Here is a 144179-nt window from a genome sequence, read left to right as displayed (position 1 = left end):
CTTTAAGTGTTTAAATATCCTGGAAACCAGAATTCACTGAACAAACTTCCGCGTACTTGCTTTTCCACTTTCCTAAGTGTTCATCTCAACCATGCTGGTTGGTAATGGTCGGAGGGAGGATTGGCAGCTTCCTCTTGCGCGCCCTTGCCCTGGGTGCGTCGCCGTCCGCGCACGCCTCTCTCCGCGCAGCCATGTGCGGGTTTCATCTCGTTGCATTTAATCATTTGCTTGTGCGTCCGTCTGTCTTCCTTGACTAGGAACTTGTGGAGTGAAGAGAGGGTGCCTGTTCGTCTTTACACCTCAGACCCTTCTTTCACTGCATAGCACATTTTGAAGATTTTATGTTTATGAAATAAACTAACGAGTGACTGTCTTATCTTTGGCGATTTTCCAAATTATTTCACTAAGCATCTATGTTTCAACTAGTCTACATCATGCTTTGCTTTGCTTTTGCTCCTACTGAATTCTCTCATTCTAAATTGACTTGGAGGGATTTTGAAGCCTTGGGTTGATAAAATATCCACAGAGATTCTGGATGTTGATGCTGTAATCGTGTGAGGAAAGGCACACTAAGAGAAGCAGACACAGCCCCCCAAAGAGAGAGCAAGAGGAAATGCGTGATGTCACCCCTCTGGGAATCCCACTGTCTTCTCAGGGAGGAGGTCTGTCTTTGAAAATTGGTGTGACTCTTGGGTGCTCAGCTGTCACTTTTTTCTCACATTTATTCTGAATGAGCACAATCCATCCATCAGCGCTTAAAGAGTTTTCCAACAGTACATTGACCTTGAATGCGGCACATTGATTTTCAGTAACGCACCACAAATAGGGTCGTTACTGAGTCACCCAACAGTGAATGTGATTGGAAACACATTTCTGAAATTTCAATAGGGTGCCACCTGCCCTGGGTGATGGATCAGCCTCCTGTAAACCATCAATCCTTGCCAGGGTCTTGAAAAGGGTGTCACCAGTATGGAATTTATCATTACGTATGTACACCACCCGGCAAAGCATAAGACCCTAAGTGGGCTTTTCCTCTCGGGCAAATGGCCTGTTTTGTTTGCAGAGGCATTATTTGCTGAAATGCTTTCCTGAAAAGGAACCACTGGTGATGGTGACAAAGATGTAAGCGCTATGGGGAATTACGTCTGCAGCAAAGATTGAGCGATAGATAAAAAGCCTATGTCTTAAGCTGTTAGAGGTTAACGCCCAATCAATTAAGGTGATTGTTTCTTAGATTGTATTGGACAAATGTACACACACAAAGGGGACATTAGCACAACCAGAAAAGAAGAACAAAGAGAAATTAACTGACACTACCCTCCAAATCAAACTGGAAAATGATTTTATGTTCTTTTGAAATGCTAAATTATCTTAATGAAGAGTTTTCTTCCAAAACGAAACTCCTATATACTTTTTTTTTCTTTTTTTTTTTTTTTACTTTAGTGCAAGAAACCTTAAAATAAAATAAAAGGTATTATCAAGAACTGGATAATTGTAGGCACCATGCTGATTTTGCAAAAATATAGATTTTGGAATCTACGTTTATTTTTTTTTTGAAAAATGATACTGTGTTTTATTACTCTCAGTAATGCTAGTTGTCATTTATTATCTGCTCTGTGTAGTCACCACCCCAGGTACATTACAGGCATTACACTAACTTCCAAATAACCTCACCATGTGGATTTGATCTTCTCCCCATTTTACAGATGAGGAAACAAGAGCCTGAGGCCTTGAGGAAGTCGTTCAGGCTTATGCAGTTCTCAATAGCAGAACTGAGATTGGAAATCTGGTCTTTTCTTTCTGACTTCAACCTCCACATCCTCTCCACTATGGCCTGCTGTCATTCATAGCATGAGAAGTTAAGTCTTGGGCATATTCCAATACTGCCCACCTTCAGAGCAGCAAGTTAGAGCAGACTGCATCCCGACCCTTCGTCCAAAAGGGCCAACAGATGTTGCTGGGCATAGTTTGCAAAGGTGCTCCTTTGGGAGTTGCTAAGCTTATGATTATCCTTCCCTAATTATAAGCTGCTTGAGAGAGGGCAAGTGTTTGGAGGGGTCTGAGTGTTATAACTGATGCTTGTTAAATGCACACCTCAACCCACCAGTCATGTCTTCTTGCTTCAGATGCTCTGGATGTACATGACTTCCCTCTAGACCCAGGGGCTGCGAGCCAGCCAGGCAGGCCTACAGTGATGATATGTGAGGGCTACCGCAGGCCAGAACTCACCTCAAGCTACTCACAGAAAGGTTTGGAAAATGCTCACCTTGCTTCTTGTGATAATTAAACCCTGCATTGGTGGGGGATTCAGTGTCTGCAGCCCGAGTTAGCTTGGGAAGATTCTACTTGTTCCTGAGTGTCTTCTCTGCCTGGCTCAGTTTCTGAAGCAGGCACAGAAGTCTGGTTCCAAAATATAACACCATTCATTCATTCATTCATCTTAATCCCCACCTCCCTTCCACAATCGAGTTTGGGTTTCCAGAGCTCCCCGCACGCCTCTGAACTATGAGGTTTTATACAGGCGATGTCTTCGTCTTTTTATTTTGAGCTTCTAGTATCAAGCTTTGTGTATCTAGATGACCCTTGATGCGTGTTCGTTGGAAGGAAGAGAAAGTAACAGAGATACCCAACCATGGTCTAGAGCATTTGCCTGCTCCTGTTCTTCTACCTCAGAGAGGCTGCAGGACCATGTGTCATAATCAAGGCAAAGGTTATGGCTTTTCCGTGATGGTGACGTGAGGACAAGGAGGACTTTCCTGGATTTACAGGCTCATAGGGAGAACAGGGCAGATAGCAAGAGGGTCCATCCCTGTGTCTTGCATACAGTAGAAATTTAACAGGTGTCCATTGAAAAACACAACCATTTGTTAAATAAATGGATGAATAAACACCTATCGAATGAAGAAATATCTGCAGAGTGAATGGATGCTGTAAATAGCAAAATATTTGCTGAATGAACAGACGATGGCTATTTGGTGAATGACATGACTTGGCTGGGTTAAGTTTCTCACAGTGCTAAGAATTCAAACTGAAACCGTACAGCAGACAACTCTGAATCTAAACTCGTCAACATACTGTGTTCAAAGTGCCCGGAGAGCTAAACTTCCCAACTACACAGTTGATTGAATTGCCTGCATAGAAATCTGTCCTCAAAATTCCTAAAACTTCGCAACAATTCTAGTTTCTGCGTCTAAAGATAAACCTCCCACTCATTTCTGTTATTCATGTTCTCATTTTTGAATGACGAGAAAAATGGTATCCTGGGTAGTGGGCATACTGTGTGTGTGTTCAAGGAATGAATGGGGCTTCATAAACTATTCTGGGAGTTATCAGTATTCACCAAGGAAACCGAGCACATGACAAATGTGATTAGAAACGACTGTCAAATAATGACAAATAAGTTCTAATAAAAACAGACACAATCTTAACAATTACTTGAAATGCAGATATTTATCAAACAGAGTGAGATTAAAAATGACCACGTTGCATTAAAGAAATCGACCTGATGGAATTTTACATATTCAGCTTTCTGCTCACGCCTTCTTCCTCAGCAGGCTCCTTGCAGTGAAATGGGGTGGGAGTGAAGTTAAACAAAGAGTGTTCTAATGTGCCCTGAAGTATTCGCATTTTTGACCAATGTTATCTCCGGCGTTCAACACTGCAGAAAAATGAGACCACAGTGTAGAGGAGAGTGGGACAGATGACAGCCTCTCAGACTCCTATTGTGAGAAACAATGGAGAGATATACAAACAGCTGAATACGCTCTGCGTGGGTGAGAGGTGCTACCGGGGCCCCTTGGAAGCTCGTCGAAGGGGGCGTGTATTATTAACGAAAAAGTCCAGATAGATTGATCAATGCAAACATGACTAACCAGACATTGATGATTAGCAACACTTACTCTTTCTCCCCCTACCGATTCATTAATTATCTATCCTCATCTTAGGGACTTTAGAGAAATTCTATGACCCTAGCTACACGGCACCAGAATATTCAATAAAAAATTCACCAGTTGTTTAGCTTCCTATAGAAGTGGTGATCATATTTTAAAATATTGTCACTAATAATAATAATAATCAAGATATATATATTCCTTTATTATAATTGCCACCATGAGTTCTAACTTAACATGAAAAAAATATTTGAAAAGCTCTAAAATAATTAAATGGAATCGCTAGCACCTACCATTTAGTGAATTATGTCTACATGCCAGGTCCTGAGCTGAATACTTTCTGGAGCTGAAGCTTATATAAATTAGGGACTTTCTTTAAGAAAACTGCTGTAACGTGATAAATACAAATCAGGTATGAAACCAAGTATTTAGAATGAAAAGATTACAAATCACAAATTTTAACACATTTTCAAATACTACGAACATTCATTACTCCCAGGGTCTTGGAAGGGGCCTGTGCAAGAGAAAGGCCTCAAGGCTTAAGCCTCATGAGCTTCAACAGGTACTTGTGACACTATTTGAGATCACGTTATGCAATCCATTTCACAGGCCTACAAAAGAGATGTGACAATTGTTGTCATGCTAGAGGTTGAGAGGCTGTGGCTCAAAGAGGTTAAATTTCTGAGCCAAGGACACAGTCAGGATTTGAACTCGGCTCTGAGACCAAAGGTGATGCTCCTGATGGTGGTACGATACTGCCTCAGCGTGAGTCTGCGTCTCCGTGACCCCTCTAGTTGAAAGTCAAACAGTACATACCATGTGATTCTAGGAGTTTCAGGACTGAGTACATGGTGGTCAATATCCTAACAGTTCTCTTGTTCAATTAAAAGATTGGGAGTGAGGAAGAAAGGAAAGGAGGGAAGGAATAAAGAAGGGGGGGGAAGGAAGGGAAAATAATCAGGCCAACTCCCATTCTTTGATTATTAGCCTGTGTCAGGTAACAATGTCATGGACCACGGACAGATATCTTTTTCAACTTCTTGGGAGAATCACTGACAGGATGTCTCAATGGTTGAGAGCTGCATCCTGCCTATGTTGACAATACATCATGTTTTTTTCTGGAAGAATCCATGGACTATCCCTGAATACCTTCACCACCCAGGGCCCTCAGTTTGCATGCTGTGGCCAGAACCCACTCCTGTCTCTCTTAGATATTAACATCTGGTCACTCATACCCATCTTCCTTCAGAATAAGAAACAAGATGTCAGACTTTGGACCACTATCTTAGGAAATTATTTTTTCCCCATCTCTCTTCCAGCCCTCATTTAGTTCATCTAACATCAACATCATGTTTATCATCTAAAGTCGAAAATACCTTAATTTACAGAGTTTTTCTTAGAATGAAAGATTCCAGATTTGTGAAGTCCCCTGCCCCAACTCCTCAATTAGGATATGTGGTGTCTTTATAGAAAAAGAGAAAAATCATCTTATCCTTAACTGCTTTGAAGAAAAACAAAAAGAAAGAAAAGAAAGAAAGAAACAGGTGGGAAACGAGGACACTGTGAACAGAATGTGGGTGGGTGAGTTTTTCAGTGAAGCAAGGTTTTCTGCCCTAGCACGTTCCGTGGCCCATGGTACTGACTCATGATGAAAGGGAAGGGAGCCCTTATCAGGGGGAAGGCTTCTTGTCTTGCAAAAGTATAGGTCTTGGTTTGGCCGAAGGCAAAAAGTCTAGTCCAAAGAGGGGTGTAGAACCCTCTTTCTCTACCTTAAGCCAAGTCTGACTCTCTTCTTACTTCAAGTCCTTATGTGCTCATATTGGACAGGATGGGTTAGACAGGCTTAGATTATGAAATCAACAATGACATCTTAGAGGTCTTCTGATGCTACATTCCTGAACTTCTGTATATGATTTGGTACCTATTTGACCCTTGTTGACTTAGCTGACCATAAAGATGTGGTCTCAAATCCACCAGACCTACAGAGCCCATCTAGAACTTTTGTAGCTCAGCCTCTTACCAACTAGAAGGATGGTACCCATCCTAAGTCTCCCTATACCAGATGGGGCTATGTTAATTCATTCATTTATTCAAAAATCACTTATAAATATTGATTACGCATCTATTCTGTGCCGGGAGATCCAATGGATTTTTCTATATCAAAATCTGAACTTGATCATAGGCCCAATGAAAAAAATAAAAAATAAAAGATCTGAGAATCTTACCAGCATGCACTGTCTGGTGGCCAACTTTAACACAAGATCTTTGGGAAGTTGCTATAGCATCTTTGACTTCCAAGTCAGAAAGTTCCTCTTGTAGCCCATGCTGTCTTCAACTTTCACCACCCAAAACTCATGAAGCATCAGAAGCAACTTCCCACAGGGGAGACAGGAATGAGAGTCAGAGGCCAGAAAGTTACCAGGACTCATCTTCCTCGAGACATTGTCTCTTTCCTGCATCATCATGTTTTCTCTCTCTACCGGACCATGCCCACCAGCATACAAACATATATTACCTTCCAACCTTATAAATTCTTCAACACTGCACATCTCTCTGTTGATGAACCCGTGGCTGTGCTCTCCTTGTGGTCTCCTTTTCAGTCTGCCTTGAACCCGTTACAACTAAGTGTTCATGCCCACCATTTCAGTCTAGCTGTCATGGCAACCCATGGACACCACGTTGCCCAATCCATGGAACATCTCCATTCCGTATCTCACTCAACCTACACCAACATTTTATTCTTGATTATTTCCTCCTTCTTCACTTGCCCTCGGGAATACTCTCTTAGACCCTCTCATGACTTTACTAGTCACTCAGCCTCAGTATCCTTTGCTGGATTTTTCTAGTGTTGATCACCTCTAAGCATTGGAGTTACCCAGGGCTGCTCGGTCATCAGACCTCATTTCTTCTCCACCTACCATTCCTCTCTAGATGATGGCATCCAATCCCATGGCTGGGGGCTCTCGAGCCCAAACATCTAGCCCAAGTCTCAAATCCTCAGACTCAAATTCACTACTTTTTCAGCAACCTGAGATGTCTAATAAACATCACAAACATAATACCTCTAAAAATCAAAGCTCAGGGGACTTCCCTGGTGGCTCAGTGGTTAAGAATCTGCCTGCCAATGCAGGGGACATGGGTTCGAGCCCTGGTCCAGAAAGATCCCACATGCTGTCGAGCAACGAAGCCTGTGTGCCACAACTACTGAGCCTGCGTGCCACAACTACTGAGCCCACGTGCCTAGAGCCCATGCTGCGCAACAATAGAAGCCACCTCAATGAGAAGCCCGCACACCGCACAAAGAGTAGCCCCCGCTCACCACAACTAGAGAAAGCCCACACACAACAACGAAGACCCAACACAGCCAAAAATTAATTAATTAATTTTTTTAAAATCAAAGCTCAGGTCTCCCATCCAAACCTGCTCCTTCCTTATTCTCCTCCATTTCAGTAAATGATCATTTTATTTTCCAGTTGTTCAGGCCAGGAAGCTTGGAGTCTTCTTTAATTCCTTTCTTTTCCCACATCCATATTCAATCCATCAACAAATTATGTTAGTTCTTCTTGCCCATCCCCAATGGAATATAGACTTCTTTGGGGCAGGGATTCTACTTTGTTCAACTTTCCCTCTAGTGCTTTGAATCATGCATACCACAGAGGTGTTCAGTCACAGTGGTTGAATGGAAGTTGAAAGAAGATCTGTACCCCTAGACTTCAACACCGCAACATCTGTGCTGGACCTGTTCATGTCGTTTCTTCTAGTACGATAGTGTTTGCTTTGATCCTGCTTAAGACAATTGATAATTATTTTTTGTCCTTGTATTACTTAATGATGCCTTTTCTATGTGACATAAGACTCATGAGAATAGAATTGTGTGCCTTTTTGCTCACAGTTTTACCCACAGATCCTTATAGAGAGCCTGACACATATTCAATATAGTCATTCATTCATTCAAAATGAATTTATCAAGCATTTATTTTGTTTCTGGCTCTTTGAAAAGCACATAACTCAGAGATTCATAAGAATTATTTTCCTAAGAAGATATTGTATTCTATTGACAGAGAAAATGATTGAAGCAAAAAGTTGCATATGCATCTATGAAAGTATGTAAAACATTATAATTATAGCCAAAATGCTATAGAAGGGAGACACACACACATCCCATAGCACCAGTGAAATCAGAACATTTCACACAGGAAATGACATAACATAGGATATAGGACTTGATCGCAGGAGTTTTTCAAGAGGATGGTGAGAAGGAGAGAAGAGGCAAAGACCTTTCAGGGAAATAAGAAAATAATATGCAGGGGTCAGCGGTCATGTTGGTTATGACACTTCGGTGTTGCAGGAAGCAGAGTGAGTGATAGGCATTGGCAGGAGGTTGGAGTTTAGTTTTCAAAGTGACCAATGTAGAAACCCATGAAAATTCCCGCGTCTTCTCTATGGTCCCTCTCCAAAGCAAGTCATTCATTAGCCAAGTCCTTTCACCTGGGCTACCACTGTCCCAAGCTTCAGCTAGAGTGCTGGGAACTAGGAATCCTCATATCCAGATACGCTGGCGTCAAACACATTGCTTGAACACATTGTACTCTTCAAGACCTTTGAGTCTTTTCCAGTTAAAATTAGAATAAACTTCTAACTTTCCCCATGTCTAGCAAGGTATGGTCTGGCCTGGCTAACTCTTTTATCTCATCTTATACCACTTTCCCCTATTCCCGATACTCAGATTCCTGGATTTTCTCAGTTCCTGAAACCTGTCAGCCTCTTTCCCAGTTTGAAGACTTTGCCCATGCTGTCCCCCATACTGGGAAAAATGCTTTAGCTGGCTCCTCTGCGGACTGCAAAGCTCGTCTTAAGTGATGGATCCAGAGAGGCCTTTCCTCCCACCCAACCTATGTTGGGTGCCACCATCTTCTTGTCTTTCTGTGATCCTCATTTGTTTCCTTCTCAGCTTTTACCAGAGGTTATGGTTACCTTGTTTGTCTGTTTTCTTATTTTCACCATCTCTGCACTAGCATTTAATCTTCGTGACATCAAGTATAGCTTCAGGGGTAAAGCAAACTCTCTGCTGTTCAACATGATTGCCTTGGCATGAATTGTCTTTACTACTTGTTTATTGGAGGAATGATTGTCTAACTGAATATATGAATGGATAAATCCACCACTAGTTTTGCCCCGCGTGTGTAGAATGAAGCGCCACAGAATTAGGGATGGACAGCGATGGCCTTTTCTTTTTTCATGGACGAACAGGATGTGCCTGTTCCATGGCAGGGGGCAGGCGTCAAGGGGCAGAGAAGACTCAGGCAATAAAGATTTTGAGTGAATAAAAGATGTATCATTACCCATCATCTTTGATCCATGCGTCTGTGTGGCCCGAGTCCACAGTCCTCTTGCTGGTCATCCAAGTGGCGGCAAAATCCTACCTGGAAGTGCCACTGCATAGATTATCTCAGGTGTGGAACTGCTCATTCAGGGGATGTGGGGAGGATGACCAAGGCCAAGGTCAGCAGACAAGCTGCCCGGCCGGCTGGCTGCTTTGTGTGAGCTTCCTGTTTACCCTGAAGCTCTGTGTCCAGCCATTGTCCTTCCCATGTCCCTGCAGAAGACATGGAAAAGGGGGAAAGTCAAAAACACATCGTCCAAGCTGAGGTGGCTGCAAGCAGCATGGAGATTTAGAAAAAGCACAGGCCTGGGGAATCAGAGAGAAACGGCATATGTCTCAGCCCTGCCGCTCACCAAGGCGGGGCCTTGGCATTATCCTTTCATCTCTGAGCCTCCGTTTACTCATCCATCAGGTGAGAGCAGTAGAAATCACTACGACACACGACCTTTATTTGCTTAAATGAAAAATACATGTAAAGTGTTTACCGCAATGCTTGGTACCTAGTAAGCATTACCCCCAGAATGAATAGCTTCTAGTAGTAGTAGTACTAGCAGGTTAGGGGTGGTAGTTGTAATAATAGTAGGACGAGGAGGAGAAGTTCTAATAGGATGGTGGTGGTCATTGTAATATTAGGAGTAGTAAGAAGAAGAGGAGTTGTAATAGCATGGCATGGATGGTAGTTACTGTAGCAGGAGAAGAATCAGTTGGAGTTTTAATAGAGCAGCAATGGTGGTAGTTAGTAGTAGTACTAGGTGGTGGTAGTTAGTAGTAGTACTAGGTACAGGAGGAGTTATAGCTATGATGGTGGGGCTGGTCGTGGTCATATTAGTAGTGGTAGAAATAGAAATAGTAATAGTTTCAGAAATTGTAATAGTATTAGAAACCAGTATTAACAATCATTATAATAGCAATAGTAATAGTAATGGTATAGTACAGTTTTGATCAATGTTCTTTCCATCCTCTTGGGCCCATGTTCTCAAGATCCCCAGGATTGACCAGTTAGGAGTGTATGCTGCCTAGTTTGGAAGAACCCCTGCCATTTTACGAAGTTCCAAAATTCAGATGAACATGCCCTATAAAACAATGAAATGGCTTTCAGAAGGTTCTAGCAGATGACCCTGGAGTCCACCACAAGGGGAGCAGTGGGCCTTCTAAAGGATGCGCAGGGGAGCGCACATGAGTAACTATGATGCCCTGATTCATTCGTTACCCTCGGTAATGCAGTAGGTGAAAAGCTTAATGAAAGGGAAGGGCTGGAGGGACTGGCATTGAGCTGTGCCTGCCCAGTACCAGACCTTCCTACCTGCCCCGTTTACCCCTATGCAGAAGGAAGAGGTTATTCTCATATGATCAGTGAAGAAAAAAGGCTCAGGGATGTGTAGAAACTTGGCCAAGGTCACGCAGCAGGTCCCAGGAGATCTGGGATTGCAATCCAGGTGTGTCCATCTCACCAGTGACCACGAGACCCTCCAGCCCTCACACCTGCCTCTTCTGAAGGCCATGCTGGGTTTTGTTTTGTTTTGTTTTGCGTTACGCGGGCCTCTCACTGCTGTGGCCTCTCCCGTTGCGGAGCACAGGCTCCGGACGCGCAGGCTCAGCGGCCATGGCTCTCGGGCCCAGCCGCTCCGCGGCACGTGGGATCTTCCCGGACCGGGGCACGATCCCGTGTCCCCTGCATCGGCAGGCGGATTCTCAACCACTGCGCCACCAGGGAAGCCCCTTGCTGGGTTTTCGAGCACAAAAATCTCTGTATTCCCTTGTTCTCTTACTAACTCATGGGCAGTCATTTGTCCTGTGCTAGACTGTAAACTTCTCAAGAGAAACCAGAGGATTTTCTTTGCATCACACATGGTGCCCATTAAAAAGAAAAATAATATAAATAAAAAATAAAACATTGTGTTGCTCAACTATCATGCACTAACAGTTGCCCTTAAGACGAAGTTATTTGTACAAATAACCAGAGGGAAATGGAGCTGGTGTTCGGACACGTTTTTTGCTAGAAAGAAAACAGAGGGAAGACAGAGGTGAGGTGAGATCCAGTTCCATCTCTTCTTATCAGAGAAACGAGACCAGCAGATTGCATTGCCTCCCTGAGCCTCAGTTTCCACCTCTCTAAAACAACCACATTTTTCTCTTCACGTTTAGATAGTTGGAAATAACTTCGGTCTAATACACAGCTTGGTGCCTGGCAGTTGATAAGTAGCAGCTCTGGGTAGAGAAGGTGCCGGATCCCTGGCTCAGCCGTTTACTAGCTGTGTGAGCTCGGGCAGGCTCTCGGCCACGTTGCCTCAGTTTCCTCAGCTATAAATTGCGATGATAATAACAGGACTTCAGCGGGGGAGGACTCACTGCATGAACACACATTTCATGTTTTGGGGGGGTGTCTGAGATACAGTTACTGCTCAATAACTTTTAGGAATGAGTGGCAGTGATTGTCCATATTACCTAAGATGTTTTGAGAATAAATATGAGATAGGACAATATAATATACAGAGGGTCGAAGCAGACGCTGTTCTTCTGGAAGGCCAGGAGTTTCCAAGATTCCGGGCGTAAGCAGCATAAGCATGGCGTCTGGCGGGGGGCGGGGCACGGGGCGTGGCTTTCATAGCGAATGGGGGACAAAATTATTGGCGGTGCTGCACGTCCACCTCAGGGAGCGGGGAGGAGAGGGGTGAAGCAGGAGCTGAAGGCCGCTCTTCTGATGCATCTGGCGTGACCAACCCCTCATTGGGACACTGGCAGATCCTCACATTTATATTCCACTTAGTCTCCACGTATTTTCCTCTGTACACTGTGTACTGATTTGTCACTTTTTTAGGGTAAGATTATGTCTCTGAGTAAGCTGATTAGTGTTAGACTGATTGTTTTAAAATAACTCGAGCGGCATCTGAATTTATTTACATACATGATATTGCCTTCTATAAACACAGCTGTACGCAGAAAGAAAATTCAACGGTATTTTAGGAAGTTAAGCCAACAGTTTAGCTGTAATAAAGGCAGCCTTCTCGTTCTGGTTTCTCTTTATTTGTTTCTTTCTGGGTTAAGTTTTTCCATGAGGGATGGGCCTGAGCAGTTCTGCCCAGAAGGGTCTCAGGTACCGAGGGAGTTTTAGCTCTGGCAGCTGCGGGGCACACATAAGTCACCAACAGGCAGCGCGTGTCTTTGAGGGCTTGACTCTGCAGAGGAAAGTGAGCTGATGTGTAGGCCCGGCACAGAGGACTTCTGTGCCAACATGGAAACCATCAGGAGTGTCAGGGCTGTTTCCAGCTTCTACCTGTGTAGGAAAAAGCTTTCTGGATCTTGTCAATTTCACGTGAATTTACTGAACACCATTCTGTGTGGCCAGGCTCTGTGTTAGCTCCCGAGATGTCGTAATAAACAAGTAAGATACAGATCCTGCCCTCAGGAACCTTAAAGTCTACTGACAGAGTCAGGCAATCAGTAAGAAGGTATGAAAATGACTATAATTGCAAGTACAGTAGATACAGCTGAGCGCAGGAACACATAAGGGGATAAATACACTTAGCCTGGATGTGGGTGTGGGAAGGAGAGCTAGTGGAAAGGGAAAACTCCTTTGAAGATGTGGCATTTAATCTGAGAGCTAAATAGATAGATACGAGTTGGCTAGTTGAAGAGGCAAGGAAAGAGTGTCACCTGGAATTTGTCCAAAGGAGCAGAGGTGGGCCTGGGTGGCTGTCTAGGGGAGAGTGATGCGAGGCTATGGATGAGGTCAGAAGCTGGAGCCAGCAGGCTTGTGTGGGCGGTGCTATGGATTTTCACTTTATCCTCCAAACCCTGGGACTCCATTGATGAGTTTCAGCCACGGTGTGACATGGTCAGATTTGTGTTTTTAAAAGATCACTTGGGCTGCCAGGGGAGAATGGATTTGTTGGAGACCCAACAATGCACATGGCATAATTGGCTCCTGCAGAGATACAGGTGAGAGGGGAGGGTCATTAAGGCTAAGGAAGATGGAAATGAGTAGCCAGACTTAGATAGAAGTTGCGAGTGTAATCAATGGGGTTCATGTTTGATTGGATGTGAGAAGAGAGAAATGTCAGGTCCAATTAATTTTTTTTTTTTTTTTTTTTTTGCCTGAGCAACAGAGCAACAGTATAGTTAGTAGTGCCATTAAGGATACAGAACAGATAGGAGAGAACCAGCTTGGGGTGGAGCTAGGACATTAGGAGCTCTCTTTGACCATATAAAATTTAAGATGACTGTAGACTTCTAGTAGGAAATAGTGAGAAGACAGAAGAGGGATTGGACTGTCTCAGGAAGGACTTGGGCAAAATTTCATTTGGAGATGAAGTATGCCAAACCAGAGTAGTGGATGAGATTACCAAGGGAAGAGGTAGAGAGGGAAAAGAGGGGTCTATGAAGATAGAGCTGCTTGAAAACATCTTTGTGCATTTCAGGGCACTGCAGACAGCTAGAAGTTCTGTCTGGGGAACAGGTCTCTGAAAGAAGTTTTGTGTATCACAGGGTGTGACCCAGAAACTAAGCTCTGCACACAAAACAGGGCACCGATTCCAACAAGAGGATTTACACCATTTGTCCCCCTGACGCGTCACTATGCAGGAAAATGTCAGCGTTAAAACCACAAAGGATTTATGTCAGCACTCCAATGCTGCCCATTTTTTAAATCCAGTACAGAAGAGATTTATTAGACACTGGTGCTTGATCACTTTTTCTTGGAATTTTGACTGTAACACTTTATTCTTTCGATTATTTAAGCTCTTGTTATTGCCACAAAATCTTCTGTGTAGAGTAGAAACTTTCTTTAGTGCCCAAGGAAAGGGAAAGAAAAGCAAGAAGGAAAAAGCTGATGGGAGGGTCATTTTCCTCTAAAAAGGCCTCCATGTGGAAGTTATCTTAGTGGAATTGCTCACACATTTCAAGAGGCAGTTTGGTGGAAGCTGAAATGGGCCCAAATTCCAGCTCTGTCACTCAAGAGCTGTGTTACCTAGAGTAGGTCACTTAACCTCTCTGTGTCTCCCTGGTCTCATCTGTAAAATAGAGAAAATGATAGTATCTACCTCATAGGTTGATGTAAAGATTAGGCGAGTTAGTATATAGATTTGATTAGAAATATTTCTGACCCATATAAGTACCTCCTAAGTATTAGCTAGTATCATTTTATATAGGAGATAGGAGCCTACAACCGAGAGAAAAAACCTCGATTGTTTTCTATAATCCATCACTGATTAATTCTGTGGCTCAGGCAACCCATACCTTAGACCATTATCATCCTAGGGGAAAAAAAAAAGATTATTTTATCCAAAGCCCTATAAAGATCTGGGTTTCTTTTGTTGTTTTTTTGTTCTGTTTTGTTTTTTTTGGTTATGGTAAAATAAAATTGAAGTTCTGAAATATTGGAAAAGAAACTTATGTGCAAAAATGTTTATCACATCATTTATGATGGAGAAATATGGTAAACAACTTAAATTTCCAATAACTAGGAAATGATGAAATAAAATTTGGCCCATAAACTTGATGAAATATTAAATACAGTTATTTTATGTACATGGAGTTACTATATGTACACATGTATGTTATGTATTCAAAAATATGCTATTTTTGCTAGAAAATTCAAAATTGGGCATGGGAAGGAGACATTAATTGCGCATTTTCTGCAATGATTAAAGTTATTCAGTAGTGGAATTTATTTTTCATCTTTATATATTTCTGTGTCAAAAATAGCTACTTTTTCTAACTTTTTTATTTTATATTGGAGTATAGTTGATTAACAATGTTATGATACATTTGCTTTTATCGCATGTTCTCAGGTTTTTTAGTGGAACAGCACAACAGATATACATACTTCAAATAAAAGATTATTCGTGTCTGAATACAGAAAAAAAAACAATGTTGTCATAGTTTCAGGTGTACAGCAAAGTGATTCAGTTATACATATACATGTATCTGTTCTTTTTCAAATTCTTTTCCCATTTAGGTTGTTACATAATATTGAGCGGAGTTCCCTGTGCTGTACAGTAGGTCCTTGTTGCTTATGCATTTAAAATACAGCAGCGTGTACATGTCAATCCTGAACTCCCTAACTATCCCTTCCCCCCACCATTCCACCACCCTGCCCCGTAACCATAAGTTTGTTCTCTAAGTCTGTGAGTCTGTTTCCATTTTGTAAATAAGCTCATTTGTATTATTTCTTTTTAGATTCCACATATAACATATAAGCGATATCATACATACAATATTTCTCCTTCTCTACCTGACTTACCTCACTCAGTATGACAATCTCTAGGTCCATCCGTGTTACTGCAAATGGCATTATTTCATTCTTTTTAATGGCTGAGCAATATTCCATTGTATCTATGTACTACATCTTCTTTATCCATTCCATCTGTCATTGGACATTTAGGTTGCTTCCTTGTCTTGGTTATTGTAAACAGTGCTGCTGTGAACATTGGGGTGCATGTATCCTTTCGGACCATGTTTTTCTCCAGATATATGCCCAGTAGTGGGTTTGCTGGGCCGTATGGTAGTTATGTTTTTAGTTTTTTAAGGAACCTCCATACTGTTCTCCATAGTCGCTCTACTAATTTACATTCCCACCAACAGTGTAGGAGGGTTCCCTTCTCTCCACACCCTCTCCAGCATCCATTGTTTGTGGATTTTTTGATGATAGCCATTTTGACTGGTGCAAGCTGATATCTCATAGTTTTGATTTGCATTTCTCTAACAATTAGCGATGTTGTACATCTTTTCATGTGCCTCTCGGCCATCTGTATGTCTTCTTTGGAGAAATGTCTTTTTAGGTCTTCTGCCCATTTTTTAAAGATAGCTACTATTTTTATAATCAGATATATTGAAATAAAATTTACATATAATAAAATTTACCGATTTGGGGAGTATAATTGATGAGCTTTGATAAATGTATCCAGTGTGTAAAACCATTTCTCCAGTCAAGATATAGGACATTTTCATCCCTGAAAGCTCCCTTGGGCCCTTTTGCAGTCACTTCCCTCCTCCCATCCCAGACCCTAAAAACCACAGGTTTACTTTTCATGAGTTTAATTTTTCTGTATCTAGAATTTTATATAAATGGAATCCTACTGTATATAGTCTTTGAGCCTCACCACCTTCACTTATCATGCTTTGGAGATCCAATCATGCTATTGAACGTATCAGTAATTTGTTCCTTTTTACTGCTGAGTGATAGTCCATTGTATGGACAGTCTATCTATTCACTGGTAGACAATCATTTGAGTTGTTTCTAATTAGGTGTTAAGTAAAGCTGGAGCACTGTAGTACCGTCTTTGCATAAACACAAGTTCTCATTTAACTTTGGTGAATACCTAGGAGTGGGATTCTCAGGTTGTAGGGTGTGTATTTCACTATATTAAAAACTGCCAGGGGCTTCCCTGGTGGCGCAGTGGTTGAGAATCCGCCTGCCGATGCAGGAGACACGGGTTTGTGCCCTGGTCCGGGAAGATCCCACATGCCGCGGAGCAACTAAGCCCGTGAGTCATGGCCGCTAGGCCTGCGCGTCCGGAGCCTGTGCTCCGCAACGCGAGAGGCCACAACAGTGAGAGGCCCGCATACCGCAAAAACAAAACAAAACAAAACAAAAAACTGCCAAATGGTTTTCCAAAGTAGCTGTACCATTTCACATCCCCACCAGCAATGTATGAGCGTTCCAGTTGCTCCACATTCTAACCAGTAATTGGTAGTATCTGACTTTTAAATTTCAGCCATTCCAGTAGATGTATAGTTATATCTCTTGTGGTTTTAATTTACATTTCCCTAGGAACAAAGGATGTGGAGCATATTTGCCATTTGTGTCTCTCTTCTTTGGATAAGTTTACCTTAAAATGTTTGCCTTTTTTTTGTTTTTTATAGAGTTGGTTGTCTTCTTATTGTTATGCTGCAAGACTTATTTTGATATTATGGTTATAATTCTTGTATCAGATATTCATTTTACAAATGTTTTCTCCCAGTCTTATAGTTCTTTTAAACAGCAAAAGTTTTAATTTTGATAAAGTTCAACTTATCACTATTTTTCTTTTATACTTCATGATTTTGGTATTCTTACCTATAAATTCAGTTTTTTAAATAGATATAAGGCCATACTGCTTATCTATTTCTTCTTGAAGGAACTTTGGTTGTTTATGTCTTTCAAGGGATTTGCCAATTTTGTCTATTATCAAATGTGTTGAAATGAAGTTGTTCATGATATTCCCTTATTGTCCTTTTAAGGTCAGCAAGATCTATTGTGATCTCTTTTTTTGATACTTCATATTTTATATTTGTGTCTTCTCTCCCTCCTTCCCTCTCCCTCTTGCCCCCTCTTTCTCTGGCTTCTCTCTTCTGTGCATGTGCGTGTGCGCGTGCGTGTGTGTGTGTGTGTGTGTGTGTTCAGTCTGTCTAAAGGTTTACTAATTGTATAGATCTTTCAAAGAACCTGCTTTTTGTTTTGTTGATTTTGCTTGTTGTTCTGTTTTCATTGATGATTGCTCTTTATTTTCTCCTTGCTTCAGCTTCCTTTGTTTTAATTTGCTTTTCTTCTAATTTATCAAGGTAGAAAAACTAAGACCACTGACTTGAGACCTTCTTTTTTCTAATATAAGTATTTAATAGTATAATTTTCCCTCTAAGTGCTGCTTAAGCTGCATCTCACAGATTTTGATATCCTGTATTTTCATTTCCATTCATTTCAAAATTTTATCTAATATATCTTATGATTTCTTCTTTGGTCAATGAATTATTTAATAGTTTTTAGTTTAATTTTCAAATGCCTGGGAATTTTCCATATAGTCTTCTTTTATTGATTACTAATTTAATTCCATTATAGTCAAAGAACATATTTTACATGATTTCAATGGTGTTAAATTCACTGAATCCTGTTTTATGGCCCAGAATATAATTTATCTTGGTGAATATTCAGTGTGCACTGAAAAAGAATGTGTATTATACTGTTAATGGGTAGAGTAGTCTATAAATATCAAGTAGGTCAAATTGGTTGATAGTGGTGTTTGAGTCTTCTACATTCTTACTGATTTTCTGTCAACTTGTTCTATCATTTACTGAGAGAGGAGCCTTGAAGTCTCCAAATATAATTGTGGGCTTGTCAATTCCTCATTTCAGGCCTATCATATTTTGCTTCATGTAATATGAAGCTCTCTATTAGGATTGCTATGTCCTCTTGATGAATTGACCCCTTGACTATAAGAAATATCCTTCTTTATCCTTGGTAATATTCCTTTTTCTCAAGTCTACTTTTTCTGATATTAATATAGTCTCTCCAGCATTCTTTTGACTAGTGTATGCTTGGTGTATCTTTTCTCATATTTTTACTTTAAACTGTCTCTGTTTTTATGTTTAGAGTGGGTTTAGAGCACATAATTGAGTGTGATGGTTAATTTTGTGTGTCATCTTTGCTAGGCTATGGTACCAATTGTTTGGTCAAACACCAGTCTAGTTGTTGTAGTGAAGGTAATTTTTAGATGAGGTTAACATTTAAATCAGTAGACTTCAATTAAAGCAGATTAACCTACCAAATGTGAGTGAGCCTCATCCAGTCAGTTGAAGGCCTTAAGAGACTGAAGTCCTCCAAGGAAGAAGTAATTCTGCCTCCAGGTTGCCTTCAGACTCAAGATTGCAAAATGATTTCTTCCTGGTGTCTCCAGCTGTTGGCCTGACCTGAACATTTTGGACTTGCCAGCTTCACAATTGCATGAACCAATTCCTTAAAGTAAATCTCTCATCCTGTTGTTTCTGCTTCTCTAAAGAACCCTGACTAATACATTGGGTTTTGCTTTTTTTATACAATGTGATGATATCTGACTTTAACTGAAGTGTTTAGACCATTTACATTTAATGTAATTATGGATGTAGTTGAGTTTTCTATCATCTTGCTATTTGTTTTGTATTTAATCCTTCTGTCCATTCTTTTTTTTTTCTTTTCCTGCCTTCTTTTGAAACAAGTGAGTAATTTAATTTTTTATTTTATCTCCATTATGGCTTATTGTTCTACCTCTTTGTCTCTCTTTAAATGGAAATCTGGGGGTTATTCCTTATTCCAGTGTGAGATATCTATATCTATATCTATATAGAGGGATATAGATATATAAAACTTATTACAGCCTACCTTCAAATATTATACCACTTCAGGTATCCTAGAAGACCCTTACAAAGTATACATCTACTTCCCTTTTCCTAACTTTTATGATATTTGTGTCATATATTTTACTTTTATAGATCTACTAAATCCCACAATAAATTGTTATTTTGCTTAAGTAGTAAATTCTTTTGAAAGCGTTTTTTAAATGAGGAGAAAAACTTATATTTACTTATATATTTACTATTTCCAGCACTCTTCATTAATCTGTTTAAATTAAAATTATCTCCTACCATTTTATTTTACATAATTTTCAACGAGGAGTCTTCTGTAATTTTACTCTTTGTTCTTCTGTACATAATTTGTAATATTTCTCTGGATGCTTTTAAGATTTTCTTTTTATCTCTGTGTTTCAGCAACTTGATTTTGATGTACTTTGGTGGGGTTTCCTTTGGGTTTATTCTCCTGTGGTTTGTTGAGCTTCTTGGATCTGTGGGCTTATAATTTTCATTGAATTTGTAAATTTTTCAAACATTGTTTTATCAAATATTTTTCTGTCTCCTCCACCTCCTTCTTGGAATCCAGTTACTTGTATGTTAGAATGCTTTACATTTTACTAGAGGTTGCTAATCCTTTGCTCATTTTTCTGTATCTTTCCTCACTTGCCTTCATTTTGTTTACTTTCTATTGTTATATCTGCAAGGTTGTTAATTTTTGATTTGGCAGTGTCTAATCTTTTAATCTCATTTAATGTATTTTTCACTTCAGATATTATATTTTTCATGTCTACATGTTCCCTTTGGGTTTTTAAAATATATATTTCATTTCTCTATCCATCATGCTCATATTTTCCTTTACCTGCTTGAACATATGGGATATGTTTATAATTGTCTTATGATTATAATAACTGTTAATTCTGGTTCTGATTCAACTGATTGATTTCTCTCCTGGTATTTGGTCATATTTTCCTGATTTTTTGTATGTCTGAAAATGTTTGATTTAATGTAGGATATTTTTAATATATTGTTGATTGCTGGATTTTCTTGTATTTGTGACTCCCAGTTAAGTTATTTAGAATTAGTTGGATCCTTTTGAGGCTAACTTTTAAGCTTTGTTATGCTGATTAGAATTTAATTTAGCCCAACTACTAAGGTAATAGCCTTCTGAGGATTTTAGCTAATACCCTGTGTTTTTTCAAGATCTTTTCTCAAAGGCTGGTGGGAGGACAAACTATTCTTGTTGTGTGAGCTCTAGGAACTTTTCTGTCTACTACTCTCATAGGTCATTTCCTCTCACTCATGAACAAATTAATACTCAGCCAAAGAATCAAGGAACATCTCCATGTAGATTTCCCAGGCTCTTTCTCTTGCATCTCTCTTGCCATCTTACTTTGTCCCACAAATTTTTGTTGCCTTGGCTTTTCTGAGCTCTGACTTGTGTCTCCTCAACTCAGACTGAGTTGGGTATGTTTAGGTTTTCAATCTCTGTGCTCTGTTCTGGTTAACTGACTCTGGGCAGTACGTTGTTAAAATCATAATTTATTTGTTTGACTTTTTCAGGAATCATAGTCTTCTGGTGTCTGTTGTCAAATGTCTAAAAACTGTTGAATATATAACTGTAATTATATAGATATAATTTATTTCTTCTTGTTTAAAGTGAGAAGATAAATTGGTCTTTGTTATTTAACATTGGTCAGAAATAGCAATCTGGAGTTATTTTTTATTCCAGTGTTTTTCTGACAACTAATAATTTAATTATAAATTGTGAACCTTTTATAATATAGGGATATATGTTTTAATAGTGAAAATCAGGATAAATGTTCATGTGTGCATTATTGCTATCATGCCAGCTATACAAAATCATAGTATAAAAAGATATTGTGGGTCCTAATTGTGGGTATCTTTAGATGCTAGGACTATACAGCATGTTTTTTGTCTTCTTATTTTTTTTATTTTTTCCTAATATTTTATAATGGAAATTTAGAAATTACTTTTATTTTAGAAAAATGAACTTTATTTTAAAATTATTAAAAAATACTTTTACGCTGAGAAAGCAAATCTAGAATAGAAAGTTCTCATCTACAAAAATGTATGTAAATGAATTAACATGCATATACAGATTACCTCTTTAGGTGCCCAATCCTGGGCTTGACAGTCTCCCCTCATACTGTACTTACTTCCAAAATATAATTGGGGCTTATAGTAAGCACATATACAATAAAATAATAAAATCAAGATGGAGATACAAGTTCAAAATACAGGAAATAAAGTGAGTGGCGGGTGTATAGGTTGAGTGGAGAACGGTGGGAGGGGCATGGAAATGAAGCAATGTAATTTTAATAGAAAGCCTAGACTCAGGGTAACTTTGGAAATGAAACGCAAAATTTATCTGTGAGCTTACTGGCAGCCAGAACAAAGAGGGAAAGATGGGGATTTGGAGCTTGCAGAGTTAAATCAAAAGTTAGCTCTTCTGGAGATTCCTTTTTCAGTTTTGTATTTTCCAGTTCGGACTTCTAAAAGATTTTCACATAAACTATTCCAGCATAAAGCTGGGATAGTTTGAGACTAAAACGAGACTGCGTATGATTGATCTTAAAGTCACAAGCCTGCAGGATTGCAGTGAGAGGTCGACCTTCGGTTCTTAATGGATGGGTGAGGACGGCTAAGCGCAGGGGAAGGAAGAGGCATTCTAGAGGAAATGCACAACAGAGGAAGGCCAGGAGGGAGGTGAGGGCATTGCAAATGGCCTGGGAAGGTGCTGAGCGTGACTGCTGGGTGCAGCAGGGATGTGGAAATAAACTCACTGCCTCTCAAATGAGGGATTGTTCCATTCAAGTCACACCAGTAGTCCTGAGTGTCATGGTGGAGGAAGCATTGACCATATAGACCCACAAGCTCTCAGTTCAAATCCTATCTCGGCTAAACTAAAGGAATTAAAGGAAAGAAATGCAGTACCTACCACCTTGAGGCTTCAACAGAGCTAAATGAAGTTTCATATTTTAATACATGCTATGCACCAGGCTCTGTCATCGTATTAAGGTGTTTTGTTCTATTGTAAAAGAATGAAATGCTGCCATTTGCAGCAACATGGATGGACCTAGAGATTATCATACTAAGTGAAGTAAGGCAGACAGAGGAAGACAGCTATAATATGATATCTCATATATGTGGAATCTAAAAAATGATACCAATGAACTTATTTACAAAACAGAACCAGACCCACAGACGTAGAAAACAAACTCAGGTTACCAAAGAGGAAAGGTCAGGGAGGGATAAATTAGGAGTTTGGGATTAACATAAACACACTACTATATATAAAATAGATAACCAACAAGGACCTACTGTATAGCATAGGGAACTATACTTGATATTTGGTAATAACCTATAAGGGAAAAGAATCTGAAAAAGAATAGATATGTATAACTGAATCACTTTGCTATACACCTGAAACTAACACAAAATTGTAAAGCAACTATACTTCAATAAAAGAAAATAATAATAAAAATAATAAAACACCTCACACACAGGAGGGAATGCTTTTGAGTCCAAACGTAGTCTTCACGATTTTTTTTAATATACTGATGTCACAAGGCATTTTTGGCCAGCGGAGCTAGGATTTAGAATTTCTCATGGAAAGTTTCTGACTCTGAACCCACAATTTAGCATAGAAATTTTGTTTTGTCGATTACTCCAAAGAGGAGTTTGGTTTTGTTGAAAGGGCTAGGAAGACAGCAGAACAGATGCAGTTTCTAGTCTGGCTTTAATTTGAACCTGAGTTTGAGAGCCTACGGTTAGAATATTGAGGGCCTGAAACATTCATCTTGCTGGTGTGTGTGTTTGTGTGTGTGTGTGTATTGTTGTTGTTTTTGTGTTGAGTCCTCTGGAAAGAGAAGCAGGCTGCTCTGGGACTGAATAAGAGAAACCATGAGTTTCTTTGAACAGCCATGACCAGCGTTGGCCCTTGTACCAGCCAGTGTCCAGTCAGGAAAACACAAACCACACGGTTTCAGCTAAAAATTCAATAAAACACCTTGGTTACACGGACACTGGAAGTCTTAAAAGGCAAAAGTGGAAACAGTGAGGTCACATAGCAATAATACCTGTAGGAGGCAGCTACCACGCCTAGGGCCGGGGAACAGAGGGTAGGTATTAGGATCTCAGAATCCAGGAGCTCAGAAGAGAAGAGACCCGGTGGACCAAGAGACCCAGACCTCCGAGGCACGGTTGATTCCCAAGTTCTGGCTCAGGCGAGGGACCCTGGGAGCTGGGACTCCCACCGTTGGTTGGCTCCAACAGTGGCTGCAGGGAGGAAGGACACTTGCCAAGGTGAAGCGAGGCTGAAAGGCCAGCAAGCCGAGAAGGTAGCAAACCCCTTCTCCTTTCATCACCCTGCAGTCTGCCTCCAGCACCCCCTATCGGCAGATCCTAAGGTGGCACCAGCTGCAGGCCAGAGGGGTGCAGAGCGCCAGCCCGGGCCCCAGAGCGGCCTGGAGAAGAGGCCGGTGTGAATGAGACCCAGGGCATAACCAGGTTCCTTTCTGGGATCTCACGCGGGCCAGCCCGGGATGGGAGTGCTCTCTGTGTGAAGATGAGAAGCAACCAGCCTCCTCTTGAGGAACGACTGTGTAGGCTGTGCGCCGAGATGAAAACATGCACCAAGCAGTAACCAGGAGATGAGTATTGCTAGTTACGGTTTACTAGTAATACTAGGAAAGTGGAGGATCTGAAGCCCAGAGAGGTTATGCAACTTTCGAAGGGTTGCGAAGCTAGTAGGTGGGAGAGAGAAAAAAAAAAACGGAGAACTTGGTGCCTCCAACCTAATTCCCTTTTCACTCACACGAACCCGACTTAAACACCCATCAGGCAATTACATCTTTCCCGCTAATGGGCAAGTTCCATGAGGTCAGGAGCACATAGGACTTGCTGGAAGGTGCATGCAGGTAACCGGCACCGGGTACACGGTACCCAGATGTTCTCTAGATAACTGTTGAATCAACGAATGAATATGTTTAACTCCCTTTAGTCTTCTTTTAGTGTAATAGGAAAATGTCCACATATATATTTTGAGACCCAAACACAGATAAATCATGGGTAATCCATGTGTATGTCTAAAATGTATTTTAGCACTGCACCAAGGAAAGCAAATGCTTTTGAAGCCGGGGGCGGAGGGACAGGACACGGGACGCTAACATGCTCGTCTTTCCTTCTTCTGAGGGACAACAGGTAATTTTGAAATGAGGCAAATGTGAATACACATGTGATCTTTGAATTAACCATCCCGTTGAACTCTGGTCTCCCCCAGCCCATCCCCCACCCAAGCTCAGCCTATCATTAGCCGCTCTCTGGAATCGACAGTAGAGTAATTTGAACTCTGGCTCCCAAGGGCCTATTCTTTTACTTCCTGCTCTAGGAATACGGGGCATATTGATTAGATATCAGACCGTAATGGGCTTCCAATCTCTCTGCCTTAAGATATATGACGGAGATGACAGGAAACAGATACCCTGTTACTACTTGTAAATACTCTGGTTGAACAAAATGGTTGCTAACCACTTCGGTGCCGTGTACTTTTACCACTAGGAAGAAGCTACTTTAATACTCTTTCCAATATAATTTCTTGGAAAAGGGAGGCCTGGAATTTCCAGGACTGTCATCAACTCTGGAAACTGTGCAGGAAGGAAGACTTCCCTTCAGAGTGAACCCTTGAGAGTTGATCGGATTGCTCAGATGCAAACCCAATAGCCTCTTCAGCCCGTTTGCCCCCATGTGACAGCTGTGAGGGAGGAGGGGTTGGAGGCTGAGCAGAGGCCAGAGCAGGGCTCCTCCCCTTATAAGTAAGACCTAAAGTCAGCACTTCTAGGGGCCTCAATTTCCTCATCTGTAAAATGCAGAAACAATCCCATTCCCAGCACCCCTGCAAAGATCAAGTACAACAGTGCATTTCAGAGGAGCTAAGACAGTGCCTGGTGCCTGCTTCATTCTCCTTCCTTCCCCCACCCCTGCCTTCCCCTGGAAATAGAAGATTTCCTGTTTCTGGAATTACAACAGTCCTTTGGGTTGGTGAAGAGGCAGCCAGCCACACACAGCATATCCCCTAGTGTGGCACAGTCCAGACCCCCAAAGAGCACACCGTGGTGGCATTTGTAGGCAAATGGACCAAAAGTCCCAAGCTGAGCTGAGCTTTGTCAGCACGGGAGCAAATCCTGGTTCCACATGGCCGACGGCAGCCTGGCCCAGGCACTGATAACTGCCTGTTCGAAGTTGACCTAGGTTTGTTTGGTGGGTTTTGCCCACTTTCTGCACCAGGCCTATGATGTTTGTGTTAGCAGGACCCTGACTCACAGCTTGATAACTGCAGAGGTAGATACGAGTTGACTGGTGACATCTTCCTCCTCCTGGTGGCCCAGGAGACGCCAAGGAGAAGCTTCCACGCTGCCCTCCCTGATATGGGTGTGATTTTGCACAGGAGGGGGTGTCTTCTACTGGATCATCCATTTCCTTCCCTTTTCTTATCACAGCAAAGATGACTCAAAAACAAATAGAATGCTGGTTCCAGGAGGATTCCAAAGGATGACTGTAAACTTTTAAGGGGGAATGAAATGCAAGTTTATACATTTTTTAATTATGCCGGGCCTGAAGCTCATACTCATTTATTACTAGTGATATCAGCCAATTATCTGCCACTTCTTTAATCTTTGCCCCGCAAACAGACGTGACCTCTGGTCAAGGAAGATAAATCGAGGATTAAAAATGGCTACCTGCTGGGAACTGATTGAAAAAGAGGGAACAAAACGCCAGGAGCTCAAGTTAATCCTGGATCTTTCCCAACCTTTTCTAGGCTTTTGCTCCTGTGGGCGAAGACAAACTCAAGTGGACCCAACCTCCTCTTTGCTAACATTTCCCTGTTTCTCCTTCCTCCCCTGCCCCCATTAGAGTAAGGAGATCAATAAAACCAGCTTTGAGAGAGGAAGGAACCGACCTCCAGGCTGGTATCAAATGCCGTATCTCTGCAGCATGTGGAAGAGGGCCAGTGAGCAGTGAGTGACCTGCCTGCACGTTCCAAAAACACCGAATTCATATTATTGGCTTCATCAGCATTGTCCCTCCTGGAGGTTGCTCTTAATTAGCCCAGGAGACGATTAAAGAAAAGCACTGTGACTGTTAGCTTCAATACAGAGGGATCTGGCCAAGAAGGAAGCAGAGACACAAAATGATAGGTGCCATTGATCCAATGCTCTGTTTGGACCAGGCCCCGTGCTCAGTTCCTGAGGTGCAATATCTCCTTTCCTCCTTGTAACAACTCTTTGAAGACAGTCTTGGTTATTCCCGTTCTACAGATGAGCATAACTGAGGCTTGAAGTTAGGAAGCTTGTCCTCATTTGGACCGCTGATCATTCACACAGATGTCTGTCTGCCCGACTCTTCCCCAGCACCCCAAATCCCACAGTGAAGGCTGACTCTGAGTCCCCATCATGCTATTGCTCTCCAGCAGCAGAATAAAGGAGGAGGTACAGAGAGGACATTTAATCCAGCTACTGATTTTTCAGATGAGGAAGCATAGTTCAGAGATAGAAAGTGACTTGCCCAAGGTCACACAGCAGAGCTATGACTCCTGATTCTGGACTGTCAACCCCAGGCTTTTGGCAAAGATAAAACACACTTGTCTGCTGTGCCTGCGTCATTCCCTTAGACATTAGCAGGAAATACACAACTCCTCAATGACATGGAACTCTAAGGGACAGAAAAATGGAACTCTAAGGGACAGAAGTTTGACATAATGCAAGTGGATTTCATGGGTTATTTTATTTATTCAAGAAACGTTTATTCAGTACCAATTATATATAAAGCATGGTTCAGGTGCTGAAGTTTTGGCAATGAAAAATAGGTATATACTAAAAGTTTGTGTGTGTGTGTGTGTGTGTGTGTGTTTGTGTTTCTTTTCTTACTTTCAAGTAGTTACACTAGAGATAAATTTGAGCTTATAAGTAAAATGAGGTAAACAAGATTTTTAAAAGATTAATAAAAACTGCAACTACCTATAGACATGCATTACAAATTAAGGCTTCAAAACATACATTTGCTTCAGAATTTATCTTGGTCACCCAATATGCTTTGTACAGTATTGAAGGAATCAAGTTTTTTTGAATCTGCTAGTTGTAAAAGTAAATAAAAACAAACTAAAGTAAAAGCACTTCTAAATTGGATGTTCTTACCTATGAGTAAAATGCTGAGTATTTTAGAAAGAAGGAATAATGACATGATCATTTGCTGAGCATTTACCGGGGATTCCACAGACATTACCTCACTTAATCCTCTGGAAACTCTTGGAAGGTGCTATTATCTCCATTTTACAGATGGAAAAATGAGAAGAGTAACAGAGTCTCCCTAAGAGCAGACAGCAAAGAAATAGCCAAATTAATTGCAGAGGTGATATTTAAGGTAAGATACCTCCCCGCTTACCCACAAGAAGATTGTTAGTGTTATATAATAAAGATAACATCACAGTGATAAAGTAATAATCATATATTAAGCATTTGCAGTGTAGCAAGTATTATGGTAAGCACATTTCAGACATTATCCTATTTGATCCTCACAACAAACCCAGGAGGGAAGTACTATTATTACCTCCATTTTACAGAGAAGAAAACAAAAAGCACAGAGAGGGTAGGTAACCTGTCCAGGGTTACACAGCTAGTACAAAATAGAGCCAGGAATCAAACCCAGTAAGTGCAACTCCAGCCATACACTCTTTCTGTTAAAAAAAAAAAAAAAAATCTTTATTGGAGTATAATTGCTTTACAATGTTGTGCTAGTTCCTCTTGTATAACAAAGTGAAACAGTTATATGTACACATATATCACCATATCCCCACCCTCTTGCATCTCCCTCCCACCCTCCCTATCCCACCTCTCTAGGTGATCACAAAGCACCAAGCTGATCTCCCTGTGCTATGCGGCTGCTTCCCACTAGCTGTGTATTTTACATTGAGTAGAATATGTATGTCCATGCCACTCTCTCATTTCGTCCCAGCTTACCTTTCCTCCTCCCTGTGTCCTCAAGTCCATTCTCTACATCTGTGTCTTTATTCCTTTCCTGCCCCTAGGTTCTTTAGAACTTTTTTTTTTTTTTTGATTCCATATACATGTGTTAGCATACGGTATTTGTTTTTTCTCTTTCTGACTTACTTCATTCTGCATGACAGACTATAGGTCCATCCACCTCACTACAGGTAACTCAATTTCGTTTCTTTTTATGGCTGAGTAAAATTCCATTGTATATATGTGCCACATCTTCTTTATCCATTCATCTGTCAATGGACAGTTAGGTTGCTTCCATGTCCTGGCTATTGTAAATAGTGCTGCAATGAACATTGTGGTATATGACTCTTTTTGAATTATGGTTTTCTCAGGGTATATGCCCAGTAGTGGGATTGCTGGGTCATATGGTAGTTCTGTTTTAAGGTTTTTAAGGAATCTCCATACTGTTCATCATAGTGTCTGTACCAATTTACATTCCCACCAACAGTGCAGGAGGGTTCCCTTTTCTCCACACCCTCTCCAGCATTTACTATTTGTAGATTTTTTGATGAAGGCCATTCTGACGGGTGTGAGGTGATACCTCATTGTAGTTTTGATTTGCATTTCTCTAATGATTAGTGATGTTGAGCATCCTTTCATGTGTTTGTTGGCAATCAGTATATCTTCTTTGGAGAAATGTCTGTTTAGGTCTTCTGCCCATTTTTGGATTGGTTTTTTTTTTTTTTTTTTTTTTTTTTTGATATTGAGCTGCTTGTATATTTTGGAGATGAATCCTTTGTCAGTTGCTTCGTCTGCAAATATTTTCTCCCATTCTGAGGGTTGTCTTTTCATCTTGTTTATGGTTTCCTTTGTTGTGCAAAAGCTTTTCAGTTTCATTAGGTCCCATTTGTTTATTTTATTTTTATTTCCATTTCTCTAGGAGGTGGGTCAAAAAGGATCTTGCTGTGATTTATGTCATAGAGTGTTCTGCCTATGTTTTCCTTTAAGAGTTTTATAGTATCTGGCCTTACATTTAGGTCTTTAATCCATTTTGAGTTTATTTTTGTGTATGGTATTAGGGAGTGTTCTAATTTCTCTCTTTTACATGTAGCTGTCGAGTTTTCCCAGCACCACTTATTGAAGAGGCTGTCTTTTCTCCATTGTATATTCTTGCCTCCTTTATCAAAGGTAAGGTGACCAGATGTGCATGGGTTTATCTCTGGTCTTTCTATCCTGTTCCATTGATTTATATTTCTGTTTTTGTGCCAGTACCATACTGTCTTGATTACAGTAGCTTTGTAGTATAGTCTGAAGTCAGAAAGCCTGATTCCTCCAGCTCTGTTTTTCCTTCTCAAGATTGCTTTGGCTATTTGGGGTCTTTTGTGTTTCCATACAAATTGTGAGATATTTTGTTCTAGTTCTGTAACAAATGCCATTGGTAATTTGATAGGGATTGCATTGAATCTGTCGATTGCTTTGGGTAGTATAGCCATTTTCACAATGTTGATTCTTCCAATCCAAGAACATGGTATATCTCTCCATCTGTTTGTATCATTTTTAATTTCTTTCATCAGTGTCTTATAGTTTTCTGCATACAGGCCTTTTGTCTCCTTAGGTAGGTTTATTCCTAGGTATTTTATTCTTTTTGTTGCAGTGGTAAATGGGACTGTTTCCACTAATGACAAAAAATCGGAAACAACCCTACACTCTTAATCATTATGCTAAATTATTTTTCCAGTAAGAAAAAATACAGTTTAGCATGGATAAGTGCATTGTCCTGAAATACAGTTTTATATGCCAGGTCAAAAGATTCCAGGAGGATGGAAGGGGGAAAAAAAAGCCAAACATCTGAGAACAATGAAATCAAGAATTCTAGAAATATCATCATATCACAGTTATCACTTACTTCAATGAATGAAAATATGGCTTAACTGGGAAGCAATTGTCCCAGACTCTATTTTCACTTAGGAATTGGATGAATTTTTACCCTTTGTCGCATATTGTATTACATATTTCCTTCCCTAACACAGAGTATACAGAGAGGTCCATGCCAAAAGCTCTAATTTGTATACACTTCTGGTTAAGGGACTTTTGATTCCCCTAATGCATTTCTTACCCAGCAAGGCCATTCCTAGAGGTGAAGAACCCTTGTTCATTGTTTCCTGCAATAAACATGCCTGGATTTTTGGTGTAGTTAGACGTGGGATTAGCAAAGTTTCTTCCACCCAATCTTTGAAGGGTTTCTCCACACTGGGAAATGCTGACTTGCTTCTCCCATCATTCTGCCCTCATGGTTTCCCAGGGGCTTCCAGAATGCTCTCTGAATGCCCTACTCCACTTTACTCTTTATGCTGCAGGCACAGGAATATTTGGCTGTCGGGGCTTTTCCTTTGCTGTGCTATTTGTCTGACTCATAAATAATTCTCCAGGTCACTCTTAGCCAATATGAGCATCTTGTCCTCATAAATACCAACAAGCATTTCACAGAAATATCATTACTACCCATGGATGAGGGTCATCTAAGAAGCAGAAGTTCAGAAAAGGAAAAAGGGCTAACATTTTTTAAGCTCCTATCTGATGCCAAGTACTTTACATACATTATCTCATTTAATTGTCATAAAAACCCTGAGAAATGGATGTTACTGCTACATTTTATAGATAAGGAAACTGAGGCATGTGATATGCCAAAGTCTGCAAAATGAGTTTAATATTAATAATTAAAGCTAGCACTCATTATTTTCTTGCTATATACCAGAAACTGCCTTTACTACTCTACAAATGTTAGTTCATTTAGTTCCACAATAACCCTTAGAGGTAAGCATAATTGTTATCTCAGTTTTATAGCTGAGAAAACTGAAGTGCAGAGATGTTAAGCGAATTTTCCAAAGTCAAACAGCTATGAAGCAGTTTGAAACCAGAAAGAATGATTTTTAGTGGGCAGTCTTGAGATAAAATGAACAGCTACCAATTTTCCCAACAAATCAAAGAGTAAGGTTCTAAGACCACCATTTTAGATATATAAATGGAAGGACCTAGCTCTGGGCAATTGCCAGTCTTGGGATTTAGGGTCAGACAGTAGTAACTGGAGGACTGGTTCGGCTGCTTCCAGCTATATCGTCTCGGGCAAGACAGCTCTGGGCCTAATCACACCTGCCTTCCAGGCAGAGCTGCAAATAGCACAAGAGAGAACTTAGGAAGTGGAAAATCACAACTGTAACTGAGGTCCAAGTATTGGTAGAACCACAGAAAACCTCACAATGACCCTGCTTCTACAGAGGAATCAGAAAAGACAAATATCATATGATATCGTTTATATGTGGAATCTAAAAAAGATGATACAAATGAACTTATTTACAAAACAGAAATAGAGTCACAGATGTAGAAAAAAACTTATGGTTACCAGGGGGTAAGGGGGATAAATTGGGAAATTGGGGTTGACATATACATGCTACTATATAAAAGAGATAACTAATAAGGACCTACTGTGTAGCACAGGGAACTCTACTCAGTACTCTGTAATGACCTATATGGAAAAAAAATCTAAAAAAGAGTGGATATGTGTATATGTATAACTGATTCACTTCACTGTACAGCAGAAACTAACACAACATTGTAAAGCAACTATACGCCAATAAAATTTTTTTTAATATTATTAAAGAATATTTTAAAAAGAGGAATCATCCCCCTAGTGTAGGACCACAGCTTAATAGAAAGGGTTTCCATTTTAAATTTCTTACCAAAACAGCTACTTTTGATTTGGAAGAACAAACAAATAAACAAACAAACAAAAAGCCTTACAGATAGTCCAGGAAATCATTTATGTATGTTTCTTTCATTGGACTTGATTTTTAAGAAAGAAGATAGCACAGAAATGTGTAAAATAAAAAGAGAAAATTTCCACCTGTTTTGCGGGAGAGATTTTTAAGGGGTCTATACTATCGATATTGTTCTGCACTTGCTTGTCTCAGGAACATACCATGGACATTCTCTCATGTCAGGATGTGTGGGTCTACTTTTTTGTTGGTAGCCACAGCAATCCTATTATGTGGAGGTTTCATCACTTGTTGTTTTATTCCACTATTGATAGATATATAGTGTGTTTCCCGCTAGCTTTAGTTATTACAGCTGCCGAAAGCACTTATAGTATATTTACGTATATATTTTTGTACAGTTGCTTTTTATAAATTGCTTTCAATGAAACAAAATGCCAACTTTTCATTTGACTTATAGGAAAAACAGTTGAGCGATTTTGTTAGGTGTATGATTTTCACACATGGGGAAAGGGGTAGAGAGTTTCACCAGATTCTAAAGCTCTCCTCCAGGGGAGGGACCCCCGCACCACCCCTCTGCTTTTCCCCTCTACCCCCGATTGATTCGTTCCCCTGTCCCCCCTACAAGTGCCCCCCCCTCAGAATTCTTCCTTTGATATAGCAGGACCACCAAGGCAGTAGCCAAATCATTAGCTTTGTCCCTAGAACCAGCTCTTTTGACTTGGTTTACCATCTTATTCAGAGTAAAAACTGATTTATGACCAAAAAATTTTTTTTACCTGTGAGTCATGGACTCCTTTTGCTGTGGGGTTCACAGCAAAAAGTCTATGGCAGTGATTTGGGTCAGACAACCACATCTTCTTAGTGAGTAAAATTTACAGGACAAAAATATCCCCTCTGTCACCTCCTGAAAAGCCAAAGGAATGTTCAGAAAATAATCTTTATCTCCTCGCTAAAACCCAACATGGAAACCAGTTGCTTCTATATCCCAAAGATTTTTTTTCTATTTCCCTTCTTTTTTTTAAGAAGAATGACCAGAACATTTATTTCAGTGCCCTAGCCTGGATCATTAGACTCCAAATCTCTTCTTAGGGTGAACTGGATGTGAGAGTGAATGTCTTAAATCAATTCTGCTATTTCTGGTTTCAAGCCTCAACTTGTCAGATTGCTTGTGATTCTTGCTGGTGTTTTGGCATCTGTATAAACCCGGCCCTGTGCTATTGAATCCTCCTGGCATTAACATGAAGACTGTATGGAAACTAACATAATACTGTATGTCAAATAGACTTCAACTAAAATAAAAATAATTGCTTACTACTTAGAAAAATACTGATATGTGTGTGTGTGTGTGTGTGTGTGTGTGTGTGTGTGTGTGTGTGTATGTATGTATTTGGATTCGTATTCTTATTTATCTTTTTGGTTCCTTCCCCACCTCAGCAGCCAGCCTCACGCTAGCTGGGAACTGACAGTTCTTTTTGGAAAACTAAGCAAACCTTTCAAAACAGTTTTCGAGTCTTGTAACAGCACGTTTGTGCTGCTACAGCTAAGGACCTGTCAGGCCTCCAGCGCACACCTTGATTTCAGCTCAGCAAAACGGAGCAAAATATCCATTTTGTGCATGAAATCGCCTGTGTTCTGCGTGGGAATCTATACTTCTCAGCACCCTCTGCACTTAGCAGGCTGTGCTTGGCTTTTCCTTGAGATGGGAAATTGGGTCCTGAGAAAGAGGCGCCTTCTTGCTTGATGCTGGAAAAGCCATCCCCGGGGAAACAGAATGCAAAGTGAGAACCATGAATTCTCACTTAGACTGTTTTTCATCGAAAAAAAATTTTTTTTTCCTTGAGAGAGCCCACAGTTGGTAGGGGTATGATCAGATGTTCACGCTCATCCAATACTCTTGAAAGTCAAAATTGCTCAGAACCCTGACCGTATGAACTTTTTTCATGCAAACAAATAAACCAGCATCAAGAATGACGATCAAAGCAGCCCTTTCTGTGCAATTGGGAATAGTACCAAGAGGCTCCAGACCCTTTCATTTCACTTATTGGGATCAATTCAATCCTAAGGAAATAAGCCTTTATCCACATTTCCAAGCACATACAAGTATTGTCATCAAAGCGTTGTTGAAAAGGGTGGAAAGAACTGGAAGAAAAAAGTATCTAATCATGGGAAAATAGGTAAATGTGGCACATCAACCGAATGGAACAGTTTGCAATCATTAACATGAGCTTACAAAAGGAGTATACAAAAATGTCATGGGAGATTTTTTTTTAAATAGGTTTTATTGACGTATAACAGACACAGACAAAAGCATAAATCATAAGCATACAGTTCAATGAACACACACATATACCTGGTACCTGGATGCAAAAAAACATCACCTCAAAGCCCTCCTCGTGTCCCGTTCTCATCATTACTTCCTCCCAGGGTTACGATCAGTTTTGCCTAGTTTTGAACTTGATACGTGGAATCCTACCATGTGTATTCTTTTGTCCCTGGCTTCTTCCTCTGAATATTTTGTTTGCAAGATTCATCTCTGTTGTCGTGCAGAATTGTAGTTTCCTTATCTCCATTCCATTGTGTTACTATACTACCATTATTTACCCACTTTACTGTGGATGAGCGTTTGGGTGGTTTCTAGTGTTATCCATATGTGTAGTGTGGCCATAATTCTTGTATGGGCTCCTATTGGTGATCACATGCACATGTATCTGTTGGGTATGTACCTAGAAGTAGGTTTGCAGGATCATTGGCTCTACATATATGCAGCCTTAGCAGAGACCACCAAACAGTTTTCCAGAGGATTGCACTAGCTTTGGTTTTTCCCAGCAGCCTCTGAGAGCCCCAGCTGCTCCAAATAGTCACCAGCTTAGGGTTGCGTGTCGGGATCTCTTTGTTAATTTTGAAAATGTGCAGCTGAATTACAAATACAATATAATCCTAGATTTTTAAAAAATAAATACACCGAACAAAGCCTGGAAGGATACAATTTAACCTGCTAAGACTCAGTAACTTTGTGTGGATGATGGGATTTTGTTTTAAAATGCTTCTGTCATTTTTCCCTGACATTTTCTTATTCTCTGTAGTGAAGAAGTACTTATTACAGGAAGAGATATTACAGATTCAGTGCCAGACCACCACAGTCAAGTTGACTCACACGAATGTTTGAGTTTCCCAGTGCATAGAAAACGTACGTTTAACTGTACAGAACAAGGAATATAGCCAATATTTTATAATAACTTTATATGGAGGAAAATCTATTAAAATAGCGAATCACTGTTGTACACCTGAAACTAATATAATATTGTAAGTCAACTGTACTTTCACTTTAAAAAGTTATGTTTACACTATACTGTAATCTATTAAGTGTGGAATAGCATTATGTCTAAAAAACCTATGTACATACATACCTTAATTTAAAAATGCTTTATTGCTAAAATATGCTAACCATGATTTGAGCCTTCAGTGAATCATAATCTTTTTGCACTAATACAATCATAGATCGCTGATCACAGATCATCATAGCAAACATAATAATAATGAAGATTTTTTGAATATTGCGAGAATTACCAAAACGTGACACAGAGGCACAAAGTGAGCAAATGCTGTTGAAAAAATGATGCCAATAGACTTGCTGGATGCAAGGTTGCCACAAACATTCAATCTGTAAAACATGCAATATCTGCGAAGCACAGTAAAACAAGGTACGCCTCTTGTGTTATAATTCCTATTCTTTTCATCAGGCAGTAGGTGAGTGTAGGGCATTTAGGAGAGGGACCGTTATGCCATATGATGGTCACTTTCAAATGTCACTGGCCCTGAGAGAGATTGCTGTTTTCAGTGGACATCTCCATGGGCCAGTCAAGCATTTATCTATCTAACCATTCATCCATCCACATACTCATCCCCTCATTAATTTGTTCATTTATTCATTAAATATTCATTAAACACCAACTTTGTGCCAGCCATTTTATGGGGTAAAAAGGAGTCATGAAAAGGTTTTTTAGGAGAGCTCATACCACATCATTTTGTAATTAGACATCAGTAATACAAGAATATAGAGGAGGATATGCTGATAAAAATATAGTACAAATAATAAATACTTTTTATTGAAATATAGTTGATTTACAATGTTGTGTTAGTTTCAGGTATACAAAAAAGTGACTCAGTTATATATGTATAGATTCTTTTCCATTATATGTTATTACAAGATTTTGAGTATAGTTCCCTGTGCTATACAGTTGGTCGCTGTTGGTTGTCTATTAATGTATTTTTCAAGGGCTCATGACATACTAGGCACTGAGCTAAGAGTTACATGCAGACAATCATTTAAATCACAATCAACTTATAAGCCTATTTTTCTTTTAACCTCCATCTCACAAATGTGGAAGCTGGAGCTTAGAGAGATTATCAAACTGGCCCAAGTTCACAAAGCTAGACTGGAATTCACATCCGATCTGTAGAACTTCAGGTCCTGGTTTTCCACTTCCCAACCACATCTTCTCTTCCTGGGCCTTGATACTTTCTACCAGGTAGAGGCCAATGGGGCATTGGGACAAAGGAGCCAAATGGAAGTGATATTGACCTGGAATTTCAAGACAGGCTTTTGGATTTGATCTTAAAGGATGAAAAGGAATTTTTTTAGGCAGAAGAAGGAAAAAGAAGATTTTAGGAAGCTTGTACATGGAAAGCAAGGATGGTTTCAACTCTGAAGGGAGGGAGGGCTGGAAGTGAGAGATAAGGTGGGAAAAGAGCTTGTGGTGGACTTTAAGCCTCCCAAGGGGAGGGTCCCTGAGTCCCCTCCATGTCATCAACCAAGATGCCTGGATGCCTGGCACTGGCCCAGGTTGGGTGATCTCCTCCCTTCTTACTGCTCCTACAGACCCTGTTCATGTTCTCATAAGCATGTTGGTATCTTCTGTAGCTGCAATATCTAATATGGTGGTCACTAGCCAGACATGGCTATTTAAATTTAATGAAAATGAAACCAAAGTGCAGTTTTTCAGTTGCACCAGCCACATTTCAAGTACTCAGGAGCCTGGCATGGCTAATATATATATGATCTAGAACATCTAGAATAGAATATTCTATTCAAGAGGGCTGCTCTGTCATCTGTCTCCTGTGCATGGAGAAACATCGGGGGACAGGAACCGTGCTTGAAGGATGCCCCAATGTCTTGTATGGAAGATGACATAAAAAAGATGCCCAGTGGTTGTTAGGTCCATAACTTCAGGACTGGAAGGGAGCTTATATCCCACAGCCTCTTTCAACAAGGAGGAAGTCTAAGGCCGACAGCATGACTGGTAATATGGCTTTGAACAAGGGACTCTATACTCAGTGTCTTTCCAATTTCAACATGCCCGTGAATCACCTGGGACTCTCCATGAGGGTGCAGATCCTGATTCAGTGGTTCTGGGGTGGAGCATAGATTCTGCATGTCTGAGAGGCTTCCAGGTAATAGTGATAATGTTGTTCTGTTGACCACACTTAAAAGTAGCAAGGCTCTATGACCAGGAGAAAAGACCAAATCAAAATGCTGCAGGATCAATCTGGGGAGTTGAGCTGTTGGTGTGGAGATCTTTCTACAAAATTGGTCCACGGATTCAATTTTGTGAACATAAGGAGAAACTTAAGACGCTTGTTTATCTCTGTGTTTCTCGACACTGAGCCATCCCCTTTATACTGCCTTTCAGAAGATGAGAAAGTCAGAGAGTACGTTCAGAGATCAGATGCTAAGAAAACCACCCTCTCCTTCTCCCCACCGATACTTTCATCATGACCACAATGAAAAGTTAACAGCTACAATCACAAAAGCTTAAATTCAAGGAATAATCAATTATGACTCCATTTAGCAAGAGAAATTGTAAAACGAATAGATCCACACACTTTTGAAACATGAGTCAGAGAGGAAGCAGAAAGGCCAATGTGTTTTGGAAAAGCTTTGGAAAGAGAGGTACATACACAACACGCTCTTCCCAAGAAGAAAAATCTCTTTGAAAGTCTCTGCCTCCTGCAGGGCTCTCCTTCAGAACCACATCTGACCTGGGTCTAATTTCCCTGCTCGATAGCATCCTCATTAAACAGCCACACATCACAAGTAACATGTTTATCATTTTAACATTCCTCCCAAGATTGAGTTTGCATTATGGATTGTGAAAACATAGATCCTGTTGCTTGGGAGGGGGCAAATGGAGATCAATCAGTGTTCTAGAAAATGAATTTTTAATAACACTTGAAAGACAAGTTACAGATACTCAGAGGTTTTAACTACGACTATTTTCATGCCTGAAACAAATATGTTTAATTAGGCAGCTAACAGCTCTCCTCAATGCTACAAAGCTGAGAGAAGCACACACAAATTCTTTAGGAAAGGAGCAGGCGTTCAGTCCAGAGCGCTGGTCCCGTGGCCAGACAGCAACAGTTTCCTCACCACGTCTCTACTCAACATCAGGAATCATAGAATGTACGATATTTGTCAAAATGGATGTGGGATTAAATCTGGCTGTTGCCTCTTCCTAGCCCTTTAGTTTTGGCCAAGCCGCTTAATATTTTCTGAGCCTTGGCCATCTGGGCGATTAGTAATACCTTTCCTGAGTTATAGGAAATATTAAATTGAAATAATGTGTATAAAGCACCAGATACACGGGAACGATTGTTTTAATTGAGGTAGTAATGTTCATAATCGTCTTTGGCCTTCATCCCAGGATGAAGAATTTGCTAGCAGTGGGACAGGGTGTGAGAATTTTCAAGGACAGAAGATCTATTCCTCCACTAACCTGCTAGATGACCTCGTTTCTGTCTCCAGAGGCCTCTGTGAAAATGCATATCAAAATGAGGATGTTCAGTAGTAGTGAGGGTGCAAAGAACAGAGAAGGTGGTGGGTATGCAAGGCAGGTTGAACATTATAGTCAAAATGCTGCTTATATTCATTAATGGAATTAACACCAACTGCACCCCAGCACCCATCAGGCAACACGGTAAACACTTTGGATACGTTACCTCATTCAATCCTCATAGCAGCCCTGGGAGATCGGTACTAATATTATTTCTATTTAGTACAAGGTTTCCAAATTCAACACTGTGGATATTTGGGGGCAGATAATTCTTTGTTGGGAGAGCTGTCTTGTGCATTGTAGGATGTTTAGCAGTATCCCTGGCCGTGACCTACTAGGTACCAGTAGCACACTCTCCCCACCCCAGCTGTGGCAACCAGTAATGGCCCCAGGCGTGGTCAGATGTCCCGGGTCAGGGGGACAGTCACCCTCGGTTGAGAATCGCTGGGTGAATAATCAATGAATAAAGTAAAGTAGTGAAGTTCAGAGACTTCCCCAGATCACCTGGCAAGCAAGTGTTGGAGCCAGGATCAGAAATCAGGCGGCGGGTTTCCCAAACCTCACCCTTGTATATTGATACCAAAGCTATACTCTCTCCTAGGCCCAGAATATAAGGTAAAGAAAGCTCTGTGTTTGGGGGGATTTGAGTGGGTAGGAGGAGCCTTTGTAGCAAAACCTCTGCTGTGACAAATGAGCATAATAAGCCATCTGACAACCTGGCCGCCTCTGATGGTTCCAGGTAAATACTTTCCCTGGAGAAGCTCTCCCTGAGTGCAACACCGCAAGCTGTGCAAAAAGAAGCCGAAAACTGTTTCTTGGGAACACCTCCCTTGGCCAGTTCATGGCATTTAGGAAAAAAGATTTGGCCCCAAACCATTATCTTCTCCTTATTAATAAGATTTGGCAGTAGAGGTGTTTTGGCTTTAAAAAAAATGAAGTCTACTTTCAGAGATGGAGACTTGCCTTCACCGAGGAATCCAAATGACTATCCTAGGTTCAAAAGGGAAATTAAATGAGAACATTTTGATTATGCTCAAATATGTGTCTGGTATTCCAAGGGGACAAATTTCACTTAAATAAGTGATCTCTGGAGTGATTTGTTAAAACAATTCCTCTTATTCCTAGAGTCCTATCTCCGTAGTTTAGCTGGGTCTATCACAGGCATCTGAGAGATCCGGCTATCACACTTGCCGTGCACTGCTTGAATAATACAGCTTGCTCACATGTGCCTTACAGCCACAAAGCGCATTCGTGTTCATCTCATCTTTGCAATAGCTCCTTGGAGGTATTATTACTATGCCCATTTTTACGTATGTGGAAACTGACGCTCAAGGAGGTTGGCATCCAGCAGTCACCAGCTGGCAGAGACTGGGCTCCAATTCAGGTCCTTTAATCCCAAAAGGGTGGATAGGGGATGGGTGCCTGGTTGGGAGCAGGCTTTGGGAAAGATGTGAGTCTGGCTTTGGAGGCCAGCTCCATCTGTTCTCCTTTGGCCTGTGACTGGCCTCATAGCTGGGCCTCCAGAAGACCCAGGAGTGATGCCCCAGCTAGCAATGCTCAAGGGTTGATTAGGCAGCCCCAAGGCCTGGATATTCCCAGGGCCGTGTGCATGTCTGGGCCTGACTGCAGCGCCACAGAGCCCAAGGCAGTACAAACACACGAGTGTGCATGTGGGCACGTACAAAGGGCATGAAAACAAGAATACCAGGACGCAAGCTTCACACAGGTCAACACATAGTCAAAGTGGGGGCAAAAGGACTGGCCCCAGGCGGGTCCCCAGTGGGCTCTACTTGTGTCTTTAATTATTGTTCCAACCTACCTTCAGTGCCCCCCTCCTCAGCCCCCACCCCTCCTTGGTCCGAAAATGTTCACTCAGTGTGCTCAGTTTAGGGTAACTTCTTCCTGCACTACCTCTAGCTTAAAGCTTCTCTCCATCCTTTAGTGCCTTAAACTCTTCTGGCCCACAGTGTATGAGGTCCTGCTCCAAGACACCAATGGAGTAGAAGAGCCATGAGGTCAGAGTCTGAGCGTATTTCATACTCCCGTGTCCTCAGCCCCCAGCTGGGCCCTTGGCACATGGACCGGGAGAGGAGGGAAAAAGCAGAGGCTGAGCCAAGCCACCAAGGCTGGCATGCAAGGCCTGCCACTCACTGACCATGTGACCATGAACGAGTCAGTTACTCTGTGGTAGAATAAGGGACCCTGAAGAGGGCCACCTCCTAATCCCCAGAACCTGTGACTATGTGACCTTAATTGGCGAGAGGAGACTCGGGTTGCAGACTGAGTTAAGGCTGCTAACCAGCTGACTTTCAAATAGAGTTTATCCTGGATTATCCAGGTGGGCCCAGTGTAATCACAAGGGTCCCTAAAATTGGAAGCTACAGGCAGAACGGGAGTCAGTGCTGAAGCGATGCCATAGGAAAAACACCAGACCCTCTGTTACAGGTTTCGAAGATGGAAGGAGACACAAGTCAAGAAATGCAGGCAGCTTCCGGAAGCCAGAGAAATCAAGCGCATGGATTCATGGATAGAGCCTCCTGAATGGAGTGTGTCCTGCCGACACCTTGATTTTAGCCCCGGGGAGACCCACGTTGGACTTCGACCTCCAGAACCGTAAGATAATACACTCGTGTTGCTTTAAACCACTAAGTCCATAGTAATTTACTGTAGTGGCATTAGATGCGAACACAAATCTCAGGATCCACTTCACCGTCTTGAAAAAGGGGTCCGGAATGGCACAGGCCCCGCAGTAATGAGTAAGTGTGACAGTGCGGTATATGTAACGCTCATGGAGGACGACCCGACTAACACAGTGACTTTTAGCGCTTATCAGATGTGCAAAAATGGTCACTGAGCAAATGAATAGATGAATGAATGAATAAACAAACTTGCTGGAGGCAAGAAGCAAGAAAAGGGATCTAGGATGTGTTCAAGGAAGGATCAAAGTATTTGCAAATTTAAGGTTGACTGTGTACGCAATTAGTTACTTGCCCTCTGCCATTGTCTGCAGAAGCTTAAAGAATATGGTAACCAGGCCCTTCCTTGATTTGACCCTGAATTTCCCTATTAACTTGTGTCTGCCGTGGTTAGCTGTCACCCTCTACGCTGCCGTGCTGATTCTCTCCAGAAACTGATAGACGCAAACCCCTTGGATCTCTCGGCAAAGAAACTCATAATAATCATAATAATAACACAAGAATTAAAATAAACCGTGACAATGTGAGAGCAGTGGATAGTGGTATTTCTTAATATTCGGTTGACTACAACGTGAAGTGATAGAATAACCTCCATACTATCCCTCAAAGTCCTGTGCTTTCCACCCTTCATTTTTGCCTGTGGGAAACAGTCCACCCTGAAGAAACCTTGTTTCCACCAACATTTTTTTAATTTTTCCTTTCTTGCAGTTCCCCTGTCCCAGGCCATCAGACATCTAACCTATAACAGAACAGCCTGCTCTGTCTTCACACACGAGCATTTTCTAAATACTCGCATTCCTCAGATGCCAGCTCCTTCCTTATTTTCTCAATTCCGTATTTGTTTATCCTCAAAAGCTCCTTTGTAGCTGCCCACATGGATCTGGGAAAATGTGGAGGCCAGCCCTCTTCCCTTGGGCAGCCCAGGGCCCACCAGGAGCCCCATTTTCCATTTCTCCACCTTGGGGGCACTCTCCTGAGAACAGAACTGACTGCAAGGTCCCCGTGGGCCCCGCAGCTGACCCAGCCCTTCAAACGCGCAAACGGTCCTCTGAGGATATGGAACCTGCTGAGTGCAGGTTCCCTCGGGGGGATTTTTGAACCCATGGTTCCCTGTTTTGCAAGTAGGAGCCCCTCATTTCAGCCTGGTCCCCCTCAGAGAGACCTCAGAGCCCGGGGTATTTAAAAGCCCGGGATCATATCATGGCGAGGGTGCCCTGACTGTGAACTTCGCCCTTGAAGGGTGCAGCCCTCGCCCACAGATTATAAGGTAACAAGAAAGCCAGTGACCTCCCCTGTACCCCGACCTTGCCCTCTGCATGGGCTGGGAACCCCTGCAGAAGGCCAGCCGAGAGAGAGTTGGAAAAGAGCCAGCTGTGGGCCTGGTGTGCCTGACACGGCCAGTCCCAGAGGAGGATTAGGAGGAAATGGCGTTTCTTTGGTCAACACGAAGTGAGTCTTCTATCCAGCACGGGCTAGAGCAGGACTTCCGGTCCTGGAGTTGGAGTCTAGAATCATTTCTTCTTTAGGGGAAGAAAGAGTCATTTCCTTGCTTCACACTCTTACTGCCTCCCCACTGCCTTTAGAGAAGGCTCCAAGTCCCCTTCAGAGCCTTCTGGAATCCTGCTTCTACCTGCTTCTCTGCTCCACCCACCTCCTGGCACACAGTCAACTTTCAGCTATCCTGAACTGGCCGTGAATCCCCTCGGCTCTCCATGCCTCCCAGACTTCAGTGCCTCTGCAAAAGCTCTCTTCCCCGCCTGGGTAATTCTGAATTACCCTTCAAAGCTGAGCACAGCAGTCACTTCTCCAGCCCCACTAGAGACCTGTCTTTACTGGGTGATAGGTAGGCATAGAAGGCCCCAGCATTTTGCACCTGTGAACTCATTTACTCTTCACTATCACACCATGAAGTAAGTCAGTGAGACTATAAACCCGTTTTACACATTGGGAAACCAAGCCCAGAGAGCTTAAGCAACTTTTCCAAGGTGGCAAAGTTGACAAGAGGCAGATCTGGGACAAGCAGCCCAGCTCTGGTGTTAGCCTGGGCTCTGTACTCAGCCAGAAGCAGGTTTTCACCGGCTGTGTGACCTTGGACTGCTTACTTAACCATTTCTGAACTTCAGTTGCCTCATCCAGAAAACAGGCTTACAAAGAGAACCTATGAAAAGGTATAGCTAAAAATAGAATGTGTCTTGAAACGCCTACTGTGCAGTAAGCACTCAGTTAAGACCTGGTAACTATAATATTATTACTCCTGATAATCTTTAGTATGGCCTCCCTCATAGCCCTGATGACACCAGACCTAATCATGACCTGAATCCCCACACAGGGCAAGAACCTAAGGTGGTGCCTAATTCAGAGCTTAGCAGGCATTAGTAACAGAGGAATGAATGATTGCATCTAGTCTAATGCACTTATCTCACCAGGCCCATCTTGAGCATTCAATTAATATTAGTAATATTTATTATCATCATAAATTAATAGTAATTATTATCATCATAATAATTATCATTATCAGTGTTTTCTTGGATCCTGTAACATAGCTGCATCTCCAGTGGGGGGACTTCTACTTTGTCATTTGTGTTGAGTGAAGGACAATCACAGTCTCTTAGCTGATTCAGAAGACATACTGCCAGGTTGGCAGACATACCCACCACAGAGCAATAGCAGGAGTCTTGATTATATCACACGATGAGCTGAGATTCCTTTTGTTGTTCAAAACAGTGGTGGAGGGCTTCCCTGGTGGCACAGTGGTTGAGAGTCCGCCTGCCGATGCAGGGGTCACGGGTTCGTGCCCCGGTCCGGGAAGATCCCACGTGCCGCAGAGCGGCTGGGCCCATGAGCCATGGCCGCTGCGCCTGCGCGTCCGGAGCCTATGCTCTGCAACGGGAGAGGCCACAGCAGTGAGAGGCCCGCGTACCGGGTGGGGGGGGGGGGACAAAAAAAAAACCCAGTGGTGGAGACTGTGGAAAAGTCAAACGAGGTAAAAGCCAAAACAGCCCAATCATTTACCCACAATGGGAATCACTGACCACAGGGCCAGGGTCAATATTAGGGCAAGTTACATATCAATGAGGGGTCATTAGTCTCTGTTCTTCCCAGTTCTGGGAGAGGAGATTGGCCCTGAGCCAGCCCATGGGAGCGGGGAGCCGGCAGTGTGGACTCTAACCGTGAAAAACAAGATGCTAGGAGGTTTTATGCTCCTAGAGCTTAAAGGTCAAACCAAGCTGTGGTTAAGTGCCCGTATGCTTTCCGGATACGCTCTCCGCAGGGATGAACAAAGTCCAGCTTGCGGGAAGGAATCCAGAGGCCGTGTCCTTTAATGACAGCGGGGCAGAGGCGCTCCTCCTGGCTGTCCGGGAGGGCTCTGGGAAAATGGCACACACTGTGTTTAGGTGCCAAGCCGGGACCAGGGAGATTAAGGAGGAATATTGTCATTCTCATTACTAATTATAATAGTTTACTCTTCATGGAACACACACTGGGGGCTGTGCTTTGTGATTTCATATGTGACATCCCTTAACCCTCACAGATGCCTCGGGGGCAGGGTGGAGGGATTATTACCACAATTAGACAAATAATGAAGCTGGAAAGCTCAAGACTGCCCAAGCTGATTGTCTAGTAAGTGGCAGGGAAGGCATTTCCAGCCCAATGCAACATGCCTCCAAACTCAGCCATCAGATGGATGTGGGCAGTTGCTCACCCCAAACCCATCCTCTCCTTTGTCTTTGCTCAGAAGACCCTGACTTCGTCCAGGGCAGCCATGTGTTCACCCTGCAGGAGATGCTGGCTCTCCCAGGATGCCCTGCAGCTGGGCTAACCACAGGACAGAACCAGCTGGGAAAGCTCACTTAGAGGAGGATGCCATTTGAGGCACACATCCACTTCCTGGAAAGAAAGAGGACAGGCTCATCTATCCCTTCTTCTGCCTCAAATGAGTTCTTGAGCCGGGAGAGAAAGAGGCCTTCTGCTTTTCTCAGTTTTCTTTTTTCCCCCAGTGTTACTGAGGTGTAATTGACAAAAACTGTGTATATTTAAGGTGTACAACTTGGGGATTTGACCTATATATACATTGTGAAATGATCCCCACAATCAAGGTAATTAACACGGCCACATCTCACATAGTTACCTGTGCGCACGCGCACGTGTGTGTGTGTCGTGAGAAGACTTAAGATCTACTTTTAATAAATTTCAGGTATATACAATGCCGTGTGATTAACTAGAGTCACCAGCCTGTGTGTCAGGGCCCCAGAATGTATTCATCGTATAACTGAAAATTTATACAGTGGATGAATGGATGAAGAAAATTATACACACACACACACACATATATGTAATACACACACGCACAGTGGAATATTATTAAGCCATAAAAAGAAGGACATCCTGTCATTTGCAACAACATGGGTGACCCTGGAGGATGTTAGGCGAAGTGAAATAAACCAGACCCAGAAAGACAAATACTGTGTGATCTCACTTTTATGTGGAATCTGAGAAGGCAGAAGCGTCCTTATGCACAGAAGGCTTCTTGTGCTCATGAGGGAGAGACAGAGAACATCTCAGAGACCTCAGAACTGGGTTCATTGATCAGTTGAAGTAACACCTGGAACCAGGCGCCTTGGGCCTTCTCCTTAGTACAACAAGCCAAACGAGCAGCTGGCCACGGCTCCTGTGTCCTACAGCAGGGGCAGGTGTGCCTGAGACGTGTCTCCAGCATTGCCTTCAGGGAAGGGAAGGAAGAACATATAAAATAAATGGAACATGGATGAAAGGTACAAAAGTCTAAACAACTGGAACATGGCCTTGGTAACAAACACGCTCCTTAAGACTCTTTCAGCTGCCGTATTCTTCTCCCTTGAGCTGGAGAACTGGCCCCGGTCCCAGTGGCCAGCAGAGCGGCTAGGAGGGTTTGAACAGTCAGCTCTGACCCTCTAATTGCATTTATCATGTACTAACTAGCATTTAATAAGCAGCGACCAGGCACCCAAACTGAAACAATAAAGCGACCTCATCCCTACTTCAAAGATGAAGAAACTCGGATTCAGATGTTAACAGCGGCAATAATGAAGGGCGGCAATGCCTAATCGGAGTGAATGGCGCCATTAGAACCCAGAACCGCCTGATCTGGGATCTGCTTGCAGGCGGGAGGCTTTGTAATTAGCCACCGCGATGCTTCTGAGGCCCTCACTGGGTGGAATAATTAACGCAGGCACATTTTGTTTCAATGGGAGCCAAGTCTCGGGTAACTAGATGGACATGCCAAGCCCCCAACGCTATTTTCTGCCAGGTGTGAGTTCTTGGGGTTGGCAAACTCTGCAGAGTGCCGGGTGCGGGCCCCGCGTGGCCTTGCCGTGGGACGCTGGACGTTGGCAGGTGTTAAACTGGGGAGTGGTGTGGCTCTCGAGTGTCCCCGAGGCCAGCACCAAGGACTTGGCCGCCAGTGGGCCACATTGTTTTATCCCATTCTGGCCCCCCAACCCCATTCTCAGCTAAGACTTGATGTTTACCTGGGGACTAGCTGGGCCAGGGGTTCTGAAAGGGTGGGTCCCAGACCAGCAGCATTGGCCTCACCTGGAAACTGGCTAGAAATGAAATTCTCCAGCCTCACCTCAGACCCACTGAATTAGAAACTTCAGAGGGAGTTTGCATTTTAAGAAATGCGAACTGCATTTCGGAAATCTGCATTTTAAGAAGCCCCCAAGGGGATTCTGATAGACATTCAAGTTTAAGAAGCACTCCCTGGAGTAGTCCTAAGATAGGAGCCCTCTTCATAGCATGAGGCAGGAGTGCTGAGGAGCCTTCAAGGACCTGCAGTTCTTGGAGCAAAGGCCTCCTTCTGTGGTCCTTGTTCAATCCATCACCGTCGCATAGAACTGCTCATGCTCGGGGACCTCCCTGTAGAGGACAGCTTTCTCATCTGCATGTTTCCGATCTCCCCACATTTGTCCTCAGCGCTAACTCTGTACAGAATGTCCTTCCTCTTCCGAGAAGCCTTCACAGACTGCTTTCTCTGCTCCACCAGCTCAAATTAGCCTGTGATCTCTTATGGAAGTTACTTGTCATGTGTACTATGCAATCCACAAGGACAGGTACACACTGGCTTGTACATAGTATGTCTTCCATGATATTCTCCTAGTGTAAATAGTATGTCTTCCATGATATTCTCCTAATGTAAATTCAGTAAATATTTGGGGGGCATTAACTTGCAGAACTTATCCATGTCACATTTTCTTATTTTTACCCTTCATTTTTATTCCCCTCCCTCCTTTGATTATAAATAGAGGGGTTTTCATTTTTCCTCCCCCCCCACCAATTAAAAAAGGCATAATTTAAGTGTCTCTCCCCTTAAAGTTTGGTCCCCTTTCCTGTGTGAGAAAGTCAATGATTAATAACTAGATTGCTAGACTTTCAGACACCATGTTGTCTCATCATTATTTTTCCCCGGGTCAGCACCTATTTACCAAATGTCTGACCTGGGCCAATAGAGGAATTCTGGAGAAAATATAAAAACAAATTTCATACAGTGGTTCAGCTCTTCAGATCCTTATAACCTGGGCTGGGACACAGGCTTCAAAAAACCTAAAACAACCCCGCTATAGTTAGAGGTGGTTCATCAGAAAGATCCAGAGATTGCTTCCCCCGGTCCGATCTCAGGCGTCAAGGCAGGGAAGGGCCGAAGTGTGTGCATTGAGACATCCGGGGAGGCTAGCTGGCGGAAGGAAGTCTCGAGGATGCCCCTCGGGGTTGGATGCTAGAAACTTCCACTGCCTTTCTTGTCCATTTACCCATCACCGGGGACAACATTGACAAGAGCCCTGCCTGGAGGGACCTTGCAGTTTGGTTAGGGAAACAGGTCATTTAAACCCACAAGCCTTGCATGACTTGGAATATGCAGAGGAGAAATACACAGGGCTCGGGAATATCGAATCCAGTCAGGGGAGTCCAGGCAATGCTTCCTGGGGGAAGTGACTTCTGGGTAAAGGTCTGACATCTGAGTTATCCAGGGAAGAGAAGGGAGTATAGAGGGACGTGGAATAATGCCCCATGGCAAGAGCAGATGCAGACTCGAGGTCCTGAAAAGAAGTTTCTGACAGCCAGGACTTGGTGTACGAGATGCAAAGTGATAAGAGTCTAAAGACGTGATTCTCTGATTTGAGCTGCTCCAGAATCCCCTGAAGGGTGTGTGAAAACCTATTTTGCTGGGTCCACCCCCAGACTTTCTGATTCAGTGGATCAGAGCTGGGGCCTTAGCATTTGCATTTCCAGCAAGCTGCCAGGTGCTGCTGGAGCAGCTGGTCTGGGAAGCACACTTTGAGAACCTAATCTAAGGGAACGGGGGTTGTCAACACATAAGGAGCTCACACAACCTTTAATAAACCTGAGCCCATTGAATGGGTCCACTATTATTCCCGTTTCACAGATGAGGAAGACAGTCGGTAAGACTGAATTGTTGACCCCAGATCCCAAAGGTAGAAGATGTCGAAGCTGGTATTACCCATGTTCTTTGAACTGGACCACCTCTATTTCTCAGACCAACCAACCATGAGCTACAGAAGGAGGAGGTGTGGCCATATGTGAAGACACATGTCTTGCCGCTATTTATTAAGTAACTTTTCTGAGGGACGTGAAGGGGAGACACAGAGGGGTGAGGCAGTGAGCTGCAATTACCCCAACTCTGCCCCATCCCCTTTGCCCTGGACAGGGTTGAAGCGTGGGTAGTATCTTCCCATAACCAGACAAAGAAATGGATCCCACAGTCTGCACACACCATTTCAGATACAGAAGATCACTAAGACAAATGTCGGAAGGGTCAATAACATGGTAAAAGCTGATTATCAGCTATTTAATCCCTATTAAAGGTTTCACAAACAGTTTGAGTTTCTTGAAGGAACAATAAAGTCACTGCTTTGTTACATGCTCTTAATAACTGTGCATTTATACACACACACACCTCTGTGCAGAGTTAAATGTGTATACCAGATGATAATTTATTTCTAGATGCCACGTGAAGATAAGATTCAGCATGCATGAGTGTGTGTGTGTATAGAAAGTTCTATGATCCTAGTTGATCTTATAGGAAGGTATACCCACATTTAGAAACATACCAGAGAGTTAGTAAGAAGAGCCTGACTTTATTTAATACTCCCCATAATCCCACGAGGGTGGTGCTACATTATCTCATGTGTTGTGAGGATTAGATCAGATCATATATGAGAAGCTTATTGCCTGATACGTAATGTACTTACAGTAAATAATAGCTGGTAATATAATTATTACTTGTGAGCGTTCTACGACCACTTGGTGGCCATGTCAACTTGGGCAGTTCTTTTTGTTCCTCTAAGTTTCAGGCCCCTCAATCTGTAAAATGGAAAGAATTGCTAGCTAGATTAGGTCAAAGTGTTCAAAGCATTTCTGATTTTGGCTGAAGAGTCTTGTGTTCAAACGAAATTATATGTGGGACTGGTCCAAAGTGGAGTTTTTCTGGCTGTTTTGCATAAACTCTTGGACTTTCTTTGAAGTCTCAAACTGTTTTACTTCACATCTCAGAGCCTTAGTTTCCTCTTCTGAAAAATGGAACTATTGATAGAACCGATCTCACGGGGTTGTAGCCATGAAGAAATGAAATGGTGCACGTGAAGTATTTTAGGCCATACAAAGTGCCCACATCTGCCTTGATTTTATCCTCCCTCTCCCATCTCTCCTATATGGGGAGGCCTAGCTCTCACCCTCTGCTATGGCCTCAGATTCTTCTCCAACAGAACAGGTCCTTGGAGCCAACTCAGAACCACTGGATAGATGTCATTACTCCCTTCTGCCTTGAGCGGAACAAGGGTCATGATTGATAAGCGGGCCCCTGGCAGGCAGAGGAAAAGCACTTGCTCAGAAGTATTCAGAGCTCCTGTCGGATGGAGCATTAGGCTCCGAGAAGCCTACAGATCAATGAGCTTCTCAATATGCCCCATACATTCCCACCCGAGATCTATCCCACTTGTTTGAGTATTAGCAGTCGCAAGGTGGGGGTGCTTTCAGGGAATTCGGCTGGGGCAGAGGAGACAGAAGCTACCGGGGTTCTTCATATCAACATTTTTAGATCGCAGGCAGGGTGGGGGGGGCTTTTTTCCTGCCCCAGAAGCTCAACTTATTGAACTGAGTCAAATTGTTGTACGTCCTGACAGAGCCCTCACTGCCATTGATCAGTCCCGAAACCCTCTTCTGCATTGCATCACCATTTCAAGAAAGAACGTGTTCTCAGAAATATGTGTGATCTGGGAATGACCCCTGGGCTGCACCCTGCCCACTTGGAGAGAGAGGCATTCTGAGAGATTGGCAATCAATGGGCAGAAGACTCAGCTGGGTGCCAAGGGTGGCTGCTCCCTGGGCTGCTGTCAAGTCAGTGCACTCCGGGCTAAGTGAGCCAGACTTGAGCTTCTATATGCCAGAGGAAGATTCTCGATCTGAGCACAAGGAAGGAAAGGGCGAAGCAGAGCTTGGTCGTGGTTGTTTTGATTATACAATTGAGAACATTAACTTCTCAGCACCGGTTTGGATTTTGCAAAAATTGTGCAGGCTTAGGCCATTGTTTGCTGTGTGTTGAATATTGCTTCTTAATGATGTTTAATGGTGGGTGTGTGGTATGTGCAGTGCACATGTGTGTGTATGTGTGTCTTTGTATGTATTTGTGTATGTCCAAATTAGCTGAGGATTTCTTTGAAAAAAACAAACTATGTCTTATCACTTTTAAAATCACTAGATCTAAAAAAACAAGAATGGGACCTTGTTCATGTTAAGAGTTCAGCAAATGTTTCCTAAAATTGGGTTAGGCTTTTAATTACTGTTTATTATAAAAGAAGTGCAAACTAATTACAATTTTTTTGACATCCAGAGAAGTATAAAACGAAAGGTTACCTCTTACCTCTTTCTCAGTTCCCTAGAGGAAATCTCTGTTAGAAATCTCTTTAATGTGTATCCATCCATATATTTTCTGTGTATACACAAATATAAAGATATACAATTGCTCGTTTACATTAATTTATTTATTTTTGACTGCACTGGGTCTTCGTTGCTGCGCGGGGCTTCCTCTAGTTGCAGCGAGCGGGGGCGACTCTTCGTTGCAGTGCGCGGGCTTCTCACTGCTATGGCTTCTCTTGTTGCGGGGCATCAAGTGAGAGACTAGTAGCCTTTGCTGGAGGTCAACGAAAAAGACAACACAGGAGCGGGAGCTATTCAGCAAAGGTGGTCCCCAGTGACCCAGGCCTCCCGGCTCTCCCATGCACCTGTGGTCCCTTCCACGGTGAATCTGGGCTGGTCCGAGATCGTATTAGACTGTAGCACGCGGAGAGTAGAATGCAGTGTTGGCTGCAGGCCCAGCATTTTAGAAGAAGGGCAGCTCCTGCTTCTTACCTCTTGACATGCTCATTCTTGGGAGCCGTGAGCCCCTGTGTAAGAAGTCCAGCTCCTCAGCTGGAGAGACCATGTAGGGAAAGACCACGTGGGGATGCCACATGGAAAGGAGTAGCCCCGGGGCAGCATGGCAAAGGAGGGAGCCATAGCAGGTCCTGTCTTCGGATGTGGCTGCAGCTGCTGGCAAAACCCTTAGTGAGACCAGCGTAAGAACACCCCGCTGAGCCTGGTCACCACACAAATTGAGAAATAATAAAGTGCTATGCTTTGAAGGCACTGCATTTGGGGGGTAGTTTGTTACACAGCAATAGAGAACACACGTAAGGGTAATGACTTGACTATGCGTTCATCCCAAACCCTGGTACATTCTCAAGAAGTAAGGAAATTGATGAGGGGAGGCCCTCCCATCTCAGGCTCTTACTTGTCTCCCAGGTCTTGAGAGAGCTCACCTCCAAGGTCAGCATCTTACATTTTCAACTTAATTTGGCTTTGGATTTCCTTTGCAAGGATAGGAAAAGGAGAACTCCAATTTTATTCCTGATGCTACTATCATAATGCCCTGGCAGTGTGCAATCTAAAAATGGCCTACAAGTTTTTCAAACAGTTAAACATAGAGTTACCATATGGCCTGGCAATTCTACTCCTAGGTATATACCCAAGAGAATTGAAAACATTTGTCCACACAAAAACTTGTACATAAATATTCATAGCAGAGCAACATTCACAATAGCCAAAAGACAGAAACAATCCAAATGTCCATCAATGAATGAACAAACAGAATAAAATGGAATAAAATAAAATTAAAAGAGCCTACATCTTCTTAAATGGAGGTAAATGCTATGTGGGAACAAGTGAGCAGACTTCAATCTAAGGGGGGTTCATTGCATATCAAAAAGTGAAAAAGCAAAAAAACGAAAAGAAAAGTATCAAAACAATCTAGAACATCTCCGTATATTCTGAAGAATCCAATAATATGCAAGCAGATTACTTGCTTAGCCCCCTGGGACATTGGTTGACGTACATAGTTAATTCCTGGGAAGGGTTATGTGCGTGTTCTTTATTAATTGACATTTTCCTTTAACAAGGAACATAAGGACCGGGAAAATTTGTCATTATCCGAGAGTAATGGGTTTTCTTTCGAGAAGCCCATGTGTTTAACGAGGATAGCATCTTTCATTCCACAGCATTCCAAAGGTATTTAGAAACTTTATGGGGCTTGAAATGGAGCCACCTCTGGCATGAAACCCGGGAACACCTCTTGCCGTTTGAGGACAGGATGTGCGGAATGCCAACCGAAACTACCCAGAGCACATAATTACCAGTTGGAATTATCAATCACCGACTGGAATGGGTCCAGGTCCCAGGCTCAACTCCTGTGACAGACATCAAGGGTTATTTAAAGACCACACATGATTTGACATCTTTGCTTCGGCCTCCACACCATCTCAGACCCCAGAGCAGAGAGTATGTTTCGTAGATTAAGTCTCCCCCGATGGCTGATGTCGAGTTCTGACTCCTGAAAGAGAGGCCTCAGAATTAGGCACGTTTACTGCATTCAGTGATCACCTGGTCTTGGGTGCAAGCGGTGAGCTTTAAAGAGCAGAGGGCTCTAAGTCCCAGGTGCCATCTGTGTTATCTGCTCTGGACCGGGAAGCGCCACAGAAGGCCAGCCAGGTGCTGGGAATTCTCTGGAAGTATCTTCATGCACACGTATGTAGGGATGCTGAACGGTGTCTGTAACAACTTCAGAGTTACACAGTGTAAACATGTACTGTGCCTATGTGTAACTCACACCTGTGAGTGTGGTCAGGAATTCCCGTGGGCTGGGCATGTATTTGTGAGTTCCTGTTTGGCTGTGCGTATATGTGGTTTTGAGTTTGTTTGTTTTTCAGTCTTATTTACTTGTTCAACGACAGGAAAGCTATTGCCAGACAGCAGCGCAAATCAGAGCAAAACAAATAAGACTCAGTCCTCCGAAGCTTACATTCAAGGAAGAGGTAAAGGAAGGAATCAGGCAGCTATGATTCCGTGTGATAAAACCGTACAGCAGTTAGTTGCAAGTGAGTTTACCAGTGTGAGCGCCTCTGTCCGTCTGGGTGTACGTGAGGATGCATACCTATGCGTTATGGCGTGTTTGGAAAATAACAGAAGTTTGCCAAATGGCCGCAGACTGGGTCATTGGAACACGTTACGGTGAAGTGAGCGTTATCAGTGGACCCTTGGGGATGTGCCCTGGTGATGGGAGGTGTAGTGCTGCACTAAAGCGTGAACTGCGAAAGCTCTGGCCCCAGTAACTCCACTCCATCCCTCCCCACGAGGGACGCCTGCGTGACTGTGGGTTGCATGTCAGAACAGAGGGAGGGGCGTGTTTGTTCCTGGGAGTCAGGCTGTGCTACGTAAAGGGCTGGGATGTTGGATATGTGTGTGAGTGTTTCCTTGTCTGGTTCTCAAATGCCTTTTCGGATCTCAGGATCTAAATCCACTGCAAACGTGGGAATATCAGGTTTTTCCAGCCCCGTTGCTGCTAGGTTGCTGTGCCTCGTTCTGGCTTGGGTTAAGTGGATCGCGGGGGAAAAGAGGCAAGGAGGGAAGAGGAACACACTCACTTGATTCCACCTGCTCTCAGGCACGAAACTGAGCCGCTTTTCGTGTGTTGTCCCCTTTTGACCTGAGAACCATCCCAGGGAGGTGTCAGGATGCCCATTTTCAGTGGGAGAAACCGAGGCTGGGTGGGTCACTCACATTCAGTATATTTCTATGCCAACTTCCTTTCTCCTCATCACCTGGGTCATAATGTCTAAAGTTCAGAGCCTTTCTCAACTGGAGCTCTTAATCTGAACCACAGAACACAGAAAGTGATTCAAGTGACTGTTTTCTCAACTCTTCCAAAGATGGCACATAACTAGAACATTTCCAGATGCAGAGAAGTCCATTGAATAACTAGAACCATCCTAGAGGCAGAGAGATCCATTCATCACATGCAGTGGATGGCCTGGGATATAATTCTCTTGCAAAACCCAACTCTTCCAGAGGCTTCTCGAGTGACGTTCTCAAGCACTGCTTGGGACAAGCCCATCTCCTTCTGAAGAGACTCCTGTGGCTATTTCCTTATCATTCTTTGGGTGCCCTCTTAATGCTGCCTTTTCAGAGGTCCCTTCCTAAAATAGATGTCCCTGTTCCCATAAGTCTCTGCAGCCTGGTTATTTCCTTCCCAACAGTTATTTAAAACATTTAAAGTCTTTAGTTGTTTACTTGTTTATTATCTGTCTCCTCTACTGGTAGGTAAACTCCGTGAGGGGCAGGGTTAATCCTTCTTGTTCACTCCTGCATCACCAGCATGTAAATCACGGGTGCATGATACGTTCTCAATAAATATTGCTGGGGTTGATGAATTATCAATATTAGAATTTATCAAGTCCTCGTAAAAAACTTGGATATACAAAATTAAGTCGTTTTCTATTACGTGCATGTGCGTGTGCACACACACAAGCCAGAAACATCTGTTTCTTGATTTTTCCCTGCTTTTTATCAACTTCCTGAACTGAGCACACCCAGAGACCGCTCTTCCCAAAAGGCAGGGTCATAAATATTCAGCCCAGTTTATCTCTGCCTGATAAGATCACGTTAGCCTGAAGGCTCCCGCGGGGTCTTGGGGGAAGGGCAGCTATCTTCTGGGTGGATGGCAGGATGCCCACTGCTGGCGGGCGCCGGAAGGGATGGAGGAGGAGGCGGAAAAGGAAACTGCCCCCCCCCACCCCCGTTCATGCCACTGAAAGAACGATGGGTGCCTTTCCCAGATATCGATAACATCTGCTCGGCTAGTAAAATAGAGTTTGTCGCAGTCATTCTGTGGCTCCAGTAGGAGAAGCGAATGGGAGCATTCGGGAAGGGCACAGAGAGGCAGTTCTGGAGGGGGCGGGCTGTTGGGACAGAGCGATTTTCGGAGGCAGCGGGGCCTGCCCAGACACGCGGCGGCCCACACCAGGCCCCGACACGCACGTGGCGCACCCGCCGCCGGTGATGCGGTTGGGCCTTGCTGACACGGGGCCGTCTGACCTCGTCAGTCAGTGCTGGAGTGAATGCTATTACGACATCCATTTGTCAATACCTACAATGTTAGAATGTGTGTAGGATGTATATCTTTATTCACACAGAACACATTTATATCTATATACTTCCTCTAACAAGAGCTAATTTAAAAAATAGAAGTGTAGTTAATGTACAATGCTGTGTTCGTTTCAGGTGTACAGAAAACTGATTCAGTTGTACATACATACATTTATATACATATATACTTTTGCAGACTCCCTTCCATTATAGGTTATTACAAGCTATTGCGTATCGTTCCCTGTGCTATACAGTAGTAGTATCTATTTTATGTACAGTACTGTGTATATGTTAATCCCAAACTCCATTTATCCCTCCCCCTCTTTTCCTTTTTGGTAACCATAAGTTTGTTTTCTACGTCTGTGAGTCTATTTCTGTTTCATAAATAAGTTCATTGGTGTCATTTTTTTTAGATTCCACATATAATTGATATCATATGATGTTTGTCTTTCTCTATCTGACCTATTTCACTTAATATGATCATCTCTAGGTCCATCCATGTTGCTGTAAATGGCATTATTTCATTCTTTTTTATGGCTGAGTAGTGTTTCATTGTATATATATATACCATCTTCTTTACCCATTCATCTGTCAATGGCCATTTAGGTTGCTTCCATGTCTTGGCTAACATGTCTTTAAAAGCTGTGGCTGACATGTTGTAAAAGTGGTATATGGGTAAGGTTGCCAGATCTAGAAAATGTAAATATAGTAGACCAATTAAGTCTATCTCAAATACTGCATGGGACATACTTATGCTACATATTTTTTCATTTTTTATCTGAAATTTAACTGAGCATCCTGTATTTAATCTGGCAAAACTTTTTATGAGTGTATTAGTTTCCTAAGGTTTCTGTAACAAATTACCACAAACTGAGTGGATTAAAACAATTGAAATTTCTTCTCTTAATGTTTTGGAGGCTGGAAGTCTGAGATCAGGTATTAGAGCCATGCCCCCACTGAGACTCTGTGTAGAATACTTCTTTGCCTTTTCTAAGCTTCTGACGGTGGCCAGCAATCCTTGGCTTATAGGTGCATCATTCTAATCTCTGTCTCTCCTCTGTGGTCTCAGAGAGGCCTCCCTATGCATCCTGGTCTCTGCCTTCTGTTCTCTTAAAAGGATGACAGTCACATTGGATGAAGGGCCCACCGTACTCCAGTATGAGCTCACCTTAACTAATTACATCTGTAACAACCATATTTTCAAATAAGGTCGCATTCTGAGATATTGGGGGTGGGATTTCAACATATTTTTCTAGGGGACACAATTTATTGCATGACTTTGGTTTATATTATTTAATTATAATTCTTTGGGTAAGTTGATTCTGGTTCACTGCAAAGAACCCTCTTTAACTTTTGAGAAACTGTGTCTCAAAGAACGTACATCACATGCCCCAAGTTGCACAGCCACACAGGAGGTCTTTGTGAGACTCCACCACAGGCAGTCCAGACAAAGAGCCTGCCTGGTAATCCCTATTCAACAGGGCCCCCAGATATCGAAAAAGTAGCCACCTTGAGGAATGAGAGCTCAGAGCAGTGATCTCTGCTTAGAACAGCCTCCTTGTGGCCCACAGTCAGTCCCTGACCTGCTTTGGCTCCAGGTCCTTCCGTCTAGAATGAGAAGCTGGGCCCCTGGCTGTGCTGTCCAAGACACGAGCCACAGCCATGCGGGGCGCCCGAGCACTGGCAGTGTGCTTGGTGGAGTGGAGATGGCTTAAGTGCCCAGCACACACGGGTTTCCAATCCTGAGTCCAAAAAGAGACTTAGGTAAACAAACTCAGTAGTTCTTTCATACTGATTACATGTTGAAACGACACTAATTTGGATATGTTGTGTTGAACAGAATATATTGCTGAAACTAATCCCACCCCTTTCTTCTTACTTTTTAAAAGCCTTTTCTATGCCACTATTTTTACTAATGTTTTTCTTTCATAAATTTTAACTGTTTCATACATGGCTTGCCCTGGCTTAGATCGTTAAGTCAGACTGTTCGCTTTCTTTAAAAAGTTGTTTGTCTTTTCGGTGTGGAATCCTTCATTCAGGCACAACATAGGATATACTCAAGACATGAGTTTTATTTATTTAATCGTTTGTTTTTTCAACAAAATCTTCACTGAGCACGCTGAGGCAGCACGCACTGCTCTGGGGGCTGGGGTTTGAGTGGTGATCAGCAGGTAGGACGTCTCTGCTCCCCTCCTGGAGCTTGTGTTCTCACAGAGGGTGGGCACCGAAGGTAAACAGGCAAACGGATTAAATATAAATTTAACTGGAATACAGAAGTTAGGTATTATTTGTGATAAGTGCCAGAAATGAATGAGCGGAATAAAGAATTAAGAGAACACCTTGGAGACCCTAATTCAAGGCAGAGCATCCAGGGAAGTCCTCTCTAAGGAGACGGCACTTAGACTGAGCCTTGAAATCTCTGGGGAAGGGTCTTGAGTCCCTACTCAATGTCTGCTTCCCTGCTTGCCCCTGACCCCCCGCCCAGCCCAACTTGGGCGGCGTTCTCAAATCTGAGGAACTCAGTTCGCTCACTTTTAAGGGAAGGATAACAGCTCCTGCTTCAAAGTGAAGCTGTGAAGAACCAAGGAGAAAGTCCCGACAAAACCTTCAAGCTTTGGGACTAGGCTCAGTGTTTTGAAAGGGCTGGATGTGTATCCATTTGATTCTGTGCTCGTGTGTGTGCATGTGTGTGCGTGTGTGTGTGCTGACAATCTCAACCTATGATAATCCAGCCGGCAGTGTGGTGAATGTTTCTTCTTATTCTCCTTTTAATAAAATCAATTGATTCTTTTAATGGAGAGAAATGAAACAGAATCAGGTATAATCTTCTTATAGCGTTGATATATTTTCAGTCTTTAACCGTGATATGAAAAGCAAATAAAACCATGGAAAGAAGGGTAAGTTGGAAAGAAACACACACATAGAAAATGATGAGCATTCCATTGAGAGTAGGGTAAAGAATAACAATATTTTAACCCTGACCAATTGCTCCAATAGTGAACATATATTCATTTGAATGCCTAAAAAACAGTATTTATGTGGAAAAATAGTGTAATAAGGCATAGTGGATACTAACATGTTATTTTGAATATAAATTTGTAATTTTGAATATGCAAAAAATATAACCGGGTCAAGTAAAAATCTAAGAAATGACTGCACTTAAAATTTTTAACAATAAGAACATTAAAAATCATTTTAAGAAAAAGAATTACCACCATCCCACCATCCTAATAGATCTATTTTTACATTTTTTTGAAAATTCCTTTCCATCTCCTGTCTACACATGTATATTTATATATTAGAATTATAGTACAAGTCTTGTTTTGTGTTCTTTAATTTATATATCTTTCATCCATCTGTCATAACAAACACCACATCTCAGCTTACTCACATGTTCCTCGGGGAAATATCTAAGCACCCTCATTCCATCACTTTGTCAGTATTCCCTTTTTAATCATGAAAGGACAATTTTCCTTAACCCTGATCACAGCATTATTACTTTTTCATGTGTAATTTTTTGACTAATATCTGTTTCCTTCTGAGGAACCAAAAGTTCCTTAGTGTATCATTTTTTCACTCACTGTTACATCCCTAACCCCTACCAAGTGCTTATTGACCATTTCTTAAATACATGGTGCATAACGTCTCATCATGTTGATGTTACAATATTCCTGATATCATACCACTTACAGTGTACACTGATTTGCTTCACATTTGTTTCTTACATAAAATATAGTATAATAAACATCTTTATGCACCTAATTTAAAATTTTTTAAATGTATTTCCTCAAAATAGAAATCAGGTCAATGATTATGAACATTTTATGGTGCCTGATGCAGCTGACCAAAGGGTATTCGAAAAGCTTTGGACCCACTTATAAACAATGTGTGAATATCAAATGATGAAGCTATTTGGAACCATTTATGATTATAAAAATAAAAATGTATTTAGTTAACTTAAGCATGGTTAACTTAAAAATATTTAAAATTACAAAAAAGACACTTCATAACATCCACAAGTACATTACACGATGACCACCATGAAGCTTTCCTTCCAAACTTGGTTGCATGTGTGAGCATTTAGAGATAGGTCCCAATTATGTAAATTCTGAGCCATAGGATTTACATAGTCTAGTATTCTGGTCCTTTCCATTTGCACTACACAGTGGTGATTTTCAATTCTTCTGATCATTTTGTCTTCCTGGCTATCTATAACTTGATTGTATGGATGAGTTGTAATTTGATACTGCCCTACTCTCCTAAGATTCTTTCAGTTCTTTCCTATTCAGGTATATATTGAAGCAATGAGTGGTGTTTATATAGACAGTAGGTTCTCATTACCCTTGGTAGTAATGTTCTGTGAAGTCAGCACAAACACTGAATTCACTGCTCCTAGGGGAAGCCCAGGGCTAGGTTCCTATGAGCCTCTGGTCACTACATTTTTATCAACTCATCAACACATGACCTTGTTTAATGTGTTTCTGGTTAAAGACACTATTTAATATCTATCATCGATTCATTAAGAATGAACTCATGGCCAACAGCACTATACTCATGCCTGGATGAAGCTTATCTAACACCCCTATTTTCTCCATAAGACCTATCGCAGTGTGCTTGGTCTTAGGAACACTGGACAGCACTTCAGCACTGTAACTGGGGACCTTTTTAAACAGCAAAATCACCAACAAAGAGCACAAAAATGTGAAAGATGTGGCGCTAAATAGACTGTGAAAAGGACACTGTCTACGGTGTGAGAGCTGAAACAAGAAGACAGAACATCATCTTGTTTGACCTCAGCTGGAATCATGTGCATCAGGCAACTTGAATGTTTTGCTGCTCTGCCATTGGTCCATGAATGACTACAAAAGCACTGCAAGTATTGATCTTGGAGTTACAAATACATTTTAGCGAACAAGCAAATTCACAAATACCAATTCTGAATAATGAGGATCAATGGCACATCTTTGGGGATATCACTGCATACATCCTTGGGATGAACATGAAAGGAAGTCCAGCACTTGCATTATTTGAGAGGGCTGGAAAGGAAGTATTTAATAGCCATCCAACCAGAAAAAGGTGGAGAAGGTCTGATCTGGGGCATTTTATCTAGAAAAGTAGGTGTTAGATTGGACCTTCTGCCATGACTAGCTTCTAAGACCTTCTCAGCCAGCATCTTTTGGCACAGTTGGACCTGGATTCCAGGCCCAGATGTGCTGCTGCTTATTTGAACCATGCTGAGTCCGTTTCTCACTACACTGAGCCTTGTTTTTTCCATCTGTAAATGGGTTAATCTTAGAACTTACCTCGAAACGTTGTTGCAAAAAATGATTAAGTAAATGTAGCTAGAGCATGTGACAGGGTCCCCAGCAGAGTCCTGGTCAGATTCAGTAAAACCATGACAACAAAAGGAGGGAAAACCTTCGAGGTAAACTCTCTTTAGTGTAAAACGGAAAGGTTGGGAACGTGCTTCTCCCGAAGGCTGTGTTCTTGCTGGTTAGGAAAGTCCCCACATTTTATCACTCAAGACAGCCCAAGAGGATCTATAATTAAGATTTTTATTTCTTAATTAAAAATTAAGAATATTTTAATATTCTTAATTAAAAATTAAGAATTTTTAATATGAATTAAAAATTAAGCATATTTTAATATTCTTAATTAAAAATTAAGAATGTTTTAATATTCTTAATTAAAAATTAAGAATGTTTTAATATTCTTAATTAAAATTAAGAATATTTTTAATATTCTTAATTAAAAATTAAGAATATTTTTAATATTCTTAATGGGGCTTTCAATCATCTGAAAAAGGACAAGAATCCATAGTCCCCACATAAGGATCAAAAGTTACCAAAAGGTCCCTGTTCTGGTTCAAAGCCAGTCTCATCACTGGTTGACTTCAGCGTAAACATGGAGGTCTTGAATTTTTTCTCAGATCACCAAGCGATATAGTTTCAGCAATACATTATCTAAAAAATCAGCTGAAAACCAGTACTATGATGCAGTGGAAACATCGTTGGATTTTTAGTTCTATTGACCTGAGTTTGACTTTCTAGTCCTTTCTGTTACTCTTTGTGTGACTTTTAGGCCAATTACATTATCTCTCTGAATTTTTTCACTTTCCCATCTGAAAAATAGGTGTCATGATGCATCGTTTGTATTTTTGTCATAGATGTTTGTCAAATTATTTTATTTATTTATTTATTTTTTAAAATTTATTTATTTTATGTTTATTATTTTTGGCTGTGTTGGGTCTTCGTTTCTGTGCGAGGGCTTTCTCCAATTGCAGCGAGCAGGGGCCACTCTTCATTGTGGTGCGTGGGCCTCTCACTGTCGCGCCTCTCCCAATGCGGAGCACAGGCTCCAGACGCAGTGGTTGAGAGTCCGCCTGCCGATGCGGGGGACGCGGGTTCGTGCCCCGGTCCGGGAAGATCCCACGTGCCACGGAGCGGCTGGGCCCATGAGCCATGGCCGCTGAGCCTGCGCGTCCGGAGCCTGTGCTCTGCAACGGGAGAGGCCACAACAGTGAGAGGCCCGCGTACCGCAAAAAAAAATAATAATAAAAATAAGACTGTTCCAGGGCCAAACTGGAATTTAACAGAAAGAAAAACAATATTCCTCCCTGCTGTCTTCTCAAAACCAAGGTAGCTGCTCAACATAATTACTAAAAAATCCGCATCGCAAATTCTTAAAACTTAATATCCTATTTCAAGTACTCTGTTTAAAGCTAAACTAAGAGACGTTTACCCTTAAAGAGAAAAGAGGTTCATCTTTGTCTAGTTAATAACGTACCAATTCCAAATTTGAGTTCGATACCTTAACATTTTTAAAATAATATATGTATATACCTGTGTGTCCATGCAGTTATGGACTTACATGCATACATATGTGTGTGTGCACATACACATTTTTGCTCAGAGAGACATGAAGATTCATCTGAGGGAAGTTAACAAGTTGCCATTGGTGCTGGGGCTACTTGAGGATAAAGTGGTTGGTTTATTGTTTATGTGTGCAGCGTTTTTTTTTCCTTAAAAAGAGTGGGAGAATTGAATCTCCCATTTCCTGGTTGTGATCTATGCTAGAATTATGCAAGATGGGGAGAACTGGATGAAAGGTATATGGGATCTCTCCGTTTTATTTCTTGCAACTGCATCTGGATTTATAGTTTTCTCAAGATAAAAAGTTTGAAAAGGGGAGAAGGAGAAGAGGAGGGGGGAGGGGAGGGGGACCAGGGAAGAGATCCAGCATCCCTCTCCCACGATCCCGTGATCCAGGAGCCACACACAGTGACCACCATCACACCGAATTCTAATGCTCCATTCTCGCCATTGCTCACACGCCCACTTCTCCATGCAGGCTTTTATCTGCGCAATGGCCAAAATTGTGTTTTACAAATCTCTGCAACCCCAATGCCTGGAATGGTGCCTGGAATCCAGGAGGCGTTCGATAAATGTACGCCGAGGGAACCAACCCTCGTTTTGTGCATCTTCTCTAATAGGTATGGCTGTACAGGCTAACGAAACGAGCGTGTTACGGGCTTTATTTCCCCATTTGTGGTCTCAGGGATCCTGGTCTTGGGTGTGAGTTATGGCTTGAGTGACGCAGGTTCCACAGTGGTCACGGTGCACCACCCCCACCGAGGGGCCCGGACCAGAGACGGAGGAAACTGGCGACACGAACCTGGAAAACAACGTGTTGCAGAAGATCCAGATGTGGTTGATTCTAATGCACACTCAGGGTGGAGAACACTGGCCCAGGAAGGAGCTGGAATTTAGCTTTGAGTAAACAAGATGAGCTCAATGTTCCTTTGAAGGGCTCTGCAGAAAGTCAGACACCAGGCGTGAGCAAGTGGGTTTGGAATGGGGTCTGAGGGGATTACCTAGGCTCCAGGGGTCCTGGCAGGGGCTGGGCTGGGCCCAGAGGCTCCAGGAGGGAGGGAAGAAGGGCTGCCTTACTGCTAGCTAGGGTGCCCCAGTGTAGGGCTGCTTCTAGGGGTGTTGGGGAAAGGGGAAAGAAGGGGATATTTTAAAAGGAAAAGGGAGAAAGAAGAAGGAGGAAAAGGAGGAGGAAGAGGAAGAGGAGAAGGAGAAGGGAAGAGTTGTGCAAGCTTAGAAAGTGAAGGGTCTGGGGTAGCTGTGCATCTGGGAGCAAGGGATGGAGGGAAAAGGCATTTTCAGAGGGTTGCTTATGAGTTAGGTTCTCTTTGGTTTTCGGAAGACAAAAGAAAAGATCCCAGTTTCTTCCTTTTTAGTTTTTCTTGACTGCTGGGCCAGGCTTCTTTGAAATGAGATTTCCTGCAATACTGTGCCGCGTGGGACCCCAGTATGTGTGTGTGTGTATCCGTGTGTGTGTCTAAGTGTGTCTGTGCATGTGTGTGTGTGTGTGTGTGTGTGTGTGTGTGTGTGTATTGATCTAGGCAATAAATTCAGACTGGGGTCAGTCTGGACCCACACTGCTGAGATTCACAGCGCGACACTGGCTCTTGCACCCGTGTCCTCACAGAGGTGCTTAGCCCTGCTGTGACTCAGTCTACTCATCGGTAAAATGGGAATCGTCACAGTACCTGCCCCGTGGGATTGCTGTGAGGATGCATCAGGGAATACATGGTAGTACCAGGCACAGAGCAAGCACCCAACAAGGTAAAGGTCAGGCATGAGCACGTGCCCATCGGTCAGCGACTCTGGGCCACAGACCCCTGTCTTCTCCAGCACTCTGTCCCTTTAGGGACCGGGTCCCCTGTTTGCTGGGGACTCGGGGGCTTCCTAGGACCCAAGGCTCTTTGATTTAAAACTGAGACAGACCCGGGCCCACAGGAGCAAGTTGGCCTCCCTGTGGATCATCGCCCACCCTGAGTCCCAATCCCATCAAGGTCTGTGTACAGCAAACCCTTGAGTCCCAGTGAGCCAAGAAATGGCCTGACTCCGGGGATGATTATTTAACTCTTCCTGGGCTCTTGTTGCACCAGTGTGCCCGGCCCAACCCGTTGCCTCATGCCTTTGCAGAAACAGGCATGGTTAGGACTAGGGGAGGTTGGGAAGGGAAGAGAGGTGGGGTGGGGGGCCTGGGGACACACACGGGGTGACTCAGCACTGAGTCTGGGGGCTTTGTCATGACAGGCTTACCTTTCCCTGAACACCCAGGCCCCAGTGATACACCCCGCCCCCGTGCTGTGAGTCAGGCTCAGGTGGGGCGAGGCGTTCCTGCTTGGGCCCTCCTGACACCTTCCCAGTAGGAGAGGGGCAGCGGCCAGGACAGCTGGCCAGGTCCTGGGAGAGGCTGCACCCTGCCCCTGCTCCCAGTTGGTCACCCTGCGGAGAGGCCTGAGCTCTATCACTAGGACAGAGAGCCTTTGCAGTTTCTAATGAGTTGCGAGCAAAGGGGGCTGCCCTCCACGCACCGCTTTCGGGGGTAACCTCCCAATTTCAGTTATTTCCCAGCCAAAATTCTTCTAAGTGAAAGTGTGATTGGGAAGCTTCCAGGCTCAGCTCCCTGGGGCGATAAAGAAATTATATCTTTGGAATGACTTTTATCACTGCCACCATTTCCCCAAGCACCCACTGTACGCCAAGCTCTTTGTAGTCTCTGTATCAGCCAACCCTTGAAATAGCCCTGGGAGATATTTAGTATTAACTACACCTAATATTTATATTATTAGTACATGATGGATCTAAGACTTTGGGAAGTTCTAGAACATGGGCCAAGTCACAGGGCTGTGCCTGGTGAATCCTGGCCTCTTAGTGCCTTCCACACCCGCTCCGCCCCCAACCGGGCCTCTCTCAGCCCCACCCTGCCCTCAGCATACACTTAACAGATCCTGTGTCCTGGGTTTTACCCAGAAAAAAGGGGGAGAGCTGGATAAGAAATGAGATTCAGAGGCAGTATGAGAAGAAAGGAACCTAAAAGTGCAAATAATACTTTTAAAAAACTGTTCATGAACTCATAGTCTTTTCCCCCTTGTTTCTGTCTCTGGTGTTTTATTTTTGTTTTCTTATGTTGATTTCTTCATAAAGAAATCAACCATAAAGAAATCAATCATAAATTTATTTGAAGATTGATCTTCAAATAGAGATCGTCTTCCATTTAAATATCCATTTACTTCTTAGTGCCTTTCAGGCTAACAGGTGCTGTGAAGGGGTCCTTACAGGTTCCTTGGATGTGTTCCTACATCTCTTTGCAATTCTGTCAATTCATTGTTTTAACTATACAGTGTTTGAAATAGTCCACATGGTTCTTCTTGACAAAAAAGCCAATCTGAATAGTACTGTAGTGCAATTTGAAATTTGCTAAGAGACTAAATCTTAAAAGTTCTCATCACAAGGAAAATAAGATGTTTTGGTAACTATGTGTGGTGATGGATGTTAACTAGACTTATCGTGGTGATTGTTTCGCAATGTATACAAATGTCAATCGTTATGTCGTACACCCAAAACTGAGATAATGTTCTATGTCAATTTTACCTCAATTAAAAAAAACCTGGTTGTGGTACTGGCTTACAAAATATGCTCTCTAAGGTCTGAAATGCCTTATACTATCTCCCTGTCTCCCCTTCTCTTTCAGGTCTCTTTGCTCACTGTTTCTGGAACTTTCCAGAACTGTCTGGTGTCGTGCCTTTCCCTCTGACAGGGTGTCCCTGGACCCTTCTTCACCTGCCATCTCTTTCTCATCCCTCCCACCTTACTTCCAGGGTCACCTCCCTCAGTAGCCTTCCCTGAATCCCCTTGACCCTAGCTGTAGCTGTCCCAGCACTTTGCAGCAACTCACACATGGTTCTCGGCATGCATATCTTTACAGGAAAGGTAAATTAGAATTATCTGGGATTTTGATACAACATGAGATTCCTAGGGCCCATCACCAGACATTTTGATTCCATAAATCCAGTCTGGGGCTGAGGATCTTTATTTTTAACACATGCTCTGGGAGATTCTGATTCAGAGGCTTCTCGGGCCTCTGTGAATTATTGGAATTATTTATTTCTATCTCTGTTGTCTGACGACTTGCACCTACCCAGCCCTCAAAGGTCAAGAGCTCTCAGGAACAAGAACAACTTATTTTAATTCCTGAGGTCCTGGCATTTGGCCCAAGTACCGGGATATAACAGACACTCAATAAATGTGGTGACTGAATCCGTTTAGTCATTTTGTCTATAATTATTTATTAAGCACCTGCTGTGTGCACAACTTTGTTCTAGGCACTGGGGAGAAGCAGCAGAAAGCAAAAGAAATAAAAATCCCGGGCTTCCCTGGTGGCGCAGTGGTTGAGAGTCCGCCTGCCGATGCAGGAGGCGCGGGTTCGTGCCCCGGTCCGGGAAGATCCCACGTGCCGCGGAGCGGCTGGGCCCGTGAGCCACGGCCGCTGAGCCTGCGCATCCGGAGCCTGTCCTCCGCAACGGGAGGGGCCACAGCGGTGAGGGGCCCGCGTACCGCAAAATAAATAAATAAATAAATAAATAAATAAATAATAAAAATCCCTGCCCTTCAGAAACAGAGACACAGATACAGAGAACAAACATATGGACACCAAGGCGGGGAAGTGGTGGGGGCGAACGGCGGTGGTGGTGTGATATTGACATGTATACACTAATATGTATAAAATAGATAACTAGTAAGACCCTGCTGTATAAAAAAATAAAATAAAATAAAACTCAAAAAAAAAAAAAATCCCTGCCCTTATGGGTGAAGCAATGGATGCATGAATTAGGAAGACTAGATTCTGAGTTTCTGAGTTTTAACAATCCTGCGTGGGGACTGCGGTCTGCCCGTCTTGAGGCATCTTCCTGGATACCATAATGTCAGACCTCAGGATAAATAAGTAATACAAGACAATGATTGTTCCTGCTGCTTTTTCTAGCCCGACGGAAGCTGAAGGTCAGAGAGGTTGGGACTGGCTGCAAGTGACAAGGTCACTCACCTACGGAGTCTGCATTCAAGACCGGCCTTTTCTGTTTCCAGCACTGGCTCCTCGCTCATCTCCCCCGGGTGCATGCCAGCCGTGGCGTTTCCGCAGCGCTCATCCGCCTGGCACAGGTGACCTTGCTTGGCAAAGCCAGCAGACATGAGTCTGGGGCTCTCAGGAGCTGAGCGAACGGGTTACGTGGGACCGCACCGTCACTGGGAAAGTCGCCTGTGGAGCCACCTGGGCACCGCGGTCACTGAGCCAGCGAGGTGAGGGCGCATTGACACGACGCTGCTTCCCGAGAGGAAGCGTGTCGTTGTTCTTCGTGCTTCCACGGGGAGGATTTAGAGCAGAAGAGGCTGAAACGGCTTCGTGTTGGCACAAAAAATCCGAGATTAATGGTAAACCTTGAAAATAGAGACTCCTCTGATTTGGCCTTTTCCATCGACAAGGCCCAATAATGCAGAGGAAACTATTAACATACAAATAGACACCCTTCCCATTAAAACAGCGGCAGCCGGTTCTGGAGCAGACCTCTTCATGCAGGAAGCAATTATGATGGGAAACCGAGTCCGATGCAGGCCCATTTGCAGCAAGCTTGGAAAATCAAAATGTAGCCGCTCGTAACCGCGTAGCTAACCCTGCTGTGGCTGGGGAGGTGGGGGGGGGGGGGGCGCACGGCCAGGGATTCTTTATCATTATTTCCCTTTCAAAGAATTCAACGCTTTAAGCTCCAGGTCTCGCTGACTTGCAACCTCAGCTCAGAGGGTGCGCAGTGCATACACATATATTAACACACAGGAAAAAGAAAAAAGGCAGCCCACGCATAAATAAATAGGTTTCTTGGTCAGATTTCCAGAGGTTACTAGGGTCGCTTAGCTGAGATGGCACTCAAAGGGAGAGTTCCTAAATAGGGAGACATCTCCTTGGAGTGTCTACACCCTCCGAAAGTCCGTTGCTTCAGCCCTGGGCCTTCCATCGTTGTAACACAGCCAGAACCTCAGAGGCATAGTTGAGTCCAGAGATGAGAGCTGAGACCTAACGCAGTCGGAAGCTCCAGGTGAGGACAAAGTCGTTCTGGAAAATGTGAATGTTTTCTTCCAAGTGGCTGTGGAAAAGGTAGCAGACAGGGATGCTAAAATGAGGAAATACACCTACCACACTGACACCCTCGTGAAAGAAGTGCAAGAGGTTGGTGACATGGCGCGGGATGCCGAGCCAGGAGCACTGCTGTGCCCGCTCGTATCACCAGGCCGTTCTTCTGTGACCGTGTACTTTTCTCTCATTGATGGAAAGTTTCTGTCCTCTGTGCTGGGTGTCCAGTGCTCTACAATCTCTAACTACCTTTCAAGAGGAAGACCAACTCTTCTCATTTGACCTAAGACACCCCACAGGCGTAGGCCCCGCCCTCATCTCTAGCAGAGCCTGATGCCCATTTCACCGCGTCTCTGTGCCCCAGTTAAATTGGCCGCAGTTAATGTTCCACAGGCCTGCCCTGCTCCTCATTCTCTGGGCCTTTGCACATGCCTTTCTCTCTGCCTGGAATGCTGTCTGCCACCACCTCCTCCCTTCCTGCCTCTCACACAAGCACACGTAGTTAAATGCCGGCTACGTGCGCTCATGACATCTGGTTCCTTACCTTCAGCGCCTGTGTCTAAAATTAAGTACTTACTTGGGGTAATTATTTGATACACGGTAGTGACCACCCCCCCCCCCAAAGCTCTAAGATTCATTTGATCACGGAGTATGCATCACCAGAACCTAAGACAATGCTTGCTCTAAGGATGGATTCAGCTGAGACCATCAACTATTGGACTACTATGACCTTTTTCAATGGATAGACTGATTAATACAGGGCAGAACTGGAATATAAGACCTGCGGCCTTTCTATGTCATCACGTTGGCTCCCTGTAGCTACGTAGCAGCATATGGACTTTTTCTTTTTTCCCACTGATAGTTAATTTTGAAATAAGAGATATTCAGGCACCAAAAAACATGTATTTTGAGCAGTCAAGGAAAAGATAATGTACTTAGTTTCTATTTTATCTGTCATCACTCTAAACCTAGGGAGAAAGGGAGCGTACACCCCTTAGCTGTATCTAGAAGGATAAAATCTGGACATGTTTTTCTGCAAAGCAGCATCGTTAACTCCAGCTATCACCATTTAAGCCTATAAACAATAAGTTGAAATTTCCTTTACTTCTGTTTCGTGTTAGGTTTCCAGAGGTCATCAGCCATTACGTGCTTCCTGTTCCTCCCCAGGACCAGGGTATAGAACACAGAAGGTCCAGGCATGTGACTTTCTTTGATGATAGTGCCCAGCTACTGAGGGTTCCGGTGGATTCAGCCATTGAAACCAGGTCATCCTGGGTCACTCTTTACTTTTAGGCCAGACCTTGCAAGTAGGGTCCAATTCTGCGATGAAGGAAAAGTTTAGAGCTACCTCATTCATGTATTCATTCATCACTGAGTCAGTCAGTCATTAGACGAACATCCTTTGATAATGTATTGGGCTAGGACAAACATCTCCCCATTATGGAGCTCATTTTCTAATGGAAGGAGCAGGCAACCAACACATGAGCAGCTAAATACAGTCAGGGATGTGGTGTGATGAAGGAATAAACAGGATGATGAAATAGCCATAGTGATAAGATTCACAGTAGAAAGTACCACAGAGTAAAGAATTATTTCTTTCTTCCCTCCCTCCTTCCTTCCTCCCTTCCTTCTTTCCTTTCTTCCTTCCTGTCTTCTCTTCTCCTTTCCTTTCCTTTCCTTTCCTTTCCTTTCCTTTCCTTTCCTTTCTTTTCTTTCCTTTCCTTTCCTTTAACTGGTTTTGCCAGTTGGGGTGTTGGGTCTATTCCCTTTACACTGTCTGTCTGTGCTACTTACCCCAGGCTAATCCAGTCCAGTTGTGCAAACAAATGAGACCTCATTCCCAGGCCCTGCCTTCAAAGAGCCTGCAGCCCGGAAGGAACAGATACGCCTCTAACCAACTGTGATAACGCTGAGGAGAGCCAGGGGCACTAGGTGCTACACTGTGGTTTTAGAAAGAAATGAGTGGTTCAGAGGAGAGGGGAATTAGCCCCATGTCTGGAGGGGGAATCAGCCCCATGTCAAAGATGGCAGGACCCGAGGTTGGTCTCCCTTTTTCCAAATCCAGTTCTGTGTAATCCCCGTTGTCAGATCTTGAAGAAACACATGGGGATTACGCTTCAGCTCACGGGGCTGGACAGACTCTTAAGGCGTTTGCCACAGAAGGAGTACGTGACAAAACAGCACCCAGAAAAGCTCTGATTGTATGGCATCTGAATTCCATAGTTTGGTACACCCAGTCTCTTCCACCCGTAAAAATACCTCTAGAGCCCCCAAGCATGAAAGTCATGTTCTTCTCCCTCAAAAGGGTACCATCCAACAAAGACTTGCAGTCATTGGTGAATTTTCGGGATCCAAAATATTCTACAGCTCAGTCAATATGCCCTCCCAAGAGAATGTCTCTAGCTCACAAAGATATAGAGAATTTTTAATCAGTTAGTAACAGACACTGGAAAGAAAAGTAAACAAGGTTATGTTTTTTATCAACTATTGGGACTTTTACGTATAAAATAAACTTAACTTTTTGTATTTGCAAGAGAGCATATATGGGATAAGATTGGAATCATCCTGGTCTTCAAGTCAGGAAAATCTCATTGTCCCCAATCCCTGAACATTTCATCTATCCCTTGTGTAAAATACTTAATATACATCGTCTTATATAATTTTTAACTGTGTCTGGAATTTAGAGTCTGGAATTCAGAAAGAGTTCTGTGCATGTTTGGATGGATATCAATGGGTGGATGGATGGATGGATGGGTGGATAGATAGATAGATGGATAGAAGTTACCGCATTTAGACTAAAGAGTGGAGAGCAGCTAGCTGACTTGGCACAATGGGATAGAATGAGATCATAAATATATTTCAGTCTATCCCACCTTTGGTAGTTTTGAAAGCATGTTCATAAATGCTTTAATACTCCTTCTTTCAAGCAATAGAGCCTAGTCCTCCCTTGCATGTGGACAGAAGTTAGTGATTCCGTTTTAATTAATAGAATGAAACAGAAGTGATGGTGGGTGTCTTCTGAGACTGGGTCATAAAGGGCACTGTGGCTTTTGTCTTGATCCCTCTCTTGAGTAGCTTGCTGTAGAGGAAGCCAGCTGCCATGTTGTGAGGATGTTCAAGCAGCCCTGTGTAGAGACTCTCGTGGTGAGGAACTCGGGCCTCCTGCCAACGGGCATGTGAGTGAGCTGTCTTGGAAGCAGATTCCCCAGCCCTTGCCAAGCCTTCAGACGACAGCAGCTCCAGCCCACAGCTTGACTGCGACCTACTGAGAGATCTGAGCGAGAAGCAGCCAGCTAGGCTAGTCTCAGATTCCTTACCCTCAGAAACTTTGTGAGATAAAACGTTTGCTCTTTCCATCTGGTTCATTGGGGGTAATTTGTTATTCAGCAGGAGATTACTAATACACCACCCCAGTCCTGCGATCTGCTACTGCCAAGCTAGGCCCCTGATGATGCATTGTTTGTTATTGGAATAAACCAGATTATAGAATGTACCTAAAGTCAGCCATAGCTCTTTTCTATTTCTCCAACCATAGTGTGATTTTTGTCAGAATTAGAGATTCAATCTGTACAGAATTCTTTTCCCCTCCTCATTTATTTGCTTTTTTATAGAATAACAAGGCTAATTGCATGGATTTGAAGTTAAACAAATCTGGGTTCACTTCCTTTCTTTGCTATTTATTATATAGGGAACTGTTGGAACTGTATCTATCTCTTGGAGATCAGATGTTTCACAGTGAAACAGGGAGGGTAGTAGTACTTAACTGCGTAGACTTGTACAATCCAGGGGCACCAGGGTTTTATCAGGATCCACTTAGATACTGTATGTAAAACATTTAGCATAGTAGCCATTAAGGATTCAAGTAATAGTAACTATTATCTTTAATAATTATTATCCAAAATCCCTCACATGACCAAATTGAAAAGTTCTCTAATTCCAAAGAATTGTCCTTCCTGAACTTAATTCTGGGAGACAATATGTGGTGATAGCTGAGTGTTTTGAAAATGTGGTTCATGGACTTCCTGCATCAGAATGACCTGAAGTGTTTATTAGAAATGAGGACTCTTAAAACCAATTTCAGGACCTTAAGTTAGTATCTTGTGGATGGGAGTAAAACAGAGGGAAAGAATGGGAATCTGCATTTTTTAACCAGCTCCCCCAGCTTGATTCTAGTGTTCAGGAAAGTTCTAGAGTCACTGTTGTAGAGGGAATAAGAGTCATCTCAGAACTAGAGGACCTGTGGTGCAGGTCTGACCTGTGACGTTTACTAGCCAAAGTGCGTTAACCCTTGTAATGCCCAGTTTCTCGTCTGTGAAAAGGAAACACTGATCTGCCTTCTCTACCTTCCAGAGCAATTGTAAAGATCAGCTGAGATAATAAAAACATTCTCTGACTTCTATCTAGTGGATATACAGTTTACAAAGTGATTATAGCCACCTTATCTCATTGAAACTTTGGATGGTCCCATGAAGTCAGTTTTCCTCCCTGTTGATGGAGACAGACGCTAAGTCGAGGTTACATGGCTTGTCTAGTAGGTTGCAGAGTTAGTGCACAAACCCAGGTCTGGACCACAAATCCACAACTGAAGTAAAATCAAGGCTCCATGTCAGTGTGCTATTTATGAGCATCACTTTAGCTAAGACTGCCACCTTGGTTACGGTTCTGAAACTAGAGAAGAGGAACCTCATAAGAAAGTGTCTACATTCTAAATGCCCAGGTTATAATTACATGCAAAGAGTAGTAATTATTTGAGAACAAAAGCTGTGAGGTCATGGAGGTACACTTCCTTAGCCATGGCATTAGAGTCTGTGTCAGTCTTGCTGTGTCAAATATTTCTAACTCATGCACCACTAAATTCACTCATCTTAAATTATAAGCCTGATTAACTTCATTCATTTGATTTTTCTGGGTCATGGTTTTGTTTCTTCTACCTAGATTTGTGCAAGAGAAAGATAGTTGGAAAATCATTTTTGTTCCTTACATGCCCTATGAGTAAAAGAAAAGGCTTCCATTGAATGATTTATAGTTCTCTTAATAAAATTAAGCATCTGCTGTGTATACTCTGTGAAATGGCTGGATGGGTTTTCACCGAATTTGGAGGGTATGTCTGGGATGGTCCAACTTAGAATATAGGGTGTGCTGTGTATAATGAATAGATCTTTGGGTGTCAGAGATGGGTACCCTTCCTAAAGACATCACACATCCTCCAGAGTAGCTGAACAAGAAGAAGCCTCAGGCTTCCCTGGTGGCGCAGTGGTTAAGAATATGCCTGCCAGTGCAAGGGACACAGGTTCAAGCCCTGACCCAGGAAGATCCCACATGCCGCGGAGCAACTAAGCCCATGCGCCACAACTACTGAGCCCACGTGCCACAACTACTGAAGCCTGCGCGCCTAGAGCCCATGCTCCTCAACAAGAGAAGCCACTGCAATGAGAAGCCCACGCACCACAACAAATAGTAGCCCCCACTCGCCGCAACTAGAGAAAGCCCACGCACAGCAATGAAGACCCAACACAGCCAAAAATAAATAAATAAATAATAATTATTTTTTTTAATAAAAGCAAGAAGCAGCCTCTGTGGCCAGGAAAGACAAGCCATACGTATTAGATCATTGGGCAGGGGAAAAAAAGTGCTTTCAAATCTGAGCCAAAATCTGACGTCACAAGGTCGGACACTGAACTGTCAATGCTGATTTGGGATGTGGTTGACACTGAACTGTCAATACTGATTTGAGATGTGGTCGATTTTCATATAACCCCAAGCTGAGAGCTTGAGGACAAGGTCAGTACTTAACCACAGTGTTTTATGTTGGGTTCCCCCAAGAGTAGAACTGGATACAAGGATTTGAGTGCAGGTGGTTTATTTGGGAAATGGTCTCAGATAGACTGGTAAGGAAATGGGCAAGTTTGACAGGGGACACAGGAAAGCCAAAATAGGGTTCATGAGGCCTCCATCCAGCTGGAGGCCTCGAGTAGAACTCACTTCAGAGTTATCCCACCCAGGGGCAAGGAAGCCGGTGGGTATTTATCCTCCAACTTCAATCCATCATGGCTGTTTCCAGGGTGTTAAGACCCTGGCCCTTCTGACCTGCCCTGAAGTGTCCAGAAAAGGCCCTCAGGCAGGGAATCAGGGATGCGTACAGCTAAAAGCCCTCAGCTTGACTGACCACTTCCAGAGTTTCCTGTAACCCAGAGGGCTGTGTCATGGGTGAGTTTGTCTGTGATAATGATGACACTACATTGGTAATGTAACAATACCCACCTACTGAGTGCCTCTCATATGGTGGTTGCCATAGTGGGTCCCTTATGTACCTCTTTCAACCCACACGTGCCCAGTTTCGAAGGCATTAGGATTCACGTTTCCCATGAGGAAGGGAAGAGTCCGAAAGCTTCGGTTACTGGCCTAAGTTCACTCGGTTGGCAAAGGAAAGCCAGAATCTGAACCCAGGCCTTTGCTATAGAACATACCCTCTCCACAGAGCAGGTAGTAAATACATATTTGTTTAGTGGGCAAATTGAATATACATAAAGAGTTCCTTTTAACTTTTGGCACTTCAAGGTGGTGTTTTTGTTGACTCCTATCTGTCTTGAGTATTTTCCGAAATCCACCCCTTAACCTGTTCCTCTCACCTCTAGGCAACGCTGATGTGTGTTATATAAGAAAATATGGATACTTCTATTTATTTATTTATTTTTTGTGGTACGCGTGCTTCTCACTGCTGTGGTCTCTCCCGTTGCGGAGCACAGGCTCCGGACGCGCAGGCTCAGCGGCCACGGCTCACGGGCCCAGCCGCTCCGCGGCACGTGGGATCTTCCCGGACCGGGGCACGAGCCTGCGTCCCCTGCATCGGCAGGCGGACTCTCAACCACTGCGCCACCAGGGAAGCGCATGGATAGTTTTTAGTCCTAGATAAATATGATGTACATTTTGTGTGTATATAAAGCCTCAGAAAGTTCACACTGGACATGGGGGCAGGTCAAAGGGACTCTGACACCCTATCATTGACTCATGGCAGAAAGAAATGGTTTCCCTCTCTCCCTACCTCACTCCCTTTCTTCAAGTAACAGAACGGGCACAGTGTACCTTCATGCAACATATACTTATGATCTGGACTGGTTCACAACCAATATTATCAAAGTTTAAGAAAATGTGTTGGGCTTCCAACAAAGTTTGGACTATGCAGATGTTGGTGGGATAGAAAGTATGAGATAAGCTGTTTCCTGCCACAGGAAGCTTTTGCTACTCACCCTAGGTTCATGACTGATAGAAAGAAAAGTTAAAAAAAAAAAATTAAATAGATAGATAGATAGCATTTGGTCAGAGGAAGAGGATTCTCCAGAGGGATTCAGGTTTTAGTCTCTAAAAGTTTCAGCCACCAGCATGCAGGGTTCATCTACTTGAAGGCATAAAATGTTAGATTTTGGGATAGTTAAGATTTGCCATGCAGTAAACTGTATAACAACTTATTTGCTTATCTCCTCCCCTACCCGCTACCCAAGCTCCAAGGGGGCAACCAAAGCCATTTTTTTTCAAATGGATCAATGTCTGAAATATTGGCTTCTATTTCTGAAGAACTCACTTTTGAGCTTGTTTGTCCAACTCTGTGGTTCAAATTAATTTCACCCTTCAGGGATTTGTAGGCATGTTGACAGATTCAATGAAAAAACTGGAGTTTTATTGGAAAGGGTGTTAGTCGGGGAAACAAAGGGCTCGGGGGATAGTTTGGTAATGGGCTATGGAGACTTTCTTCTTAGGTCACTGGCTCAAATCTAGAACCTGCTTGGCAGTGATTGAAAATCATTACCACTTGACAGCTGCCTGACAGGTGGCCAGTAACATGTTGGTACCCTGCCCCTGCACCCCTTTCTAGCCAGAATAATCACATGACAGGAGGGATAGCACAGATTACATGAAAACACGGGGGCTGAAGTAACAGCTTTCTTTCTCAACCTCTTGTCACTTAGTGGGTTAAATATTTTTATCAAGTTAACAGATTATGGCCCACCAAAGGATTTCCATGCTTACGTCTTAACCGTGGTGAAACCTGATTAAAAGCAAGGGAAAAATAATGAAACACAATGAGCAATGATCTGTGAAAAAGTAGCTGCTCCATTGATCAGCTGCGAATAGCTGAGCTAGACCATCTATCTACACGTTTACATCAAAAAGACCAAAACATCATAAAAGGCCAGAACTGGCATCAGGAAAACAAGCAGGGACAAACCCCAAATGGAGGTTGGCTGCAGGAAGAAATTTGGCAGATTTCCATCTGAAGGGCCCTTAAGAGACATGCAAGGCAAAGATCCACATAAGACTCATGATGGGCCGGTTGGCGCCATGTTAATTTCAGCATGGCCATTCTCAGCTGGAACCCAGTCACCAGATCACATCTCTGCAGGAGTCCATCCTTAATGCAGGCTGGGCCCAGATAATGAGAACTTGATTCTTAGTGGGGGAATTGCCTTCTTTCAATGGGCTTAAGCCAAAACCTTTAAAATTATTTTAACGTCAGTTTTCTTTTTAATGGGACATGTAAATACTAGGAAAATTATAGCATTAAAAGGGTTGCTTTGGACTTTCTTTTTTTTATTTTATTTTTTTTTTTTTTGCGGTATGCGGGCCTCTCACTGACGCGCAGGCCTAGCGACCATGGCTCACGGGCTTAGTTGCTCCGCGGCATGTGGGATCTTCCCGGACCAGGGCACGAACCCGTGTCTCCTACATCGGCAGGCGGATTCTCAACCACTGCGCCACCAGGGAAGCCCCAGGACTTTCTTTTTGTAACTGCCTTTTAGAGGGTAGAACTTTTAATTCATTCCGAAAATTTCCCACTGATACGAGGAACCTGATGCAAGCTTCACATTCTGAGACAAGTTCCTCATATTTTCCCCTAGAAAAACCCTCAAGACACTCACTAGTTTGAGCTCAACACGTGTTCATCCCCCATAGGCAAAAAGCCACGGGATTTCCAGAGAGGTGGCAAGATTTATCCACTGCTCTTGACCAAAGGAAAGAGTGTGCTACAACCATGTAAGAGTTAAATGCATTAAGTCCTGTGTGATTAATTTGCAAACAGTACCACAAGCTGTGCATCTAAATGAGTATCACACCCTTCAAAGTACACCTGTAGGAGACTGGTGGTTTGAAATGTGAGTTACCGCCTTACGTTTGGCTGCAACGATATCATGGACAACTCCCCAAATCTGAGTAGTTACGACTACAGGCTTTCATTCTCTTGCCGCCAGGTCTGCATGTTGGCTGTGGCTTAGCTGGCCTTGACCATTATAGGACCCAGGCTGCAGCAGCAACACCTGGAGACTGTTCTTCCCATCACGGAGGGCAGGAGCTCAAGAAAGGTGAGTAGAAACACGCAGAACCTCTTACAGCCTCGGCGTGAACTGGGACGTGATTGGATCTGATCACGTTCTATTTATTGGGTGAAAGTGATCAGGGGATGCTGGGTCGGGGGCGAGGGGACATTTGTTGATCATGAATACAATCGACTGTGGTCACATAACTTAAAACCACAAAACTTACAAAACTGTAAGTTTTGTAGTCATATTCTTTTATTGACTTAGTGCATGTTTACAGAGCATCTGCTCACTACAGGAACTCGTTACTGTATCGAGGTGAGCCCGGTACATTCCTTAAATCATGTCATCCTCTCAACAAAACTCCGAGGGAGCTACTTGTTCTCATTTTACAGATAAGCCCACGGTAGCCTGGTGCGGCAAAGTACCGTGCCTCGGCCCTAACGCTAGGAAGTCAGAGAACCAGCACTGGAGCTCCAGTGCCCTCTCCCTGAGCCTGTACTCCTCGGCAGCCCCTGGCCCTGTGCCCAGGACTGGGGCCAAGAGGAGAGAGCAGCAGGTCCCCAAGTGCAGATCCACAGTTGGCTGGAACTGTTACATGAAGAGAGAGAATTCTCTTTCGGAAATGAGTTGAGGACGTTCTGGAAAGTGAGGTGGTTGATGAAGTTTGCTAATCCCACTTGAGGTCTGAAGTGAGACGGGACTCTAAGTTAACGGGGCTGACTTTATGTGCGTTGTAACCTGGTTTAGGAGGCGGTTCTGAAGTGTATTCCCGCTTCACCCTCATCTGCCTGCAGTTGAGGCTGGGGATGCCTCTACAACTGTGGCTCCTGCATTATTAAGTCGAGAGAGAGACATAGAAGTATATACTGTGCCAGCAGAGTGAGTACAGAGGGACTCCGTGTGCTTGGTAACTTTTAAACACTTAGTAGATACTATACCAGGTACAGGAAATTAAAAACAAAACCAGAGGTGGTACCTCCCCTCATGGAACTTACGGTCTAGAGGACAAGACAGACTTTCGTTAGACACATTCATGGATATATAATTACAAAATGGGACACTTTTTTATTTTTTTCATTTGAAAGAAAGGGACAAAGTTCCATGAGAGGATAGGACAGAGGTGAGGAAGACTTCCACAGGAAGTGATGGGAATTTAAAGCAGAGAGCCGGATAGAGGCTAAATGTGTGTGTGTCTGTGTGAGTGTGTGTCTGTGTGTGTGTGTGTCTGTGTGTGTCTATGTGTGTGTGTGTGAGTGGAATGAGAGATGGGAAGTGTTCTAGACTGAAGAAGAAGTGTGTGCCCAGACCCTGGGATGGGATGAAAGAAGTAACAGTCCAGCAGGACTTCTTTAAAGGGCTGGCGCCTTGAGTTCCCTCTTGGCTGGCATGCAGCTGCCTCTGAAAGGGGCCAGTGGCCTAAAACTCCCCCTCATCTACAGCCAAGTTCAAAGAGAACAGATGTCACCTCTAGTAAGATCTTCCTCAGAGCCTGCTGCAGTCCCTATCTTGCAAAGAGCAGCATTGTTCAGCTATGAGAAATCAACTTCCCACTGCCTCAGAGAGCCCTGAGGTATACCTGAGGACTGGAGCCTGCACAGGTTGGAAGCTGCAGTAACAGAAGCACAGTTTGCCATCCGCTGGGGGGGATCAGTCCCTCACTTAGGGAATTCAGCACATGTTTACGGAGTATTCACAATATTCCAGAAGCATAGCAGAGAGATAAGACAGAGACAACCCTTCTATTAGAGAGTGCATGGTCTACAAGAGAAAACACACCCACAGGCGTGCAACTGTAAATAATAGACTAGGATAATGCTTCAGAGTCCTGGCCAGCACGGGTGGAGAGGGTCCTCACTCAGATTCTGGATGTCAGGGAAAGCTTCTTGGAAGCGTTGAGGGTTGAGAAAACTGTTGGCCGATTAATAGGAGTCCACCACCCAAAGAAGGGCCATCAGTAGCTCCATTAGAGGGAGCAGTAAGTGCAAAATCATGGGTGTGTACAAAATACGACAATTCCACAATGTATTGAGCTACAAGGAGCATTCAGCCTTTTGAGTCGGTATCCCACCTGGAAGAAGGCCTTTGATTCAGCCTCCTCTCTGCTTCATCTGCAGCGATACTGCTTCCTGGTTTTTTTCCCCAGCGTTACTGAGAGATAATTGACATATAAGATTATACTGTGTACACAGTGCTGATTTGATACCTCTATATATTTCAAAATGTTTACCTCGATAAGGTTAGTTAACTAACATCTCCTCTCCTCACATAATTACCATTTTGTTGTCCTTGCTGTTACGGTGAGACTGTATAGTTAACCTGAGTTATCTCACCGTAATTAGATTCCCAGAATTTATTCACCTTATAACTGAAACTCTGTGGCCTTTGACCGACATGCTTCCGTTTCCTTCTCCTCACAGCCTCCGCCAGGCAACCACACTTCTACTCTGTTTCTGTGAGTTTTATATTTTTAGATTCCACATATAAGAGAGATCATACAGTACTTGTCTTCCTCTGTCTGACTTATTAGTCGGATGCACCTGTGCTTTCTGCTTCCAGACTCGTCTTATATGGCCTCCCTCGAGTGCCATGAGACGTCCTGACAGAACTTGTGTCTGGATCGTGGGTGGCTTTGGCTTTGGGGCTGCAGGCGTGGTCCGTGTGGGAGTTATTGACACAAGTACTGGGAGGTTTGGGGGGCTGCAGTGCTGCTGAGCTCTGGAGGACATTTCCACGGCACACAGCTCCAAGAGAGGTGACAGGACGGGTGCTAGGAATCCTTTCCCCAACGCTCAGTTCAAAGCCATTGGCTCTAGCACTCGTCGGGGAGTCACCTTTCCCCCCTTTGGTATTCATGGGGGGATTTTCCTCATTGTATCTCTGTTGTATTGTTTTATATACATATAGAGCCTGTCCTGCTAGACTGGGCAATTCGTAGAGGGCTCTGTCTGGTTGATTTGGGGCATAGTGTCAGGTAGTGTGTATAGGCAGAGCTTTGAAGCTCTTGAATTTCTACCACCTCCCTGCAGGCAGGTAATCGTACACTCTGAGCCCCCATTCCTTCCTGCAAAATGTCATTTAGTCTCTTTCTGTAAGAAAGGCCTTTGGGATTTTGATAGGGCTTGCATTGACTCTGTAGATCACTTTGGGTAGTATGGGCATTTTTTTTTTTTTTTTTTTTTTTTTGCGGTACGCGGGCCTCCCACTGTCGTGGCCTCTCCCGTTGCGGAGCACAAGCTCCAGACGCGCAGGCTCAGCGGCCATGGCTCACGGGCCCAGCCGCTCCGCGGCACGTGGGATCTTCCCGGACCGGGGCACGAACCCGCGTCCCCTGCATCGGCAGGCGGACTCCCAACCACTGCGCCACCAGGGAAGCCCCAGTATGGGCATTTTAACAGTATTGTCTTTCAATCCATGAACAAGAACTGTCTTTCCATTTGCTTCCATCTTCTTTAATTCCTTCCCTCGATACTTTACAGTTTTCAGTGTATGTCTTCACTTCCTTAGTTCAGTTTATTCCTAAGTATTTTATTCTTTATGATGCTCTTTGAAATTGAGATTGTTTTCATCATTTCCTTATCAGGTAGTTTGTAATTAGTGTATAGAAACACAACTGATCTTTCAGTGGTGACTTTGTATTCTACAGCTTTACTGAATTTATTAGGTCTAACAGTTTTTTGTGGAGTCTTTAGGGTTTTGAAAAAACAGGTCTAAAATTCACATGGCACCATAGTAATTCCCCCAAATTATTCCACACATTTAATAAAATATGAATTTAAAAAATCTAAAGAGCTTACCACCAAAGTTGACAAAATTATTCTAAAATTTATTGGGAAAACTAAAGTGCTGAGGAAGCATTTTAAATCAAGTGGAAAGGATGGATAACTCAATAAAAGGCACTGGAATATTGACATCCAAATGGGGAGGGAGACTAATTCAGATCTCCGTTTCACGCAATATTCAATAATGAATTTCAGTTGGATTAAATATCTTAATTTGAAATGCAAAATTTAACATGCCCTTTGCAAAGTAGGAGACTAACTTTACAACCTTGGAGTGGGAAAAGATTTCCCTTTTTTAAAATGCTAGAATTTTATCTCTACAATTTTTTACCAAAATTTTTGGAAAAGACCGAAATTATTCCTAGTCCTAAAAACAAAGTTTTCTCAAATCTGAGGAGAGTCATTTTCTAGGTGTTTGTTTTTTAGAAGTCAAAATTGGACTGTGAATTGCTGAGTCGTCTTTTTTTTTTTTTTTTTTTTTCCCATGATGAAATGTAGCTGTGGCATTTACTATTAGAAATATCTTACTGGAATCGGGGCTCTGTAGATAGTTTAAGTTAACTAGGAAACGGCGGTTAGGAAGGCTTTTTGTGACACTCTGTTTTCACCCATTCTGGTTATTTTTTAGAGGTGCTTCAGTGAGCCAGCTATGAAGGGGTGCCTTCTTGGGTTGGGAGGCTATAGGTCTATCTTACCCTGATGTTTCAAGCCTACTGTGCCCTGCCCATAAAAGTAGGAATAGAGTGATAAGTGAACAACCAATAAGAACCATGACAGATCAATGTTTGAAAATAAAATACATAATTAAAACTACTGACCCACCAAAAGGTACAACTGGATACAGAAAATGTGCATGTACAGGGAAAAGGTTTCTTTTTTTTTCATTTTTTAAAATTGAGGTAGAGTTGATTTATAATATCCTGTTAGTTTCAAGTGTACAGCACAGTGGTTCAGTTATACATATGTCTCTGTATATCTATTCTTTTTTCAGATTCTGGGAAAAGATTTCCTAAACAAGATGTACAAAGTAAAATCCTTAAATTAAATATTTAAAATCTAAGGCTTTTCAACAAAATGTTAATTTAGAAATCCACATGTTAAGAGAAATATTATTTTTATATTACATCTAAATATATAAATAATTCTGGCATATTAATAAATAAAAGCTATCCAACCCATTGCAGGGTGGAGGGAATGGCCAAATGATAAAGAAAATTCAAAGAGAAAACCCAAGCGTTTGACAAAAATGTGCCCATCATTTCCCTTGTTGACTTACAATACCTTTTTGATTGTTTACCAAACGCGGGCATCTGTCTCTAGACTCTCTTCTGTTTCTTTGGTCCACCATATAAAGTCGTTTCTGCCACTTTATCGTGATATTTTGCTTTATCACTAAGTCTGTGCTTTCTAGTAGGGTAGTCATTATCACATGTTGCTATTTAAAGTTAAATTAAAATTCCATTCCTTGGTCATACTAGCCACATTTCAAGTGCTCAGTAGGCGTAAGTGGCTAGTGGCTGCCATATTGAATAGCGTACGTGTAGACTATTTCCATGATTACAGAATGTTCTACTGGACGTTGCTGCTTAAACTTATACATTTATAAGCTTTAGTGTCATTATAACAGGGCGAGTCTCCTTTCATTCTTCCTCATCGTTAAAATTGCTTTGGCTCTCACTTTTCCAAATACATTTTAGAGAAAGTAATCAGGGAAATGTAAATTAAGAAAACAATGATATACCACTCCATAGCAACCACAGTGAATGCATTACATGGATCAAAATGGTACGTCTGAACACAATGGGAGCACAAGAGAGGAGCAAGTTGAAAAAGGAATGTGTGTGTGTGTGTGTCTGTGTGTGCCTGTGTATAGGTGTAATGCTATGACACGATTCAGGCAAATTTTAAAAACACCCCCCCCAAAACTATTCTAGTTATTGTATATGGATCATAATTACAGCTAATCTTTATTAGCATTTATATTTTCTGGGCTCTCTTCCAGGCATTTTAAATCTATTAACATTTGACTATTGCACCCAAGATTAGTTTACGATCATCTTCCTTGTTTGACTGAGGCACAGAAAAGTTAAGCAATTTGCCCCAGCTTACCCAGCTAGTTGGTGCAGAGCTGGAGCTCATGGCCAGGCTGTCTGGCTTCCAAGTCTGCATTCAAAACCATGGTGCTGTCCTGGAATCAGACCAAATGACACTCACCAGACATGTGCGGGACCGTTTCCAAAGAGGGAGAAAATAGAAATGGGCTGTAGGGCTTTACCTTCTGTATAATGTGTTAGAGAGAGAGGTGGCGGGGGAGAGAGATAGAGAGAGAGGAGAATGGGAGATCTGAAGGAAAGAAAGGAGAAAATATTAATATCAGTCCAATTAGCTTAGTGGGTACATGGGTGTCATCATTTTCTGTTTACGTTTTTAATTAATAAAGTAAAAAATAATGGGTATATTGTTAGATGAACTATGTCTCCGAGGACTTGCTTATGATCTGAGATCTGCTAACTAGACTTCTCTGTTGTTAAGAGTCATCCCTTGTGTTTTGTAGAGCAAGACATGAGAGGTGAAGGATTTTTGAGGGCCCCTTGCAAGGGATGCAGAGCCAGGTGACAGGAGACACAGCTGGGGGAGATTCTTGGGGCACACAAAGGGAGGGGGCAGCTGCTGCAGAAAGCTGGAGCAACGATGGTGAAAGAGGATCTCCCAGAATCCTCTGGTGCTTGATGGAACCCCCTCTTCCATTTTCCCAGGAAAGCTTCAGAAGAAAACTACATTTTCCAAATCTTTAGCTGTCAGATTAATATTTTCTTTTGGCACATGGGGAAGGGGTGAGACTGGCCTCAGAGAGACCACAGCCCAGGCATGTACAGTGATGCTCGGGTTACAGACACAAAGCATCCCTTCCTGGCACCCAGAAGGCCTTGACCGTGGCAGTCAGTGTTACTAGCTAGCATCACTTCCCGTGGAGGCCTCTTCTCACCTGGTGCTTTCTGCCCTCCCATAAATCCAGGGCCCCAGCCTCACGACCATGTCACCGCGCTCCAGCGGCAGAGCTCCCTGCCCCGGCGTCCCCGTCCAAGGGGCTCTCAAGGCTGTCTCGCTGATACTAGTTCACGTGTGGGGCTTTTTGCACAATTGCCGTCGTGGGAGCAGACGGGTACGAGTGGCAAGATGGGGCCGACACGGGCAGGTCTGGGGCAGCGTAACAGTGTGACTGTTAGACACCTGCCAAGCGAGCAGGAGGAGGGGAGCCGGGTCCATCCAGCGGAGCGCAGGGAAGAGCGCAGGGGAAGGAGGCATCTGGAGGGACGTCTTCCCTCGATCCTGTTTCTGCAGCTGCTCTGCAGGGAAAATGAGCTGCAACTGCCCCTGCCCACCAAGCCGCCTCCACTGCCAATGTATGGCTTCTTTCCTGCAAGCTCATCAGTAATTATGGACCAGCAGGTTCTTAAGACGCAAACTCCCTGAAAGGCACAGGCTAGCTCTGGCTCTGCCGCGGCCCCTCCTCGGACCCAGAAGGAGGTTTTCAGATTCTGGGCATGTGGCTGGCCTGCGCCTGCCGCCAAGCCAACGGCAGCCGTGTGCTGCTCTGCACAGTGCGGGCACGGAGCGGTCGGGCTGTTTCCACAAGTGCCAGCACACTTGCTTCCAAGCCAGAAAACTCCAGAGGAGAGTGCTAAAATGCTGGGGTTTAGGGTATTTTGCAGCTGAATTAAGGCCTGTGAGCCCCGCTGGCGAATGCACCAGGCGAAAGCTTCCCCACTACACATGGGCAGGGCTCTTGGGCTAGCTGAGAGGTAAAGGTACCCATCGCAGTTCATTGCTGCAGCTTTGGCCACTTGCTACCAGACCCCTTTGCACCCACGCCCTGAGGCCTGCCTGGTAGTTTGGATTCATGGAAGAGGCAGGATAGACTAGCAGTAAAGAACGGCGTCTGGGGGCAGACAGGACCAGTTAGCTCCCATCTTTGCTGCAAGTCCTTGGTGGTTGTTTTCTGAGCTTCCTTCTTTTTATCAGAGTGGAACCCTTACCTGCTTTGAAGATTTCTAAAATTAGAACTAAAAATGTACTCAAGTGGCTAGCTTCCCTTATTGAGCCTATTGGACAACGACATGTTATTTTCCCATTTCTCAAAATATTCTGCATATTATAACGTCAGTCATGGATTGTTAACATGGGTTTGTTTTAAATATATTTACTATTAATGAATTGTCATAGATATGCACATATGTGTGTTTTTTAAATCTTCTCTGTCTCAAAACTAAATATTAAACAAATGAATGCTGTATAGCTCATTTATTTGTTTTATTTGTTTACTAGTTCTATAGAATATAGTAGAATATAGATGTGTGTACACACACACATATGGCGCTACATTTGTGTGTCTGTATGAAACTTAGCACTGTGGCGTAACGAATGAGAACGGAGCTCTGAGTAGGCAGACCCGAGTCCTACCATTTGCTCGGACGCATCTTAACTTTGTGACCTTAAGCAAGTTAATTAACCTTTCTGAACTCGCTTTTGCTTCTCTGGGGGGACCTTATGCAGAATGCTTCTAAGGGCTTCATCTCTGGACCCAGATTATCTGGGTCTGACTCGCAGGTCCCCGAGCTACTCATCTCGGTGTGCCTCAGTTTTCCCAGCTACAAAATGGGAAGCAGACTAGTCCCCACCTCGTAGTGATGCTGTGAGGATTAAACAAGCTATAACAGAAAGTCAGGGAATATCAAGAGCTTAAAGGACCACCCGAAACCGAGTTATTAAGATGACTATAAAATGGGAATCATAATAAGATCCACCGTAGAGGGTTGCGATGAGCGAAGTGGAGATAACGAGCGTGAAGCATGCAGCTCCGAGCTTGACACCCAAAGCGCTGCGTTGAAATGGCAGTTGTGGTTCCTGCCATTTTGCTTCAGGCTGGGCTGCACACTCCCGGTGCCTGAGATCCATGGAGTCTCTGCAGCACCAGGATCCAGGAATACGATTGCTGGGGAGACGGAGGGTGGGAAATGGGGATGCTGTTACCCGGACTCTGCTGCAGACAGAAGCCGCCGAGGCTGCACATCCCACACTGCAGGAGGCCCAGCTCCCGTTGTACCCAGGCCGGGACCATTTTGCTGAGGCACCTCTAGCTGCCAAGTGTTGTTCTAACCAGAGCTCTTTGATCCGCTGCCAGTCCTTGGGCAATGGAGGCGAGGTGTGCTGGGACCCAGGCTAGGCCCTGGGGTGAGGGCCTGCCCATCCCAACAGCTGTGCCAGCGCAGGGCGGGGGGAATGTCCCAGGAGGGTGGGGCTGGACTGGGTGCCTGAGCCTCACAGCCAGGACAGTAGAAGACACATCACAGCCACTGAGGGGCTCCCTGTGCAGCCTCTCAGCCTCCTCTCGGCGCAGGCTCCAGCCACGGGAGCTGGGGGCACACTTGGCGCGATTGGGAACCACTCATACCACCTTACAGTACAGAGAATAAAGGAGGGCAGAGGAGAAAAACGAGAGAGACCAAGAGATGTGGGAAGAGAGGAAGGGAGAGGAGAGAGAGAAAAGGAAACGGCCACTGTGCAAGTGTGGTCTTGGGAGCCAGTGTCAGGGCCTCTTCAATCCAGGGGCCTCCCTCTGAATGGGCCCCACGGGGCAGATTGTGGGAAAGACCCATTAGGAGCAGATCCTTCCAGAAAGGCCCAGGGTGGCAGCACTTTCCATCACATAAAGCCTTCCCCCAGGAAACACCTGGTTTTCATCCTCAGTGCCAACGTTCGCAGCCTCCAAGTCCCCCATCTGTCCCTGTGCAGGGAGGGAGATCGACACTGTTTCCCCCCGGGGCCACTTGTGTCTCCTTGGCCTGTTCTAAGTATCCAAAAGGGATAGTGCCAGATACATCCAGGGTCCAAGCCTCTTGCAGGGCTCCCCCTCTGCCGAGAACAGCTAACCGTGGGAATGCATGCCCAGAACACAGAGGAGAGGAAAGGCGTTGGGACGTACTTAAGTCCAAAAAGTGCATGTTGTTTATCTGAAATTCAAATTTAACTGGGCTTTTTGTACTTTTATTGGCTAAATCTGACCACCCCTGACAGGCAGCTCCGACCTGACTTCAGTGGCTGTTTCAAACTCCTGCCCCCATAACGTGTATCCCAGGAAGGTCACCAGCTTGGGAGGGCTGGAGCCTGACCATCCTGCCAAACAGCTGGGTGATTCTATCCTTGGTGAGAAAGGGACAAAAGAGAAAATTGGTCTCTTGGTTAACTTGATGCTAGATCAGGCATTCACTGAGGGCCAAGTGTATCTATCTTAGTTAGGGTCTGTAGTAGCCATTCACCTGTGTCATTTCACTTAAGACTGATGACCATGTAAGGAGCAGGATTTGTATTTCTGTTTCTCTCCGGGCACATTCCCTCTGCACCAGTGCGGAAGCTGAGCCTGCCTGAGATCCAGCCCAGGGCCCTGGGCACAGGCTGCTGGGCTGAACTTGTCCACAGCTGACATCGACTTCACCGGGGGATTTTAGTTCTGATCTTCTCTCTCTCTCAATACCTTTACATTGTCCCCGTTTCCAAAATGAGCACCCAATGTGCCTGCTCTTCCAGGTGAGTCAGAATCCGAAGGCAAACATGGTAGGTGATAAGGGAGAAAACCTTAGTCCAAGAGGCTCAGGTGGAAAAAGTGTGGGTTGGTGACACCCAGCCCTGAGTCAGAATCCCAGCTCTTGCATCGCCTGCGTGACTGCACAAGTTACATGAGACTGTTTGAGCTTCAGTTTCATTTGCTAAATAATTGGGATAATAATACACACAGCACTGGGTAGTTAGGATTTAATGAGAGAAGGCATGAGAAGCAAGTACCCATCAACTGAGCTATTATCTCCCTGAAATGATGGCTGGAGAAGAATAAAAGGGATCTAAAGTAAAGACGTGTAGTAGATGCTTCATAAACAGTAATTACGACTATTGTTACTAACCCCCTTTGGGATGGGTTACTCGTTTCCCAAAAGCCACTCAAAAATCCTGTTCCTATGGCAGAGAACTGGATAAATGATTCCTTTGATAAACTAGCTTTTCGTCTGCGGGAAGTGGGTTGCTGATCCTATCCAGGTTAAAATGACTGAAAATCAATTTGATTTGACAGCCGCTGAAGAAACAAAATGCATGTACAAACCGATGAGCAGCAGAGCCCATCGGCGCTGACGCAAAGCGGGACCACAGAGAGGGCTGCTGTCTACGATCCAGCCGCTTGCTTCCTGTTGGGGCCGCCAGCCTGGCCACCCATCGACAGCAGGTAAGATCGGAGGCCCCGCTGACGCCGCCGCTCCCCACCCCGGGGCCTGCAAGGTGCGCACCGGAACCCGGGTGACCCACACCCCAAACTGCAAACTCAAGAGCGTTCTCTGCTGCCTTGCAGCACGGTTAGCTACCACTAAAAAGGCAGAACCACCGGGATCCGAGAGCTGGGCTGCTCGTCAGATCAAGGAAGGCAACAGGTCATTTCATCCACCTACCTCTTGCCAAAGAACAGAGGGCTTCAGTCCCCGCCCCCTCCCTGCCTCACGCACCGGCCCCCAAACCCCTATTCCCAGCTCCCCATGCTGTTCCTTTGTTCCCATCAGATCCAACTGCCCAACTCTTGAAATAACACATCCTCTGAGGCCATTAGGCCCATTGCAGGCCACCTTGCGTGACTCGGGGAAGGCCCTCAGCCTCCTCGAGCTTCACTTGCTATGGTGGTCAAGTGCGGACTAAATCGGCATTAGCACTTCCTGCTAAGAACCAAGGGGCGCGGGAAAGCAAAAAGGCTTCGTCGGCTGGGTGGGCTTCCAGACGGGGGTTTCCGGGTATCCGCCATGCCCTAGAACACTGGGAATGTTCCCCGGGTAAAAGTGGAGACGTTACTCGTTGAACTCCTCCCTCCCGCCGTTTTTCCATGCGTCCTGCATTTCTTCCATTTGCTACAGCGGAGGGTGGGATTGTCACTGGGTCAACGCCACTGGAGACTATTCTCCCTGAGTTCTTAGCATAAGTAACCCAGGAACCAAACTAAGGAATCTGGCTAGAATCCTCCCTGTGGGTTTATTTTAAGCTAGCTGCTAAGAATTATTGTTAATCATGATGAAATACATAAATCCTATGGCTGCTTCCCCCACCATACCAAGTTGCCCTAGTAAGAAACAGCATCTTCTTAGACCATACCTCCCCTGAAGACATCTATCTTTACTTTTATATTCTCTCTCTTTCCCTCCAACCACCAACTCACTGGCCCCGTCTTCATATATCTTGAACTGCTTTCCTGATCAGTGAGCCATGTGGGCCATAGGCTATTATCTGTTTCAGCTGCTCTGGAAGATGCTTGCCTATTTTTCTAGGTACAGCCCAGGTGGAATCCGATCCACCACTTAGCTTTTATTTTAAGCCAGATCTAAAGACACCCTCCAAGTTTGGTGAACATCCATCCGCCCAGTTTCATCTGCACAGAAAAGAAGCTTGTTTTGTTCACAGAGATAAATATTGTGACTGTCTCCAGCCTGAAGGAAAGGCTGCCTTAGACAACCATGGACAAACTGCTTAACCGTGTTCTAAGAAAGTGCCAGTTGCTTGCAATATACCAACAATAGGTTTCATGTAATGAAAACTGACCACACACTAAATATCTTATTTAATCACCAATACCTCCAACAAAGGTTAGATACAATTATTATCCCATTTTATAGATGAGGCACATGAGACTTGGAGAGATGAAGCCATTTTCTCAGAACTCAGAGCTAATAAGAGCCAGGATTCAAAGCAAGGCCTTTAAAACACTTACCACAAGCCCTGCTAGTTAACTCACCATGATTTTGTGGGGACGAAAGGCCCGTGAGCTGTGTACTGGTACTTTTGCCAAGGAGGGGCAAGCTCCAGGAGCCTTGGGTATGATGAGTTGACTGAAGAGCCTTGAAAGATGCTCTTGAACCTCAGCATCTGGGAGGGGCCTGGGAGCTGCCACAACGCAGCTTCGTGGCAACTGAACACTCTGTGTGTGATTATGCACGAGATTGTTTAATTAATTGCATGGCTCACCTGTCACCATATCTGCCTTCATGAAGCATCTTTCATCTCGGATCTCCAAAGCAGGTATAAAAGTTGGAATTAGTCGTAATGATTGTCATGGTTTTTAGTAGTTATCTACTATAAGGTCCCTTTGACAGGTGAAGGCGCTGAGGCTTGGGGTCAGAGGGAGATGCGAAATGTGGAGACCCAAGACTGTAAACTAGCCAAGGCCCTCCATTCTTAGGGAACCTCCCAGGAAGCTTAGCGGGCCGTAAAACAAAGAACTGCCACGGGCATATGAGTCTGTCTCCTCTTGCCTTTGGGAGTGGCTCACGCTTCTTTCTGGATGGAGGAGAGTGGTCCCTTTCCATGGCATTTTAGAACAGGTGTCAATAGGCCATTCCGTTATCAAGGCAAAGGGGGGGTAAGATGCAAGATACCCCTCTAGCACGCACCAACCCCAGTCTGCTCATTGGCAGCCTGGGTAAGAGTCATGATAAATTCTAAGTCACAACAGATCGGCGTTCTTTTCCAAGAGAGGTGCGACCACAAGAGGAGACACAGGGAGACTCAGGAAGACAAAGGTTATTCTACCCGCAGGTGCTGGACACAGGAGGCGAGTCACGCAGGGCACATGGGAAAGACACCAGGGTGGCCAGGAGGCAGAAGACAGGAGCGGGGCGAACTCTGAGACTGAGGCCTCTGCTGGGGTTTCTGAGGGCAAGGCAGGAAAGGGCAGGGTAAACAGCCTAGGACTGGCTAGTTGAACAAGTCAGTGAACTTTGGGCTGTAGGGATGGTCCCTCGTTGCCTGGTACCTGGTCCTGGGCTGGTTAAGGCCGAGGGATATTGTCTGCGGGGGTGTATGGACCAGATGGAGGACTGGTTAGTTTGCGTATCAAAGATGTACTGGGTCCTTTCCTGCCTCTAAGAATTGTCTGGGCCAGGGAGGGGTAGTCTCGTCCCAGCCAGAAAGGTTTTTATTAAGATGTCAAAGCATCATAATACGCAGAAAACTATATCTATCTATCTATCTATCTATCTATCTATATATATATAATAGAACATGGTGTGTGTGTGTGTGTGTGTGTGTGTGTGTGTGTGTGTGTGTGTGCTGAGAGAGGTAGATTGAGATTTGGGAAGAGAGTGGTGAGAAACTTTCTCCCATCTCTAAAAAAAAAAGGAAAAATTATGAACAAGATGAACTTTTTTACCTTCTCTTGGAGGAGTTCGTAAGATCCCGTCAGTGAGAGTTTCTTCTCTTCCTCCCTTTCCATTGACTCCCCTGACTGTGTATTTGAGTCCAGGACAATCTGAGATGAAGAAACGACGGCAGCCTGGGTCACTGTAAGATGCTTAGTGGATGCTTTGTTTAGACTTCGAGATTCCTTTCGATCTGCCTATGTTCTTGCCCTTTCTTCGCATACTAATGGCTCTAGAATATGCTTCTAGTTCCGTGTCTCTGGATGCCCTAATCCTGAAAATCTCTCTTGTAATGACACTTCCTGGATTTTCAATGCAACCTGTGAGGTAAACAAGATTTATCCAAGGCCACTATTAGTCAATGGAAGAGCCACGTTTCAAACCAAGGGCTTTCTTCCTCTCCAACCCTCCCGCTGTGTCAGAATGAGAGATGAACCTTGGCTGAACAGTCACTTGTCAGGAAGTCATGAAGGGAAAACTCACCTTTGGAAAATAAATTCTGCCAGGAAAACAAGGGCGCTTTGGGGAGCAGAATAATGCGAATCGTTTAACAATGAGAAGGCTCATCACAGGGTCACATCTACAGCTGTGATCTTAGCCCCTCTTGCGCTCAAAAACTCTTATTCCTATGCATCAGGAAACACATGCAAGAATGTCATGTAATCGTACTTCTAAAAGCAAAACACCTGCACCGAAACCAGACAACTGAAAAGTACCCCGTTATCCTCCGACAGGCGCATAGATAAATGGAATAGAACACTAGACAGTAGGGAAAATAAGTGAGCTACATACAGGTACATGCAACAGCCTGGATGAATCGTAGAAACATAATGCTGAGAAGAAAAGCCAAGGAAGATGATGGAGGACATAGTGGCGTTTTTACAAAGCTGAAAAACAACCGCTTGCCCACATACCCACACACAGTCGAGGGTTACCTACATAAGTATAACGTTACAGGAAAGCCAGAGGATGATAATGAAAACTGAAGATAGGCATACTTGATAAAGAAAAGAGAGGGGCCTTGGGAAGGAAGATTCATTGATATTATTTTATAGCTCTTAAGACATTGTTTTACAGGTATTTTACATTCAGTGTCATGACTGACGTATAGATTACATACATAGATAATTTTGTATGTCCCCAAAATGCATATTTCGGGAGACAGCTTCCTAGCACAAATAGCCCTAAGGCAAACCGTTTCATTCAGTGACAGTAGATAAACATGAACTTCAAGAAAAATACAAGGAATGTGGTGTGTGGGTGGAGGGAATGGGGCCCCAGAAGGAACTCAGGAAAAGAGGAAAGTGGAGAAAAAGGCTGGAAGCAAAAGCTGGGAGAATAAATGTCTGTGGTTCCTGGTTTTATTTCTCCTTTCTCCATCAGATCCTCTCGGTTGCTGATTATGCCCCGTTCTCACTCCCTCTAGGATATTTTTAAGGCCCCATAGACAAGGGATGCCCTCCCCGGGATGTAAGGCTCGCCCACTTTCACACTGGCACATACGCAGGCTAGAGTGGGAACCAAACTCAGAGTCAAAACCCCAGGGCTCACTTTCATTCTAAAAGCGTGACTTGGTAGAGGTCTCCAGGCCTCCCAAAGATGGGGAAACATGGATAAAATATAGATGAGATCACATTATAAGGTACAAAACGCTGTGCTTCTATCAAGGTCTCTGAGACGTGCTGCCCCCGGGATGTGGGCTTGCTTGTCCTGCCTATCAAGTTCCTGGCCTCAGTTTGCTACCCTACTCTCTGTTTCACACAGATGGCCCTTGCCATATTTAGGAACACCGTCGCAGCTTGGGAAGTCAGACAAAGACGGAGAAGTAGGTTTTTTCCTCCCCCGCCTCCGAAATATTACAACTGAAACGGTAACACAAAATATCCTAATGAAAAGTGAGAAGAAAATTATCTGGATATCACAAAGACCTGTCATTCAGCATCTCCAAACACTTATGTCTGAATTATAGACAACGTTATTTTTAAAATTTTATTGGAGTAGAGTTGATTTACAATGTTGTGTTAGTTTCAGGTGTACAGCAGAGTGATTCTGTTATACGTATACATATATTCATTCTTTTTTAGATTCTTTTTTCATATAGGATATTACAGAGTATTGAGTAGAGTTCCCTGTGCTGTACAGTAGGTCCTTGTTGGTGATCTATCTTATATGTAGTAGTCTGTGTGTGTGTTCATCCAAAGCTGATGATTTATCTCCCCTCCACCAGGGACTTAATGCTATTTTGAATTTGTGTAAGAGGTAGACACCCAGGAAAGAACCGTACTGATGATAATAGGAAAATAATAACAGTAATACTGGCAGCTGTTTTGAGGTTATGTCAAGGATATACCGCACACACACTAATAGCCTCACATCCGGCACCCTATTTACTTCAGAGCAAGATTTTGAGGTCAGCACCGTCATCCATTCACCAGTGAGGGTTGGGGGCAGGCACTGAAAAGTAAAGCAACTTTGCCCAAGAATATTCTACAATTAGGAAGAGTCTGTGCTGAGATTTGAACTTCAGTCAGTCTGGCGATGAAACCACTCATGTTATAGCCAGGTTCTGATACATTATTTTCCAAAGATTTAACAGGCAGGAAACTGTAATAGCCAAGCTGAGAATAACCCTATTTCATAAAGGGCTTCAATTTATTTAACACACTCACCTACTCAGGGCAATTAATTACCAAGCATTTGCGAGCCGCCTGCCTCTGGCTCCAGCCCTGAAGGGGGAGGCCAATGTCTGTATCTCAGGGAAGCCAGGGGTGGAAGAAAAAAGCCAATCCACTCTGATCCTGTTTGCCAAGCCACAGGCTCCCTCCAAAAATAAGAGTTGTCACTCTTGGCAAAGAGCATTCGAAACCCAGCGGCGCTTGATGGGAGTGGATTTCTCATCTGCTGCCTGGGACCCGCGTTCTCTGGGCAGCGGTCAGGTCCCCTCCCTCAAGCACCCTTCCCTCCAAGGTGAGGTGTTGACCACAGCGTATGGCACTGGATCCACCACACAGCTCTGAAAGTTAGGGATTTTTACGGGCACCTCGCTTATGAGGAAAGCAGGACTGGAGAGGGGAAGATGGTTGATCAAGAAGTGTTTAAGAACTACTGCCTGTTCCAGAGCCCCTGCCATTGACAACCTAGCACACAATCTCTCCAAGGCAGGGCTTTGCAACCAGGGGAGCCTGTACCCTCCAGCCCAGGACACTAACTAATACTTGGGGACATTTTTGGTTGTCATTACTGGGGATGGAGGCTGCTAGTGGCATCTGGTGGGGAGAGCCTGGGGCAGGGGTGCTGCTAAACATTCCACAAAGCATATGACAGCCCCCTCCCCCAACAAAGACTGTTTTCACCCCAAATGTCAACGGTGCCAAGGTTAAGAAAACTCGGGCTAAGTTTGGCCTTGAGGAAACAGAAGTGGGAGAGAGTTAAGTCCACTGTAGGAAAGGGACCCTCTTAATAGCCACCTGCCTGCATTCTGCCAGCCCAGGCTCCAGCCACCCTGCTCTCAGTAGCTCGTGTGATGTCCACCAGGCAGGATAGTCCGCAACACCCAGAGCCGGCAGGGAACGCCGTGCCCCTTCTCAAGTCTCTCTCAAGGGGCAGGCGGCTTTGAAGAACTGGCAAGGGTAGGAGAGTGGAGGCGAGGGGAGTAGAGGGAAAGGGGTTCTTTTTCTCCAGATGCGCTGGTGATTACAGGCAGGACACCCTGGGCCCTGCTTGCATCTCTAGAGAAACTTCCTGCTTCTTAAGAATCACCTCTCAGTGTGGGAAGGGAGCGGGAAGCTGTCTGGGAAGGGTTAAGCGTGTATCTTCTCTTGTTGGCCTGTCTCCCAGGCTAAGTGAAGGCTGCTCCATCTCTCATGGATATGAAAGACAAACTGTGCAGATTGAAAACAGCTGTACGCCGAGTGAACGGGCCACATGGCCGTGGTGCCACGCCGAGGTTTAGCGCCATCGGTGCCCTTTTGTTTGATTTTGCAGGAGCAACACAAATAAATACAGTAGGTTCTGTTTAAACAAAGGACTCTGATCAATAGAGGTTTGTATAGCTTACGACCTTCCACCATAAACAGAAATTTGAGGTAAAAATCCACAAATCCCAGATCAATTACCAGATTATTTACCCTTTTGCACTGCTAATGTTCCAATCTGCCTTGCATATTAAACAGCCAAGGAAGAAAAGGATTTTTGTTGCAGAGGAAGAGGGAGGGCTGTGTGGATTTATTAGTTGTGGCAATCAAAGCATGTGCCATACGTTTTCTATATAAACCCGGCTGTGGTGATTGTGCAAATCGTCTAAAACAAATGTTAAATTCCAGGACTTTTTAGTCGATGTTACCAGTAGCTTTTTCTTTTTCTTTTCTTTCTTTCTTTCTTTTTTTTTTAAGGGGCTTTAACCATCTGCCGCAAAACTGTTATTGCATTTTTGTGGTTTGCTGTAAACGAAAGTACGTATGTTCAGGGCTTCAGTCCTCACGCTGGTCCTTGGCAGCTGTGAAGCCTTGAGAAAAACCCCTGCCCTGGGTTTCCTGGACTCAGTTTCCCCAGGTGTAAATTTGGGCTTGTGCGGAGGGTCACTCACCAGCTCTGTGGGCAGGCTGCTTAATCTCTTGAAGTCTCTGTTTTCTCATCTGTAAAATGGGGGAAAAAAAACAACAACAACCAATACCGCTTACCTCCTGGAGTTGTGATGAGAATGAAATAATATGCAGCATGTAAAATCACAGCCCAGCACACAGGAAGTGGCATTTGACAGGCGGAAGCCACTACGCTTATCATCGTCACCATTATTCTTTGTTCATTGTTCCTTCTCTGATGTCCCGAATTTCAACATTTCCTCCATATTTTGGAATGAATTCTCTGAGTCAAGCGCTTGGGGAAGGGCTGGGAATGAAGAACTGGGGACTCCGGGAGAGGAGCACATGGTACTTCTAGGAAGGGAGGAGAAACATTGCCCTAACAAGTCACTTTGACCACCCCAGCAAGCTAAGGTGATGGGTGCCCGACCACCCCACGGCCCCACCCTTCCACCCACGGAAGTCTTCTGGCTTCGACGTTTGTTCATTGCAACCTATAGATCTATTCTCTGCAAAGAAATGGCTTGGGTGCCCCCTGCCATGGTAATCCTGTGCAGGATGCTGACTTTGGCAAACACAATTGCCACCCCATCTGCTAAAGTCCCTCCGAGGAGAGCTGGGGACCTCTGTCCATCTTGTTCACCTCTGATCTCCAACCCCCAACGCTGTGAAGGACCCAGCGTTAGCTCAGTACACACTTCTTGGGTCCTCAGAACCTCCAAGGAATCTCTCCCTTCTCCCTGTTTCCTGGATCGTAGGCCCTCACCTTTCCCTGTTATCCCGAACCCCACCTTTTGCTCCCTTATTCTGGCCTTCTGAGCTAATCACAGAGAAAATGTTAGGACCTATTCTGGTCTCCATGTTTTTCTTTCTTCCGCCCATAATGTAGGAATGATGGAGAAGGCAGCCTGTACCCAGAGCTGTATTGAGAGCTGGACATATATTAGACTCATGAACTCACACGGCAACACCAGTGTATTCACACTTTACAAACAGAGAGAGTGAGCTCTAGGGAGATGATTCATAGGCTGCCGAGTTGCAGGTGAGAATCCAAACAAGGTCTGCCCGACTGCTAACAACCGGGCCAGTGGTTCTCAAACTTAAGCAGCATCAGAATGACTGCATCATCTCTCCCTTTCCTAAATGTCTGGATATCAAATGGAAGACAAGCTAAATCAATAACCACGTTTTAGCATCATTTTTTTTCTTGCATTTTGCTGAGGGAACCAACTTGCTTTGGAATCATCTGTGTCCTACCATTCATCCTCAGGTATTCTTTTTTTTTTTTTAATGATTTTTTTTTTTTTTTTTTTTTTTGGCTGCGTTCGTTCTTCCTCAGTGCACGCAGGCTTTCTCTAGCTGTGGTGAGCAGGGGCTACTCTTCTTTGCGGTGCGTGGGCTGTAGGTTTGTGGGCTTCAGTAGTCGTGGCACACAGGCTCAGTAGTTGTGGTGCACGGGCTTAGTTGCTCCGCGGCATGTGGGATCTTCCCGGACCAGGGATTGAACCCGTGTCCCCTTCATTGGCAGGCGGATTCTTAACCACTGCACCACCAGGGACGTCCCCATCCTCAGGTATTCTATAGAAGCTGAACTAAAAGTGAAATTCTCATTCACCAAGTTTCGTGAAACTTAGTATGGATTAAGGAGCAGGGGATGGGAGGGAGGTCCAGGAGTGAAGAAAATTCTTCCAAATTAACCAAGAGGTCTAATTAGAGCAGAGGTTGGCTGTTTCTTTAAAAGAAAAGCAGTTTCTCAAGTTATAATTATTCTGCATATTATAAAATGTGGAAAGTAATGGGGTGGGGAAGGAGGTCTAGAAACTTGCATTCCTCAGTAATCAACTACATAAGCAGTAAAAGCCCGAGTTAGAGTATTTTTTCCAAACTTTTACTCAATAAATATTCTGTCTCCAAAGTATCACAAATTCCAAATTAGCAGCATGTGGATTCATGAAATCCATTCATTTCTCCATTCATGCATCCCACAAACATTTATTGAAGCCTCTGCTCTGTGCCAGGCATCTGCTGCGTGCTGGAGGGACATGGCGGTTGTGTGCAGCTCTGGGATGTTGACTTGAGAGAAATAAGATACAGGCCGTTTCCTTGAGGAACAGGAGGCGATAAAGAGTCATGGCGGAGATGTGTGTGCCTTTGCGTGTGCGTGGAAAAGTTGGGAAAGGGCCTTCCAGACCGAGAGACTAGCATGTACGGATAGAAGCCCTAGTAGATTTTTGAAATTTTTATTTATTTTTTATTGAAGTATAGTTGATTTACAATGTTGTATTAATTACTGCTGTACAGCAAAGTGACTTAGTCATACATATAAATACATTCTTTGCCATATTACTTTCCATTATGGTTTATCACAGGATATAGAATATAGTTCCCTATAGATTTTGACGGTTCTCCTTCCAGATCCTCTTACCAGGCCATTGCATCTGTCCCCCAGCTGCTATGCTGACTGCTAAGGGCTGAAAACTGTTCCCTTCTCAGCCAACTGGAGCCCCCTTGCCAAGGTTACACCATCTTCCCTGCACCCCTCCCTGCCCAGGGGACAGCCCACTGACCTACTGATCGACACAGGGGTACCTCGGAGTAAGGGTCCACCCACAGCTGGACCAATTCTTTGGTGCAGTTCTTATTCCGGCGCTTCTACTGGGATTAAGCTAGAACTAGACTCCAGCTGCAGCCACATCCTTGCTTAGCTTTTTCTCTTGCCCTATCTTGTTCCCTCGTTCCCCCCCTCCTTCAGCAAATCATGTTCCTTAACCCTGTCTCAGGCTCTGCTTCTGGGGAACTTGATCTAAGAAGAAAGTATAGCGGCTCACTGTGGTCTTTGAAAACACATACCTGCATGTGTAAATGGCTCTGACATTTACTAGTTGTAGGATTCTTGATAAGTTATTCAACCTTCACTAGAACTGCTAATAGAAGCCCAATGAATCCAAGAAGTAAATTCCCCAACTCCCATCTTTGCCCCCATGCCTTTCAAGGAGTGTGATCAGATGTATGCACATGTGCATATCTAAACACACACACACACACACACACACACACACACACACACACACGTGCATAGACACATACCAGGTAATAATAAGTGAAAGGAGCAACCATGGGCTTGAGAACTGCCATACAGATAACCTCTCCCTAAAGACTTGGGAGTTAGTCTCTAATAGGGCATCCTCAACCTAATCTGGTATTCTGTAACTCCCACAAGTTTTCATCCTGGCCTTCAGTCAAAGGCCCACTCTGATAGATTTCCAAAACTCATCTATATCATTTTGAATGTTTTTAGAATTAAGCAATAGGAAAATGCCTTATTTTGTATATCACATATCGTCCAGAAGTAGGGCAGATTCCGGGACTAGTTGATTCGGTGGTCAGTGATGTCAAAAAGGACTTGGATCATTTTTCCATTTTTCTGCTCTGCTATCACCAGCGTGGGCATGAGTTACCTGAGGGATGTAACAATAGGGAGCACCATACTTCCTTGTTCCCAGTTGCAGGCCACAGTCCTACCATCTGATTGGTCCATCTCAGGTCATGTGCCTGACCAGACCAATAGCAATCAACATGAAAATGCCATGCTCTGATTGGCGTAAACTAGACAAGACCCACCACTAGAGCTGGGAATGGGATGAAGGTCGTATATAGCATGCTTGGACTCCAGAGTCAGAATGCTGGGATTCAAATCATGCCTGTGCCACTTACTAGCTGTATGTATTTGGGCATATTATTGATTTCTCTGTGCCTCAGTTTCCTGATCTGTGTGATAGAGGTAATAATATGCCCACTTCATTGGGTGGTTGTGAGGGTTGAATAAATCAATAAATGCCAGGCCCTTTGACAGTCTTGGTGCATGACAGGTACAGGTTTTTATCACATTGTGTTGTATCTGAGCAAACTCGGGGTGCAGTTAGGAAAGACAAATGGGGCAGCACGTATTAGGTGGGCAACTCTCAATGTCTGTGATGCCATCTCGCAGCCCAAGTCGATGTTCTAACTCCTTGACTGTATTTAGCTCAGCATCCTGAGTTGAAACGTCCTGGCTAGGTGGGTAAGGTTTAAAAACCACTGTTTCTGAAATGGTTCTTGGCTTTCAAAGTACCTCCCAAGCATTTGGAAATTGTAGCTCTGAGCCCTCCTCTTAGTAATACCATCTCTTACCTAACCCCCACCTGAAGCCCATCGTTAAACAACTTCTGAGCTCAGACGGAGTTGTCAGCTGCAGAAGATGCTACCTCATAAGGGAAGGCTGGGACCCACCTGTCTGCCGGTCTCAGGGGCTACACCACCACGGAGAAGTTGTCCTGAGCAGGCATGGTTTGCTTCCAGAATCAGTGAGAAAGCAGACAGAGCTAATCACATCATGCCCCTTCCAGGCCTGCGAGACTGAGACCCTCGCACTGTGGAGCTGCAAGGACAGGAATAGAGTCAGGCTGGCCAGAGGGGCTGAGAAGTGAGAAAGTGTAGCAGTGAATATGGCAATAAAAGCATCCAGAGAAGGTGGAAATACCTCCTGGCAGGGCTGTTTATCTATGTCCATTTTAGTTAAATAGTCTACACTAACCCTAAAGTTGGGGTTTGTACCCTGGGACATCTGGGTGGGTCTCAGACGATCACTGAACCCCTTTACTTACATACAGGAGTGTGGGCCTGGGCCTCTGTGGTTTTTTTAGTGGGAAAGCCTTCAGCTTCTAATGAATTCTAGGAAAGGTCGAGATCCACTGTACTGGAATGAACTTCGCAAATCATAAAATTAACCACCTGGTACTTGTTCATTTCCTGATGGCTTCTGACCTTCAAAGAGAGATGCGAGCGAGTTGTATCTCTCAGATCCAGTAGTTGATGAAGCCGAGGCAAGGACTTTGGGGATGCTGAGGACCCCAGTACATCCTGCTGAGGGGGTGGTCCAGGCCCCACCCTGCCTGAGCCACCGGCGGGGAGTCAGGGAAGCTCATTGCTGCTTTAACATGATTCGGTATTTTGCACAAGGATGAAAGTAATTAGTGAGAAGGCTGAACTCCGTGGCCATCCAGAGCCCCACTGCTGATTCAGCGAGGCTCAAATCTCTTGGGGCAGCTATTTAAGTATGGCCTGGAATTCAAACAGTTCTTACCAGTTCACAACCAGGTAAGTGTAGTGTTAGAAAGTCCACATTTAGGAAATGTTACAGCAATTTGACTGTAATTTTGTCTGCTTGACCTAATAGTTTAAAAAACGGGGCTTGTATTGTGTATGTTTCGTTCCTTCATTTCTTTTTTAGATAATTCATTTTTGTTGTAGTTTATATAATTACTAGTCTGAAATAAATATAAAAATTTTTTAAAACTGTTTTTCACATAGAGTTTGAGGAGCATTGACCCAGGCAGTCTTTGCCAGGTTCCTCTTCTGGTATCTCGGGGCCGCACTCCCAAGACATCTATTGGGCTGAGGTGTGGGGTCCATGCATGGAAAAACTCAAAGCAGAAATCCAGACTCAAAAGCTCTTTCTTCAAGAGCTCCTGTAACCTGAAAATTCATGGCATTTTTTCACATCATTCCACAATTGATCCACTTTTGTGGATATATTTTATATTAATATATAAAAATTGGTTGCTGTTTGTCATTCATTTTCCAAGTTGTCAAGTAAAATTTTGGCTGCAAGATGCACAGTAAGATTTTGTTTGTTCATGCCTTTGAAAAAGCACACGTGTTCTGCATGTGGCTTTGCATGTCCTGTGAAACGCCCTCACACATCCCCTGGGAAATAGCAGCTTTTGTCATTTGGGGAAGCAGCTTTGCAGCAGTTATTCAACAGCATTAAGGTCTCAATTTTAGATTTAAGAGCAATTGAGTGGAAGAGTGTTTTTATGGTTTGTTTTCAAAAAGCAGATATAAGTTCAATAGTTTTATACAAATGTGGCTTTCAGCGTAGTCTGAATCTAAGAGCAAACACTTATGTAGTGTTCACTCTGTGTTAGGGAATGTTCTATGTACTTCTTCCACATCAGCTCATATAATCCTTACAGCAGTCCTTGGAGATAGGTGCTTTTAATAATATCATCTCCATTTTATAGATGCAATACTGACACAGAGAGGCTAAGTCATTTGCCCAAGGTCACACAGCTGGGAGGTAGTAGAGCTCAGATTTTTCACCCAGGCAGCCTGGGGCCAGAGACGTGCTCTGAACATATCCACTGGACTGTGCCTCCCCAAAGCCCTCCATATGGGACCACCTTAGGGGCTGTGTTGACTCAATAAACTACAACTGCATGGAGAATATTATTCCTGTATTTGACTCAGGACCAACGAATTACAGGGAAGCCGAAGTTATACACAGGTCTACATTAGACTCCCCTCAGAGTCAATTGATTGGGTCGTGAAACTGGTAAATAGACCAACTTTTAATGCACATTCTGCTGTGCATTCTCCCACCTAAGCAGTCGTCTCAAGTTGGGTCCATGTGGAGAAGAATTGTGTTTGGGGCTGTCCAGTTCAAGGCAACCTGGCTAGAGCAATTTGCTGGAAAATTTGGGACAATTTTACAGCCACAAGGACACCATCAATTCCACTAACTCTTTGGCCACGCCTGACTGTGTCATGGCTCTGAAGATGCAGCCTTTGTGAATTATCCACACACCAAGCCACATCAGCATTCGACTTGGTGTTTCAAGCATCCCATTTGGTTTTGAAATTAGTTGAAGAGGATGCTATTTAGGGGCCATGTGAAAAAAATATATAATCTGTCTTACGCTTATGAAAAAAAATCGCTGTGTTCTGATTAACTGCACATGACGCTGGGATATATCCCTGTGAAAATGACCTCCATTTGCAGTCTGATTTTGATTTGCAGGCTGTGGAATTAGATTCCACCCCACTGGTTTTATGTTTCTCCCATCATGTGTCCATTCACTCACCAAACATTTATTGAGCACCAACGATAGCCAGGACCAGTGCTAGGTGCTTGGTTGGGGGGAACAGAAGGAGGCCATCCCAGGATGCATGAGTCCTGGTCTCTGTCTTCGAGGAGTTCAGTTTTGTCAGGGAGACAGACATGTGAATGATAGCAGTGCAGGAAGCAGGCATGGCCCAAGCCGACACTTATTACAGATGCTAAACTAATTCTAATAGCTTGGTTACTTTGGTTATTATAAATAACCAGGCTGTATCTCTTGAGAGTCCATAACTGAGCTATTATTTACTATTTATCTACAGCTAAGGTTTAAGCAATCAATTGGCTGCCTAAAAGGCTAAATTCAGGATGAACTGATGCGGGAGCATTTGTCTACTTGATTCATTCACATCCAAACAAACCCAACAAACAGAGGACAGAAAACTTTTCCCTGACACACCTGTATCTATAGAAGCAGCACCCACTCCTCCATCCACCCCCAGCTTCACAAAGCGCTTCCACGTCCATCACTACCTCGTGGCAACAATGTCTGGAAGATAGGCAATATCATCTAGAAAGAAGTTAGGTGGCTTGCCCGGGGCCGACCAGCATGTTCATCGTAGAACAGGGTCTCTAACTCAGGTTTTCTCATTCCAAAAACTGTGGTGCCCGGTTCATCCTGACGCTCGAATACCCGTCGCACATTTGGCCTTGGGTTCGCCGTGTGACTGCCCAGCCCAATTCCAGTATCCAGGTGCTGGGTCATCTGGGTCGCCTGGCCAGCCATTTTACCACTGTACGTGCGTGGATGGCCTTTCTGTATCCAAGAAAGGCATCCCCTGCCACAGTAGCAATCATGATGAACCCAGGTCGGACATGTAGAATCTTCCAGAGACAGGTCTCTACAGGTCACTCAATTCACCTTCCTGGCCTCAGAACCCTGGTGTTTTCCTTCATTGTTTGAAGGAAATAACTCTCTAGAAAATTTGGCCCTGGGGGTGGGGTGTGGGTGTTGACTCAAATGGGAAACTCAGTTCAGCTTTTTGAAAGTCAAAGTGGCCTTTGTGTTTGGAAATTAACTTTTTACAGCATGGGTGGGGGGTGGGGTGGGGGCTAGTTGTTACTCATTGGATACTTTTAGGAATTTAAATGCAGATCTATTGATTAATTGATGGTAAAAATTATATTATGTAAATGCAAATTCAGAATTGAGTTTGGTGTTCACAGTGGCCTGAAAACATTTTAAAAGGCCAGGTGAGGCCTGAGGAAATTGGAAGTTTCAGTCTTGCTATTAAAAAAGAAAAAAAAAAAAAGAATGAAAGAAAGAAAAAGTGAGTTCGCAACGAACTGGGTAATGAAGGCCAGAATGTTTTTTCTTTCCTTTTTGACAACGTTGTCTTGATCTGTTATCACAATCTAACTGTACCATAGAAAATCTAATGTAAGGATTCAGACAGGCTTTTGTTCTACCCTATTTGTTAGAAATTCTGCCCTACATGTCTTATCAAACTTATAAAGCTCATAAACACTGGTACCCCAAGCACCTTAGGAAGATAGAAAGGCAAAAACTGAAAGAGAGGAAGGAAAAAAAAAGACTGGTGATAAAATGAAATTGAAGAGAGTAACACAATAGAATCTGGAGCCATTAATTTTTATAGCTGATTCAGCTACTAATATTTTATGAGGTTTAGAAATATGAGTATAAAAAAACACCCTCATATCTGCCCTTGTTCTCTTTCTGTTGTTGTTTTAATTCAAAGATAAGCTCATCATATTTGTACCTAGAATATGGCTTTATTACAGTTAAACACCCGTATAGTAGAAAACATTCTGTTCTTTGGAATTTTTCCATTTCATTGTCGTTTTGTTTTTGTTTAGCTTGGTTTTCCACTTTTCCCAACAGAAATTCACAGACCACTTCACATGCCATTTCTTTTCCTTCCTTCCTTCCTTTCCCTTTCTTCCTTTCTTTCCTTCTTTCTCTTTCTTTCTTTCTTCCTTTCTTCCCTTCCTTCCTTCCTTCCTTCCTTCTTTCTTATGAGAGCTTATTTCCAGTTAAATTGCAGCAGGGTTTGTGTTTACTAGCTTTCCCTGGACTGTACTGCCTGCATTGTCTCCCTTTAAATGTAGATCTTGACTTTACACTGGGGAGGAGGTGAGAGCCTTTATGCGGCAGAATTAACATCAAGGTGAAAATATGAGCTTGAGAAAGATGCCATGTTTCCCTAAGTAGGGCTGTGTGAGTCCAGTTCAAATATGCTGAGCCATTTATTTACAAGTTGCCTTGTACCCCACGGGGGAAAACATTGCCCAAGTCAGATCAATATACTTATTGAGGCCACAACACCAAACTTTAGGTCAAGGAAATCAAATGCTCAGGTAGCACAGAGACTGATACAGTGGGGGGCAGGGGGCACAGTACCCATAACCCTTTGGAATTAATGATAAATGTGATTGAAAGAGCATATTTAAGAACTTTTCACATCTCTCTTCATAGTTCAAGAACCAAGTATACCATGAAGAAATGGAATAATATATGTGCTGTAAATAAAACTTTATCACATGTAAACCATAATGCACTTTGAATCATACCCCGTCCCATATATACTTTTTACATTTTAGCTGAACTATGATAGATAGCTAAGAAGTTCATTTTAAAAGTTTAAATTAAAAACATCATGATTTTGCCCTCTTTCTCCTACCCCATTTTATTGATAGGTCATTTAAAGAGGGGGCAAAATTAAATATCCATACTCACATTTAGATAACTTATTCAGGTTTTTTTTTTTTTCTTAGTTGTTATGAGGCAGTCTTACTCCTAACCAACTTTGACCTGGAGGCTTTTGTATCATCCAGATTATTCCATGGAAAAAGTATAAAACTTTGTCAAGAGCTCTTCAAATTATCCTGTCCCATGGAGCCCATAAGGACACCTGTACTTGTAAAATTATATATTGGGTTGGCCAAAAAGGTTCATTCAGGACGGTACAGAAAACTCGGTTGAACTTCTTGACCAACCCAATATCTTGATTTAGTTTACTAAAAACATGGTACTCTACCGCTCCTAATACCTTAAATAGAACCCTGATCATACTCTGGGGAAATGGTTCCTAGCTTTAATTATGTATGACACTTGATCCAGCACCATGTACAAGCTGTGTGATTTTGATCAAGTTACCTAACTTCTCTGTGCCCCATTTTGTTCATCTGTAAACTGAGAATAATGGTAGTATTTGTACCATGAGTTGTTTGGAAGATTAATTTGTTTAATACATGGAAAGGTCTTAGAATGGTGCCTGGTACAAATACGGCTCAATAAATGTTGGGAAGTCTCTCACACACACACACGTGTGTGTATGTCTCTGTGTGTGTGTGTGTGTGTGTGTGTGTGTGTGTGTGTGCGCCTGTGTGTGTGTGGATGTAGAGTTCTCTCCTAGAGACTTCAGGAGCCAGAGAGAAGAGAGACAAAGGAGTACCTGTAAAGTCAAGTATCATTTACTTTTCTAGAGACCTTGATATAAGAAAAAAAATAGGGGAAAAAAGTACTTCCATGAACTGTAGGCCAGAGATAAGAGATAATGGTTAGGGAGTAACGTGAAAACCAGCAGACCCCAGCAGCAAAGAGAGAGGAAGAGACACAGGTAGGTATTTTAGTGAACGCCCCCAGATGTCTTGGCTCAGAGGCTCAGGATCTCCAGAGAAACTCAGGGCTAAAAACCTATTAAGCTCCCCTTCCCACTTTCACAGTCAGACCAAGCCAACCATTGTTTGCACCTCATCTGGTCTGAATAGTCAGTTTACAAATGGCTGTTGTTCGGCATCATGTGTTATAGATGCTTTATGTTTATTTAAGAACTCAGTTTCAAGGAATGTTTTCCAGACGTGTGGTTCACCGCAGCGGACAGCTGTTGATATTCTGATCCCATGAGCATTATAATATGTTTAAAAATTGCGACACTTTTAAAACCAGATGTTCTACATAAGCTGCACACAGGGGGATAAAAAAGAAAAAGAGCGAGAAAGAGAGTAAGGAAGGTAGGAAGGAAGGGAGGGAGGGAGGGGGGGAGGGGGGAAGAAAGGAAGGAAGAGGAAGAAAAGAAGGCAGCAGATCTGTCACTTGGCATGACACCGGAGCCCCTCACGCTTACCGAAAACTCAGGTCACATTGCAGTGAACGCCAAAAGCCCGTTCTGGGTTTTCTTCTGCAGAAAAGATGAAAGGAAAATCGTTTCAACAGGAAGAAAAGTTCTTCCCTCCATAAAGACAAGTGAAAAAGCTACAGCGAAAGCCTGAAGGTCAACCACGGGCACGCTGCTGTGGTTCAGGCTTGCTGGTCGTGGCTGTTTTCTGGGATACACTGAGCCCGCATGTACTTAACTGGTTCTCAGCCCTTGTGAGGTTCTACGCGGACAAATCAATTTTACAAGCAACCTCTGCTTTGTTTCTAAGAGCTCCTTTGGGTGGAAGCAGGCCTTGTATGACGTGTGGATGTGGGTATGTGTGGGTGCGGTACAGTCACGTGATTAAAAGTGGAACTTCTGGGGTCAGACTACCCGAGTTTACATCCCAGCCCCACCGCTCGCCTAGCGCACAAGGCAAGATACTTGACCTAAGACTCTGTTTCTCCCTCCATAAAATGGAGACCATAACGGAACCCACCTAATGAGGAAGACAGCGCCTTCAGCACACCGCTTGGTCCATGATAAACACTTAATACGTTTTAGATATTTTGTATGGAAGCCTTTTGTCCAATTTAAACCCTTTAAGATGAACTTGTTTTGAGCGAAAGTTTGGCCACTATACAACCTCCCCTGGGATAATTAGATAATTTAGGGTGACTTCAAGTCCGTCTTAGAAGTGACTAGTGCACACAGTTGGAAATGACCGGTTCGGGGAGAAGTGAAGGGGCAGCGTGGTGTAATGGAAGGGCAGCATAAGCAGACGGACAGGCCCGCACCCGGGCTCTGCGTCTCCCGAGCTGTGTGGCCTCAATAAGAGCCTCTTCCCCCGGGGCCCCAGTTTCCCAGCTGAATCCTCAGCAACACCTTTTCTGCTCAGAGAGGGCATGAGATTAAAAGGAGCCAATTTAGGGTAAGTGCCTTGCACACAGGAAGCACTCACTCAGTGTTATTTCTTTTATTCCATCATGTATATGGCTGCTGAAAACATGTTTTTATACATTTATCAAATATCCTCCACCCAAGTGCAGAATTTATCAAACTGTAACCCTCATACCTCGTCTCTGCTAAAAACCAACCCACCAACTAACCATCCATCCAACCGACAACACAAATACAAGCAAAGATAATAAACAAAAATATCAGGGGCTTCCCCTGGTGGCGCAGTGGTTGAGGGTCCGCCTGCCGATGCAGGGGAGGAGGGTTCGTGCCCCGGTCCGGGAGGATCCCACTTGCCGCGGAGCGGCTGGGCCCGTGAGCCGTGGCCGCTGAGCCTGCGCGTCCGGAGCCTGTGCTCCGCAACGGGAGAGGCCACAGCGGTGAGAAGACCGCGTACCGCAAAAAAAAAAAAGAAAGAAAAAGAAAAATATCAGAGCAAAATAAAGCAAAATCTTTAATGCTATCCATTGACCTTTGTAGAAAGTCCATGACCTGACCCCTAACTTACCTCTCCAGTCCCACCTCTTATCATTTCACCCCATCCCATCCTCTCATCCGGCCACCCTGAAATGAGTCACTTCTTCTCAAACATCTCCATCTCCTTCACCTTCTGACCTTTGCACTTCCTGTCACATTTTTGTCCCACACCCTCTTCAATCTTCCTGTTTCAGCTTGGACCACTTCTAGAAAACCTTCTCCTTGGTGTGCCCCACTCCTCGTGCACTTTTAATACTTAACACTTATCTCTATCGCAACCTGGTGTTCCTTGTGTTATCCTTTCCTATGTAATCGTCTTTCTTATTTGACTGTAAGCTTTTGCAGGACAGGGGTGGGGTCCTATCCACTGTGTTATCTCAGCAACCAGTACAATGCTGTTCCTGGAGAGCTGAATAAATACTTGGTGGATGGATGGATGGATGGATGGATGGGTGGATGAATGAATCATCTGGAACTGGAAAGGTAGGTCTCTGACCTCAGCTCCTAGCACATTTTTGGTGGGATAGTTGGGAGATTCAGCAGCTGAGTGGGACCCATAACATCAGTGGTGACAATGAGTCGAGTATGAGTCCAGAAGTCTTCTAGGTGCTGTTGGGACTTTCTCTTTGGTGAGTTCCATACCCTCCTCAGTATAACCTGTGCATCTAAGGCAGAGGTGCTCTGCCCACTTCTCCAGATCGCTTCTCACCCCTGGCTGTCTCAGGCTCACCAGCATCGTCTTGGCTTCCCTGCGTCTTCAAGGTGTCTCAGGCTATGGTCGTTTAGGGATATTTTTCTCCCATATTCACCAGCCTGACTCCTCCTCATCCTCTTGGGAGGAGCTTCACAGGAGCTCCTTTAAGTGAGACTTCTGTGCTCCTCCTTGCCCCCTAGTCTCTCAACTGGGTAACAGGCCCCTCTGTGATTTGTGCTACAGCCACTTCTGCTCGACACGGCACTCACTGCCATTCTAGTTCTGTAGGAATTGTTGTGATTACTGGTGCAGTGTCTGTCTTCTCAACCGCAGTGTAAGCTTGAGGGGACCAAGTGGAGAGTATTCACTGCTCTAACCCAGGGCATTCCTGGGGCCTGACAGAGTGTATCTTCTGAAGAAACAACTGTGTCATTGAAATGAACATTTAGGGAGTCAGGGTCCATGAATCCCACACAACTGTTTGCAAAATGCAGCATTGGTATTTAGTTGGCATGAGCTAATATCTTTGAACCAGCTGTTTACAGCATGTGTCCATTCTGGTCAGTTAGATCTGATTGGTTCTTTATGAAGGCGGTCAGCGTCTCAGATTTTATATCAGATCTTCAGAAAGGTTCATAACAGATCCCAGCCTCCAAGAAGAAGTGAAGAGCCACTGCTGTGAAGTCTGAAAGGAGCCCATATCATGGAAAATTCTTGCAAACCATCTGGATCTCTGCCACACAGTTCCAGGCAACTCATCAGTCTGTGTTTTCCATCTGTGCCTGCTTTGTACGTTTTCCCTGACATGAGGTCCCTCACAGCTATATGTTACACGTGAGAGATATTCTGAGCTACTTGAAGTCATCCCTGACTCATCTCTGTGGAATGAGTGGCTCACCAAGAAAGACATACATGGAACAGAACAACATGCATGACAGTTTCTCTCCTTTGAGGAAGAAATGCTCCAAAAATGTCTGGGGAGAAACAGACCTCAGCGACCCACGAGGCAGATGTGAGCATCTCCCTCAATCATCCCCAGGGTGTCGGGAGGAGGAGGAGGAGGAAAAGGACGAGACAAGTAGCCGTCACTTCCTAAAATGAGGATGGACAACCCCAGCCCTGCCCAGATGCCCTCTCACGCGTGCCGGAGAAAAGGGTCAGTAGTGATAAGACGACACGTGTTGTTAGCCGTGAGACAGTTACCGTGCCAGGTGTTTGCTCGGCAGTCTTGACTTACTATTTATTTAAATCTCCGTAGTCACTCCACAGCCTCGGTACTGTTGTTATCCCCATTTGGGTATGACCAGAGCCTCAGGAAGGTTAAGTGACTTTCCCAAGGTCATTTATGTCACAGGTGGTGAAAGTGGGATTCAACGTTCGGTCTGGGTCCAGGTTGATCCCTAAGCCCTTAGGGGTTTAGGGATTGAGCCCTCGTCAAGGGCTCAAGGGCTGTCCTTTTGGAAGAAGGGGACATCTATGCTGGCAGAGTTACATAAACATTGAACAGCTATTTATTGTGCACCGACTATATGCCTGGTGCTGTTCAAGGTGGTGGGCATACAGTGGTGAGCCAATCACACTAGTTTCCTGACCTCTGGAATGTGGTCTGGGGGAAATGAACTTGAAGCACTTAGTTACATTGAAAAAGTGCAAGGACGGGAGAGTACAAGTGGTGGGAACCCAAAGGCCAGCCCAGGACGTCAGTCATTCAATCACTAAGAAGATACACCTTGGAAGGTGCTATTGATCTTTTCAACAGAAAAACGGAAACCCATGAAATCACGATCATTAAAGGTTGTGGAAGGGTCTTCCACCACACCGTAAGCTCCATAAGAGCAAAGATGGTATTGGCTTCATTTATTTCTGCAACATCTTTGGTACAAAGCCCAGGACCTGGCGTATAAAAAGGACTCACTCAGTAATTGTGAATGAATGGATGAAAGTATGAATGGAGGTCATAGATGTTCAACAGAAGTACCGTATGAGCCTACAGAGTTCTTATCACGATAATAAACAATGAATAAGTTGGGAAAAGAAAGAAGGAAACGAGTAGTCATGGCACCAGGACAATGTGACAGTAAATGGAAGATATTCTGAGATGTTGGCACCAACCCTCATCCAATCAAGAACCCAAGTGGGAGGAAGGGGTTGAGTGAGAGAGAGGCCATTAGTTACTACATAGATAGGAGAGGAAGATACGGAAACTCGTCGTGGTTCAGCAACTTCCTCAAAATCACAACACACATAGGAAATTAGGTGAAAAGGCCTGGGTTGAAACTCTTGCCTTACTAATAATTAAGTAAAAAGCTTCCAGGGACTGGTGAGTAATTGAGCCTACCTACCATTTGATGTTTAACATCAGCTTATTGCTTAGAATGTTATCACATTCACAACACCCAGCTAAAAACAAGAGTTGCTGACTTTTTTTTGTTTGTTTTTGAAGTATAATTGCTTTACAATGTTGTGTTAGTTTCTGCTGTACAGCAAGGTGAATCATCTATATGTACACATATATCCCCATATCCCCTCCCTCTTGAACCTGCCTCCTACCCCACCCCCCATCCCACCCCATCTAGGTCACCACGGAGCACGGAACTGATCTCCCTGTGCTGTACAGCAGGTTCCCACTGGCTATCTGTTTCACACACTGTAGTGTATATATGTCTATCCTAATCTTCCAATTCATCTCACCCTCATCTTCCCCCACACCGTGTCCACCCTTCTGTTCTCTATATCGATGTCTCTATTCCTGCCCTACAAATAGGTTCATGCATACCATTTTTCTAGATTCCACGTATACCGTTACTATACGCTATTTGTTTTTCTCTTTCTGACTTACTTCATACAGGATATGGAACTAGCAATATATGATATGTAGCAGTATATGATAGTATGTAATAAATGAGTAGTTTAAACAATAACACCTTTAGATGGAGGAAATTTCTTGTTAAATTTAATGACCCAGAGAGATTTAACAGAGATAGTAGGACTTAATACCACTAGTAGCAGTTGTAATAAGTAAAAGAAGTAGTAGTCATAACAGCTGTAACACCATCAGCAGCAATAGTGAAACAAATAGTAACTACTATTATTTAAACCTCCAGTAAGTAGCAGGCGTGAGATATTAGGTATATTCCATACATATATATGTGTGTGTGTGTGTGTGTGTGTGTGTGTGTGTGTGTGTGTGTGTGTGTGTGTGTCTAGAAAGACAGGAAGGGAGAGAAAGAGAGATCTTACTTAATTCTCATAAAATCTATGATATAGAAGCAACCTAAATTGTCCATCCACAGGTGAATGGATAAAGAAGATGCAGTACATATATACATGGAATATTACTCAGCCATAAAAAAGAATGAAATAAAGCCAGTTGCAGCAACATGGATGGATTTAGAGATTATCATACTCAGTGAAGTAAGTCACACAGAGGAAGACAAATGTCATATGATATCACTTATATGCGGAATCTAAAAAAATGATACAAATGAACTTATTTACAAAACAGAAGTAGACTCACAGACATAGAAAACAAACTTATGGTTACCAAATGGGAAAGAGGAGAAGGGATAAATTGGGAATTTGGGATTAATAGATGTACACTACTATATATAAAACAGATAAACAACAAGGACCTACTGTATAGCACAGGGAACTATGTTCAATATCTTACAATATTGAATATGATATTATTCCATTATTATAATTATTCCATTATTATATTCAGTTATTTCATTGTTGAATATAATGGAAACAAATCTGAAAAAGAATATATATATGTATGTGTGTGTGTGTGTGTGTATAACTGAATCATTCACTGAAACATTGTAAATCAACTGTATTCTTCAATTTATACAAATAGGTCTATGATATATAGTTACAACTACTCTTATTTTCCCCCTTTTAACAATGGGGAAATGGAAGCATGATGAGATTAAGGGTGTTGCCAAAGGTTACACAGCTAGTAAGTAGCAAGACAGAATTTGAATCCCTTTTCAGGCAATACCAAAGCCCATGATCTTTCTACTGGATGCTATTGCCTTGACACATGCCAGAGTTTTTGAAACTTGGAGGGAAAGGAAAGCTTCTGGCAACCCAGCAAAGGCGATTGTGAACGAACCCAAACCATGCTTGGTAAATACATCTATCTGGCTGGAGTGGACCGTGAGTGTTGGGGAGAAAAGTAAAGCAGGGGAGGAAAGGTTGATGGGGTCATGGGAGATCTCAGTTATCAGAGGATGCGGTCTAGACTCTATCGTCTTGGCAACGTGGAGCACCTGACCCATTCAGAGCAGCAGCATAATTTGTTAAGAATTATTTGTTGGACTGGAATATTGGGAAAGGATGGAGGTGGGGAGGCCAGCCAGAAGGCTGTTGCAGTAACTTTCCTGAGGAGTCCCAGAAAGGCTTGGCTTCTTATCCCAACGTGAAGAAATGCGTGTATTGGTCCAAGTCATTGTTATCAGCTCCTCACCAAGACATAAAGTTCTGACCTCCGTCTTCAGCATCCTCTAGTGCCTTCGGCCCACCCTTGCTCATGACACTTGAGACCACTGATCTTTCAGTCATTCACCTTGGCTCCACTCTTTCCCAACTCAAGAGCGTCACATGCGCTACTTTTGTTACTGGAAAATCCTCTCTGTGTTCTTCAGAGGACCGACTCTGATCCATCTTACACAACCTTCCAGCCTCCGCATCAGCCCGCCTTCCTCCTGGGAAGTTTCCCTGGTCCTCCTGAATCCCTGGCTGACATCCTTCTGTGTGTCCCCATAATGCCACGACTTTTTACATTCACCTCACTTATCATTTTATTAATTAATTCAGTAAGTATGCAGTGACTCGATTCACATCTCTCACTCCCTCTCTGAACTGAAGCTCCATGATGTCAGAGACGGGGCCTCTCTTTTTTATGATCATCTCCTTATCCGTGCTGAGCACAATACCTGGCCCACGATCAGCACAAATAAATATTTGTTGAATGAATATGGGGGAGGATTTAGGATGTTCAGCCTGAAAGTGTGGGGTGGGATGAAGTGGGTTTTCATGAGGATGTGTAAGAAGAGGAAGGGCGTTGAGGGTTGGAACATAGGCTTTTACTCCACAGCTGGCTATGACCAGCTGCCAGTCTCAGCAACAGGAGGCAGAGACTCAGTGAGTAGCAATTAACTGACCCACTAAACTAAATCAACTCCAAGAAAGGGAGGCAGCAACACCCAGGGCATGTGGCTCGCACAGGACACCTCCGACCACAACTGCATCTGTGTTCATGTGCTTGGGTCCCTTGCCCCTGTTGGCTGAGATGGCCATCCTTGTCAAAAGTTCCATCTCTGTGTGGTAGGCATAGTCACATCTAGGTTAAAAATGATATGAAACAGCCAGATTATCTCTGCCCCAATGTCCAAATGAAAAAACACGTTCAAATCCAATGGAGAAGAACATTTCTTCAATTCTTGCGTGGCAGAAAAAAAATCTGTCCATTGCCCTTATATTTGAATGACAGTTTGACTGGCTAAGTGTCACGTTTTCTTTCCCTGAGGGTGTTTTATGCATTACCCCCTGTCTTCTAGTATTAAATTATCACAGACTTGAGGTCTACAATCAGTGTAATGTTTTTCCCCTTACACACAATTTAACTGGGTTGCCGTAAGATTCCCACTTTCTCTTTGTAACTTGAGAACTGTGTAAGGACGTATCTCAGTATACATTAATTTCTGTCAGTTTTTCCTGGAGAGCATCCTGTTCTCTTAAATTAAATCCTCAAATGGTTTTTCATAAACATTTATATCCTCAGCTATTGGGTCTTTGCTTTAGGCATAACAATTGTGTTATGTTTAATCTCTTTTGTTTTCCAGTGCTATTTATTTTTATCTTTAACCCCTTCGAACTCTTTAAAACTGTAAAATCACATGCTATTTTATTTCAGGAAAACATTCTTGAATTATATCATTGAATATGTCTTCTTTATCTTAAATTTTTTTTCTCATTGCTTTAGTCTAGTGTAGGTGTATCATTTACATCCAACATACACCAGTTATGTCAAATCTCCTTTTTTTTTCTGTATTCCATTGCTATTATTTTCTCTTTGATCCCTTTTAACTCTTGCCCTTTGTTAAATTTAATTTTAATAATTTGTCTCAAGTCTGCCTTGTTGTCCCTAATTATTTGTCAGCAATTCCACCTTGAGTGGCTTTCAAAGATCTTGGTTTCTATGATGGTTTTGTGTTTCTTTTTCACAGCTTTCCTGAGTTTGGCCATATCATTTCTCATCTGCTTCTGTTATTTTATCATTTGTTCCTGGAGTCTGTTTTGGTGTCACTTCATAGACGTCATGGTTGGGTTAATCTCTTGGAACAGTCAGCCAGGTGTACGCAACTGTCACTGCTAGTTTCCCCCGAGATAACCTTCTCACTTGATCACACTGCTTGAGGACAGTCGAGCATGAGATGCAGTTGTCCTGATTTGCCACTTAGGGAAATAGTTTGTAGGACTTAGAAGGAAATAATAAGCACACTGGCAGAGTCAGGCCTGTATTAGTCTCTTTACAACACCATATGTTCTAGAACCTTCCTCAAAAAATCCACCATGGCCCAGCAGCATCAGTATCACCTGAGGGCTGCTAGAAATGCAGAATCTCAGGCACCACCCCAGACCTGCTGAATCTAAACCTGTATTTTTAACAAGATCCCTAAGTGACTTATGTGTGCATTACATTTGTGAAGCGCTGTGAAGACCACCTGAGAAAGGTCTGCTGCCTCAGACATCATCCATTACCGTGATGGTCTCTTAAAATGCTGGGCTTTACCTATACTCCATGAAGAATGTCTTAAGACAGCTCACAGCTTGAGAGAAAAAGCCCATGACTATCTTGGAAGCTCCACAGTTGGTTAATATTTGTCAAAATGTGAGTCCTTGTCAGTTGAGATTTACTGCCTATTGGTGGGGGAGAATGGCTGTCTGAGAGAATATATGGATCAGTAATTGAAATTAAGAAGTCCAATTTTTAACACTCACACCATACCGAAATCATGGCAGGACCCAAGTTGTAATTATTACAGACTTCAGCTATCAGAGATTCTACTCTGATTCCTGTAGGCAGCAAAAGAGAAAGATGAGAAAAACCACTCTGTTTCTCTTAAGAGGTGGTGCTTCTTCGAGACAAGACTAGTGGTTTGTATGATCCCTGCAGGAATCTTTCACTGTGGGCCATATCATATTTTGAAAGAGGATGTACTGGGTCTATGGTAATGAAGATGGAGACAGGGGTGGAGGGTAGACTGTAAAGTCCACAAACACAACAGATCGTTTCCTGAAGACCCAAATCTATCTAACGCCGTACATGTGACTTTGAGGCACTCAACACTCTTGGGCTGCGATCTGTTGCCAGAGGACAGTTGATGAGAACGTAGTCTTCCAGGGCACCATGAGAGATGTGAGTCACATGGAAGGGAGAGTTTGCTCACAGCGCAAGGCAGAAATCAGTGAGGGGATTGTTGGCGAGTGTCTCCGCTTCGGAGGTGTCTTTATCACATAACGGATGGCCACGTGCTACAGAGGCTGTTCTCTCTGGAGGTTGACGAATGTGGTTGATGACTTTCAGAGGCAGGTCCCAATTTTTCTGGGCTGTAGCTGTGTGACAAAGCCAAAATATTTTGGAAATAAAGAGTGCAAATCTGTGGTTTGATGTTTGCGGCACAAAATTTAAGAGTATCGATTCCACTGACTTCAGTACCCCTTTCTCTGGAAATAGAGAAATCTTCCGTCAAAGTAGGGTGCCCAGAGATGTCTTACAGTTCACTGCTTTCAAATCTTTAATCCAGTTTCTCTTTCTTGATTTACGCTGTATGAAGAACCCTGCTGTACTATTTCCCCATCTTTGTATCATCTCACTTCTTAAAATATCTGTACTACTCAGATCAACATAGTTAATCATTTTAACAGGCTTGAAGATGGATGCCACAATTATCCTTATTTTTCAGATAAGAGAAATGAGGCTCAGAGAAGCTAAGATACGTTCCTCAGCTTCTAAGAGTCAGAGTTTAAACCCAAGCCATGTAACTCCACATTGAGTACTCTTAGCCACTAACTGCTTGAAGCCTCTCAGGTAACAGTATTAAGAATCAGGCACCATCCTAAGTTTTTACATAAATAAGAATAGAATACACAGAACACAGAAGTTCTAAGGAGGTACAGAGTGGAGCTGGGGTCAACTTGGAGGTAGCCCCAATATGCAGTGGGTGGAGCACACAGTTAGTCAATACGTTGCCATGGTAACAGTAAAATAGTGCACACATACCAAGCATGTGTATATGTATCTATGTGTGCATATACATGTATATCTCACGAGGAAGGCTTTTTGCCTGCAAGTAACAGAACACCTGACTCCAGAAGCTTGAACAAATAAGGATTTAGTTTTCTCCTCTTGCATAAAATCTAGTGGTAGGAAGTTTCTGGCATTAGTCTAATACAGTGGTTCTCAACCAGGGATGATTTTGTCCCCCAGGGGGCATTTGCAATGTCTAGATATATTTTGGGTTGTGACAACTGGGAGACATTTTTTTTAAATTGAAGTATAATTGATTGATAATTGAAGTGTACATTGATTTACAATGTCGTGTTAGTTTCAGATGTACAGCAAAGTGATTCATTTATACATATATAAACATATATCCTTTTTCAGATGCTTTTCCCTTATAGATTATTACAAAATATTGAGTATAGTTCCCTGTGCTGTACAGTAGGTCCCTGGGAGACACATTTTTGATGGTCACTGTGTGCTACTGCTGCTCAATTTTCCACAATGAACAGGACAGCCCCCTACAACACGGAGTGATCTGGCTCCAAATATCAATAGTGCTGAGGATGCAAAAGCTGGATCCAGTAGTAAACGCTATCAAGGCCCATCTGTCTGCATTTCACTTGGCCTTTGCTTCATGGCCTCAAAGTGGCTGCTGAATGGCATCCTCATTTGAGACAGGAAGATAGAAGGGGGATAGAAGAAAAGGTGGCTGCCATAGCCGTGTCTTTTCTATTTATCAGGAAAAGAAATGCCTTCCCAGAACCCTGAGAAGACTGCCATTTCCATGTGGCTGGCCAGATCTGTGACCCCATAAAAGCTCTGGGATAGACAGTGTCTTACATGGGACAGGGTGCATTGTTACCCCGCACATCCTAGGGTCTGGTAACAAAGAAGGAGAGTACTGGGCAAACCCCAGTTAGTAGGTGCCATATCAGAGTGATATTTTGAGCTGATATTCTTTATAAATGCAAATAGTTCTGTTCAGTCAATCCTGTAGAGGCCATAAACGGGCAGTGACTGCACCCTCTTCATTGGCGTTAAACCAAGCAGCATCCTTAGTCGGCCAGTGCCTCTATTTAAAGGGCTACCCCATCCCCCAAAAGCAAATGTTTTTAAAGCTGCTTTTTCCATCGATTAATCGTCTGAGCAGAGACAGATTGAATTATTTATCTGGACTCTGAAAATCAGTATGGGCTATTCTCAATGCGGCTGTGGTCCAACTTTAGAAAATGTATTTGTGGAACCATAAATAACAGTATTAATCCCAAACCCCTTTTCTTGCTGTGTGATTCATTCATTCAAGAGACATGTAGAGGGCTCTGATTATGAGTGCTTGGCTAAGTATAACACTACAGACATGGTAAAATTTCCAGAGTATGAGCTCCCCAAGGGAAAGAATCATGTCATTCTTTTTATTTTATTTTTTTTAATTTTTAAATTCATTTATTTATTTTTGGCTGTGTTGGGTCTCCGTTGCTGTACGCGGGCTTTCTCTAGTTGTGGTGAGCGGGGGCTACTCTTGGTTGCGGTGCACGGGTTTCTCATTGCAGTGGCTTCTCTCGTGGTGGAGCACGGTCTCTAGGCGCGCAGGCTCAGTAGTTGTGGCGCACGGGCTTTGTTGCTCCGCGGCATGTGGGATCTTCCCAGACCAGGGCTCGAACTCGTGTCCCCTGCATTGGCAGGCGGATTCTTAACCACTGCGCCACCAGGGAAGTCCCAGAATCGTGTCATTCTTGACCATCATGATATTTGTAGAGCCTAGCTCACTGAATGGCTTGTGAATTTCAGTGTGTTTATTAAAGGCACGTAGTGTTATCTTCACGGGGATTATATTTCAGTTAGCAGTGGTAGAGGTTATGGAAACTAAGCAGGCAATTATGATATATTGCACAGAAGTGTCAGAGCCTCAGGATGGTCCTTGATCCAGCTTTGGGGGACTCAGGGAAGATTTCCAGAAGGGAAGACTATCTAAGCTGAAACCTGAAAGATGAAGAGGGGTAAACATCAGCGGACCTGTGCTGCATCCCCTTACATACCCACTCACCCCAGAGCACCTCTTCCCTTGTCTGTAAGCTATTAGGGGAACATATGCGTAATTCTTCTATTAAGAAGATCAACAACTTAATGTAAGATGTTTAAGTTTCCTCTAAGTTCTAACAGTTTGTAAGTTCAATATTTCTGGCTTGAGCAAACAAGATGTCTTTTCTTCTTGGGGCCTCACCACATACCAGAGACAGAGGGGACGAGAAAAGTAATAATACTGGACACTCCGGGTACCCTTGGCCGTTTTGCAGAGGCTGCCTCTGTGGGTTGCTCGGGGTGTTTCTGGATGCCAGCAAATGTGTTTCCATTTCGTTTCCTTCCCCCACTCCCACCTCAGCCTTCGCAGCCTCCACGCTCTGGCACACGGCTGACCAGGAGGCAGTAGCCTTCTACTTGCTCGACAGCCGGAGGTGGGGGACAAGCCAGACTCCTCACACATAATATCCTCCTGGGGACGCTTCTATGACGTCCTGGGCTGGGCCCGCCTCTCTGATGCTTCCGTGTAGGAAGGAGTCCTAATTCTCTCCAGATCTGGGAGGAACGTGCCCGGGGTGAGGAAGGCTCCATTGCCGGCGATGGACTCACTGAGGGAACGACTCATGGCTCAACTCCAGATCTCTCTCATCCGCAAAGGTTTGTGGGCGTTAGGGCTAGAGCAGATTGCTTACTCTCGCCACGTCTGTCTACACTGCCATCAGTGTGCTTATGAGAACGTGCCACCCTGACTTTTAAACTGTCCATCGCTTTCTATTATTTGGGGCACCCTTTCTTTCACGCATCCATCCGATGGACGTTCATTGAGCCCCTACGATGTGCTTGGTGCACACAGCGGTCCACAAGACGAGCACAGCAGTCCCCGTCCTAATGAGTGTCCCACGCGGGAAGGGAAGACAGTCAGTGACATACCCGATTGTGATAAAGTGCAGGAGAAACAGAGCAGGTGCTTGGGTAACGATGTGTGATGGAGACACCTAGCGAGGCTCCAGAACGTGTCGCAAATCAGCGCGGGCTCCCAAGAAGTGACGGGTAGGCTGAGAGCAGAAAAATTACTACACAGATCGTGTCTCATTTGTCTTGTGTCTCTAGAGCCAGGTGGGATGCCTGCAACGAAAAGATGTGTGGTAACGGGAATGAATGAATGGCTTCTACTGCTGTGGTACCTTCCGGGTCCTCCTCCTCCTCTCCATCCCATTGGCTTGCTGCTTGCACCTTCCCTGTTCTCCTCTCCCCTCCCACGGAAGCCTCCGTGGGTTCCCTCAGCCACCCTGGTCTACTGCACACACTCCCTACTCTCTGCCCTGATGACAGTCTTAAGTCACAAGTAGGATGGCGGTTTCCTTGCACAAATCCTCCCCGGCTTCCCCTTGGCTCACCAGATAGAGTGCAGCTTTCTTCCCTGTTGAGTCCTCTATTTCCATAACATAGGTCTTCACGTGGATGGCAGGATTTGACACCCTCTTTCTATCTCTTGTACCTTTGAATCTGCTGTTCTCTTTGCCCCAATACCCTTTCCATTTTTCCTCACCTGCTGGGCACCCTGGTGTGCTTGCAGAGCCCTACCTAGAACTCCATATTGCTGATGCTTTTCCGAACTCACCTAGGTAGGCTCACTTACAAGTGTATCATGGATGTTGGAGAGCCTTACTTCCCCAGTGGACGGTGGGAGGCTTCCTCAAGAATAGGGATGTTATTTTATGAATCTCTGTTTCCCTAGCACCGTGTCCGAGATACAGTAGGGACTCAACAACAACAACAACAAAACGTTTCTAAAAGGAATAGGACATTTTCACAACCTTCTAGAAATATTCACTGTAAGACACAAAATTAATAGTTTTTTTTTTTTTTTTTTTCTAAAAAGGATAGCTACCATTACAGGCAAATCTTACAGTTGTTTTTTATGAGTAGCAGCGGAAAGCCTGCATTTGGCTCTTGTTTATACTGTCAATACTTTACTTCAAAATGAATCATCAGCTTAGCAATGTCGGTGCCAGCGTCTCTTGCCTAGAGAAGAACGTCCAGGGACCTTTGAGGAACACCAAGACACATGGACGCATTTTAAGAGCAGCTTATAGACCTTCTTTTCCAGAAAAGCATCTGGAGTAGACAGCTCTTGCCAAAGGCTTTATTCTCCAACCCTCTGCTGGAAACATGAAGTGGGAACAAATCAGATTTTCTTTTTGAGAAGAGGGCTGTACGTCAGTGGAAGTAAGGGAGCCCCCTCCACCCTTCCTGGATGAGTTTGACTCCATAGCCCCAGAGCAAAGATCACCTGCAAACCCTCCAATGAATCGGGGTGTTTTCTTAGTTGGTCACCAAGAAATGAAAAGTATGTATAGCACTGTGCTTAGCATCACTGTGATCACTTTACAAAGTTGATTTATCGTTGCCACTCGTACCTTCCATGGCAGAGCTGAGCCAAAAGCTCTAATGAACTTAAACTTTACAGTAGCTACAGGATATTAAGCAGTGTTATCTCAGAAGACACGACCCCATTCATCAAGTTAATTCGTTCTACGATTCCATGAACACTGTGTTCTGGGGTTAGCGGATCTTTTGAAGCCTGGGGTGACTCAACAGAAATATCTTTGATAATTTATGTAATTGACCAGGCACGACACATTATTTGCCCAAAGTTCCCAAGAAAGCAGCGAAGAAGCTGTTGCTTTGTTACTGATTTCAAACTCACTCTGGCCTCATCCAAGTGTTATATATAAACAGGATTGTTGCCTATTTCAAACTGTGATTCAAAGGGTTTTCAAAACACCTTTCAGTGAAATTGGAAAGAAAGAAATGAGGCTTATTTGATGTTAAGGGGTAAAAATTTTACCTTATTGTCTTGTCTCCCCTCCCGGAGACACAAACACTTAAAGAGAATTTTGAACACAGGAGTGATCATTTCCATCCAACTCCAAGAATTCACCCAGTCCAATTCTGCCGGCCAAAATGTTAATAATACATCTTTTTAAAGTTGCAAGCATGAATTATTTGCAACACAAGTTTGATGGTGATAGCATGCATCATACATTAGTTCTTGAAGCTGAATTATGCAGGGCTTATGCAGCGTGGGTCGATAGAATTTGGATTTCGCCGAATCTTTTTCCCTTTGCTCTCTCACCAAGAATACAGTCTTTCTGAGACGTGAGTTCCTCGGTGTCAGCAGGCGAGCTCGGTTACCTCGCTGGATGCACAAGAAACAGGGATGCGTCCGCATTTCAGGATTATGCCCTCTGCATCCAGACAACAGTTAGTAAGTAATTGATGAGAATTTGTCTTGCAGGCACATTGCTAGAAGGTGTGCTCCACTTGCCGCATGGGCAGGAAAAGTTCAAGTGGAAAAGAGAACGTGAGATAGCAAACCAAAGCAAATCGAAAGCGGACCAGGGTGGTAAAGTAGAGAGGGTTCACCTTGGAAGGCACATCTGGAGCTCCCCCACAAATGACCAGGTCTTTCAAGCCCCTTGCCTTTCACCTATTCTTTTCTCCCCTCTCGCTTCATCTCTGCATCATGTGACTCTTGATCTATATTAATGGACCATTCTCCCAGTTTTTTGTTAGATTTTCTCCACTGCTAAATGCTTAGCATAATGCCTGCTAAATAGTAAGCGCTCAGAAAATACCTATTGAATGACTGAATATGTCTGTGGCATGATACCGTGTGTGTCCCCACTTCTGCGTGGGCTGATCTTGTCCACCTGCCCCCAGAGAGGATTGGATTGGTTCAGTCAGGCAGTGTTGTCTTATCTGGCCAGAGCTCTCACACCAGGCTACCCCACAGGCCACCTTTGGGTGTGGGACCCTTTCTTTGCTTATCTAATCATCTCTGGCCTGATGGGTGAGGATCATTCATCACATGACAACTTCTGTGTAAGGACTGCCCTTGGGTGATGACGTACAGGCATAGCAAGCGTTCAGGTGTTCTGAACACCTCACTAGTACTCCAATAAATATGTCCGAATCAACTGTTTTGTGCTCAGCACCATGCTAGTTTTTACAGATATTGATAGATTAGAATGAGTGGTTGAAAGATGTCTCCTAGGCAAAATGAAGGATTAGAAAGGAACACAGGGAAACTTTTGGGGGTGATGGATAGTGTCTTGATTGTGGTCGAGGTTTCAGAGGTGTACACAAATGTCAAAACATCGAATTGTGCACTATAAATATATGCAGCTTATTGTACACCAATTATATCTTGATAAAGCTATTGAAAATTAAGTAAAAAGATATCCTCCAAAATGACGAGGCCATTGTTTCCAAGGCTTGGCCATTTGTTGGCATCTCTAGTTGGGACAGGTGTTTTTACACCTCTCCCACTCCACAGTGTTTGTCTGAACAGGAGAGGAGAAATATCTTGGTCTGAAGTAATTATAACTGGCTCGGAAGGCTGGGCCAAATCAAATAGATGCTCTTTGATTTAATGGAGAACAATGTGCAACTCCTTTGTGACTCAAAAGCTAACGGCACAAGTATGGGATTAGGAAGAAACAGCTTCCCAGAAAAATACGTGAAAAAGATGGAGCAAATATAACAGTGCGCTGTGCTTGCCAAAAAGTAAAAAAGTAAAATTTTAGGATGCATTGTCTAGAAGAAGGAAGGAGATCGTTTTGTTCTCCTTCTGAGTTCTTTACTTAGCTGGAATATTGCATTTGTTTCCAGTGGATCACAGTTTCCTAGGGACATTTGGGTGGGATTTTTAGAAGACACAAGCCAGGATGGTAAAAAGGTTTAAGATGATGTAGCATGAGGGATATAGCAGAAGGAGCTAAGAATGTCTAACCCAAAGAGTACCTTCAATGGTTTGCCAACTATGGGGGCATAAAACTTGGCAGGTTCCAGGCATTCTGCGAAACATACATCACATGCTAAGCTTAAATCTTTAAGTCTGCGGAGAGGGGATGTGGGCTTGCCAGGGTCACCAAATTTTTCAACTCTCCACCTTCTAGGGACATGGTAGAAACTGCACTTTAAAATTGGGCATAGCCATGTTATGTTCTTTGGCCAGTGACATGTGGGTGCAAATGATACATAGAAGTTCTGGGGGAAGCACATATCAATTTAAGACCCATCAGCAGGGTCACTGAGTGAAGACAGCATAGGTCAGACACTGCCCCTAGCCAGAGCCACAGTGAACATGAGCAAGAATGGAAACTTAGTTATTTGAAGCTAGTGAGATTTTTGGAGCTGTTTGTTACTGCAGCAAGACAAAGTACACCCTGACTGATACAGATTGTCGTTAGTATCTTCCCATTTCAAATGAGGAAATAATTTGCCTGGTATCCTACATCCAGTCAGTGATGGAACTGTGATGTGAATTCTGATGAGGCTGCCCTCTAATCACATGCACTTCATCACCCTGATACCCAGAGGAGTTAAATCTAATGTGTAATATTTGAGCAAAAGAAAGAGTAAAACTGAAACTTAGAAGAGACCTCATTTTCAGCTCAGCATAAGAGATCGCAACCACAGTTATCTGACAATAGAAGGGGCTGTGTGGGAGGTTTTTCATCTCCCCATCTCTCAAAGTGTCAAAGCAGAAGCTTATCAACTGCCTTTCTAGGATGTGGTGGTAAAAATTCAAGCACTGAGAAGATGTTTGAGCTAGAAGACTTGTTATTTTCATTCCAGCCCTAAGATCCTAGGAGACTGTACTTTTTAAGAGGTAGATATGCCCAGAGGGCATTCCATAAACACGAGCTGACTGTAATAAAACATTCTCAGCCAGAGAGGGGAAAAGCTAGTTCCTTTTCAGCATCCAGGTAACTGGTAAATTAAATGAGTGCTGATAGCCTATACACCCTACAGAAGAAGTTGAGAGGACCTAGCTGAGTCCTCAAATATTAATTGCAGGAAATGTGTCTGCTTGAAGTGCTAATGCTGCCCAGAGCCTGGGGTCAATCTTTGTTCTCTAAGATCCCCCCATAGCAGAATCCATTTTTATCTTTCTGTTTTGTCCATGACCCCACCCCAGCCCCGTCCCTACCCAAAACCCAGGCTAATAAATGCTGGTGTTTTGTTGTGACCAGAGATTCTCTCTGCATTTTAAATTCCACCTTCCTTTAGTGAGGTACCAAGACCCAAGTTCCCCCTGAGCCTGAACATCTCAGCCACATAAATCATAGAGCAAGGAGATTTTTATGCAAAATAAAGCACTTTCCATGCTTTCCCCCTTGCAATGATTACATGATTTTCCCCTGAAACTGAACAATATATGTTTCATAAATAGATCCCTCTCTCTGTAAGCAAACCTTGGAAATGGATTATTTGTTTGGTTTGCATTTTGTTTTTCAGTGTCGCAGCTACCCGAAGCCACTTCTCACAGGCCCACGGCAAGGGGGGTGGGGGATGGAAGGGCTGAGAGTCACACAGACCGTCCTTTTCACTGCTGGGACTCGCTCTCTCCCAGTGGCGCATCGCTTCTTAGAACTTAGATCAGGAGATGCTCAGAAAGCCTTGAAAGGAGTCGACTCCTAATCCCAGAGGGGTGGTTCTCAAATTATCAGTGAAGGAGGAAAAAAAAAAAAAAACACTAGAAAAAAAAAAAAGATGTGTTTTAACATGTGAAATTCATAGCCTTTCTAAGCAGATATTTATTTTTAGTAACCTCATGTCACTTCTGAAAAAAACAGAGAAAGTTCAACATTTGAGAGAAGTTACCATTCTCTGCTGAAGGTACCAAACAGTGGCAAGTTAGCAGCATTCTCTACGGGGTGATGCCACATTAGATACACAGTCAACTGGAAAAAAAAAAAAGACACCAGCAATCCCTCTGAAAGAGAGGGCACGTTTAATACCCAGGTTGTGAGCGCTCCATACTGAACTACTTCCGAAAGGTATTTATTCCCCATTTCACAGAGAACCCCTGCAGTTCAGAACGCCACCCACCATAGAGATGGGCCTGGAGTTGGGGTCCCCTGGCTCTAACTTGTCATGTCCATGGCCACGTGAGAGCCAGGGCTCCCTGCCCAGCTTGTCTAAAGAGACCAAGTCATTTGATTCCCAGGACAAAGGGGCCTCATCAGAGTGGACACAGCCCAGCGGGGAAATCCTGACGTCACACAAAACAGAGGCAACCTCATTAGTCTGGAATGTGGGGACGGGGAGCTAAAGGGAGAGCAGGGTTGAAATGCGCCCGTGTACTTGACCTAAATCTGGACGAGGCCCTTGAGTTTGCATGCATCGCCGAGGCTACAGTAACTCATTTCCGCACCCCGCAGCATTTGATGAGAATGATGGGCTTGTCCACTTCAAATTAGCCTCCCGTCTCTTAGGGAGGTAATGTAGCCTAGTGGCTTCAGAGCGGGGGCTGTGGTGTCAGCCTGTCTGAGCTTGGGTTTTCCTTCTCCTGCTTGCTACCTGTAAGATACTTTGCACGAGAACTTCTCTGAACCTCCGTTAACTCATCTGTAAAACGGGATCGGTACAAACTGTTGTCAAGGTTTGTACAGTTCCCGGCACAGAGTAAGTGATGGTACACTCGTTGTGATAACGCTACCATCATCATCATAAGGAAAGATCTCCTAAATATTTCAACTGGACACCGTATGTTACTGTAGTGACATTTCCATGAAAACCATGCTCATTTCAAAAGTGCGAAGATCCCAGACATCGTAACAAAAAAGGTCTGGTGTTGAAAGCCCGAGTTCTCTACATTCGAATGCACGTGTGTGTGTGTGTGTGTGTGTGTGTGTGTGTGTGTGTGTGTGTGTGTGTGTGTGTGCGTGCACGTGCTTGCTTGTGTGTTGAAACTGACTTGAGTCTCAGTTTTTACATTAACAGAATATTCATTACAATGCCTAGGATCAGGTAGGGTGTAAAATAAACGGGGCCGCTTATGTAAAGGTGACTCCCATCCCTGACACACAGAGTGGTCCACGTGGCAGTGCTGCCAAGCCTTTCCATGAATTCAGATCCCTGCCCTGTGTCTTGACAAGCCTTAGAAATTGTGGGGAGCGATTCCAAGGCAGCATAATGCCCCCTGGCTGTTCCCCATGAGGGGTTCCTTGGAACAGGGACCTAACCTCAATATCTGTTGTCTCCAACACCGAACTCTTCATCTGTCACCGCAGTCACCTCTGACCTTAGCATCTAGGCCTCTCTCCCCTCACCTCCTGGACCGCAAGCTCATAGAAGCAGCTAAATGGTCTGCCTCTTTCTCACAGTCAGCATACAGAACACAAGCAATGTGTATGCCCAGGAATCATGCATTAGGTGCTTTTTGAATGAGTGAATAATACAACACCACCTTCTCCTACCATTTAACACAGCAAGAGGTACTACATTTGCTGATTTAATATCACGTCTTTCCACGCAGCACCTATATGCTGGTTTTACCTGGTGCCGTGTTACCCCAGGCTGAGCACAGTTCCTGGCATGCCCTGGGTGCTTAATAAATGTCTGTTTTGTGAATGAAGGAAGGAAGGAAAATATGAGTACACCGTGGAGCAGCCCAATGAATATTTGATGTTTCAGGCTAAATAAAACATTTGCCATCTGATGACTTGCGTAAATTAGGGTATATGTATCAGCTCATTAAGTCTGTGGCAAAGAATCAGTCATTAAACTTGTCTCTTCATAAAATATGATTTGGGGGCTGTAATAAACCCAGAACGATGCAGGCATGAGATAAAACTTCAGTGTAGGCTTTCTGAAGTAATTCCATTCATCTAAATACATTCCATCCTGATTTTAAGGGCCTTTTCTGTAAAGTCTGTTTTCTTCACTCCCTATCCCCACACCTCACCTCTCCTCAGGGACAGACCTGTCAATCCCCTTTCTGTAATTGTTTTTTCAAAAAAAAAAAAAAAAAAAAGCATTACATGGCATGTGTTTCACTTCACAGACACAATCCAGGCTCTATTTTATAAAGGGGAGAAAGCACAAGGGGCTCACAGAATATATGTCAGAACATTACCAAATGTTAGCAAGGACTGAAAAGGACCTCTCATCTCGTCTGATGATGGTGCGAATATAAAATGGTAAAGTGACTTTGGAAATCTGTTTGCAGTGTCTACTAAAATTAAGCACACACTGACCCTATCACCCAAGAATTCTATCCCTAGGAATATCACCCACTAAAAAATGGGTGAATATGTCCAAAAAAGACACACAAGAATGTTTCTAGATGATTTATTTATCTTAGTCAAGAGATAGACATACGTTCTCCGTCCAGTGGAATATGGTAGAGCAGTTAAAGAGAACAAACTACTGCTACAGCAGTACTGCCCATTTCCACGTAGTCTGGAAGAAACTCACAGATATTCTGTTGAGTGAAAGAAACTAGAGACAAAAGAGTACCTACTGTGTACATCCGTTTGTAGAAAGTTAAAAAAAAACAAGCATCATCATTAATCAATGATGATAGCAGTATGAATAGTGGATGGGGAGGAAGGAGGCCAGACTGAGAAGTAGCGCAGGAGGGCCTTCTGGAGAGCTGGAAACACTTTATATTCTTGAGCTCAATGGTGGGCACATAGGTTACCGGCATCGTCAAATCAGACACTTAAGATTTCATGCTCTGCTGCAGCTATATTGTTTCTCATTGAACAAACTTAATTGCCACGAATGTCAGGATTCTCTAACTGTACCAACATCTCTAGACCTTCTTTATTCATTGGTACACTCTTCTTGTTACTTCTTTTTAGATATCAGTGACTGGCTTTGAATAGATCTCCCGGGTATTATTTTAATAGTTCCACTGCTCTGCTGATTGTACCGTGGACCTCTCAGGTCAGAGGACAGTCACTCTAGAGCAGTGACAGCTTGAACTCGGGAACCAAGTGACTCCGCTTCACATTCTGGCTTGGCTGTGGATTGGCTGTGTGACCTTGAGCACGTTATCATAACCTTCTTGAGTCTCAGTCTATTTATCTAGGAGTTGGAAACAATATCTGTGTTCATAGGGATTAGAGGATACATGGGGAAGTGGCTAGCTTGGCACAGAGTAAAGTGTGACTGGTCATTGCATTAGAAGTAGTGGCTGTAGTAGCGTGGAGAGTGATTGCAGAGGTGCCAGCGGGATGACTGTATACAGTCACACTGGCCTGGGTACGCTGTAGCGTCGCTTGCTGCGTGTCGAGTGGAAGGCACCACGGGGAGGGCTGTGTGAGTGCCCTAAGTGGTAATAACACCGCTGTGGCCATATCACGTCAGAATGGAAACCTCTGAGCTCGGCTTGGAAAAAGGAGAACCCAGCCTGCAAGACATTGACTCCTGGATCTGGAACGCCCCATGCTTAGGGCATGACATTTATCCATGTTCCTGGTGGCACCCGAGCCCAAAGTAAAGCCAGATGTCCTATGCCCCAATCTGAACTGCAGGCTGTGGTTCCCTGGGCAGATGGCTCCCAGAATTCTCCATAATGACCCCCTCAGTGGCCTGCCACGGGGCAGTTGTGTGAAGACTGTGTGAAAAAGGAAACCAGAGGTTAAACCTTGGTGGAATCCATGTCTGGTTAGATCATTTACGTTCCTAATTACTTTCCGTCACCACACTGGAGCACGTCTGGTTGTTCATAAAGGGAAAAGGGATTCGCTGTGGCGTCCACACGCAGAAGGCCGTGTGACTCACGGGTTCAGGCCCGGCTCAGGGAATGCAGTGTGTCCGAGTCCCTGCTTGGGCTGATTCAGTTGGTGATGTTGTCACTCTTCCTGTCAAGGTCTCCAACACTCAGAGACAAGAAAGACCATGAACTCAATCAGGACGTAAAAGATAGGTTGATATTTTTCCCAGCAAGTCTTTTCATCGTCAGCAGTGATGGAGGCTGTCATCGGAGTAGCACCCACTATGTGCCGAGCACTTTATGTGTCATGTGTCACTATGACCTCACTCCTACTTCGTCTGTCTAGGTACAGTCATCTTTATTTTAAGGATGATGAAATGGAGGGTTATAGGAATGAAGTCAAGCTTGTAACTGACAGAGCCAGAAATCAAATTCTTTCATGTCTTCCTGGGCTTCCCCAATGGAACCTGGCAGACTATTCGAGAGTCTGGCTTTGCGTTGGCTATGACCAACCTCTCTACTCAGAATCCCCTCAAGAATGATCACGGTCCTCTCCTCAGAGGACCAGCGTCTGGATCAGGCTGGTTAGCCCCCGAGTTCTGTCCGCCAGCTACCAAGCCCCAACCCACATAGCACGTCCATTTGGGAAGGATGGGAAGTTTAAGGTAAACCCTTGGGTTTTGCAAGGACATTGACCACATTAAGAGCAATCCTCAAGGAAATGTGGAGTCAGGATAACTCAGCTTTTTTCAGGTTAAATCTCACACATACTTCTATTCCTAGAAGATTCCGAGAAGAAAAGAAGAGACGGGAAACCTCATATTGGCTCCGTGAAAATTCATGTACACACCCCAAGTGCCGTATTGGCTGGAGATTGATGACAGAGGCCAATAAATAAAAGTAGCTACTCCTGGCTCTCATGCTTAGCACATAGGCTGTGTTCAATGAACTACAGTAAGTGTTTTTATTGTCATTCTGTCAAAGAAGGGAATTAGCTTTCATCTCCTGTAGATGAGCTGAGAGACTTCCTACAAGGATTCAGCTTCTAAACAAGACTCAAACCCCCAAGAGAGTCACACGTGTCACTGTTTTGCACAAAGGGGAATTTCCACCATTGCCCATGGGCTGCCAGTTCTCTTGGACCAAGCTGATGCTCACTTCGCCCATGGGATCTTGGGAGTAGTGTGTCTTCCAATCACAGGACAGAATCAAGGTCTCGATAATAGTATAGCATACCAGAAAAAAAGAGACCAGAGCACAGGCATTTGCGTAGAAGGAACTCGCACCTCTCTTGCGATGCACTTTATGAGTTCTAGCTTTTTTTTTTTTTTTTTTTTTTTTTTTTTTTTTTTTTTTGTGGTACGCGGGCCTCTCACTGTTGTGGCCTCTCCCATTGCGGAGCACAGGCTCCGGACACACAGGCTCAGCGGCCATGGCTCACGGGCCCAGCCGCTCTGCGGCATGTGGGATCTTCCCGGACCGGGGCACGAACCCATGTCCCCTGCATCGGCAGGCGGATTCTCAACCACTGCGCCACCAGGGAAGCCCATCTTGCGATGCACTTTATTTCTGCCTGCCCAGCTGGGGCTGCCAGGAGCCACTGTGCCTGGCTGACGCAGGGGTGTTCTCCACCAGACCATCTCCAGGTGAGTCAGAAGTGCACTTACACAAACACTTTGTTTGTATACGCTGCTGTGGTTGCCTGCAGTTGTGGCGACTGTACCTCGGGAGACACTTGAAGCAGAACAAATGGCAAGTCTGGGTGTGTTGCAGTCACAGCTCCAGATTTACATCTGCTTAGAATATTTTTAGCTCAACACATTCCTTGTCACTGAAACTGAGCGGGAGCTGTCACAAACAATTCGAGATAGGACTAGGCTGGACCCTGTTTCCTATTTTCCAGCAGCCAAAGGCCCACACTTCAGGACTAATCTGGGTGATTCTGGAAAAGATGAAGTCGTTGCACATTTCATCACTGGGAAGGCCTGCCATGTCTTGTAAGTCCTTTGATATTTACATAGATCGGGCTCTGAAAATAATGAACTCCCAGGAAATATGTAGTGGACACGCCTCCCTAAGTCACAGAGAAGAAAATGCTTAATGTTAGGGAAAGAACAGAGGTCATCTTTTTCAAAGCGCGCTCTGTTGGGAGCTGAAATCTGCATCCCTTCCAGGAAAAGAGGGGTCTGTTATCAAATAATGGATGCATATTGGAACCCCATCTTAGAGGTCCCCGAAGTGCATCAGCAAACAAAAAGTTCTAAAGTCCAGCAGTCATGAAACCTTGGTCTCACGATTTTCTGAAGGTTTGCTCATGGAAAGTTTTTTTCTCAAGGAACACCTATTACCTGCAATGACTTGGAGGAAACAATCGGCCAGTGCAACAGCTTCCATTGTTGTAGAGACCTAGGAAAAACATTCCCTCTCAGTTTGCAAGTCCTCAGAGATGTCTCCCAAGCAGGAGTCCTACTGAATAGATTCTAGTTGGCAATAATTATTTCACACTGGTCAGATTTTCAGGAAAGGAGCTAAGAGGCTGCAGTAAAATCACCCTCAAAAATATGAGAAATTTTGGACATTTTGTCATTTCCATTTGTCTTAGTCCACTAGCATGCTGTAACAAAAATACCACCACCTGGGTGGCTTAAACAACAAATAGTTACTTCTCACAGTTTTGGAGGCTGGAAAGTCCAAGATCAAGGCTCTAGCAGATGTAGTGGCTGGTGAGGAACTCGCTTTTGCTAGTTCATAGCCGGCCCTCTTTTCACTGTGTCCTGACATGGTGGAAGGGGCGAGGGAGCTCTCTAGGGTCTCTTTTCTCTTCTTTCCTTCTTCCCTTCCTTCCTTCCTTCCTCCTTCCCTTTCTTCCTTCCTTCTTTTCTTTCTTTTTATTGAACTATAGTTGATTTACAATGTCATGTTGGTTTCAGGTGTACAGCAAAGTGATACAGTTATATATTTTATATATATATTCTTTTTCATATTCTTTTTCATTATATAGTTTATTTCAAGATATTGAATATAGTTCCCTGTGCTATACATTAGGTCCTCATTGTTTATCTATTTTACATATAGTAGTTTGTATCTGCTAATCCCAAACTCCTAATTTATCCCTCCTCCACCACCTTTCCCCTTTGGTAACCATAAGTTTGTTTTCTATGGCTGTGAGTCTGTTTCTGTTTTGTAAATAAGTTCACTTGTATCATATTTTACATTCCATATATGAGTGATATCATATGATATCTATCTTTCTCTGTCTGACTTACTTCACATAGTATGATAATCTCTAGGTCCACCCATGTTGCTGCAAATGGCATTATTTCATTCTTGTTTATGGCTGAGTAATATTCCGTTGTATATATGTACCACACCTTCTTTATCCATTCCTCTGTCGATGGACATTTAGTTTGCTTCCATGTCTTGGCTATTGTAAATAGTGCTGCTACAAACGTTGGGGTGCATGTGTCTTTTCGAATTAAGAGTTTTCAGATATATGCCCCAGCGTGGGATTGCTGAATCATACGGCAACTCTATTTTTAGTTATCTAAGGAACCTCCATCCTGTTTTCCACATTGGCTGCAGCAATTTACGTTCCCATCAACAATGTAGGAGGGTTCTCTGGGGTCTCTTTTATAAGGGCAATAATCCAGTTCATGAAGTCTCCACCCAAATGACCTAATCACTTCGCAAAGGCCCTGCCTCATAATCCTATCACAATGGGGACTGGTTTCACATAAGAATTTTAGGGGGACATACACATTCAGTCTATAACATCATCCAAGTTAATATCTCTGGAACTAAATCAAAACTCTAGGTTGGAGGCCAGCCATGACCTTAATAAAGTCCTAAGCAGGACCTGGCTTACTGACCTGGGTTCTGGAGTCATTAGAATAAAGTCTAAATCCTTTATAACCAAGGTGTGACCTCAGGCAACTTTCTTAACTTCCTACAGCCTCACGATCTTGATCTTTAAAATGAGGACAATAATACCAGTAGCATCTGCCTGTGTGACTCTCGTGAGGAGAAAATGAGACTACAGCTGTAAACACTGGGCCTGTTAGAAGCATTAGATAAATGCCGGATGTTAGAGCTCTTTGCTGTTTCTTTTTCTTATTCTCTAGTCTTCCCATAGTGATGAGGACTGAAACACGTTAAATAATGAAACGACGATTTTATTCCAGGGCAGTGAGGGAGGAGGCACCCCAGGACGTAGAGTTGGTGGTGGCAGCCCCAGAAAAGAAGGGAAAGCAGGCCAAGGGGTGGGACTTGTGCTGGATGGAGAGGGAAGCCAGAAGCAGCCTTGAGGCCTAACAGGCACATAAGAAAGGAAAGGACGCGACTGCCGTCAAAGCAAACTTGTCAGACGCTGCCACAAAATGCCACTGAGATGAATGCTATGAAATGCTGGGCGTACCTTCAGGGAATGGTAGACACAGCTCTGCACTTCCGTTGCTTCATCTTTCTCTTGCAATTCTAGTTTAGAGTTTTTTCCTTTCGATAAAACTTTGCTACCATCTGGGCCTGCAAGTTTTTCAAGGATACGCAGGTCTCTCCTTTATATATATTACATGGGAGCTTGGTCTGCACGCCCGAAAAAGTGGGTACTTACCACCAGCTCAGAATCTGTGCAGGCCGTGTGGGGATGCGACACCGGATGTGACAAAGTCAGAGCTTGACTTGTGTGTTAGTTTCCTCGGGCTGCCTTGACAAATGACCCCAAACCTGGTGCCTTAAAACAAGGGCTAAAATCAGCGTGTTGGCAGGCCATGCTCTGTCTAAGGGCTCTCGGGGAGAACTCTCCGTTGCCTCTTCCAGCCTCTAGGTCTAGTGGCTTCTAGGGCAATGAGGTGGTCCCTGTGCTGAGTGTGTCCACATATTAGCTCACGGAATACTCATGAGAATGAGTGGGTTGGGTTAGTGCTATTGGAAGCCCTGCTTTGCAGATGAGGAAGCGAAGGTTCAGGGATGCCGTGGCACTTGGCCACGTTCATGGAGCTAATTAGCGGCAGCATTAGCTCTTGAGTGCAGGTCCAGGTGCCTCTGGCACCGTGCTCTGAAACGTTGTACAGGGCCACAGCCATGCACCATGATCCTTCGGGCCCTGTTGCTGCTCACGCAGAGACCAGCATTCAGTCAACTTCCAGTTAACTGAATAAAACAAGTAAGGTTGTCCTTTCCTCTACAGCATTTTCTTTACGCTGCTCAAAAGCCCTCCTGCTTTTTTATTTTCCCCGTACCACCTGCAACGAATATTCCTCCTACCTTCCCCTTAGACCTGACACAAAATTTACATTTTCCAGAACATTCCTTATTTGGGGATGAGCCCTTGGAAGTCTGTAAGAGCAGTGCTATGGCAAAAAAAAAAAAAAAAGCAGGGAAACAAATATGCTGGGTTTGAAAACTAGCCCCACCATCTGTCTGGCCCTGCTGGCCACAGGCCTTTCTTCCCTGGGCTCTTTCCCTCAGTCTTTGCTTTCTTCTTCCCTGCAAAAATCTCAGAATCCAAAGAAACTCATGCTTGCTCAGATGGAGTCTTTCCTATTAGTAGGATATTGACCTTCTCTATATTTAAGATGATTCCAGGACAATGAAAACATCCCCTACCTCCCCTCCCCATCCCACTCTTATCCTGCCTGGCCCTTCCCCAGACCTTACGAGAAGCAGGAGCCAGGGGTGCATTTACTGCTTCTGGTCCAGCAGTCTGAGCTCGGGCCCAGGTCTCTGAGCTGCTGCAAGAGGCTGGCACCACTTTCATTTCTGCGCCAACCTAAATACACACCAGTGGCTGCAAAGTGATTCTTCTTGCAAGTGCCACATATTGCCTTGTCTCTGGAAGGGACTTTCTACTTTATTTTTAGTTGAAAAGTGACTTGTGCGCCCACCCTTTCACCACCTCCTGAGGCATTCCTGCTCCTCGGCCATCAGGAGTCGGTAGACTGTCCACTCTGTGTACACAGTGTCCTGGGCACTCTAGACTAAGTAGGAAGATCTAATGGAGAGAGAGAGGCCTGTAAAGAAAGTCAGAAAGCGGTCACTCTACTTGTCCTTATATCCAATCTCCCTGCTTCCCCAGGCTGTGCGCATTGACAGAACAGGAGCTGGGTGGGTAGGTGGGTTAGCCTGGGAAAGATTTCGTGGATGTCAGTTATCTTTTGAAACGTGCTTAGAAAATGAAATGGGGGAAAGAAAGCGGATAAAAGTAGCTAAGCCTTCTTAACAGCCCTTGGCCTGAACCCTCTCGACCATTTTGTAGATTGAAGCCCCATGGGCCCTACACAGGTGTGACTGGAACTCTCTCTACCTTAGAGAAGAATTCATTTAGGGACCTGACAGTACTGCCAGGGACAGAGTCACTGATTCATAATCTTTCCACTGATGTCCTGATGCATTAGTTCAAAATATTTATTGAGCATCTACTGTGTGGCATACCATATGCTAGGCCCTGAGGCCATCATATAGGTCAGGGATCTATGTGTATTTTCTGTAAAGGTCCAGAGAGTAAACGTTTTAGGCTTTGTGGGCCATGAGGTCTCTGTTGCAACTACTTAACTCTGCCATTGTCCTGGGAAAACAGCCATAGATGGTGCATGAACAACTGGCGGAGACTGTCTTCCGATGAAGCTTTACTTATAAATACTCATCACGAACCAGATTTGGCCACGGACCATAATTTGCAGTCCCTGAAATAGATGAGCAACATAGAGCTCATATTAATCGGAGAAGACTATATTTTCTTATTTTTTTGTTGTGTGCCAAAGTGGGATAAACAGGGACAAGAGGAAGTCAGGAAGTGGGGGGAGAACTGACAGGTTCCCAAAAGAGGAAATGCTTTAGCTGGGACTTGAAGAATGACTTATAGTTCATCAATTTAAGGGGAGAACAACATTTCAGACACAAAGAACACCATCTATAAGGGTCCAAATGTGTGAAAGAGTGTGACCTGTTCTGGGAGTGGGCAGAAGTAGAGTAGGTAGGGAGTAGGCAGCAGTGCCTACTACTAGTACTAATACTAGTACTACTACTACTATTACTACTACTCCCTTCTGCCCACTCCCTACTAGTAGGGAGTGGGCAGAAGGGAGTGGGGTAAAGCAAACACATTTCTATCACGAGGCTGATAAAGTCTTGCTTTTGCCTATTGCATCAAAAATGATAGAACCGTCCAAATCCAGGAGCAGAGACCTGTGACTTCAACTACCAGGGCAACAGTCTCAATTTGGACCATAACTTAACTCTATTCTGTTCCAGGCATTAAACTAAGACATTAATCCATTTTAAAAATTTAATCCATTCAAGAACACTGTGAATATAGTAGTGAGATCCATTTTACAAATAAGGAAATGAAAACCATACTGATGATGCAGTTTGTGAAAATTCACATAAGGCTTCCTTGGCAGATTTGAACCCGGGTCTGAGTGACTTCAAAGTTCATGCCTTAAGCAGGAGCTCACCTGTTCTCAAACTTAAATATGCATAAAAACTTGGCGGCAGCGGTGGGGGGGTTCATTAAATGCAAATTCCTAGACCTGCCCCCTGAGGGTTTTGAATCCCTCGTGGAGGAGGGCCTGGGTATTTGCAGTTTTAGCAGACACCCCCAAGTGACCTTGATGTAGGTGGTTCTTGGGGACTACACTCTGGCCAGTAAGTTACACTGCATCTTAAGCTCACATCCAAAGTAGCGTGACCAGCTGTCTCGGTCTTTACCCAGAAAGTCCCTCATCCCAGGGAACCCGGGACAGCTGGTCACCCTAGCAGTCCCACTCAGGTCCACACACAGCATTCCCAACACGGTGCCTGGCAGGTGGTAGACCCTTGAAAAATACTCATGGAACGAATGAATGAATGAACACAGCTCTCAGTGGAAGCCCTGGGTTGATTGGCAGGGCTCCCCTGCAGCAAGAGATCTGAGGGCATCTTCAAGGCCTAACTCATAGGGACAGCTTCTCCCGCTCCCCTGCGGAGTTAGTCACAGCCCCGGAAAAAGTGATGCCTCATCGTGTTCCCATTTGCACTGACGTGTTCGGGCACCGCTTGTCCTTAATGCAAGAAGAAAGGAGAAGGAGACAGGAGTAAATCTCTTCTGTCATGATTACTCTCTCCGCCTTTCCACTGCCCTTTCCCCAAACTCTCCACCCTCCCCTCCCCTTCCACAGAGAGAGTGGTGGTGATTCCAAGTGGGACCCTGATATGGGGAGACTCGGCCTGGGATCCCTTGGTGACACTCTTAGGCAAGTCAGTGACCCTCTTAGGACCTGAGAAACAGTACTGTCAAGCTGGGTGGGGCAGGGGTTGAACCCCTTTCCTGTGGCTGGCTTGCTTGTGGACGGGACTATGTAAAACAAGCACAGCTCAGATAATAACATATAGAGTTATCATAAACACCCATCCATTTATCATTTACCTACTCGGTGGGTGTCTTGAAGCCCCGGTGAAGAGCCAAGTAGGGCCCCAGGATTTTGGACTCTCACTAGTTCAGAACTTTTGGTCTCTGGGGGAGGAAGGCAGGTAACAAATCGTCACACACACAGGGATGTAATTACAGTCATAGCAATCGTGACATAGCCTCCAGAAAAGAAGAGCACTGTGTCAGACCACATATAGAGGAACTGGCCCAGTCTTCGGACTGATGGAAGATTTCCCTGAGGAAATAACACTTCAGCTGACGGCCAGAGATTGAGCTGGAGTTAGCCAAATGAGGAAAAGGAGGAATAGCACTCTAGAAAAAGGGAACAGCATATGTGGACACACTTGTACGAAGGGCACAGAGCTTTCTAACCTCACTTTCTTCTCTTTCTGTTCTCTTCGTCTCTCGCTCCCCTCTCTTCCTCCTGTTTCTTTTTCTCCTTTTCTCCTCCATCTCCTTCTAATATTTTTCTTTTTTTTCTTCTAATGTGGTGAACATATAGTGATCTCTTTGCGGTTGTTGTTAAATAGATATCACCCCCCGGGGCTAGAGAATGGGCTCCCAGTTCACATAAGTGCTGTGCGCTTTCTTTCCAAATTTCCACCTAGATATGCCCCAACACAAACGCCAGCGTTCAGTGGCGTGAAAGAAAATACAAGACCCCAGGGGACACCTCATCCTCCTGCAAATCACTCCAGACCAGCATTTCTGGTCCTGACCTTGTACCAGCTCCCAAGCCCTCTGTGGGCTCCTAAGGTCTTCAGGTGGGCGATGCAGCCCCAGTGGAATCCGTCCACCTTGCAGATCTGGTAAAGAGTTTGGAAGGCATTTCCCCGGGAGTAGAAACAAGTGGCATCTTCTTGGAGAAACAGAACTCTTTTCACGTCGTTCACTCTGATTTGTGCTCCATTAAAATAAACCTTTGGAGTCAGCTTCTGGTGCGAGCCTTAGGACTGTTCTAAATGTATCGTTTCCACAGAGACGTTTCCATTGTTAATCCGCAGGCGCCATGGATTTGACGCCCTGGTACTGGAGTACGAGTTTTGCAGCTATTTATTTACCAAGAGGGAAACAGAACAGTGGTTCCATTTGCTACTCTTAAATTTATTGTCAGTCCTTCTGTGTGGTGTAAAATTTTTAGTCATCTTCAACAGCTCTCAGAAATAAGCATTCCAAATATATTCACCTACTGTACAAAGATGTGCTGATATCACTCCTCGCAATTTTTGCAAGAGAGGATGGGAAATAGTAGATCTAACTGGAGGGAAATGAATCTTGGGAAGAAAACAAAAATCTAGGGCCTTCGTGAAGCTTAGAAAATCTCAGGAATTGCAAAGGTGCCCCCTGACATGGCCCGCTGAAAAGAGCCTAGTTTAATCGCTGCAGATGGTGAGGGAGGGTGCAGGAGGATTTCTGAGGACTGTGACAGCAGTCAGGGGTCAAAGGACACTTTCGCTGCACAATGGTCACAACCGATGGGCCCACCCGGTCTCGTATCCACACTCACTAGCTGGCAACTTATACCCGTCCAGCTCTTCTGCCACAATAAAGGGAAATGGCTTGACATTGGCCGCAGAATTAGAGTCACTAAAACTCAAGCAATCTGGAAGTCCCCAAACCTTTCTGCCCAGTGAGAGAAGCTTCCAGAAAACAAACAGGAAATGGAGCACAGGTTCCCAACCATTTCACCACCACTGCCCCCCAGTCCCCGGCAGCCAAAGGTATGCTGGAGCTGGTGGGCGACAGCTTACGGGAGCCGCGCGAGCACGTCTCTTCCCAGCTCAGCACGCTGAGACCCTTAATTAGTAGCGTGAGATCGGCCGCGGTGGGGCATTTATACCAGGGAAGTTGGCAACTGCTACAAATCGGACTTCACTTTTTCTTGGGGCATCATTTTGCCAGCACAGGGATGCCTAATGTCAACCATTATTCATTCTCTATCCTCAGATCGCATATCTATCTATTCATTCACGTAACCTGTGTGCACTGAGCCCTCATCATGTGCCAGCACTTGGGAGTGGGCAATCCAGGCCCCATTTCATCTGCGTGAAAACTGTTCGGAGAAACAGGCCCCCTTGGCAGAAGCACTCAGTGCCAGTCCTCTGCCACGCCCTGGGGATGCAGAGTGAAAAAAACAGACAAGACCCCTGCCCTTAGGGAGTTTACATTCCTTGCACTTAAAAATATTCATGTATTATAAAATTCTTCATTCATTTTCCATTTTTGTAGATGACTTAAAAGCCTATAAAACTGCCCATCAGAGCTTAGATCAGTTGAAAGAAGCAATGAGGTCACAATGAACTAACGTCCTCTCCCCAAAAGCAAAGATATTTTATATGACTTTGGGCGGAGGAGTTGTCTTATCACAAGTTAGATTTCCATTCATATGACTGATTACCAAAAAGTATCCTAGATGAACCCCTGGAGTGGGAATTCCAGTTCCCACTTTATATATGAGAAATCTAAAGAGGTGAACTGGCAGAGACAAGGTTTCTCCTTTAGGAAATGGGATAAGAATAGAGCTTGATGCCAGAGACCCCCAGATGGAACTGTGGGTGCTGTGTAACTAGGACAGTGCTTTGCAAACGCCAGCGCTAACTGCCATGAGTATTAGATGTTTGCGTTATATTACTACTACGATTAATCGTATGACCTTATGATACCAAACACGATCCTAGACTTTCCTTTCTAGGATAAAGAACCTATGTTGCCTTTTTAGGGGTTGTGCCCCCATATCGTCCCTCCATGTGTGGTCTCTTGGTTCAGTGGGTAGGGAGAGGGGGAAAAGGGGGTCGGCGAGCCGGGGTTTTCGGCGAGCACTAGTGTTGTGTAGCGCCTGAAATGATAAGCAGAAGATTTCATTGGCTCCCCGGATCCAGCCATCAGGCTTGAGCCAAATCAGAGCCATCACGAGACCCTGAACCAGAGATGAGCAACAGCTGCTGGAAACCGAGGCTTCTCATCCTATCCGCACAGTAAACCGTTCTTCCCAGCAAAACAAAATGTTCCCGTTCATAATTATTTATTTTTTTTAAAAGAAAGTCATGCAAGGCATTAGAGTGGTGCTGAAGCTGGTTGTGTTCAAAAACTCCAAAAATGATAACAACTGTTTTTTATTTTGTTTCATTTTCTTTTCCAAACCATATGGACATGCCAGCTCCATGCATCACTGCTTGTTTATTCTAGAGCAGCTGTCGGCACCCTGATAATGCTATAGTATCTCTCAAGCGGAGACTGCCAAGCCACAGTATATGGAAATCATCTCTCAGATTGAAAGGAAAAAAAAAAAAAAGAAAACCCCACTTCACGGCAGATTCCAACCGTGAACTTCTACAAGGAAGGGGGCAGGGGAAAGGGGTGTAGAATCCTATAAATAGGCTTCAAACTCAGTATTGTTTTAACCAGGATAACGTGGGACTCGTCTGGTTAATCACAACTAGTATTTGACCTTTCGGAAGGTACAATTTATGTTGCGTTGCCAAGTGCAACTTGCTGTTTTCTTCTTTTAATTACTAAACTCTGATTCAGAAGTTAGCCACAAGAACACAGTTTAGAAACTCGATTCCCTATAGGTTTTAGGCACTTTTTATGTATTTATTTGTTTTGACCATGAAAAAATAAGCACTCATGACAGGGGTAACCAGCCAAAGACACACATCTCAGCCTGCTGTCCTGGAATCACCCGAAATTTTTATTAGAGTCAGTTGACCAAGCCCAGCCCCTGCATCCTACATGGAGAAGAAGAAGTTAAGAAGAGGATCTGACCACAAAGAAAAGTCCTCCAGTTGGGAGGAGGCGGGCTCTGTGAGAATAGACTGTTGTACTTGAACTTGGCCTCTGTGGAACAAAATCCCACCTGCTGGAAGGATTGTTGTCCACCTATTCTACCACAAACAGCTGGGAAGAGGGCTATGAAGGAAGAGGAAGGCAAGTCATGGGTGAAGCCTCGCTGAGCACAAGGCACAAGTGTTGTCTCAGCGAATCCCCACCGGCCCTCAGTGAGGTGAGTGAGACGGTCCCCATTTTAAAGCGGCAAGAACTGAGGCTCAGCGGGGGGGGAGCAACTTGCACAAGGTTGTTGTGGGTTGGGTCGTGTCCTCAAAAGAGATGCTGAAGACCTAACCTGCGATACCCGTGAACGTGACCTTGTTTGGAAAAGGGCCTTTGCAGATGGAATTAAGGTGCAAGTTCAGTTAAGCTCATGCTGGTGTAGAGTGGGCCCTTCATCTAACATGACCGGTATCCTTGTAAGAAAAGGAGAAGAGACACAGAGACAGACACACGCAGAGACGAATGCCATGTGAAGACACAGATGTGCACAGAAAGGAGACGATGTAAAGACGCACAGGGGGGCACCAGGTGACATTGGAGGCAGAGATTTCGAGCAAAGCCAAGGATTGCCTTGCTGGCAACAGTAGAAGCTAAGAGAAAAGCACGGAACAGATTCTCCCCTAGAGCCTTCGGAGAGAGCAGGGCCCAGCCAACACCTTGATTTCAGACTTCCAGCCTCCAGAACTGTGAGAGAAGCCATTTCTGTTGTTTCGAGCCACTTAGCTTGTGGTAATTGGTATGGCAGCCTCAGGGGACTCATACAAGGGTTAATACGGTTTGGACACACTTTACAATGGCTGGATATCCTTTACCTAAAGCGATAAAGAGAAACACGCTCTGTGCAGGAATTCCAACACATTTCAAAGAATTCCAGAGATAAATGGGAAACACATGACA

General features: G+C 43.9%; 1 long non-coding RNA gene across 1 annotated transcript; it reads left to right on the top strand.

Annotated features, from left to right (window-relative positions):
- Positions 1–41539: 41539 nt before the first annotated feature.
- On the top strand, positions 41540–89456 carry LOC136793048 (uncharacterized). Its single transcript, XR_010837789.1, has 3 exons — positions 41540–41586; positions 78404–78514; positions 89375–89456. It is a non-coding gene; the product is annotated as an uncharacterized lncRNA (long non-coding RNA).
- Positions 89457–144179: the final 54723 nt, after the last annotated feature.

This window comes from Kogia breviceps, chromosome 18 (assembly GCF_026419965.1).
Source record: "Kogia breviceps isolate mKogBre1 chromosome 18, mKogBre1 haplotype 1, whole genome shotgun sequence".
Taxonomy (NCBI): Eukaryota; Metazoa; Chordata; class Mammalia; order Artiodactyla; family Physeteridae; genus Kogia; species Kogia breviceps.
The sequence above is the reverse complement of the archived record's forward strand: the minus strand, read 5'-3'. Positions and strand labels throughout refer to the sequence as shown.